The sequence below is a fragment of the Dysidea avara genome, chromosome 9, assembly GCF_963678975.1.
Source record: "Dysidea avara chromosome 9, odDysAvar1.4, whole genome shotgun sequence".
NCBI lineage: Eukaryota > Metazoa > Porifera > Demospongiae > Dictyoceratida > Dysideidae > Dysidea > Dysidea avara.
The window spans coordinates 20,454,439-20,565,037 of NC_089280.1; the positions used below are offsets into that span (position 1 = coordinate 20,454,439).

General features: G+C 37.5%; 2 protein-coding genes and 1 long non-coding RNA gene across 3 annotated transcripts; 1 reads left to right on the forward strand and 2 right to left on the reverse strand.

The window, feature by feature from the left end:
* Window positions 1-1,163: 1,163 nt before the first annotated feature.
* Window positions 1,164-3,809, reverse strand: LOC136266407 (uncharacterized). Its single transcript, XM_066061423.1, has 8 exons — window positions 2,928-3,809; window positions 2,714-2,876; window positions 2,487-2,591; window positions 2,169-2,233; window positions 2,080-2,108; window positions 1,897-2,029; window positions 1,361-1,425; window positions 1,164-1,301 (listed from the first exon to the last, which is right to left on the reverse strand). Exons 4-8 carry the CDS (start codon window positions 2,175-2,177, stop codon window positions 1,226-1,228), a joined length of 312 nt encoding a protein of 103 aa, XP_065917495.1. The 5' UTR covers window positions 2,178-2,233; window positions 2,487-2,591; window positions 2,714-2,876; window positions 2,928-3,809; the 3' UTR covers window positions 1,164-1,225.
* LOC136267575 (protein NLRC5-like) lies at window positions 3,330-91,279 on the forward strand. Its single transcript, XM_066062735.1, has 4 exons — window positions 3,330-3,491; window positions 7,361-7,606; window positions 73,758-74,003; window positions 85,920-91,279. Exons 1-4 carry the CDS (start codon window positions 3,476-3,478, stop codon window positions 91,277-91,279), a joined length of 5,868 nt encoding a protein of 1,955 aa, XP_065918807.1. The 5' UTR covers window positions 3,330-3,475.
* Window positions 91,280-99,456: 8,177 nt separating this feature from the next.
* On the reverse strand, window positions 99,457-101,409 carry LOC136266005 (uncharacterized). Its single transcript, XR_010705859.1, has 5 exons — window positions 100,980-101,409; window positions 100,879-100,931; window positions 99,774-99,865; window positions 99,655-99,723; window positions 99,457-99,597 (listed from the first exon to the last, which is right to left on the reverse strand). It is a non-coding gene; the product is annotated as an uncharacterized lncRNA (long non-coding RNA).
* Window positions 101,410-110,599: the final 9,190 nt, after the last annotated feature.

Below are 110,599 nucleotides of genomic sequence, written 5' to 3' on the forward strand. Positions count from 1 at the left end.
CTGTATGCAAGATGACTAATATCAACCTAATAGAAGCGAACGCCTAGCTAGCTATTGGCCTTCTAACATATTACATACATCTAGCTACATGTGTCTTAATACCAGACTACAAAGATTCTTGAATTAAAGCACGAGGCGCTCTATCACGTGATGACTATGCTCTGCCACTACAGTGTATAGCCTAGAAAAGTGGAAACAAAAAGAAAAGAATTACTGACTGAACAAGTACTCCATACCGTTTGAACTGAGCAGTGTACACACGGATAGATGGGTGCTAATTTCACAAATACCTCTAGACTGCTTTGCCTCCCGAGTTTTGACCACACCAATAGCTACCGTGATCACTTCATCCAAATGTAAACCGTCCAGCCCACTATAGTGAAACCAATTCTTTGTCCTTCACTCCTTGCCACAATGCTGCGTGGTTTTTTGTAATCACATGATCTTGCTTCTATTTATTGCCTCCTCTATTTGTGCACAATCAAGTTACTCGTAGGGAAAATCCCTTGGATAACCCCATCTCTGTTTAGCCAAAAAGAAGGAAACCATCGGCGAAAATGGCACAGTGAGTGTTGTATATTTAAGTTGTGCTATACTTATTCTTGTACAGTGGCTAGTTAAGTAACTTTAGCAAAATCTCGAGCTATCCAGCCCACGTCTTTATAATTACCCTAGGAGCTGATGGTTGGGCAAAGAAGTCTGATGCCCGGGCAATGCCCTGGCTTGCCCGGGTTTGGCTACGCCACTGTGTACCATGTTGCTTGTGTTGTGGCTTTCATTAAGTATTATGCACACACAAATGGTGCAACAAAATTTTGTAATGGATTGCTCGAATGTGGTTCGTGGTAGCGAAGGTGCTTTAGCATACTCTTCAATTCTCTATTTACATGTAATTTTTAATAGATTAACCACAAAGGCCGGTAAGGTGAATACAAAAGGTAACAAGCCTTTAGGGGTTACCACCTCTATGTAGTGTGTACCATGTTGCTTGTGTTGTGGCTTTCATTAAGTATTATGCACACACAAATGGTGCAACAAAATTTTGTAATGGATTGCTCGAATGTGGTTCGTGGTGTTGTGGATCGAATGTGTTTCGTGGTTTGCCAGTGACCATGTATGAGTTGGGGTTGTTCCACACAACTTACACAATATTCAAATTTCATGGCCATGATAATTTCTTGCCATATGGTAAACATACAACAATGTGTAACAACATTAATTAATATCACATCAAGACTTGACTAAAAATAGTTCCAACAATAGTGATGATTTCTTGTATGTCAGCATGACGATACTGAGACCTGTAAAAGAATAAGCAGGCACTGAAGTTAACCTTAAATTAAACACTCATGCAACTGACCTGGAACATCGGTCGCAACACCAAAAACACTTGTTTCGATATCTGATGACACAATCCAGCAGGCACTGAATTAAAAGAGAATGTACAAAAAATCAATATGCCGGGCTGTGTCAATAATAGCATGGATAATCAAAATAAACAAAAATTATATCCCAGGCTAAGTGAATGAATAACATACCTGTTGGGTAAGCATGTTAAACCAGAACATTAGGACATTAGTCAAACCAGAACATTAGGACATTAGTCAAACCAGAACATTAGGACATTAGTCAAACAAAAGTACGCTATCACAACTTGGTCATAATACAATGTTTGTACCACTGGACTTCACACTGGTTGCCCAAAAATTGTGCCATTCCGGGACAACAGCATAATATTATGAAACAAATAGTTACTACAACACAGAAGGCTTACTGTTGCACTGTCTACACTGATATACCATAATTTTAAAAACATAACAAGTGGGCATTAAATACAATACACTTAACATCTGGGTACTAGGAAAAAATCACTAACATCACAACATGTAAACTGACCTGGAAATTAACACCCTTGATGCCACTACAGTCTACACTGGATACTTGTTCGAACCCATCAACACTATGCCTGATACATCTGAGTAGACTGACTTGCAAATTCACATCACTAGTATACAGTGATAATTGATAACTACAAAAACAACAATTGCAATAATACAATTCTTCTGTACGTCAACTGACCTGAAATTCATGACACTCAATACCGAGACCTGTAAAAGAATGAGCAGGCACTGAAGTCAACCTTAAATTAAACACACATGCAAACTGACCTGGAACATCGGTCGCAACACCAAAGACACCTGTTTCGATATCTGACGAAACAATCCAGCAGGCACTGAATTAAAAAGAGAATGTGCAAAAAATCAATATGCCAGGCTGTACCAATAAAGGATGAATAATCAAAATGAACTAAAAAATATATATCACATATGCAGGTTAAGTGAGTAACATAACTGTTGGGTAAGCATGTAAACCAGAACATTTGGTCATTAGTCAAACAAAGTACGCTATCACAAACTGGTCACTGATAATTGATAACTACAACAAGAACAATTGCAATAATACAATTCCTCTGAACGTTAACTGACCTGAAATTCATGACACCTGTATCTTTGTTCCTGCATGGTCTCAACTTACATACGTACCATGATCACATTCAACTGCTAGTGGATAAACCGGTATGACCAGATGGCCTGCAAAAACCAACAAGCAGGCGTTAAATACAATACACCTAAAGCCTGGAATATGAAAAATATTATATAAGCACTATTCCACACTGATATAATAATAAATTATAGGATGTTGTGGAACTTGCCTAAACATGTAAACTTGAACATGAGGACAACTGCATAATCTGGACACTTGGAATTGTCCAATACCTGATGAACCGCAAGTAGGTACTAATGACATTCACTTCAACATTTTATCCCAGCTGGGTGAATCTCTTGTAACTGAGTAAAAAGGTGTTTATTTTCCACCTGCAACCAAAGTTCTACATTTCCGTGGTTGGGTGTACATAAACGGCTGACCTGGAAAATCAGTATGCCATAGGGATATGGAAATGGTTCCTTTCCTTCTGTTGTGACATTACTTACAGCTGACTGGTAAATGATCATCGATGTCCCCATGGACCCCAACAATGAGTATACCAATAACTTCACAGGTTGGAATGAATTTCCTTTCAACATGTGGTGGAATGAATTTCCTTTCAACATCTGGTGGACAGGTCCAAAAACCCTATCGCACAAACACGGTGAATCAGTGTGTGGCGATGTGACACGTTGCACAAACTTCACTCCTCGTTTCGTTAGCATCAAGACCGGCATATGTCATAGAGTCCCTCAGTATCCTTGACTCTTACTTTTTCAAGCGTTGCTCAAGCGATGTAGTTTCTCACGAGGGGCTCGAGTTTCTCAGTAAAGTCAAGCCGATTAAAGTACGCCTCACCATCCAGTTACATTCTTAAAGCATTCAATTTAAAACCACGTATCACGAGTGTCCGCTTAAGGTAATTAGGGACTTTCCACGAGATTTCCCCTAAATAGATCACGTGTTAGTTGTCAATCTGGTGGTATACATGGTTCAACAATGCGGTAAGCGTACTTTATTATAGTATAAGCTGTCAATGAATAATCGTTTGTGCACTGCTAAACTAAGTTATTTTTGGTGTGATAAGCATGCTTGAGGAAGGGTCTGGGGGACGAGACTAATGTTTTGACAGCAGTTGATGATGGCCAGGCAAAGAACTGCGAGAAGAACTACTATGATAGTATGATAGTAGGGAAAAATTCCCACCCCTATAGCTCTGCCTAGGGGCATTAACTAGCATTATCTACAGCTACTGTATGTTGCTGATATGTACATTCAGGCCAAGAATAAAGGTGAAAGTGGTAGTAAGGTTCAATCCTATTATTCTGCCTAACAGGCAAGGGAGTCTGGGACTCTGGGGGCATGCTCCCTCAGGAAAGTATAAGTACTACAACTATTTTGTTTTAATTGCTTCATCAAGTATAAAAATTTCAGTCAAAAGGTGATGATTGAGCTCTGGTCTTATGCACTGGTTGGAGTGGTTGTATCGATACTGCACTGTGACATCCTTGAGGGGTTAGTGCTGGCATTGTCCATGGCAATGCTATTTCATCTCCCCGAGTCTTGATGATTGAGTCCTCCATTCCTTTCTCTGCTGCTCCAATCCTGAAGTTGTGACCACGGTGACGATCGAGGCTCTGGTCTTGCATCTATACTGTACTGCAACACCCTTGAGGGGTTAGTACTGGCATTGTCCATCGCAATACTGTTCCATCTCCCATATACAAGTCTTGATGGTTGAGTCCTCTATTCCTTTCTCTGCTGCTCTAATCCTGAAGTTGTGACCAAAATATTAAAAAATGGTTATAACATGATAAATGATTATGATGATAACAATTACAAATGTATTTATAGCTGTGTAGCAACTGTGAACTAATTAGGCACTTGCAAGTTTAATTAGGTGTCTGAAGCATTTAACATGCACAGATATGAGATATATTCATCACGTGCAGGCAGTAAAGATAAATTTACTCTAATAGAACAGTCATACTACACCGTAAATTCATACTTCCAAATTTATGGTGTTATGAAACAATCATTATTATGTATGGATTTTACTGACTCTCCAAGATAATATTCTGCATTAATGTTAATTGCTCATTTCCAAAAAAATTACCTTTCACTGACAAAAATGAGTGATATCCAGGCACCCCAAAAACACCTTCGCTGTAAAAAAGGCGCGCCCAAGAAACTACAAGTACCTGGAACCCAATGTAAAAAACAAAAAGAAAAAACAGCTTAGCTGAAGTGAAAAGTAACTGGTAACTTAAAGAGCTGATATCTGAAGCGGCCAAGAATACAATTACTAAAGTTTAATCCATGCAAGAACACCTTGGCTATAAAACAGGTGTATACATGAAAGTAACTGGCAACTGAAATGGCTGATATCTGAAGCGGCAAAGAATGAATGGTCATATACAACTAATTCAAAAATTTAACACTGAACCTTTATAATTCAGCTGTGTTCTATATTCACTCTTGCTGCATCGTAAAGTAATTTCTTTTAACTCTAATTGGCTGGTAATTTGGCCGCCTTTTTTTGCTCTATTATACTGACTATTAAAAAAGGTAAAAGCAGCTTTTACATAAGAAGTAAAAGTGAAATGAAGTCTGTAGTAAACTTCTGCACAGGTGAACTTTGCTCTGAGGTGGTTTCTTTTCGCGAGACTAGAAAACCTCAAGGGGAAGGTAGTCCTGTCTGAGAAAAGTCACCACACCCATATTTCAGTCCGCCGAAAAGAAACCACCTCAGAGCAAAGTTCACCTGTGCAGAAGTTTACTACAGACTTCATTTCACTTTTACTTCTTATGTAAAAGCTGCTTTTACCGTTATTAAACGATTTTGCTCACGTGGGTGCGTACGGACAAACATAGATAGGTACACACACACACACACACACACACACACACACACACACACACACACACACACACACACACACACACACACACACACACACACACACACACACACACACACACACACACACACACACACACACACACACACACACACACACACACACAATTTACGAAAACAATTTCAGTAAACCAGGCGCGCGCCCACAGCCGTCCGAAAAAGTAAATAAATAAGCTTGTCATAACTGTTGGTGAATCATTCTGAGCAATCCTTTAAACATCATTTTCTTGGTTTCTGTAAAATACACAGTTGTCTGTCATGTGCCCCTACTCAGGGTGGTCGACCCCCATTCAGGTTGAACCCAGAACAGGACATCTAAGACAGAAAGTGTGCAGAGGAAACCAACAGATCGCGAAAAATTGATACACTCTAATAGAGCAGTCCTAAACTATTCTAATTAATTATAATATAGCATCACATGATGATAGCTCACTTGATATGGACTGTTTAAAGTTGAGCAAATGATGGAAGACACATGCTTACTGTGAGTGGAAGAGCTGGCAACTGCAAGGAAGCCGTTTGTAATCACTGATATTGTTGTAGTGTTTTACTGCTGGTACTTTTCTTTGTGGTAATGATCCTGACTCTGCCTAACATTTGGTCTATATTGGCACATGATATCACTCAGTTCCTCACCCAGAAGACACAGAATGAACTAAACTTCAGTCCCCCCACTCGGCTGTATGTATGACGCGTGTTAGCTACTTCAGTAGTTGTTCAACTTGGTCAGGAAGAAGTATGATGAACAGGTGCTCGATCATTCATCATAGCTACTGTGTGCCAGGAAGTTGTGTATGTAGTAATGCACCTATCAATGTCAAGCCCCACCTACCCCAGGTCGGGCAGAGGTGGGGATCTGCAAATACTAGATGACAAATTCCCCATCCCTGGGGACAACTTTGAGTTACAAACCCCCTACTAATTTGTATTATTTATCCTGGGAATTACTAACAATATGGCCAAGTATAGCTATTCGTGTTGCAAATGCCCCTACTCTGAGGACAAGTTGGGTGACGAATCCCCTACAAAATCCTACCCGCTGCTCGACCTGGGGTAGGTGGAGCATGACATTGATAGGTGCATAAGCTATAAGTCTACAACAGCATAGTATAGCAATAAGCTGAACCAACAGCAGTGTAGGTTTCCAGCTAGTTATGGCTAGATACACACATCATGCTTGTTAAACTTTGCCTAAGGGCACATTTTATGTACGAATGCTACAGCTGAAGGCCGGGATGTACTGAGTTGCATATGTGAACTTTAGGGGGAGTTACCCTCCACCCAGTTCATCGGCCCCTCTTGAAAATCCTGGATCCGCCCCTGCCAATGTCTATACTTGGCTGCACGACAATTTGACACTCCTAGTATGGCAACATGATTAATGAATTATGAAATTAAATTACAATAACAAAACAAAAGGTGATCAGCTAAAATAAAATAATAGCACAGTGTCGTATTGTTTAACTGTGTAGTCTAGATTTAATACATGGTTTATTAATTCCCAATTAACAAAGGATATACTGTGGATGCCTAGATTTTAGAAGTAGCACATCATCGACTTGTTTTGTATGCTCGTAACCTCAGAAATTACCCAGGGCTATAAAGCCTCTTTCTGGAAGTTTTTGGTATCTTTCATTTCTATACTTCATGCCACAAGGTAATAGATCATGTGACCTGAGTATCCAGTGCTCCAAATTATTCACATTTTATCATTTCCGTTGTTTGCAGTGTAAAGCATGTGTACTGGATGTACATGATGTTAGGGTCTGACAATATTAAATTTGTTGTTGATCTAATAGAAGCATTTGTCCAATGATGTGGTGCCCTTCTACACCTGATGTGTACCTCATGGTATATATACAAGTGTTGTATAGAATTTAATTGCAATCAAGTGGTATATACATGTCACCAGTTCCTTGTGGCCATATTACATATTCATGTACACTATTACAGGAGTACAGAAGCCATCAATGAAAGATATTGACAATTACGTGGTGGTGAGATGGGCTTCAAAGTGGAAAGAAATTGCCACACAACTGAACATTGAGGAGTACTTGATCAGGAACATCGAACATGACTATTCTAGCAACTGTGTAGAATGTTGTCATAAAATGTTGGGTGATTGGCTGGAGCAGAACAAACATCCCACATGGGAGAAACTGATTAATGCACTTAATCAAGTTTCTGAAAATTTAGCAGGTTTGCTTAAAGTATAAGATTTAAGTATGCACAATTTGCATCAACGTTCTTAAATTACACATACATATGTGACCGGGCCTGCAAAAATAGGGCATGTAGGCACAAACTACACACCGTTACACTACAGATCATATTCCAGTACTGGAATATTTGCATTCTGTAACTTGCATCATAAAGCCACTTAAATGCTAACTAAAAGCTGAAAATTGCATTGCCATAGCATATTGGTGCAATAAGTTATTAGCAATGAAAGTTAGAAATAGTAGGCAAAAATCATGTGATCACATTCCCTCTTTTCGCAGGCCTGGTCACATATGTACATCTATAAGAATTTGATGATAAACCGAATATTACAAATTGGCGAATCATCACCAAACCACCAAATTTAAAATCATGAATATTATTTTGTGACCAAGCTTTGATAGCAGCCATTGAGGTTGGTTTTGAGAAGCCAAGTGTGGCTTTGTGTATACTTATGACATTTAGTGTGGCTCCACCACGCATGCAAGTGGGTGTGGTTCATGACAGATGCTACCTGCTGTATGACTAAACTAGAACTCATACTTGATTAGTGGGTTCCACATATGCTTGCATACAACAACAGACATGGATTTGTGCACACCCATTGATAAATATGCAAGGCTCCATGTGTGTTCCTACAGACAGAAACACATGATCCCGATAAGTGGGTGTAGCTCATGAAAGAAACTGGGCATGACTGCATTTGTACACACATGATCCAATCTGATAAAGCAGGTCAGACCCAGATGACTAGCTGAAAAAGTGACCAGGCAGGTAGCCAGCCTACTGATGCATGCCGGGTGAATGTAGTGATTATGACTAAATTCACAAGGTAGACATTTCAGCACAAGAAGGATTGTACAGGATGCATGTTTCATCCTTCTGTAAGCCTACAACATGTACAACCTAACTTGAAATTGCAACAGTGTAGTGCCAATATTTCTTATCAGTGGTAGCATTTTGCCAAATAAAAATATTGCCAACTGTAATTTTAGCCAATATTAGTTTAGCCAATATTAATTTTGTTGTTATACGGTAGTATGTAGGGAGAGTGTCTAATGCTCAATAGGCTTGTATAAAATAAGTGCATAGGATGATCTGGGATGTGTTAATTGCATGAATGGATATGTAGATAGGCACACCGCAAAAACACGATATTGATACCGCTGTTGTGTGCCCTAATTTCATGACAACAATTTGCCAAATTTGCCAAAGTTTCCCTCTATATGATAATGGGAACACTGAAGAGAATAATAAGTGAAAATATTTGGAAATTCCTGAAAGCATTTTGAGCATATTTGACTCAGGTCTACTCCACTAGTATGTCCGCCACTAGATGATACATCAGACATTGCTGAGACGTTGGCTTTATTTAGAAGCTTGTCATTTAATTTTTGAGTGCAGCTTCTTTCCCATGTTTGTCCAGCTTAAAGTCAGCTTCTATTTTAACTTGAGATATCTATTGAGTCCAAAGATATCTTTTTCTTTCTAGGTCAATGCTTAGATATTCTTGGCTTTTTTATGGATGGTAATTGGCTGTCCAAATTCTGCACTTCTGTGGTATTGCTTATTTGTCCTTTTGCTATTAAATTTTTTTGCTACTGTCACAGCCATTTCTTGGCCGCCACCTTGGATTTCACATCTTTTTCACCCTGGATTTTTGGAGGCCACACCCTTTTTACAGTTTGATTAGATAAAAAGTAACCTATATCTCCCAGTAGGTACAATAAAATTTTTTTAAATGCACTAGTTTTAGGTTTGAGTTCCAAAATCTTCCAATTATTCTTTCTTATTCCTTTTATCTGGCAATTCTTTTTATTCACCTACTGTTCTCAAAATTATTCCCTATCTCACCTCTTATTCCCACAATTATTCCTGAACTTCATACCAGATCTAAATATATTAATTATGGTTTTGTAAGTGACTGCTATATTAGAATTATGGGCTCAAAGTAATACAGTAAGTGACCGCTCTATAGAGTATCTTGATATTTTCAACTGTTTTTATGCTTGCACTGTTCAGTGGTGTATTCAAAAGCTTTTTGCATCAGACTACAAGGGAAACTTATAATTTTGCATCAATTATTCCTAGAACTCATCCAGAATATTCCCTAATTCTTTCAGCTACCTATTATTCCTGAAATTATATGCCGGCATAATAGACGCATGCCTATATAGTTTATACAAATATTTTGACACTTATTGTTATCTCACTTGGCAGATATACTGACAATATATGTAATAATTTTGTAGGTGTATCTGTGAATAGCACTTCCAGCATTTTACGGGGTCAATATACATACAGCAGATTTTCTGTTGAAGGAGATGACTGGCCTCCATATCAACCAAAGCATTATACCACTTTAACTCTCATCCATTATAAGGAAAAATATACTAGCAAAAAAGTAATTTCTTTTTCAAAGGAGTTAGCAAGTAAAGGAAGGCTAATTAAACAGCGTGAGGTTCACTCTAACTTAACTCAGCACAATGATGAATGTGAGACTAGACAACATAGTAATACAATGAAAAATATTTCTGAATTGTTTGCATCATCAGATACTGAACATTCAGCAAACATTCTTTTGATAGAAGGTGCACCAGGAATAGGAAAAACAATTTTGTCTAAAGAAATTGCTTACCAGTGGGCTAACAATAATTTGTTGCAGTACAGAAAGCTTTTATTCTTAGTATATTTGCGTAATGTTGATTCTTCAAAATTAAACTCTGTTGACACGTTTGTACAGCATGTGTTAAAGAGCAAAGAAGCAGCTGCTGGCTTTGGAAAGTATCTCACTGAGAATAATGGCAAAGATCTTACTGTTGTGCTAGATGGCTATGATGAGTTGTCAGAAACAGACAGAAAGAATTCTTTTATTGCTGATTTAATAAAACGTCGAGTGTTATGGAAATGTTTGTTAGTAATTACTTCTCGTCCTTCTGCATCATTACCTCTTCATGATATTGCAGACTGTAGAGTAGAGGTAGTAGGCTTTACTGAAGAAGATCGGCTGAACTACATCAACAGTGCATTACCTGATTCACCAGAGAAAGTTGCAGCTCTTCAAGATTACTTGCAGTCTAATTCCACCATCAATGCACTGTGTTATATTCCTTTAAACATGACTATATTGCTTTGTCTTAGTGAAAATGGAATTGGCCACTTACCAAAAACCCAAACAGAGATCTATAGAAAGTTTATCGAAATGACTGTTATCCGATTCCTTGAAAAAACTAGTGAAAATATTTTTGATGCTGCTGTATTTAATTTGAACAGTTTGCCTCATCCACATGATGTAGTGTTTAAAGAATTATCACGGTTTGCATATGAAGCATTAAAATGTGATAAGTTAGCATTCAAATTAACTGAAATACAAGAAATATGTCCAAGTTTAACTGCAGTTTCCACTAATTGGAATGGTTTAGGTTTATTAAACTCTTTTACATGTATTGAAGATGGTAGTAAAATTGTTACATATCATTTTCTTCATTTCTCAATTCAAGAGTACATGGCAGCCTACCATATTTCAACACTACCAGAAAGAAAGCAACTTAAACTACTAAAAAACTCATTTTGGTCGGCTTATCACTATAATACCTGGATCATGTATGTCGGCATAACTGGTGGTGACATTTTTCCATTAAAACATTTTCTGTCTGGCAATCTTTTACAGATATTCACCCAACTCTTTAAGACTGGTATATCCAAAAAGATTTTACGTAACAAGATTAAATGCCTACATATATTTCAATGTCTTGCAGAAGCACAAAACAGTGACTTATTACCATCATTTGGTAAGCTTTTTCAGAATCAGGAAATTGACCTCAGTAAGCAGACTTTATTGCCCAGGGATCTCAACACACTTGGATTTTTCCTTGTCAGGTCGATTAATAAGCACTGGAAAAGGCTTGACTTGTCAGGATGCAATATGGGTAGTGCTGGGTTAAAAATACTTTTTGAAAGGTTTGTAGACAAGGATACACATTCTGTGGTAACTATAGATAGAGCTGACCTTTCTTACAACCAGTTAACCTTCTCATCTTTTGTTAAACTATTGAACTTGGTTAAAACATGGAAAATGTCAGAATTTATCAGTGTTGATGATTTTGCATTTGACAATGATACTGCTTGTACTATATTTAATGCAGTTGAGCATGTTGTTCTTCAGTCAAGTGATGAAGTCATTTTAAAAACATTGCTCATAGGATCATTTTTGTTTGCATACAAATTAAATGAAAATGAAATGCTTGAGTTGCTTGCTAAAGCTAAACGCATTAAAACCATGTATTTGATAAGTTGTAGATGGAAATTAAATGTTTCTGAAATCACCAGTTTGCTTAGAGAACAAAAATTTACAAACGTTCACATTATTGGTAGTTGTTTGAATTCTGAATTCTTGAGAGCAGTTAGCAGTACAATATCACAGTGTAACAATAATTTCAGTTTAATAATTGATGACCCCACCCTTTCTGATCAAGTTGCTGATGAAATAATTGGCATATTACCAAACAATATTTCTAATGGTATTATATTAGTAGTCAGTAACAGTAAGATACAAGGAGTAATAAACACATGCTCACTGAGCAGTGAACTATCAAACTTGGAAATGCTTAACTTCATACGAAGAATAAGAACATTATGTTCTAGTTGTGTACCAGTTGTAACTTCATGGAATGAGACTCTACAATGGCATGGCTACATAAGTGAAGGAACAATTGAAACTTTCGTTAATGTTTTGCTCTCATACAAGAATGCCAATAAGTTTCAATTGAAAATTGGACTAGTTGAAAAACATACTTTAATTGGTCATACATTGAAATATGAAGAGATTAATGAAATTTTGTCAAATCAGTTCTTAACATCTATATATCTTAACAGTTGTGATATAAGTAGCATTAAATGGAACGATATCATTGTTAACTACAGTAGCATTCCTTCACTGTGCCTTAATATCCTTAACTGTCAAATAGAATTATTCTCCATACTATCACTGAAAAGATTTATGCTAAGAGAATTATTTGTACACAGCACAGGCAACATTACCAGTGATGATGTAGAATTCATTCTGTGTGTTTGTCATCACTCTTCAGTTGTAGTGATTACAAAGGATACCCTTGGAGCTCGTAATCCTACTAGCAAGCAATTAGCAATGGCACACAAATTAGAACCATCAGTAAATATTTGGAAGTTTTTTGGTAATTTAAATGCTGTCACCTGTAAACAAATTGCAATTCTATTAACTTCTTCTAAAGTACTGAATGAATTGGAATTTGTTGGTTGCCATATTGGCAACATTGAAATTGAAATTTTAAGTGATCATTTAATTGCTGAAAGGCATGCACTGACCATTCAAAAACTGCACATTTCCTCAAGTAGAATAACTTCTTCAATTACATCTGCATTTGCAGATATAATTAGTATTTCTAATGTTATTGTTGATGACAGTAAATATCCTTTCTGTGACAGTGTAATAAAAATACTGCAGAATGTTTCGACTCTATCTGAATTGCACATCTGGTTGAACAATGTTACTGGGAAAATGGTATATGATATAGCAGCTGTTATACTAAATAACAAAAGCTTAAGAATATTTGACCTTGGTCAAAGTAACATTCAAGCAACTGGTATAGCAATAATAACAAAAGCATTACAAAATGTTTTTTTCCTATCTGAGTTGAGCATTAATAACACCAATATTACTGAAGAAGCAGCAGATGATATAGCAGCTGTTATACTGAATAATAGGAAATTACAAATACTCAACATTAGTGGAAATAAATTTCAAACAGCTGGTATGATAAAAATAGCTAAAGCATTACAAAATATTTCTTCTCTATCTGAATTAAACATCGGATGGAACAATATCACTGAAGAAGCAGCAGATGATATAGCAGCTGTAATACTGAATAACACTAAATTACACTTACTTAACCTGCGTTGTAATGATTTTAAATCAGCTGGCATGATAAAAATAGCCAAAACCTTACAGAATGTTACTTCACTCACTAGATTGGACATCAATAACAACCTTATTACTGAAGAAGCAGCTGATGATATAGCAGCTGTTATACTGAATAATAGTAAATTGCAAGTACTTGACCTTGGTGTAAATAGTTTTAAAACAGTTGGCATGACAAAGCTAGCCAAAGCCTTACAGAATGTTTCTTCCCTCACTGGATTGTACATCAATGAGAACAATATTACCGAAAAAGCAGCAGATGATATAGCAGCTGTTATATTGAATAACAGTAGATTACAAATACTTGACATTAGTGGAAATAAATTTCGAACAGCCATTGGCATGGAAAAAATAGCAAAAGCATTACAGAATATTTCTTCTCTATCTGAATTGAACATTAGATGGAGCAGTATTACAGAAAAAGTAGCAAATGATATAGCAGCTGTTATACTGAATAATAGTAAATTACAAATACTCAACATTGGTGGAAATAAATTTCAAACAGTTGGTATAATAAAAATAGCAAAGGCGTTAACGAATATTTCTTCTCTATCTGAGTTGAACATTAGACAGAACAATATTACTGAAGAAGCAGCAGATAATATAGCAGCTGTTATACTGAATAATAGTAAATTGCAAGTGGTTAACCTATGCTGTAATGATTTTAAAGCAGCTGGCATGATAAAAATAGCAAAAGCCTTACAGAATGTTGCTTCACTCACTCAGTTGTATATCAGTAACAACAATATTACTGAAGAAGCAGCAGATGATATAGCAGCTGTTATACTGAATAATAATAACTTGCAAGTACTTGACCTTGGTGTAAATGATTTGAAAGCAGCTGGCATGATAAAAGTAGCAAAAGCCTTACAGAATGTTACTTCGCTCACTCAATTGTACATCAACAAGAATAATATTACTCACGAAGCAGCAGATGATATAGCAGCTATTGTACGAAATAATAGTAATTTATTCACTCTTGATCTTTGTAATAATAAGTTGCAAGTGACTGGTGCAATCAAAATAGCACAAGAAGTACAAAATATGCCTTCATGTATGAGAATATGTATTCAAAACAATGAAATTTATAAAGAAGCAAGTGATGAAATAGCAGCCATTCTATCAAGTAATGTGAACTTGTACATGTAGAATTTAGTTTACCGTTTGTCTGTCTTAACAACTCCTACCTGAAAACATCGTTACTGACTAAATTGTTCACTCACTGTATCAGAATTACTAGAGAAACAGTACCCACATGGGTAACTATCTATTTGTCACACAACAATTTAGATCTAAATGCAAGTTTCATGTATGTCGTTGTTTAAACCGTTAATCAACATTTTTAATAGCATAGTAGTTAAATGTTGTACAGTACGGCTTTCTGAGTTATATTCATAGTGTCCTTCATGAGTACCCAAACTGTTTTAGTTCTCAGTCACCAGGACTGATTTTAGCTATTTAAACTGTAGCACAAATAATCAAGGTAGCTGTTTATCTGTGAATGTGACCTGATTTTGGTAAATCAGTTTTAATGTCACAGTGAAACAATGCATGCAAAGTACCATATAATATATCCACCTATAAAGTGTATTCATGAGCTTATAATAGATTACTATGCATGTTGTGAGACTTCATAATTATATACTGCTTTTAGGTGGGGTTACAGAAAGGACACATGATGTGTATCAAACAGTAAGGTAGTACCATTAAGTAGGGATTGCCCTAGAAATGATGTGCATCGCCTAAAATGCTGCCTTTAAAGATCATCCTAGAAACATCTTCCATGACAAAAATCACCTTTACAGAATAATATCAATCTATATGATAATAATGAATACAGCCAAGAAAACACTTACAGATGGCCAGATTTTTAAAAATCACTGAACTAGAATTTTTGTCCGACTGCCTGCCTACCTCAGCTTTATCTTCAAGATAAAGCTAACAAGTACTAATATGGTATTGGATTGTTTGCAGCATTCAACATCAGCATAATTTTAACATAATACATATCCACAATAAGGTTATGTGACCTAAAATCTAGGATTTCCACTGCAAAATAGGATGATGCCTGAACTTTTTTCTTAGTTTCTGATAATTTTCATATATGCTGACCCTAAGATAAAACAAGCAAGTGCTAATATATTATTAAATTGTCTAATGCTTTCAAGACCAAATATACAAAAAGTGGTCATGTGATCTACAATCCCATTACAGCTATACAGGGTGTGCTTTAGCACAAGATGTAGAAGTCTTCATTTAGGTAAGAAATACACTAATTGTGACTTAGATCACCCTAAAATACAATGAAGAAGTTGTCCAATATAACTGTTATGGTAATTTTGGTCACGTGACTACTTTTTGTATGTTTTGTGTTAAACTTATGCTGATACTCAATGCTACAAGCAATCCAATAATAAATTAGCACTGGTTTGCTTTATCTTAAAGGTTAGTCTGCAAGGTCAGTCTGTGTTAAAATCTCCAGAAACAGCAAAAGGAAGTACCTTCCTATTTTGAGTTGGAAACCCTATGATTATTAACGATCAAACACCACCTGAGACCACACCTCTACTCATTTGATGTATTCACACAATCATGCAGATGTACCCATGTAATATAATTTTGTATTCATGGTGCAAGTCAAGGTACAGTATGTTGAATTAGTGGTTATGGGTACCCAACAACGTAACAGGTTTGTGAAGTATGCATTTCATACTGCATGCAGAGAAATATGATCAGTGGATTCTTTTACTTATGCAGGTTTGCAAAAGGAGATAAGCTGGAAAATAAATGTGTACATAGTTAGCTGATGCATGTTTACAATGATCATAGTACCAGAATATTAATCCTCCAGTAATGTGCACCTTTACTAAGGCATCATATAGACTCTGTCTGACAGTGTTACGGAGTACTTATACACTCCTAATACTTCTTCTGGACTACGTATATTAAATATTTCACCTAGACTACGTACTTTAAATTACAAAGTTATTGCGCCCTCTATTCTAGATGCTCATTTTTATTAGAAACTTTGATTTCCGTTTATGCTGCTGCAGGCTGGGATACATACTTTAACTCCACAATAGAAACCATTTAGGCCAGCCACTCACAAGCACAGTATTGGTACAGTTAGGCATCACTGACAACTGTCCCAGTAAATGATTTAACATGTTTGATGCTAGTGCTCCTATCACTATTATTCGCTTGGTGCTTGTAATACTGCCTCATACTACTGTTGCTCTAGCTAACCTTACTGCACTAAGATTACCTATACATGTACTATTACTAAACAGCCAACCAGCAACTCAACAGCTAATGAGCTAGGCAACAACCAACCAGTTAGTCAACAGCTTACCAGCTAGTCAGCAACCCAACCAGCTACCCAACAGCCAGCAAGCTAGTCAGCAACCCAACTAGTTTGTCAGCAACCCGACCTGCTTGCTAGTCAAGAGCCAACAACATAGTCAAGAGCCAACCAGCTAATCAACAGCCAACTATAGCTAAATAGCAGCCAACTAGCTAGTCAGCTGTCAATCAGCTAGTCAATAGCTTACAGTGGTCAACTATGTAAACAGCGCCAACAGTGGGAGATAACTGGCAGACCAGCCACCAGGATTAGTGACAGCAACATAACAGCAAACTATGCAGTGTGAAGCCTACAGTAGCAAAAGGAGCAGTAAAGTAATAAAGGTAACATAAGCAACAGTTAAACCTTAAAGACGGTAGCTGTACACAGTAGAAAATTAAAAGCTTTTCATTGTGGGATTAAGGTTCCAGATTAAATATCAAAGTTTAATATGGTGTCCTTCCATGGTAATGTAGCTGTGCTAGATTGTCTGTAATTAATTTGAGTGTTAGTCTTCTCTATCAAGTAGACATGCATACATTTTCGACGTGCAATACTGATTCTGCAAATTTAAATCATATCCTTTTCATCAGTCCCAGTGGCGGATCTAGGATTTTTAAAAGGGGGTTTCTGAAAATTGGTATAGCTAAATAAGGTATCTGATAACAATTCTCCGGAAATTTTTGAGATTTTAGAAGCTCTGAAATCGGATTTTAGGCTATTTTGTTGTTAGCAATTACAATAAATTCAATACTTTAAACTGTAAATAATTACTAAATACTATAGCTAACTATAGGTCAAATATGGTGACTATAAGCTGTGGCTTTGATTGCTCTATTAGAGTAGTTACTTGACTGCTCTGTTAGAGTATCTCGATCGTTTTTAATGCAGTGGGAGATGAAAAATGAAGTGTTGCTGAGGGTTTAATAGCTGTGAATGGTGTTAGTTGAGTGCAACTGCATGCATGCTACTGGTATATAGTTGTTTGCTATGACAAATTGTCAATACAATAATGTTTATGCAATGAGAATGCCACTAAGCTAAATTTAAAAGGGGGTTTCTGTCGAAACCACAGAAACCTATCTGGATCCGCCACTGAGTCCCTAACCTTACTTTTCAGCATGACTATACCAATCCATTGAAATAATAATGACTTCAAACTACCATGTGTGCAGTAATAAGCCTGACCAAACTGTTCTTCTGTATCATAAATGATTATCACAATACAAGTGGACATATGTATGCAACTAATGCTATCAATTTCTGGAGGTATATACCCCCCAGGAAAACATGGTTCTTAAACCATTTTGTCCTAGTACGTTTACACGTCCTGTATCACTATAATTATACAGCTTTGTCTGTTGCACGGTCATTACAGAGATGCAGTGACATATTGTACAAACTTTATAGAAGCATGCAAAAACTAAATTTTCAAACAGGCAAATATACCCAGTGCTTGGTAACTCTTATGGCATATTGCAAATAAACTAAAAGCACTATATATAACTTTTGCAGTATTGCATGTATTATAGTTTAGGACAGTGTCCTAAGCTATAATACATGCAATACTGCATCACATGTTCAGCTTTGTATGGATTGATAAAGTAAAACTAAGCCCAAACAAGCTTTCAGATCAACCCGAAGTGCTTTCAACAAGTTGCTATGAAATTTTAAAACATTAAACAGAATTTTCTATTGACTGACTGAATGAGTAACTGATGCCTTTAGACAAGCATAACTCAACATAGCACTGTTTGGTGGCACTTCAGCCAAACAAGTGCCTTTTGGTATACCGCAGTACGTGCATTGCACTCTTCATGGACTTACCAGTGTCCTCCTTTGTGTCCCATTCATCTTTCTTTTCTGTAAATATACTTTTTCCATAAAACAAATGAATTAAATGTACAAAAACATCTGATTAGATTGACCAGTGCTGTTTCTAAACAGTGACCAAATGATCTTAGGAGTGAAAAAGACAAGCAGCATCGTACCCATCCAATTACAGCTGTGTAATTTGAGTCCCACTTATCAGATAGCTTGGAGGCAAGGCACTTATAAAACTGCTGTTTCATTAGCTATACCCCCTGTGGCTGAGAAAATTAAAGGAGTAAAGAAATTCTGTTCAACTTCACATATGTGAGCTTCATACGATAGCTTCATACACAATTCATGGTTTCTGTAAATGGCCCTGGTATTGGTGGTATGATTACTTGGCACATGTGGGTTAAAAACTTTACATTAATGTAGGCGAGCACCTTCTTCAGTGTTTGAAGAAGCTAGGATGAACTGCTCACCTGTGACTGGTTGTAAATGGGGTTCAACTGCGACCTTATGACAGACCTCAGTCAGTAAACTAGCTGTCAAACCGCAAATCTCATTGTGACGAATTGACGGAAAGCCACCCTTGGGACATGTAAAAGAATGTTCAACAGTGAACTTAGTTCCACAGGCACAATGCATGTTGAAGGTGCCTGGTATCATATCTGAGAGCAACAGCATTATGGAAAGCAGTTTTGTGAATTTCTCTCCTCTCTTAGTTCAAACACTTATTGGAGATATCATAGAACATATGGTTGCACCAAATAATATGCCAGAGCCCAGCTCATCTCACTAATTACCTCCTCAAGAAGATTCACTTAGCTTTTTTCAAACTTACCTGCATTAGTTGGCCGAGGAAACTATGCTATTGATCGCCTCAACATTAAATCTATGTCGGATGAATGTCACAAATATCTAGATTCTCATCCAATTCTTGCAACTGGAATCTTTACCATATATTGTCAGCATGGAATTTGCTATGGTTTTCAAGTAATGGATTCACCTGAATCACCACGCTATCCATTTAAAATCTTTCGCTCTAGATTTACAAGTGCCCCAAAGTTAATCATCTATATTAATGCCTGCAAATTACATCAATACTGTCTTAATCGTGAACCAGCCTTTTTCAGTCGCACACAATTTTCTGTGGATTGACTTCACTGGAAAGGTCATGTAGGCTGTTTGTCAGGCTACAATCTTAACCTTTACAAATCAGCACTGACAAACACCATCAACAGTCAAGTCAATGAACAAGTCAATGCTGGTTTGCAGCATATAAAAAGCCAGTTAGCCTATATGTCACATGAAAATTTCATGCACACTGTATCACTCTTCTTAGCAGGGGCGGAGAACAGTACTCAAAAGTGGGGGGCAAGGTTGGCTGTAAGTTACAAAGTGTTTTAAAATCATTGACTGTACCTTAGTGTACTTTGCACTCTAGCATGCAAAGCATGCCATTACTAAGGGGGTTTGGAGGCATTCCCCCACAGGAAAATTTTGAGATTTGGATGTTTTGAGGTTGAATCTGAGAGCATTTTCAGTGGAACATGTGTACCTGAATAGGATACTGCTATGCAATGACTATCATTGAGACACTGTACAATTAGATACATCAGTAAATAAAGGCATTTCAGATAGACTCATGATGTTGATTATATACGTATTCGCCTCGCACTATTGCACCCTTTCCTAAATATGTATATATTTTGGTATATATTTCGAATACCATGATATAATGTAGTATAATATGTTAATACAACATCTTGTCTCCCACTTGGAAGCAGTAACAGCAATTCTAACGTTTTTACATCATTATTAGTACTGGTAAGTAATTCCTTGTGATTAGCATGCTCAAGGAGTATGCATGTGTGTTGCAGCCTGCAATCTTCTTGATAATTGGTCCAACAATCCATAGCAACTGCTACTAGGCAACAAAATGTAAACCTGACCTAGTTACATGCTTTTTGGTGGTTGCTTAGCAACCATTGCTGTGGTGTCAAAATCATTTCTAAAATCAGTAGTGGTCACCTAGCAACGGTTGTTAGGCAACAATGTTGTTGCTAGGTAACATGTATTGGTTACTATGGTAGCAGTAGTTGTCAAGTCAGACATGCCTATCTGGTAAAACAACTAAACACTATCAAAAAATTTTAGCCAATCAGATGCGTATATCAAATGTACAAGTGATATACTAATTCTATTAGCTAGTTTGCTGTAGTATATCAAAAATATACCACAAGCTGCTATTGGAGCTTTTGTACAGGATACGAAATTGATGTTGTATTAATATAGATATAAGTGTTGTAGTGAAGACATATTGCATATAGCAGGGAAAACTTATAATGATTCCGCTGAATGTTCTATTAGAGTAGTTAGGTGACTGCTCTATTAGAGTATATCGATCTCGTGCATTCCCAGTACTGATTCATGCAGTGTTCCATGCTTGCATAACCTTTAGCACAAATCCCAGTAAATAAAGGCAAAGTAAGTTGGCTAATGACTAAAGTAATTGCTTTACTTTGGCAACTGGACATTGGAAAAAGTGAGGGGCACTGCCCCTCCACCTGTAAAAGTGGGAGGGGGGGCACTTGCCCCCCCTGCCCCCCTATTTCTCCGCTCCGGCTTCTTAGCCATAAAAAACCAAGATGTTACTTAGAAATTAGGCATTCCAAAAGATGATCATCTATCAACATGATTCCATATACATTTTTAAAAGTTGGTGACTATGTAGAAGAGTTAATGTAATGTGTAATTGTTATGTTTATAATCTGCAGTTTTGTATTTTATGTAGGTTCTTAAATCAATCATGAAGCCAAATATGACAGTGTTTGCCTTGCAAATTAACATTACCTAATTTGCTAATTTTGGAATGTACAAATTGGATATTACAAAATTTGCTGATATTAGGAATTAAAATAGCTTTGACTTACCACATTTGGAAATTAAAACTTGCCAATCAACCGATTATAGAACTTGCCAATTTTGGAAATTCAAACTTGCCAATTTTGGAAATTCAAACTTGCCAATTTTGGAAATTCAAACTTGCCAATTTTTGAAAATCAAACATGCCAATTTTGGAAATTTAAACTTGCCAATTTTGGAAATTCAAACTTGCCAAACTTACCAACACTGGATATTACAAAACTTGCCAATTTTGGTAATTACAGAACTTGCCCATTTTGGAAATTTTATAAACTTACCAAGTTTGGACTTGTAAACTTGCCAATTTTGGTAACTATAAAAGCTTCCAGTTTTGAAACCCCAAACTGAAATTCAATCCCACAATTAAAAGATACTTTTGCAACTATAAAAGGACATGGAATTTATGCCACTTTTGGAAACATCATAGAGCTGCTAGTAATACATTTTTAAAGCAGCTGTAAAAGTTGCCCGTTTTGGCAGTTTATGAAGTTGCCAGTTTTGGCAGCTTTTGAAGTTGCCAATTTTGGTAGCTTCTAAAGTTGCCAAAAGTGGTAAAAAGTAGGTTTATCAAAACCTGCCAAAAATGGTTCAGGAACATACCTCCTGTATTTCATGTTAGATGGACTAATATTGTTCTGCAAAGGTGATTTTTGTTGCATAATATTTCTCTAGGATGATTTTTATAAGCAGCAATATTGGCAGCGCGTGTCACTTGTAGGTGGGTGATAATTATATTGCCTTGAATTATGGCCTGGGAACTTATTTCTTTCAAGCAGCCTTTCCACCAAACTTCAGGCCACCTAACAAGACTGGTGACTATGTGAGGCTAGAATTTATAATGTATAAGACCACTACTTCATATCTCAGTCTCCTTGGTATTTCCCTCGACAATTTTACAGATTAAAGATAAGGCCATCATTATTTTATTCATTGTTTCCAGTCACCGCCCGCATCAATTTTTAGTTAGCCGCATTAAATTTTAATTATTTGAATACTGATCACGTGAATGCACTACTAGTGTGAAGGGAGGCACAAAATTACTCAGCTGTTAAGGTAGATGCATATAAACATAGCAGTATGAGGGATTGAAGTGCCTCCACTCTTGTTGAACAGGCTGCATAATCTTGCACCTTTCACGATCAAGATACTCTAATAGAGCAGTCATGTGCTCAGACAACTGTATAACTAATAATCCATAATCACCTCCCACCCACATCAGGTTTTGCTGCACTAGGTACGTGATGGGAAACAAGCAATATAATAATGATGGCCTAATAGGAGGCCATGTAAAAGTTTTTGCTTCATTGTTTATCTTGTTGTTTAGTATAGAATTGCTAAAAACTATGACTGTACTAGTAGTTCAATTAAGACCCTGTCACCCAACATTTATTTCTGCTGTAAATTTCTATATGCATGTTAAGGCATTTCTACAGGACAAGCCTTAATTTGAGGCCACTCAGTACGCTGTTTTAAGGTGAGTTTGCACAAAACTTCAGAATTATGAATTTTTTGGCTATCTGAACACCAGGTGTCCAGGGGTTCAGATAACTGCTACAGTACTTAATATTTAAATTTTAAATTCCATCAGTTAGTCATTGGTGTACAACTAACTAATATTTTAATGCAGATCTTTCATATGATAGTCATACAGGTTCCCACTAGTTATCTAAGATGTCAAGATAAGAGAATCTAATCAAAAACAGCCAAGCTGTAAAAAAAGGTGCGGCCCCCAAAAAGGCCATGGTGAAAAAAGATGTGAAATCCAAGGTGGCGGCCAAGAAATGGCTGTGATGGTAGGTTAATGGTTACATTTCAATAACGACAATTCAGGTGAATTTGGTGCCAAGACCAAACGGCACAAAATTCACCTGAATTGTCGTTATTAAAATGTAACCATTAACCTACCATCACAGCCATTTCTTGGCCGCCACCTTGGATTTCACATCTTTTTTCACCATGGCCTTTTTGGGGGCCGCACCTTTTTTTACAGCTTGGCTGTTTTTGATTAGATATCACTTCTTTTTGTATTTGTATACTGCAAGGCCGGCCTATGGCTGGCTTTGGGGCTTTTTTAACCCATATGTTTTTTTCTTTACCACAGGAAGAAGAAAAGAACTGAAGAAGATTTTTAATGCTTCAATTGTTTTTGATTTTATTAGTAATTATACAAATTATATACATATGTTTATTACATGCCCATTATTCCCCACAGGATATTTTTTTGCAGTTTATCTCTCTACTGGGTGACTTGAAATGTAGCTGAACTATATACAGGATGGTTTCTTTGTAGCTGAACTCTCTACAAGGTGACCTCTTCTAGCTGGTCTCTCTACAGGGTGATTTGTTTCTAGCTGAACTCTCTACAGGTGATTTGTTTGCAGCTAAACTCTCTACATGGTGGTTTGTTTGTAGCAGAACTCTCTACATGATGGTTTCTTTGTAGCTGAACTCTCCATAAGGTGACTTCGTCTAGCTGAACTCTCTACAGGGTGATTTTTTTGTAGCTGAACTCTCTACAGGGTGATTTGTTTGCAGCTGAACTCTCTACATGATGGTTCCTTTGTAGCTGAACTCTCTACAAGGTGACTTTGTCCAGCTGATCTCTCTACAGGGTGATTTGTTTCTAGCTGAACTCTCTGCAGGTGATTTGTTTGCAGCTGAACTCTCTACATGATGGTTCCTTTGTAGCTGAACTCTCTACAAGGTGACTTTGTCCAGCTGATCTCTCTATGGGGTGATTTGTTTCTAGCTGAACTCTCTGCAGGTGATTTGTTTGCAGCTAAACTCTCTACATGGTGGTTTCTTTGTAGCTGAACTCCCTACATGATGGTTTCTTTGTAGCTGAACTCTCTACAAGGTAACTTCTTCTCTACAGGGTGATTTGTTGTAGTTGAATTCTCTACAAGGTGGTTTGTTTGAGGCTGAACTCTCTACATGGCGGTTTCTTTGTAGCTGAACTCTCTACAGAGTGATTTGTTTGCAGCTGAACTCTCTACATAATGGTTTCTTTGTAACTGAACACTCTACAAGGTGACTTCTTCTAGCTGATCTTTCTACAGGGTGAATTGTTGTAGCTGAACTATCTACAAGGTAACTTCTTCTAGCTGATCTCTCTACAGGGTGATTTGTTTGTAACTGAACTCTCTGCATGATGGTTCTTTGTAGCTGAACTCTCTACAAGGTGACTTCTTCTAGCTGATCCCTCTACAGGGGGATTTACTTGTAGCTGAACTCTCTACAAGTGATTTATTTGCAGCTGAACTCTTTATGTGGTGGTTTCTTTGTAGCTGAACTCTCTACAAGGTGACCTCTTCTAGCTGATCTCTCTACAGGGTGATTTGTTTCTAGCTGAACTCTCTACAGGTGATTTTTTGCAGCTAAACACTCTACATGGTGGTTTCTTTGTAGCTGAACTCTGTACATGATGGTTTCTTTGTAGCTGAACTCTTTACAAGGTGACTTCTTCTAGCTGAACTCTCTATGGGGTAATTTCTTTGTAGCTGAACTCTCTATATGATGGTTTCTTTGTAACTGAACTCTCTACAAGGTAACTTCTTCTAGCTGATCTTTCTACTGGGTGATTTGTTTGCAGCTGAAATCTCTACATGGTGGTTTCTTTGTTGCTGAACTCTCTACAAGGTGAATTCTTCTACCTGATCTCTCTACAGGGTAATTTGTTTGTAACTGAACTCTGTACAAGTGCGATTTTGTGGGTGATCTCACTGCAGGTTGATTTGTTTGCAGCTGAACTCACTAAAGGGTGATTTTGCTTGTAGCTGAACTCCTTGCATTGTGTCTAGTTTCTAGCTGATCTCTCTACAGGGTGATTTGTGTGTAGCTGATCTCTCTGCAGGTTGATTAATTTGTAGCCGATCTCTCTACAAGGTAATTTGTTTGTAACTGAACTGTCTATAAGGTGATTTATTTGTAGCTGATCTCTCTGCAGGTTGATTTGTTTTAGCTGAACTCTCTACAGGGTGATTTACTTGTAGCTGAACCCCTTACATTGTGTCTAGTTTCTAGCTGATCTCTCTACAGGGTGATTTGTGTGTGGCTGATCTTTCTACAGGTTGATTTGTTTGTAGCCAATCTCTCTACAAGGTAATTTGTTTGTAGCTGAACTCTGTACAAGGTGCTTTTTTGTAGGTGATCTCACTGCAGGTTGATTGTTTTGTAGCTGAACTCACTAAAGGGTGATTTGCTTGTAGCTGAACTCCTTACATTGTGTCTAGTTTCTAGCTGATCTCTCTACAGGGTGATTTGTTTGTAGCTAATCTCTCTACAAGTTGATTTGAGTGTAGCTGATCTCTCTGCAGGTTGATTAATTTGTAGCAGATCTCTCTACAAGGTAATTTGTTTGTAGCTGAACTCTCTATAAGGTGATTCGTTTGCAGCTGAACTCTCTACATGGTGGTTTCTTTGTTGCTGAACTCTCTACAGGGTGTTTTGCTTGTAGCTGAACTCTCTACAGGGTGATTTGTTTCTAGCTGATCTCTCTACAGGGTGATTTTTGTAGCTGACCTCTCTTCAGGGTGATTTTTTTCTAGCTGATTGCTCTACAGGTTGATTTGTTTGTAGATGAACTCTCTACAGGGTAATTTGCTTGTAGCTGAACTCCTTACTTTGTGTCTAGTTTGTAGCTGATCTCTCTACAGGGTGATATGTTTGTAGCTGATCTCTATACAAGTTGATTTGTGTGTAGCTGATTTCTCTGCAGGGTGATCGATCTCTCTACAAGGTAATTTGTTTGTAGCTGAGCTATCTATATGGTGATTTGTATGTAGCTGATCTCTCTGCAGATTGATTTGTTTTAGCTGAACTCTCTACAGGGTGATTTGTTTCTAGCTTATCTCTCTACAGGTTGATTTGTGTGTAACTGATCTCTCTACAAGCTGATTTGTTTGTAGCTGATCACTCTGCAGGTTGATCTGTTTCTAGATGATCTCTCTACAGGTTGATTTGTTTGTAGCTGAGCTCTCTGCAAAGTGTTTTGTTTGTAGTTGATCTCTCTACAAGGTGATTTTTTGTAACTGACCTCTCTTCAGGGTGATTTGTTTCTAGCTGATATCTCTACAGGGTGATTTTTTGTAGCTGACCTCTCTTCAGGGTGATTTGTTTCTAGCTGATCGCTCTACAGGTTGGTTTGTTTGTAGCTGAACTCTCTACAGGGTGATTTGCTTGTAGCTGAACTCCTTACATTGTGTCTAGTTTGTAGCTGATCTCTCTACAGGGTGATTTGTTTGTAGCTGATCTCTATACAAGTTGAATTGTGTGTAGCTGATCTCTCTGCAGGTTGATTTGTTTGTAGCCGATCTCTCTACAAGGTAATTTGTTTGTAGCTGAACTATCTAAAAGGTGATTTGTTTGTAGCTGATCTCTCTGCAGGTTGATTTGTTTTAGCTGAACTCTCTACAGGGTGATTTATTTGTAGCTGAACTCCTTACATTGTGTGTAGTTTGTAGCTGATGTCTCTACAGGGTGATTTTTTGTAGCTGAACTCTCTACAGGGTGATTGCTTGTAGCTGAACTCCTTACATTGTGTCTAGTTTCTAGCTGATGTCTCTACAGGGTGATTTTTTGTAGCTGAACTCTCTACAGGGTGATTTGTTTCTAGCTTATCTCTCTACAGGTAGATTTGTTCATTGCTGATCGCTCTAAAGGTTGATTTGTTGCAGCTGAACACCCTGCAAAGTGTTTTGTTTGTAGCTGATCACTCTAAAGGGTAATTTGTTTGTAGCTGAACTCTCTCCACAGTGACTTGTGTGTAGCTGAATTCTGTGTAACTGAATTCTCTAGAGAGTGACTTAATTGTAGCTGAATTCTCTACACAGTGCATGACTTGTTTATAGCTGAACTTTCTTCAGTGTGACTTGTAATGTTCTGAATCTCTATAGTGATATATTTGCATAACTCTCCACATGGTGACTGTCTTCTTGCTGAACTGTCTATAAGATTAACTGTTTGCAGCTGAACTCCCTACAGAATAACTTGTGATGTAATAAAATTCTATAATGGAGTAAATAAATTAGCCGAATGCTCTATTAGGGTGACTGTTCTATTAGAGTATCTCGATCTCGCATTTGCTACACGGAGTTGGCTTTCGAATCATAACTCAGTGGTTTGTAATCCGATTCTTCTGTACTACTGCAAGGACTTTCTATGAAGATTATTCCAGCTATACACCGATTTTCAGCTCATTGCTCTAAGCGGTTTGCCTAGTAGGCGTGAAAACTAATACTTTTTTATTCATAAAAATCGATCGCGTAATTGTGACACAGGTTGGGTTTTGTGTCATATCTCCGTGGTCTTTATCTCGATTCCTTTCAAACCACCAAAAGGCACTCCTACGATGGTTACTCCATCTACATAGCAATTTTCAACTCATTCCATGAAGCGGTTTACCCTGTAGGCGTGACAACAAATCGATCTTGTTTTACGCGAATAATCGGTCATAACTCCTGAACCATTCATCGGATTTGTACCAAATTTGATGCTAGGATGCGCCTTTGGACTCCCTTTCTGTGTGCCAAATTTCAAGGCGATAGGAGTACGCGTTTGCTTGTTATAGCAATTTTTGCAAGTGTGCGAAAAGACGAAGAAGAAGAAGAAGAAGAAGAAGAAAAAAAAAACGAAGAAAAAAAAACGAAACTTTGGCAGCTCGTATCTCGGAAATGGCTGGAGCGATTTCCTTCAAATTTGGCATGTATACTCCCTTGGCTGGCGGGCAACTGTGTAGCAAATTTGGTTCCAATCAGATAAGTGATCACCGAGATACAAATGTGTGAAACTGACGTTTTCGTTCTTCCTGTCAATATACTCACGGGTGTGGCGCGCCAGCTTCTTGGGCCGCACGACACACTACCGTGTGTCTTGATTCAGCTTTGGGTTTCTTTAGCAGAAACTTTGGACAGTGCACATGAGGTGTGAAAGCCAAATGCCATCATATTATATATGTTCTATTCTTGAGTATGCAGCAGTAATTTGGTCCCCTCATATACAAGCTAGCACACAGCAATTAGAGATGTTACAAAGGAATGCTACTAGATTTGTACTTGGAGACTATTCGAGACATTTAAGTGTTACAACTATGCTCCACAAACTTCACTGGTAAACAATGGAAAAGAGAAGAGATGAAACTAACTCCAGTAATGTTGTACAAAATTATCAATCATCAAGTAGACATCCCTTATGTCAAATCACTCCTAACTCCACCCGTAGTCAGTAGTAGTAAGAAATATTTTTACACTTACTCTCTATAATTGTGACCAGATTTAGCAAAATCAACCATATGGGCGCAAAAGGCTAAAGTGAGATAACACCAGCATGAAGTTGCTGCCCTATCAGGCTAACGATTTCCATATCTAACTCGCCTTCAACTTGTCGGGTCTGCTTTTGGTGGACCATTCTCTGGCGGCCTGTATAACCACCCCAGACATCTGTACTGATCCGTGAACAACAGGGAAGTGCTTTGGGGGGTTCATGCACTCTGGACAGACGAGCAGGGAGCTGAATGTGTGATGTATGTCTGTTTTGTGAAATTTCGGTCTATTTCCTGCCTCTGACAGGCTGTTTTGTGGTCTGGTGCTTTCATTTACCACTGATTCTCGTCCATTTTGTAGTCTACCTCTTGCCCGCCCTGCCACCCCTTTTTGAGGACTCGTGATACAGCAACACTAGTGAAAACACCTATCTAAAATGGCGGGAAACTCTACAGGGATTACCTTGGCCACTAGCTTCTCTTAAACTTAAAGGTTGTGAATTGCTCCATCTTTGCTGAAAAATCCAAACGTGTAGCTGCCAAGGCTGGTGAGTAACAAAGCTTTAAATTATTAAAATACAATTTTCTCAGAATCAACAATGCGCCCATAAGGGTGATTTTCCAAAATCCAGTCACAATTGATTCTTTTCTGAACTCCTTTTATCCCAGAGCTATTAGATCGTGGAATTCTCTCCCTGATCATGCTGTAGAAGCTGACAATATTAAATCTTACCTAAGTTTAGCTGGTAGCTAATCATGTACTTTATACTCGTTATTGAGATCTTGTACATTACACAATATAATAATAATAACTGTCTGGCAGTGGAAAATCTAGACATTTTCAGAGTGGGTTTCAGGTTTAGGCAACAAGGACAGACCTAGGATACTCTTACATGAGCATTAGTGGAAGTCACTCAACAGATGTGCAAAACACAATTGGGGGTCTGAGAGCATGCCCCCCACAGGAAAAGTTTGAAATTCTGAGATTGAACTTGGTACGTATTACTCTTTTGATTGAATTAGACACCACTAGATATGAATTACTGCATGGTGTTATTTACTGATCATCTGTAGCAGTGGAAATTCTAAAAGCTGATGTGCAGAGAGCAAATCAAGCCAACTGAATATGTTTCACAGGAAAAGTTTAACATTTTAGCCTTATTTAGCGCTATTTTGGCTGAAAGTTGTTGAATAAACATTGTAAGTGATTACATGTTTGAAAGAAAGTTCATTATTCAATACCAGTCTCTAGAAATGGCAACCATGAAGCTGCATGATATGCAATGCATGGGGCACGACAAAATTACTGTAGTAGTATGATTTTTTGTATCCAGTCAATAAACTCCTGATTTACTTCCCAGCCACTCTGGAATAACTGAGTTTATAGAAATAGGTTCTTCTAGGCCTACTGATTAAAATAAGTTTTGGAGAAGTTTTCAGAATACTGAATCAAGTACCAGAGGCGGATCTGGGCTTTAAAAGATGGTGGTTCCACTCTGAAACATGGAAATTGTATACCTTGAGTCTAGCTATTAGCTACACCTACTGATATAGTATAGTAATATTTCATATCAAAATAATCACTCTCCAGCAACGTTACACTGTGTAAACTTACTATTAAGCCTTTAGAATGCAAGTAAAGCCTTTAGAAGTGATTAATCAGTAGTAATATCTAAAACATTTAAATGATAATTATGTTTAGAGGTGCTTATTGCATATGAAGAGGCCACCTGACAGGGACGGTGCCAGAATTGCATTAAAGATTACCTAAGTTGTCATCTACCAGTATAAATATAGCAAAACGTAATTTACACACTTGACTGCTAGTCTACAAACTAGGTAGTTTCACCTGCCTGCAGCTGCTGATTTCAGGTATGTGCCTTTATGTCAGAGGGGGTTTCAGCTGAAACCATTGCAACCCCCTATATCTACCACTGTTTTGAGCCACAATAGCAGAACCTGTGTCAAGCTTGATTACAAAACAACACACACCAGTTTTACTGGTCATACTTCAATTACTGCTGACTGGTGACCAGCACAAATCATATTAAAGTACTTTCCACCATCCAGCAAACTACAATAATGACAGTGTAACTTCCTTATTCTGACCACTCTGGGATCACAATCATTACAGGTTTAAAACAGCATGTAGATAATCAACAACATTGACAAGGATAGCTTAATGATCCAGAAAAAAATAGTGGCTAAATTTTTAGTGCTTATAATAAGTACCACAGATTTTCGGATTGAAAGAAGAGGTAAAGAGCATGGTAGCAATGCCTTTTTCACCATGCTATCATAAGCACAACTATCCCAACAATGGGTCATGGTCACTGTGATCAATTGCTATATGTTCCGATAGATCATTAAGGGGTGTGGTCACCATGTTCAAGCGGTTAGGATATTAAGAGGTGTGGTATCATGCTTGACTGTTGTTAGTCCAGATCAGGGGCGGATCTAGGATTTATAAAAGGGGGAGGCTAACTCAAGGTACTAATCTCTTGGATGGAGGTGTGTGAAGCACACTTTCGCATGCTGGAACTAGGGGGGTCTGGGGGCATGCCCCCCAGGAAATTTTTGAAAAATAGATGCTAAAATACTGCAATTTGGAGACATTTCCACATAAAATGTATATTTCTGCCTGTAGATATTTTATATACTGCCTTTAGATATATGGCTCTCTGTAGCATTTGCTGATGGAAAGGTTTGGGTAAGTTCAAACAACCAAGCACATGATTCACCCTCTCACAATTGCATGCATGGTAGAATAATAATGTTGAAACTGGAAAATTTTGAAATTTGAATGATACGAGATTGAATCTGAGAGCATTTTCAATGGAAATTGTGTGCCTGAATTAAGTATACCAGTACCGGTAATAACTACACAAGTAGATGAACAAGCCTTTTAATCAGACCAATGCACTTCATTGTATGTATAGGCGCAGGCAGATTTGCATAATAGAACCAACTTTTATATGCTTACACTGAATGTTCTATTAGGGTAGTTAGGTAACTGTTCTATTAGAGTATCTCGATCTTGTACACCTCCAATGCTAATCCGGGCTCTTGTTGCATAACCTTTAGCATAAAACACCTTGGAAAGATGTTTATAAGGTGGGTTTATGAGTATTTGTATTATTAGTGATCATATAATTATGCTAAGACAAAATTTCATGATAATCCTCAGCATATTGATCAAGTAAAGCCTAAAAGTGAAGGGGGGGCTTCAGCCCCCAAAGCCCACCCCCTAGATCCGCCCCTGCAGATAGATGAGACTAGACCTATTGTGCAGCTATAGCTTGATGGCTACTTTAGCTGAACATTGCTAATGGAGGGATTTTCTCACCGAATTATGCTGTTACAGAAATACCATCATTCATGTATCTTGTTTTGCTGCTTTTTATTGCTTGGATCTCTAGTACTACCACAAGCATTTCATTTGCAACCAGTCCCACCAGAATACCAGTGATGCAAAGGCATAAAGTACCAAGTGTAATTAGTTTAATTCATTACAAAACCAACAAAGAGATGGAAGCCAGCACAAAAACACATGAATATAATTATTTATAGTGAAAAACATATGAATGCATTTAACCATAACAACACTCTATGCTACACCAATCACATTAGTGTTTTCATGTGGTACCAGATGGTATGATAGTCATGTGTTGTCCAGTCAGCAATACTGTTAGTATAAATAACAAACTACTGCTAGTTCATATTGACTGTCGTGATCAACTATACAGTATGGTAGATATGAAGAGCCAACTATTCATACTGCTCATATTAGTCAGCTCACTACTGGCTACTAATGCTGATCGACAATGTGATTACCTCCTCCAACAGTGTAACCAGTTAAAGACCAAGTGTATACCAGAAACAACAACCATTAAAAGCTGTTGTGATCTGACAAACTTTCCACTCAACAAAGCTCCTTCTGCAGTCTATCAAATGAAGTGTAAGTGTGGAGGTCGTTTTACTACTGCTGATGTCTACTGTGACATGGACACCAGTGATGGAGGATGGATTATTATACAAAGGAACATTAAAGATGGAGTGAATACCTTCAACAAGACATGGGAAGAATATGAAGAAGGATTTGGAGACCTTGATGGTGACAAACTGTGGTATGGACTAAAAGCACTACATTGTTTTACACAAACTGGCCACTGGGAGTTGAGGATTGACTTTCAATTTGACAACCACACGTGGTCCCATCTCCACTACAACACTTTCAGTGTAGGAACTCCAAGTCAAGAGTATCCTCTTACTATTACAGGATATACCAGTACCACTACTACTGATCCTTTTGTGACCAACCCAATAAACGGAATAAAATTTTCTACCTATGATAATAAAAATGATAAACACAAAGATATCAACTGTGCATCTCATTACGGTGGATGGTGGCACAGTGCCTGCTCTCACCTCCACCCAAACCGCCAACCACCAAGACTATATCTCAACTCTGCAGAAAACTACCTTCGCTTGATGGAAATTAAGATACGTCCTCGTGATTGCATCACTCATTGATCAATTAACTATTCATCATTTGCATTGGGCACTTGTACACATACTGTAATTGTTAATTGTAGTATTGATTAACACATGACCAGAAAATTATGTCACAGTACAGTGTGTAATATTGAAATTTTCATACTGTGTAGCGGGTAATTTGTGAAGGAGTTTTATTTTTGGATATTTTGAAGAGGCTCTTCTCTTCAAAAATAAATACCCAAGATCTGCTGTTCTTCAAAAGTAAATTCCCTTAAATAAATGGAACATGTGTGCATTGAAGATTTTAGTGTGTACATGTAACTTCTCATGATTTTAGCTCAGTATTATACACAGATACTTGTAGCTATCTGTGACTGCTTGCACTAGAGTTTTGATACCAAATGTGTCTGTTTGTCAGAACAACAAGAGTCTACCAACAGAGCCACCAAGTCACTAAAAGGAAGTGCACGATTTACTCGTGCCAATATTGATATATCATTGGTATCAATCAGTACAGTCAGTACAGCATTCCAGTGGCCTTGCAATGTGATAACTTTGTCACCATATTGTGGCAAACAACAAGGGTTTTATTTTCAACCAGTCCTCCAACCAGGACATCTGTTGTTACAGTAGCAATTAACTGAATGTACAGTACAAAGTGTAATTAGTACAAAACCAAAACAGAGATAGCAGTAGCACAAAAACACATGAATATGTTTAACTATAGTGATAAAACATAATTTACTTCGACCATAATATCACTGTCTGCTGTACTAATCACGTTAGTCTTTCATGTAATACCAGATGATGTCATAGTCATGTGTTGTACAGTCAGCAATACTGCTAGTATAAATAATATCAACCACTGCTAGTTCAAATTCACTGATAAACTATACAGTAGATTTAAAGTTATACTGCTTATACTATCTAATCAAAAACAGCCAAGCTGTAAAAAAAGGTGCGGCCCCCAAAAAGGCCATGGTGAAAAAAGATGTGAAATCCAAGGTGGTGGCCAAGAAATGGCTGTGATGGTAGGTTAATGGTTACATTTTAATAACAACAATTCAGGTGAATTTGGTGCCAAGACCAAGCGGCACAAAATTCACCCGAATTGTCGTTATTAAAATGTAACCATTAACCTACCATCACAGCCATTTCTTGGCCGCCACCTTGGATTTCACATCTTTTTTCACCATGGCCTTTTTGGGGGCCGCACCTTTTTTTACAGCTTGGCTGTTTTTGATTAGATATCACTTCTTTTTGTATTTGTATACTGCAAAGCCGGCTTATGGCTGGCTTTGGGGCTTTTTTAACCCATGTGTTTTTTCTATACTACAGGAAGAAGAAAACAACTCCAAGAAGAATTTTAGTACTTCAATTATTTTTGATTTTATTAGTAATTATACAAATTATATACATATATTTATTACATGCCCATTATTCCCCACAGGATATTTTTTGCAGCTGATCTCTCTACTAGGTGACTTGAAATGTAGCTGAACTATATACAGGATGGTTTCTTTGTAGCTGAACTCTCTACAAGGTAACCTCTTCTAGCTGGTCTCTCTACAGGGTATTATGTTTCTAGCTGAACTCTCTACAGGTGATTTGTTTGCAGCTAAACTCTCTACATGGTGGTGTCTTTGTAGCCGAACTCTCTACATGATGGTTTCTTTGTAGCTGAACTCTCTATAAGGTGACTTCATCTAGCTGAACTCTCTACAGGATGATTTTTGTGTAGCTGAACTCTCTGCAGGGTGATTTGTTTGCAGCTGAACTCTCTACATGATGGTTTCTTTGTAGCTGAACTCTCTACAAGGTGACTTCGTCCAGCTTATCTCTCTACGGGGTGATTTGTTTCTAGCTGAACTCTCTACAGGTGATTTGTTTGCAGCTAAACTCTCTACATGGTGGTTTCTTTGTAGCTGAACTCCCTACATGATGGTTTCTTTGTAGCTGAACTCTCTACAAGGTAACTTCTTCTCTACAGGGTGATTTGTTGTAGTTGAATTCTCTACAAGGTGGTTTGTATGAGGCTGAACTCTCTACATGGCGGTTTCTTTGTAGCTGAACTCTCTACAGAGTGATTTGTTTGCAGCTGAACTCTCTACATGATGGTTTCTTTGTAACTGAACACTCTACAAGGTGACTTCTTCTAGCTGATCTTTCTACAGGGTGAATTGTTGTAGCTGAACTATCTACAAGGTAACTTCTTCTAGCTGATCTCTATACAGGGTAATTTGTTTGTAGTTGAATTCTGTACAGGTGGTTTCTTTGTAGCTGAACTCTGTACATGATGGTTTCTTTGTAGCTGAACTCTTTACAAGGTGACTTCTTCTAGCTGAACTCTCTACGGGGTCATTTCTTTGTAGCTGAACTCTCTATATGATGGTTTCTTTCTAACTGAACTCTCTACAAGGTAACTTCTTCTAGCTGATCTTTCTACTGGGTGATTTGTTTGCAGCTGAACTCTCTACATGGTGGTTTCTTTGTTGCTGAACTCTCTACAGGGTGTTTTGCTTGTAGCTACTCTCTACAGGGTGATTTGTTTCTAGCTTATCTCTCTACAGGTTGATTTGTGTGTAACTGATCTCTCTACAAGCTGATTTGTTTGTAGCTGAATTCTCTGCAAAGTATTTTGTTTGTAGCTGACCTCTCTTCAGGGTGATTTGTTTCTAGTTGATCTCTCTACAGGATGATTTTTTTGTAGCTGACCTCTCTTCAGGGTGATTTGTTTCTAGCTGATATCTCTACAGGGTGATTTTTTGTAGCTGACCTCTCTTCAGGGTGATTTGTTTCTAGCTGATTTGTTTGTAGCTGAACTCTCTACACGGTGCTTTGCTTGTAGCTGAACTCCTTACATTGTGTCTAGTTTCTAGCTGATCTCTCTACAGGGTGATTTGTTTGTAGCTGATCTCTCTACAAGTTGAATTGTGTGTAGCTGATCTCTCTGCAGGTTGATTTGTTTGTAGCCGATCTCTCTACAAGGTAATTTATTTGTAGCTGAACTGTCTAAAAGGTGATTTGTTTGTAGCTGATCTCTCTGCAGGTTGATTTGTTTTAGCTGAACTCTCTACAGGGTGATTTATTTGTAGCTGAACTCCTTACATTGTGTGTAGTTTCTAGCTGATCTCTCTACAGGGTGATTTGTTTGTAGTTGATCTCTCTACAAGTTGATTTGTGTGTAGCTGATCTCTCTGCAGGTTGATTTGTTTGTAGCCGATCTCTCTATAGGGTAATTTGTTTGTAGCTGAACTCTCTATAAGGTGATTTGTTTGTAGTTGATCTCTCTGCAGGTTGATTTGTTTCAGCTGAACTCTCTACAGGCTGATTTGTTTGTAGCCGATCTCTCTACAGGGTAATTTGTTTGTAGCTGAACTCTCTACATGGTGGTTTCTTTGTTGCTGAACTCTCTACAGGGTGTTTTGCTTGTAGCTGATCTCTCTACAGGGCAATTTGTTTGTAGCTGATCTTTCTACAGGGTGATTTGTTTGTAGCTGACCTCTCTTCAGGGTGATTTGTTTCTAGCTGATCTCTCTACAGGGTGATTTTTTGTAGCTGACCTCTCTTCAGGGTGATTTGTTTCTAGCTGATTGCTCTACAGGTTGATTTGTTTGTAGATGAACTCTCTACAGGGTAATTTACTTGTAGCTGAACTCCTTACTTTGTGTCTAGTTTGTAGCTGATCTCTCTACAGGGTGATTTGTTTGTAGCTGAACTCCTTACATTGTGTGTAGTTTCTAGCTGATCTCTCTACAGGGTGATTTGTTTGTAGCTGATCTCTCTACAAGTATTTGTGTGTAGCTGATCTCTCTGCAGGTTGATTTGTTTGTAGCCGATCTCTCTACAGGTAATCTGTTTGTAGCTGAACTCTCTATAAGGTGATTTGTTGTTGCTGATCTCTCTGCAGGTTGATTTGTTTTAGCTGAACTCTCTACAGGGTGATTGCTTGTAGCTGAACTCCTTACATTGTGTCTAGTTTCTAGCTGATATCTCTACAGGGTGATTTTTTGTAGCTGAACTCTCTTCAGGGTGATTTGTTTCTAGCTGATCTCTCTACAGGTAGATTTGTGTTGATTTGTTCATTGCTGATCGCTCTAAAGATTGATTTGTTGCAGCTGAACACCCTGCAAAGTGTTTTGTTTGTAGCTGATCACTCTAATGGGTAATTTGTTTGTAGCTGAACTCTCTCCACAGTGACTTGTGTGTAGCTGAATTCTGTGTAACTGAATTCTCTAAAGAGTGACTTAATTGTAGCTGAATTTTCTACACAGTGCATGACTTGTTTATAGCTGAACTTTCTTCAGTGTGACTTGTAATGTTCTGAATCTCTATAGTGATATATTTGCTTAACTCTCCAAATGGTGACTGTTTTCTTGCTGAACTGTCTATAAGATTAACTGTTTGCAGCTGAACTCCCTACAGAATAACTTGTGATGTAATAAAATTCTATAATGGAGTAAATAAATTAGCCGAATGCTCTATTAGGGTGACTGTTCTATTAGAGTATCTCGATCTCGCATTTGCTACACGGAGTTGGCTTTCGAATCATAACTCAGTGGTTTGTAATCCGATTCTTCTGTACTACTGCAAGGACTTTCTATGAAGATTATTCCAGCTATACACCGATTTTCAGCTCATTGCTCTAAGCGGTTTGCCTAGTAGGCGTGAAAACTAATACTTTTTTTATTCATAAAAATCGATCGCGTAATTGTGACACAGGTTGGGTTTTGTGTCATATCTCCGTGGTCTTTATCTCGATTCCTTTCAAACCACCAAAAGGCACTCCTACGATGGTTACTCCATCTACATAGCAATTTTCAACTCATTCCATGAAGCGGTTTACCCTGTAGGCGTGACAACAAATCGATCTTGTTTTACGCGAATAATCGGTAATAACTCCTGAACCATTCATCGGATTTGTACCAAATTTGATGCTAGGATTCGCCTTTGGACTCCCTTTCTGTGTGCCAAATTTCAAGGCGATCGGAGCACGAGTTTTCGTTTTATAGCAATTTTTGCAAGTGTGCGAAAAGACGAAGAAGAAGAAAAAAACGAAGAAAAAAAAACGAAACTTTGGCAGCTCGTATCTCGGAAATGGCTGGAGCGATTTCCTTTAAATTTGGAATGTAGACTCCCTTGGCTGGCGGGCAACTGTGTAGCAAATTTGGTTCCAATCAGATAAGTGATCACCGAGATACAGAGGTGTGAAAATGACGTTTTCGTTCTTCCTGTCAATATACTCACGGTGTGGCGCGCCGGCTTCTTGGGCCGCACGACACACTATCGTGTGTCTTGATATAGTCACCTCACTACTGGCTACTGATGTTGATCAACAATGTGATTACCTCATCCAGCAGTGTAACCAGTTAAAGACCAAATGGCTAGGGCTAGTAGATTAATAACCTACTGTAACTCAGGTGCAGTACTGCTGGAGGGCTCAATAGTGTCAAAGGCTGCGATGTGCATTTTGGTGGTAATTTGTTGATATTTTGTGGTGACTACAAGCCATACAATGACAGGTTCCAGATACAAGGTGCAGTGCTAATTAGTGGTGTTTTAATTCCTTGCTCACAGCACTGTACCTTCTATTCTTTGCCTCCTCATACAAACTGTCCTCCCCAAATCGGTCTTGTCCTTAAGAAACTGTTAACTTTTGTACCGCTATATGATTAGAAGCTTTGACTGATGGTATGTGTAGAACCCAACAGCTTTATTTTAGTGCATCATGCGCAAGTATAACTTGTACAGCCCTACAGTCGAGTATTAACATGTTGGTTGCTGGGCCCACCCCTAGGAATAGTGGCAACTGCCACCATTTATTGAGGATTAAATTACATGTATGTGCACACACACACATATATACATTTATTTACCTAGCTATCTACCCTTCGACCGCACCAAGCTCTACATTGCCTACTCTTTTTCCTAATGATAATCACATAACATTTTTCCACAAAGCCAGTAGCGTATATGACAATACACAAGTTCAACAATCATGCAACAAGAACACAATGACATCATAATAGCAAATGAGATTATATGTATATGAGATCATGCATGACATGATCATATAATATATGATATAGAGAGGATGAGTTTGGATGAATAATGGGCAACTGAGGAAATCATAGGGTGGGCAGTAAATTCTTTCATAAATAGGGTAGATGAATGAACATAGCATTTGCAAGTGATGATAGCAAACTGCTAAGACACGTCAAATCACAGCAATTGATCACTAGTAACCAAAATGACAGACAAAGCTATGTCATGAACATTAATATTCACAGCAATTGATAAAGCATTACAGATACATAACTAGAATCTAATTCACCCAAATTCCTCCACATTTCCCCAGTTGCAATTGCCCGAGATTGCCGTACTCCACATATAAATTTATGACAGTACACAAACAGTAATATTATTTTAGCTAGTTATAACCAGACATAGCACAGGTATTCATGAAGCATATGACACATCCTGATGGTATATAGCAAATTACGACAATACTACATGAGCATACAACTAAGTGAGCCTGTTATATGTACCAATAATGGTAATCATCTTACTAAGAGTTGTTGCAAGACCAGCAAGGAGTAATTCCTGAGAACCTATGAGTACCAAGGAGTGTGCAAATATAGCATAAGTATAACGGAATGCGTAAACATAGAATGAATGCATGTACACAGTAGGTCTGCCAATTGATCGTTTGCAAGTGTCAGCTACCCGTATACAGCAACAAATGTACACACGCATTAGTGAGCATTGAGTGAGTCTGTACATATCGCTATGTACTGTATGCAGCAAAAAAAAAATCCTTTTGTGCAAGTATGTAAGCAGAACATAAACATAAAAGCCCATGCATAAGCAGCAGTAACAGTTGTTACTTGTATTCAAAGTTTGGGTACAACCAAGTACTATACATACAGACATTGGTAAGCATGAGTAAACTTCCAATTAGAGCTAAAGAGGTTACATATGTAGTATATAAACCTGCAATGATTTTAGACATTGGTTATCACTGATTGCATGAACTTGCATAGATATGTACTGTAGCAGTTTATATTGCATGCAGATGCTTTCAAGTTTAAAGTACAAGAGTACTCTTGTGTGCCCAAACACTATGCACTGACGAAGGCAAGTGCAACTGAGGACTGGAGGTATGTACCCCAAAAACAAGCTGGTAAATATATGAAGATAGGTTGCAGAGGGCATGGAAGGCTTGAAAAGAGCCCTAGATAATGACGCCTATCCTATCATTAAACCAGGGAAACACTATAGCAAGGTATTATTATATGTAAATGGAGAGGAGATGTGCAACCTTGGTATGGATATACGCACCCAGCCTCCTACCTGCATGCAGCCACCAATGAACATGCATATGCCTGAGTATGGAGCATACCTGCGGAAAGCAGCAGCCATTGAGTTATATAGGTATGCAACAGTTGGTGTATACTGGAGATATTACAAGTTACATTAGCAACCAAATGAAACATTTAATTGTATAAGAATGTAGATAGGTCGCAGAGGCATGGAAAGTTTGTAAAGGGCCCTAGACAATGACACCTATCCTACCGTTAAACCAGGGAAGCACTATAGTAAGGTATTATTATATACATGAAGAAGGGATGTGCAACCTTGATATAGATACGTGCACCTCCTAACTGCATGTAGCCACCGATGGACATACATATGTACGAGCATGAAGCAAGCCTGCAGAGAGTAACAGCCATCGAGCTATAGGTATGCAACAGTTAGTGTGTACTGGAGATATTACAAGTTACATAAGTAACCAGAGGAAAGTAAGTTAATACTGAGCAGAAATAAAAAAAAGGATTAACCATAACCAGATAGTTCCAGGTATATGTGTACAAATAAGCATGAAACTTTAGTGGTTAATATTGTACCTGTGCAGTAATTAATTAGCATATGCTAGGATGGGCAAGCAACTGCAAGAGAGCAAGCAACTGAAAGAGAAATGAGGCATACAAGATGGTGAGGAAAAATTGCCTCACTTTGCACAGCTGATGTGCAGCGGCCACATATGCACGTTCAACATCAGAAAGTTACTGCACTGTAACTAGCTGGTGGCAAAGTTCATGTAAGCAAAGGTAGAAACAGAATAACTCAAGCATGTCTAAGAGCTGCCATGCTTAAGGAGATAATAGTATTAAGTATTACTAAAAGAAAAGACAATTGAATGTATGCAAATACCCACTAGGTACATAATTAATGGCATAGAGTAGGGGGGTGAGTGGTGAAGAAGGGATTGGAGAGTGGTTACACATTTGTAGTAGGTCAACCATAGAAATATAATGATGTCATTGACAGCAATGATAATACATGAGCTAGTAAGAATAGAATGGCATTAGACAACTGACTGAATAGTGTAGCAGTCGCATAAGCATGGTATTACATGCAAGCATGCAACAGTTAGGACATGCCTGTCTGCAGAAGCAGTGATAACTCGCAGGTCAGTATAGCTGAAGAGCATACATGCAGTGGCAGCAATTAATACTACAGATGAAACAGTGGAAGTAGCATACTTGCAGCAGAGTTGTAGTTCAACAGTAGTGGCAGACCTGCAGGAGCCATAAAATTCATGCAGCAGCACTTTGGTACATCATGTGGTTGTATATCATACAGCAGCAATTGCAAGAGCATTGAACAGTACTCCGCTAGCCTCCACACTCTCAGTAGATCATGCAATAGTGATACCCACAAGATCACAGCAATGATTACATTTATGTGATCACAATAATGTTTCACAAAGTGGCAATAAAATTTTGTGCTGGAGCTATAATATACGTGCAGCAATAGTAACATTTATGCAGCAGCCAGAAACGGAATTGGGCAACTGAGAGGATCAGGTTGGGATCACTAGATGCCATAGTAGCCATTCTTGGGCAGTATCGCATATTGACCAATAAATGTCTAGGATATATATGCTTTAACGGAAGCAGTAATAACGGTGGTAGCAGGCATGTGGTAGATTTAATCTTCATGCAACATCACTCTCAGAGCAATAGCAGTAGCGAAAATAATATTCATGCAGCAGCAGTAATAGCATTCTTGCAGCAGCGATAACATTCATGCAGCAACACTGTCAGCACAATAGCAGCAGCAATAGCAATATTCATGTAGCAGCAATAGCAATATTCATGTAGCAGCAATAACAATATTCATGTAGCAGCAATAGCAATATTCATGTAGCAGCAATAGCAATATTCATGTAGCAGCAATAACAATATTCATGTAGCAGCAATAACAATATTCACGCAGCAGCACCCTCAGTGCAATAGCAGCAACAGTAATACCTCATCTACTTGATTAAATGCCGCACCTGTAATAGTCGCTGCACTTGTTTAACATGCTGAATAACTAATTTAGAATTAAAGCACTGTATAAATGGATTACTTATGAAAACTTCTAGCTAATAGTCAACATCAACCCTTTAGTATTCCATTTTTCATTGATGAAAGTTATGACTATTAACTTATGGTAGCTAGCTAACTGTCTACCAGTATGATTGATCTCATTTATAAGACCACCCCAATACTTATAATGACCTATCAAGTTGGTACAAAATATAGCTGAGGTGTACTTCATAACCTCATTAATAAGACCACCTCACAATAGTGACCATGTCAAGTAGGTCCAAGAAAACTTCATGACCTTATTAGTAAGACCACCTCACTGTAGTTACAATATATGTCAAGCAAATCTTAAAACATAGCTACGTATGTAAGATTTACACTTCATGACCTCATTAATAAGACCATGTCATATTATTGAGTCATATAGATTTTGGTTTCACAGTCGGCAATTAATGAAGCTTCACATATGGTTTCATCAGGATGTTAAGGAACTGGCACTTTTATGTACTGAAAAACAATAGTTCTTCTCAAGAGCCTTCTATTTTACGATACAAGTATGTATGATCATAATACACATCAACTGGGATTATTTGTCCTCACCAAATGGTCTCCTAAACAACCTGGAACTCTGTCATTGTCACCATGTCCTCCTTAACATCACTGTAACTAATACCTTTGGTATAAGCTGTCCTGTAGGAACATATAAAAGAATTTTATGGGATAGAGTTTGCAGTTCTGTAACAGGTATATACTACAAAGACATGCACATACCACAAACACAACCACTACACACGCATACATTCCAGCGCATGTGTGCGTGTGTGTATATAGTAGTAGTGTGTGTGTGTGTGTGTGTGTGTGTGTGTGTGTGTGTGTGAGTGTGTGTGTGTGTGTGTGTGTGTGCGTGTGCGTGTGTGTATATAGTAGTAATGTATGTGTGTGTGTGTGTGTGTGTGTGTGTGTGTGTGTGTGTGTGTGTGTGTGTGTGTGTGTGCGTGTGTGTATATAGTAGTAATGTATGTGTGTGTGTGTGTGTGTGTGTGTGTGTAAGTAAAATATATAGTGTGGTGAGGGGTAGTGTGTATGCACTACACTACACATCACTAAGGTGTAATATCTACTAGCTGCTGATGGTTGATCACTCACTACCACACTATCATAATTATTTTGACTACCCGGGTCACATAATCATGTAACTTTGCTGTCATGGCAACCTGAGGAGTGCCACAAAACACATATGCAATCTCTGGAAATGTAAACATTACTAAGTTGAAATTCAATAAAAGTTAAGCGGCTTTATTTCACTAGACAATTGGACCCATAAAACTTTGCAGACAATTTCGTAGACACTTTTGTTAAACTGCCATTCATCTCGATCAGTAAACTATAGTTACATAGGAGATGATGACTAGCTATAAGTTAAGACGTATACTGTAAGCACCTGGATCTCTACTTCCTTTTAAAACTTACATGTTCAGTACCACACGTGAGTGTCGTATTAAGGTGACTGCTTTATTAGAGTATCTTGGATTGTGCTGTTTGAAGCAATTAGTGAGCCTCTGCTGGAGCTATCACAGCGTGGTCATGGCCTTTGCTTGTCTGTAAGGTTTCCCTGCATAAAGAAGATGGTGAGAAGAAGAATTAGGTAAAGGAAAGGTGCAGAGTAGAAAGCTCTTGTGACTCCAAGTTGTCCCACACTGCAAATAGTGTCAGTACTGGCAGGTACTTTACTACACTGTAGTGTGTGTGTGTGTGCAAGCATACCAAGCTTGTACTCCTGCAGAGGATTTGCACATCTCTCAGAGTAGTCTCTTACATCATAGTGTACATAGCATAGAGCAAGAAGGAAATGGTCATGCCCCCAGACAGCCAGAACACTTATAGGTTGGCATGCTCCCTATATACCTAGCTTGCTAGGCTAAAAGTCTGACTATGTCTAAAGTATTGGATTCATTGTGATTATTAACTTCACTGTATACAATAAAAGTAGCCTAAAATCCAATCCCAGTGCTTCTATTATTTTGAAATTTTTTGGAGAAATTTTTTTTTTTGTCTATAGTGCATTCTGCATTAATTTTCAGAAACCCTTTTTTAAAATCCTAAATCCAACACTGTTTTGGAGAATGATTATGATGAACCATTACTGGATAGGTGTATTATTTTAAGTAGTGACTGCTTTGTTAGGGTATGTCAATTGACCTTGGTACTAAGTACATGTCACCCAGGAACATTAGCTAGATTCTCTGAAATTTAATACTTAATTAGCATATTAGAATCTTTACCAAAACAGCCAAGCTGTGAAAAAAGGTGTGGCCCCCAAAAAGGATTGGAGAAAAAATATGTGAATCAAAGATGGCAGCCAAGAAATGACTGTGATGGTAGGTTAATGGAAAAAAATTTAATAACAATTCGGTGAATTTGTGTTGCCTTCTCTAGGATTTCATCTGAATTGTGAGAATTGTTGACATGTTGTTATTAATTTATTTGCCATTAACCTACCATCACAGCCATTTCTTGGCCGCCACCTTTTATTTCATATCTCTTTTTACCAAGACGTTTTGGGAGCTGCACCCTTTCACATGGCTGTTTTGGTACAGATATCTTTTTATAATATATAAAGATGTCTACAGGTAGCTAGACAAGAAATCTCTACAAGGTAACTTGTTTTTATGTAGACTACAGAGTTACTTCCAATGTAGCTGGACTCTTTTCAGAATGCCTAGTTGCAGCTGAACTATCTGCAAGGTGACTTGTTTGCATGTAGCTGAATTCTCCATGGTGTGATTTGTTTGTAGCTGAACTCTCTACAGGATGACATTATTGTAGCTGAACTCTCTATGGGTGATTTGTTTGTAGCTGAACTCTCTTAAGGGTGACTTGTTTAATACTGAATTCTCCACGGATTGCAGTTGAACTTTCTACAGGGTGACTTATTCATAGCTCAACTCTCTAAAGTGTGATTTTTTGTAGCTGAAATCTCTTTAAGGTGACTTTTTTAATACTGAATACTCCACAGGGTGATTATTTTGTGGTTGAACTTTCACAGAGTGACTTGTTGGTAGCTGAATGCTCTACTGGGTGGTTGTTGTAGCTGAGCTCTCCAGGGTGATTTGTTGTTTGTTGTGGTGATTTATTAGTAGAGATGACTTGTTTGTGGCTGAACCTTCCAAATGGGAATTTGTTTGCAGCTGAACATCTCTACAGGGTGGTTTGTTTGTAGCTAAACTCTTTACCAGGTGACTTGCTTGTAGCTGTACTCTTTTTCTCTGTAGCTGAACTCTCTACAGGGTGATTTGTTTCTTGGCTGAATTTTCCACAGGGTGATTTGTTTGCAGCTGAATTCTGAATTGTTTGTAGCTGAATACCCTAGGGATTGACTTGCTTATTAAATTCCCTACTTGAATTCTCCACAGGTGATTTTTTTTACAGCTGAACTCTCCACAGTGTGTGATTTTTGTAGCTGAACTCTCTTCAGGGTGACCTGTTTGTGTGAATTTTTTGTAGCTGAACTCTCTAGCTGGTGAATAGCTTGTGGCTGATCATGAGATTCCACAGAGTATTGTTTCACAGTAAAAAATGTTTTCTCATAATGAGAGATAGCATGCTTATTGATAGTGAATATATTTTTGAGTGTAAACATAACTTCTTATTTTAAGTGGTATCAGCCTGTAGGTTAAAAGGATTTCTAACACATTTAGTATGCTATGTTTACCATTGGTTTAATCACTTAATTTAAACTTTAAAATATGATTAACGTAAGATGATAAGTATAAAAATAAGCTTTCATAACCTCAGTGTTAAAAGTTAGACTTGTTTGTGGAAAAGCTACTAGTTATCTTATGTCATTCTAAAAATTAGAACAATTCATCTAAATGGTAGTAAAATGACTTATGCCACAAAAGTTTGTGAGACAATCCCATATGCATTCCATGTGCACTCTTTGAAAGAGACCTTATACTATGTAGCACTGTGTATATTTTCTGGGTCATCTCTCCCAATAAACTTTAATATCTATTGTGAGATGCACTTAGACAAACATACATGGCTATTTTGTCATTTTTTGGATGGCACTGCCCACACAGTAATGGGTCCACCTATGGGATATAAACCACCCACACAGGGTGCCAATTTTAAAGGATGTCAATCTTATGACATGTTCAGTATACTTTAATGCAATGCGATTGTCAGTGTTGCAAGACTGTAATATAAAACAAAAAATAAAAATAATAAAGTAAAATTTTTTTTGCTGTAACTCAGTGACTGTTAGTGCAAACCACAAAAGGTTTGCACTATGTCACTCCATACCACAAAAGGTTTGCACTATGTCACTCCATGACAGACTGATTTTCAAGTCATTCCTTAAAGTGTTTTTTACTCTGTGGCCGTGACAAAAAATTGCTATTGCATTTTTAGAAAATCACATATGACTCTCTTGTTCTTTATCCGATGTGTACAAAAGTTGGACTGTAAACATGCTGCATTACATTCTTACTGCCCTCAGAAGATCAACTAAAGCATGCGCAAGTTATAGTGATTTTTCAAAGAAAATATGAAGAAACCAAGATAAACTTTGAAGATGCATATCTCAGTGAGGAGTCCGCAACTCGGAAAAATCCTGTACAGACCTTTTTGCTTCCGTTGGAACACCTGCATATTGAGTGAACCACGTGATCGTAATAATTAAAGTGTAGCTACTGTTTCACTCAATATGCAGGTGTTCAAATGGAAGCTGAAAGGTCTGTACTAGATTTCAAATTTGGCAAGATTTCAGAGTATTTAAAATCTTAGATATCCCGAATAGTAGCATTACGTGATAATAGTATACGGATATACGCGGAATTCTTTCTCGAGTTCTTTGCAAACTGGCGGGACTATACTGGATGTGACGATGCAAATACGGAAGTACACAAGAAATATACGGAACTTTACAATTTTCAGATTTCAAAATCGGAGATTTCAACAAGATTTCAAAGAGGGCTGTACGAGATATTTCAAGGGAGTTGTGGACCCCTCGTATCTCAGTGATGGCTTGGCGGATTCAGCTCAAAAATTTTTTTAAATTGAACAGTGATGGCTTGGCGGATTCAGCTCAAATTTTTTTTTTAATTGAAGAAGTGCTATATGAAAAAGCACAAAATATAGCTACAATACAAACTACTCTACAACTATGGATTCAGCTCAAATTTGAAACAGGAGGTACCCCACCCCGAGGGAGTTACCACAGCAAAAATAGTAAATTTCCGGTCAGGCACTATCAAGCTACAGATGCGTGAAAACGGCATTTTCTTGGTTCCTGTAAATACACACTTGTCTGTCGTGCACCTGCCGACTGGCCGGCCGCACTACAAGCTATTCGAGTGTCTTAATCTTAGTTAATTAGCAGGATCCTTCTGGGCTATGATGCTGATTAGCGGAAAGAGAGAGAGAGAAAGAGAGCCACAACAGTTACTAAACACAACTCACTACAGATAAGTAGTTAGTATTAATTGTACGTATTTTATGGCTGTTGGTTGCTACCAACAGACCTTTGATGTTTTTTTCACACCATAAAGCCTAAATAAATAAATACTAAAACCATAGATAATATGTAGGTATATTATCTATGCTAAAACATAACTCACTTCAAATCCCACCACACCAGTGAGGGTAATCAAATGACTGGCTAAAAGTTTCAGCGCAGGCGCTTACTGGTACTACAGTACAATTCAATACAAGCTACAGACGTTGAGAGTACGGGAGATTGGGGCTGCCAAAAAGTAGCTCGGCACGCACAGCCCCTCAGTGGTGAAGTAATCACTCCCAAGTCTGCGAACCGACAGGATGATGCCAGGGCAGATATTCATGCACGTGGTTTCTGGGGACGGCGACAAAGTGTCTTTCTTGACGTAAGGGTGTTTCACCCTAATGCACCAAGTTACCGTAGCATAACTCCAGCATACCATCTGTATATCGCCGTCATGAATTACAGAAGAAGCGAGAGTATGGCGAACGTGACCGCCGGGGAGGTGGAACAGGCTTTCTTTACCCCTCAAATATTTTCCACAACCGGTGGAATGGGAGGAGAAGCACTAACATTCTATCGTCGTCTGGCCGACATGCTTTCTCGCCACAGCTCAACATTTTATAGTGGCACTCTGGCGTGGATTCGCTGCACACTGTCATTTTCATTGTTTCGTTCTGCTACAATGTGCATCCAGGGAACACGATCCATCAAAAGATCAACTCACGTGACCAGGAGAGTTGCAACAGAAATCGTCGTCTTTCACTGGCCGCGGTACTCGTAATTCTACCCTTAAACGTTGTTGTACCGTGGCACTTTTAACGGTACCACTAAAGGCGAGCGAAATTACCATTGTTACAGTCGTTTGTAGCTTTTTTCGTAATATAGGTGGGCACTAACTGGAAATGCCGTTCAAGAGACCAAGATCACCCAATACTACGCCAGAGAAATCATCAGATAAGTCGGCTAAAGTAGATGTATGTGTTAAATGTAATGAAACGGTGGTTGAAGATTGTATTTCCTGTGATTGGTGCTCTAAATGGGAGCATAGATCCTGTGCCTCGATTCAAGAAAGGGACTTTGAGCTATGTAATTATGAAAATGTTGCATTTTTTGCTATCGTTGCTTGCCAGATGTCTCAAAAGCCCTCTCACTTTACAACACCTATTCCAAACTTGATGCTGAGTTCGAAAAGAGATTTCAGTCTATGGAAGATAAGTTTCACAAAGGAATCGGTCACCATCTTACTAAATGCTTTGAAGCAGCTAATTTAGCAGCCTTGGAGGACACTTGTAAAAAGCTACAAACATCAGTTAAAGACTTATCAACAAAAATTAATGACCTGTCCACCTCTAGCAGTAACCTTCAGATGGAAATTGAAAGTACCTCAGTATCTTTAAACCCAACCCAATCTAGTTCTGCAGCTGCACCCCCAGCCGGCTCTGCTTTAAGTATAATTGATGAACTTGCTGACCGTGACAGAAGAAAAAAGAACATGATTGTTTATAACCTACCTGAACCTGCTCCAAACAAAAGTGATAGTGATTCATTTACTGCTATGTGTTCTTCTGTTTTCAATAGTCCATATGCTATCACAAAATCAGTACGATTGGGGAAAAAGCTGCCTAACAAACACAGGCCTCTGTTATTGTGCTTAGAACACGAAGAAGACAAACTTACGTTGCTTTCTCGCTCTTACCTTCTATGCCATAATGATTCCTACAAGAATGTGTTCATAGCCCCGGACAGAACCAGGTTTGAGAGAGAAAAACATAAGAAACTGCTTTCTGAACTTGAACACAGATGCTCACAAGGTGAGGTTGACCTAATAATCCGTATTGGAGCTATAATCACCAAACCTGCTAGAGGTAACACAACTACTCACAACTCTGTACCTACTACAAACCAACATTTCTGACAACTTTCAAAATGGCCTGAGTAACTGTTCCATGTCTCATACATCTGATTTAAACTATAGCAGCCAATTTGATTCTTCTCCTGGCCCCTGCACTTTTGATAACTCGGATCCCCCTGAAATTAGTTTTAAACTACCACGGCTTGCCATTGCTAATTTTTGTAGTGTTAGAAACAAACAAGCTGAATTGGAATTGTTTCTAGATAATCAAGATATTCACTTATTAATAGGAACTGAATCGCACTTAAACGATACAATTTTCGATTCAGAAGTTTTCCCCAGAAACTATTCTGTATTCAGGAAGGATAGAAATATTCATGGAGGAGGAGTATTTATCCTAGTTGAAAAATCCATACCATCATCAATTCTAGAGATAGACTCAACTTGTGAAGTTATCTGGGTCCTTTTACATCTCCAACATTCTCATGACATCATCCTGGGAGCTTTCTATGCTCCTCCAAATTCTCCATCATCTGTATGGGATGAGCTTTCTGAAAGCTTAACACAAGTAAGGCAAAAATTTCCAACCACAATGATCGTATTGGGAGGTGACTTTAATTGTCCTGGGGTGGATTGGTTGTCTGGTTCACTTATGGACTCTTACGTAACATCAACTTTCCGAGAATCCTTGATAAAACTAGCTCATGATTTTATGTTGGAGCAAACTGTTAATTTGCCAACCAGAGGTAATAACATTTTAGATTTGTGCTTTACCACCCACCCTGACTATATCTATCAGTGTATAACAGTATCAGGCTTCAGTGACCATGAGACAGTTATTGTAGAACTGGCCAATCTTCAGGTTGGCCACAAGAATGTTCAGAAGAAAATATACCTTTATAATAGAGCAAACTGGGATATAATTAGGGAAAAGGTCTCTACAGTTTCAGACATGTATTTAACTTTGAATGAAAATAGCTCTAGAACTGTGGAACAAAATTGGAACTTTATTCATGAAAGCATTCTACAAATCGTTAAAGACCATATTCCAGCTAAGCAAATATCTACATTAAGTCGCTTACCATGGATGACCTCTCAACTCAAAAGGCTGATTAAAAGAAAACAACGTTTGTATAAGCGAGCTAAAAGATTTAAATGCCCCTCTGATTGGAAAGCATATAAAGACATGCAATCCCAAGTACGATCTGCTTTAAAGCAACAGCGCCTTAAATATCTTACTAGTAGTCTAAATTCAGATTGTGACAATAACAGAAGAAAAACATTTTGGAGGTTTATAAAGTCTCAAAAGCAGGATACAACTGGCATTAGCACATTACAGACACCTACTGATCAAGTAACTACACCCAAAGAAATTGCAGAAACTTTAAATAACCAGTTTAAATCGGTCTTTACAGTAGAGGACTTTGAAAGCATCCCTGAAATGCCAGCATCCTCATATCCATCTATAAACAACATTGATATATCACCAAATGGGGTATTCAAAATACTATCTGAGTTGGATCCCTATAAATCCCCTGGCCCTGATGCTATCTCTGGACATTTAGTAAAACAAACTGCTGCTGAAATTACTCCGATGCTGACCCATCTCTTTCAACAATCTTTGTCCGCTGGTGTGGTCCCTAGACAATGGAAACTAGCACATGTCACTCCCATTTTCAAATCTGGCAAAAGAACTGTCCCACAAAACTACCGACCAGTATCTCTGACATCAATCATTTGCAAAGCAATGGAACATATACTCACAAGTCAAGTTATGAAACACTTGGAAGCTCATGATATCTTAGTCCCCTGTCAATTCGGCTTTAGATCAAGGCATTCCTGTGAATCGCAGTTGCTTACTGTTACTGATGACTTTGCAAAAGCATTGAATAATAAACTCCAAGTAGATGTTGGTATACTAGACCTGTCCAAAGCATTTGATAAAGTTCCACATAAAAGACTGCTAAGCAAAATTGAATTGTATGGCATTAGAGGCAAGATTTTACAATGGCTAGAGTCTTTCTTGAGCAATCGCTACCAACAAGTTGTCGTAGATGGTTCCTTTTCTAATTATTGTAAAGTCACATCGGGAGTACCACAAGGCTCAGTTTTGGGTCCTACCTTGTTCTTACTGTACATAAATGATATAACTGAGGGTATATTAGCAGCCAAATGAAACTCTTTGCAGATGATTGCTTAATATACAAAATTATTCACAGTTCAACAGACCATCAAACAGTCCAACAAGACTTGACAATACTGTCAAAGTGGGCAGATAAATGGCAAATGGCTTTTAACATCAGCAAATGTAGGATAATGCAAATTTCTAATCACCATAACAAAAGTTTATTTTCGTATGTAATGAATGGCACCTCACTGGCAGTTACAGAACAACATTTGTATCTTGGAGTAAAGTTACATCACAGACTTTCATGGAAGCCACATATAGATTACATCTGCAATAAGGCAAACAGAGCTGTTGGTTTTTTTGCGACGAAATCTTCAGCATTGTCCTAGCCATCTACGTGAGCTAGCATATAAACAATTTGTCTTGCCTATTTTAGAGTATTGTTCCCCAATATGGGATCCATATCACCAAACCAACATAAATCAAGTAGAGATGGTCCAACATAGAGCTGCTGGTTTTGTCACAGGTCAACCATGGAGACGAAATTATTATTATTATTATTATTATAATTGCAAGACCTCGCACAGCGAGTATAAATGCAATATACAAATCAAAATATATAGCTACAGCTAACTAATTACAATTTTACAGTTCATTTATAAGAAGGTTGTTAAACACGGTGATAGATGAAGCTTCAACAGTCTCTGGTTGCAAGTTGTTCCATAGTATAGCAGTGGAAGGAAAGAAGCTGAATTTATGTGTCAATTCTAGTGAATGGCAGGGTAAGTTTGTACTCATGACCCCGGGTAATTCCTCTATTAAAAGTGATACATTCTGGTAGAGTAAGGTCCACAATATGATGAGTAATTTTGTACATCATTTGGAGTCTTAACATATTTCGACGATAATTTAAACTGTTCCATTTCAAGGTAGTTAGCATTTGTGTTACACTGCTGGTGGAGCGAAAATCTCCAATAACAAATCTGGCTGCGCGCCTTTGAACAGCTTCTAGCTTGTCAATATTACATTGGGTGTGAGGGGCCCAGACACAAGTAGCATACTCCAGTATAGGACGCACATACATCAGGTAAGCTTCAGCTTTCACTTCACGCTGGCATGAAGACAAATAATAGAGACAGCATCACTAACATCCTTGAAAACTTGCAATGGCCCACACTACAAGAACGTCGCAAATCAGCTAGACTAGTTTTACTATATAAAGTACTACATGATTTATTAATTATACCGAACTGTTATCTCCCATTTAAATCTACTGTATTACGGACCCGACACTCACACAACTTTAAACTAGTACCTTACCAACCAAGAATTGATGTATATAAATATTCCTTCCTCCCAAGAACTGTACCAGAATGGAATAGATTAGATGCTGAGATTATTGAGACTGACTGTGTTGAAGAATTTAAGCAAAAATTAGCCCCTTTTATGTATATAGTTAAGTAACTTATCGTAATTGTATATATTTTTATAGTTTATTATTGTAATTGTACATATGTATATAATTAAGTAACTTGTCGTAATTGTACATACTTATATAGTTAAGTAACTAATTGAAATTGTACACATGTAATTGCACATCAGCATAATACCACTGGAGGGTCCTGCTGATTAACAATAAATAATAATAATAATCCTTCATCGTTCCAACAATGCTTCCCCAGAAATGGGCTATATTGCTGGCCCTAGGGACTTTTAGTTGTCCCCCTTTCAGTTGTCCAGCACACTTGCTCTTTGGTGCTGGGGGTGGTAGGCAAGGGCAATACATCCAGCCCGGGAGAAAAAAAAAGACGCACGTGGCTGGTCACGTAATACTATAGTATGGTTCACTCAGTGGCGGATCTAGGAATTTATAAAGGGGGTTTCCAGTTTAGAAAGTGGACATATAAACTGACATGACGCCCGCAAAAGTCTGTACTACATTGTCTGGTTTGGTAAGGTGAGACCAAAAAATAAAAAAAAGTCACAGCCTAATGATAAAGTACATAAATCGTTAAATAACTCGCTACACACTGCTCTAATAGCTGCTGTGACTGCTCTATTAGAGTATCTCGATCGAGGCGCACGCCGCAATAATTAAAACATTTAATTGTTGCGTAATCATTTTTTTCAAAGAGAGTTTCCGTAGAAACCTTGAAACCCCCTAAATCCGCCGCTGGACTTCACGGACCACAGGTATTTTCGGTGCACGAACGGATTTGTGAAGAAATGGCAGAACGAGGCTCTACACAATGTTCTATCGAAACGAAACCCTTGGAAGAGTTTAGAACTGCTTCCGAACGTAAGTGATAGTCATGATGTATGATGTCATGTAGCTACATTATAGCTAGCTACACAGCAAATACGAAAATACTAGATTTTTCTCGTGAACTTAGATTATTCCGCGAATTACTATCATTTGAGTGTACGGTAGTACTGTGTGGACCATGAAAGTTTGGACTTTCCTACCCAAAACCATCCTTACTATTTCTTCGCTTTATATCACGGCGACCCCAAACCCTCCTACAATCAACGATTCCGTTTTTTCTGTCTACTGAACTGATTCTTTCAGCCAAGCGTAACTCCATTGCGGACTCTGGCTTAATCACTTTTATTATTATTATTATTATTATTATTAATACTTTACAATACAGTAAACGTATTGAGGGTCAACCAACAACCCGTGTTGGCAGCCCGAAAAAGTTAAAACTTAATTTACTTAATTACAAAACTAAAGTACCGAGAAATTGCTAGATAAACCTACGTTATAACAATTACTACATCTGCAACAAAAATGATACGTACAAGGATTGTCAGCTGAAAAATGAAGTGTTGATGTAGATACTTCTAGATGTTGACTTTAATGACTGATAGTGGCTGGCTTAGATCGATGGATGGTAATTTATTCCACAGTCTTGATATTCTGTTGAAATAGAAGTTCCTGGTGTAATTGTTAGAAGTGTAGACATTATTATTAGAGGATGATCTGGTGTTTGCAGTGCTAAAAGAAACATGATCATATATATTAAAATGGTTGGAAGGCTGCTTTAGAGCTTTGATGAAAAGCATGATGTCATAGAAATCCAGTGTATACATTAAAGGCAATAGATCTAGTTTGAGGAGACGGGTATGATAGCTAGATTCATAGTCTTTAAGGATGAATTTAGTTGCTTGTCGCTGAATCTTTTCTAGGGTAATAGTGTCCTTGATCAAGTATGGATTCCACAGCTGAGAGCAATAAGTTAACTGAGATCGAACAAGAGTTATGTATAGAGTTTTTTGGCTTTAACAGAGTGACAGTTACTAAAAGCACGCCTTAGGAGGCCGAGATATCTATAAGCCTTGGAAGTTATATGTTTGTAATGATTCTCCCAGGAGAGGTTGTCAGAAATTTGTATACCCAAATCACGATGACTGTGCAGCCGAGGAAGTGTGTTACCATAAAGTGAATAGGAAGTAGGTGTCTTGTTGTTAAAACTCAAGTAGATACATTTACTGATGCCAAAAAATAAGTCAGAGTTGATGCTCCAGATATATAGCTGGTCTAGATCCTGTTGTAAATCAGTATGATCAGGGGGATGAAGAATTATTTTATAAAGCTTGGTGTCATCAGCAAACAAAAATAGATTAGAAAACTGTGTAGCTAGTGTTAGATCATTTATATACATTAGAAACAGCAGGGGGCCAAGGATGCTGCCCTGGGGAACACCATGCAGATAATACTGGAAATGGATCAGAAATAACATTGCAGACTTTAACATGTTGAAAGCGATTACGTAGGTAGTTATTAAACCAGTTACAGAGGTTTCCAGTTATTCCATAATTTGATAGTTTAACTAAGAGCTTGCTGTGGGATACACTATCAAAAGCCTTACGAAAATCTAGATAAATAGAGTCAATTTGGTGACCTTGGGAAGTAGCTTTGAAAATATTGTTCAAATATAGCAAAAGTTGTTGGGTGGTGGACCTACCAGGCAAGAATCCAAACTGACAGGTAGTAACATTATTAAGTACATGATCAATGATTTTGTTGTAGATAAGAGTTTCTAAAACTTTTGATGTGTTACATAGAAGGAAACTTCTGCCCTAAACGTACATTTTCGCCTATTTCACCAGTTATAGTGCATGGACTTACCTTTTCCTGCTTTTGTGTACCATTTTTCTTCCTCCACTAGCTACTGCATAAGTGTTGATTCATAACACATGATGGCTTCATTGCTGGTCAATTGTCCATAACGTGGATTGATTTCAGAGGTGCTTCTTATGCTGTTCTTTAATGTTCTATACTATAGCAGGTGGAACATAGCTGAAAATGAAATGGAGTGGTCACATCACTTGTTTTCAGCATCTGATAGTCAGGCAGGATATTTTATATTAAGATTGGTTTTTCCCTGGCTAGATGGTCTGCCCTTGACACCACCCCCAGCACCAGTTGGCATGTGCTGGACAACTGTTAGAGGATAAAACAGGTTGGACTCAGTAGTCCCTGTGCCCATCAAGGTGGCCCATCTCTGGAGAGACATCAGCTGATCGAAGTGAGATGGACCTGCTACCATGAATGCACACTGCCGCAGAGCGCAACAGTGAAAAAGACAGTGTGCACCTCATCCAGGCCAGAGTACGCCTATATGTAGTTGAACTTCGGTAGGACAGTAGGTCAGCCAGATGTCTATAGAAAACTACTGCCTCTTTTCCCATACCCCCAGTAGTAGTAAGGTTGGAGCCATTTTTTCTTGGATGCTTGATTTACTATAGTCATAATGTGCCAGGAGAACCATTACATGTTTCAACTATGCAATTTCTGCCTGTAGTTTATCACATTCATGTGAGGGTAATTAGCTTGTGGAATGGTCTATTTTTAGCATTGTAGAGAGAACTATATTTAGTAAGAACTTGTTAAGGTGGCGGTTAGCTACCTCACGATTTCCGGTTTGAAGGATATTTTTAAAATTCAGTTGTGAGCACATTTGTAGAGCTAAGCGAAAGCAAACACCGTTACATCGTAGACCAGCTCTTCCTCTACGTACATGATGATTTGTACGACCATTAGATGCTGAACTATAATGCTATAGAGCTGATTGTAAGAGCATGCAAAGATATTTTTGGCGTTAGTTTAATTACGCAAAGCTTGTTACACATTACGGCGAAGCAAAACGTGTAATCTATTCTTTAGCAGCATAGGCGGGGCGCAATCAACACAACTTCAGCCTATGCCAGGCTGAAACACAGCCATGGGATTTTGAAACCCCCTTTTGGCCACCGCGAAGGTACCTAAAACCTGCTGTAACGTCGACAGTCAGTACAAAAATCTTTTTTCTCGACATGCGGCCCTGCTACAACAACCAATCGCTTATTTTACGCTAATACAGAGGTCTCCCTCACTAGTACACAAGAAAAAACTGACGCAGAAAGTTGTACTAACACTTTAGCATACCATAAAAAACCACAAAAGACGTCATTATTATTATTATTGTTGTTAATTAGCAAAGCCCACTAGGGGCAACACGCTAATGAGCATACGTATGCCGCCTAAGTTTCGCGCGAACCACCCGAATCCCCGTGAACAAAGCTTCTAAACTACTCTACTTACTTTAGTGAATGTCTTCTTTAATAATACTCGCACAATTATAGTAACAAATTTCTTCTTGTTACAAGGCAATGGGCTTGTTACAAGGCAGTGGGGCCTTCGCGCAGCTGCCATTTTAATTATTACATAAACACTAATCACATGACGCAATAAATGAATGTTTGTGGCAGGACGTATGGCTTCGTTTGCAATGGCTTCAAAACCACGACTTCCAGGTAACTGCCACCTTAAGGCTGATAAGTGCAGCCTTACAAAGTGAATTGGATGGTATGTTTGTGGTCACATGTAAACACATGCATATCAATTCATGGACTTGGATTTTCACTGTAATCTTCTGGGTTGAAATCAACCAAAACAGCACTAAAAAGCTTACATAAGCCGGAGACTTGTACAATAGCATGTATAATGTAAGAAAATACGAAATATCCATATGTAATTGTTCACAATGCTATATTACTTTGTGATTACAGCAATACATTGATATAATTAGTGGTGCAAATAAAAATTGAAGTCTAGTAACTATATTCACACAAAGGGAATGTTTCTGCAGGAGCAATTCGTACAGTTTGTGTTTCAGAATTTCTGTTTTGCATATAATGTACATACACAAAAGTGTTACTTAATGGTCCATCAATTGGTTTTTTTGATCGCATCAATCCACAATCCACCCTGTAGGAAACAAAGTATATGCTTACACATTATATAATACCTTAAGGGATGACACAGTACATTGATTCACTCTACACGGCAACCTTTCTAAAGACTCTGCAGTGTCAGTGAAGGAAGACATATGTATAGGCGACAGCAGCAGAGACACCATCCTTCAGTATAATGACACACCTCTCAGTGGGATGGACACTGACAAACCCTTGGGTTTAGGCTGAAAGTGCTTTTACTGCTAAGCCTAAGCTTTCTATGACCTCTCCTGTCATTTGTAGAGTGGGAATAATAATCATTGTAAAATGTGTAGTTGTAGCTAAATTGAAATACTTGCATGTGCTTCAAAGAATCGAATATTTCACTACAACAGTACAGGAAAATAGCTTTCAAAGGCATTCTCATTGAGTTGTTTATGTATGAATTACTGGAAATACGTCAGAAAGTTAACTGAAAACGTCTATAAAAAGGCCTGTGAACTCCAAACTGTAGTACTGCTACAGGGGCGTAGTTAAGGGGGGGCAAGGGGGAGCATTTGCCCCCCCATCACTAAATGATTTTTTTAAAACCTTCGTCACAAGTTTACCACTATTAAACTGACACGCAATTGCAAATGACTGTAAATTATGTACACTACTACGCGGTATCACCAGGGGTTGCTAGTGAATGCGCACACACAACATTCAACTCGTTAGCGAATCCATCGAACAAAAATATTAGAGACATAGACTACTATATTTAGCCTAGATTACTCGCGTGATAGAACATTATTGAATCTAAAAAGAGTGACCCGCTTCTCCGCGGCAGGAGTCACAAGTGACAAAGGAGACCAGATGACGCTACGAACCTACTGCCTACGAGGGGATAAAGTGTTAGCTAAATAAATGTACGAAGTTTATTTTATCGAGTCGATCACACTGGACCTTTGTACGTACGGCAGTGCAGTCTGTTTTTACTTTGTCAGTCAGTCAGTCAGTTGGATCAGTCAAGCTTACAAGTTCTGCTAGCAAGACAGGTGGGATTTCGTGCAATACATGGCATTTCAATTTCGCCGAGTGAAGTGAGTGAATACGTCATCCTGTCAGCAGTGTGCTAGGACCGCAGCACAGGCTGTGGCTAACGTAAAGTAACCTGTATTTGCACTAAAGTATTAGCTCTACCGGACTGTGGATGAATTTGTTGGAGTACAGTTGTGGCACGTGCGATGATGCTCGACGAATATAGCTACCTCGATTGGAAGCAGTCAGTACTGAAATAGTTACGTAGCTAGTTCTTTAAGCTGTAATAATACAACACCGTATGTTGGCTAGCCCACCATTGGGTCATTATCCTTTTTTGCAATCATGAATGATTTTGAGTGTTTCGTAGGGTATGCCTGCCCCTCCATCACCTTCTGGCTAGCTACGCCCCTGGTACTGCAAAAATTCTTACTTCGCAGTTCATGCTGTCATTTCACCACAGAACGGCGGAACTAAAGATTTTGGCTTACATGAATGGATATGCTAACGTCTTAGCTTTCAATCAGTACCATTTACATGGAAAAAGAACGTTTCTATCGTGCTCTCAGAACCCCGAATCACGAGGGTGCGATCTAATAATCATTTTTGCACAAAACGAGTTCTACGAGATTCGCTCTCGAAATTTATACGATAATACACCAGTAAAACAACAATATAATAATAATAATAATAATAATAACTCTTACCATAATAAGAATTTCTTTTCATCTCCGCTTCTAGAAGGCTTATCTGCCCTTTCTCTTCGTTCTTCTTGTGCCAGATTAACCCATACCAATCAAAGGTAAGGTGTTGATTATTGCAATGCTGACGGATCGCGCATTTTGTATTGAATTTACTCAGGTTTCCAATCCCGGGTAAGGTATATATTATCTATGGTAGTAGTATGGTGTAGTTTTCAGTATGTACGTGTGTTATCTGACTAGCGAAGCTTTGACCGTGCTGGGAAAACAGCTTGACCGTTGTTTGACCTTTAGCTTTGACCGCGGTCGCAGATCGTCGTACAGTTCCTATTGGAGTGACACCCCCTTGCTATCCGCTGGGGCTTATCGATTAGAGATTATATTCCAGAGGGCGCTTATAATCTCTAATCGATAAGCCCCAGCGGATATGGTCTGCGATGTACCAGACTAGCACGAGTACGCATCCGTGAATTTTACGGTATTAAGTAATTATAGATCACGTGATCGTACGATTGTCTAAAATCCGTTCACGGACGGACACGCCTTGCGAAAGAAATGGCAGAACAAAGCTCAGCCCCTTCACAAAGTTCTATCGAAACGAAGTCGTTTGAAAAGTTTAGAACCGCTTCTGAACGTAAGTGATAGTCATGATGTACACCATGTAGCTAGCTAGCTATTTGAAAAAATCAAGTAAATTATTCACTGTTCAATCCATTTCTTTCTCGACTCCAGGCTTTACTGACTGACTGTATGTAGCTATTTCTATTTCATGTTATTGCTACTATTATGAAATTTTAAAAAATGATAAGAAAGAAAGGTGTTGATTTGCGGTAATGCAGAATGGCTTTTTTGTTGGTGGTAATCATCAGTAATTTCCATAATCAGTGGATTGATTGCAAAGGCACTTCTTGTGTTGTTCTTTATTTGTAATGTTGTATAATGGGTGGAACATATAGCTGGAACGAAGCTTTTCAGTATATGATAGTCAAGCTGTGTTCAAAAGAGTCTGGCTGGTTCCATTCTTTCCTTTGATGCAGGAAAACCATGATACATTAAGTCACTATTGTCTGCAGTTTAATATTATATTCATGTGGGAGTATTAATTTCAGTTGTGGACTGGTCTATTTTTAGTATGGTGGAGAGAAAACTATTTTTAGTAGAACTCGTTTGTGTTCATTTGAGCTCTGCCAAAAACAATATCAAAGAGGTGAAAAAGTGTTTACTCCCAATGCTTTTGTACTAGAACCATTCATGTTGTACACATGTTTTCATGTTGTAAGCATGTTTGTGTGCCTGAATTGATGGTATAAACATGTTTGCATGTCTGAATTGTCTATACTAATGATGTATCAATTCACTGGACTACTGGATTAATGAACTGGACTAATAAACATACATCCATACTAAATGTATGGGATGTTTTAAAGCCTCTGCTATCCCACTAAGCAAAGTTAAAAAATAGATTGATATGATAGTTAAACCCTGGTAATGAAAGTTAAACCCCAGTAGATTAAAATCCTTAAACATGCAGATTTACACATTCAGTTGGATCAAAGGTAACATGAAGCCATATCATATCGTTACAAGCACAGCAAAATTGAAACCATACACAACTTTACTTGCCTCATTGTAGTTCTTTATGAAGTAAAATGCTTCAAAGTGTGGGATAGAAGGCATGTCAACACCTCAATTTAGCAATTGTCACATTGTTCATGAAGTCAAGTGCTACAAAGGGTGTGATAGAAGCCAATTAAACCCCACACCTGTACTTGTAGGATTTCTATTATCAACACCTCGGCCTCAGCTTTGTCTCTGCTAACAACGATATCCTTAGATATGCTTCTCATGGTAGGGTTTGATTATAACATATCTAATTGTAGGTATCAAAGCATTTTTAATAAACATTTCTGGCATTTAACTGTACATGTGGTAATAAAAGTTTGCCCATGTAACTGACAAGAGACAAGGGTTCAGATGAACATGAACTGACTACAATTGTAGACTAGGGTTGGGAAATATTTCAATAAATCGTCAATATTGCCTAAGCAAGTGCTCGCGATACCATTATTGCATGTATTTTTCCTTCGCAATATTATCGCATAGGCAATATTCATTGCATTTTGTAATAATTATTGCATTTATCATCTAATTTGTGTCTCGTCTAGACCTCATATTTGATACAGTTCATGCATACTATAGCTAACTATGTCAATTGGTTGACTTGTTAGCAAAGATTATGTTAACTAGTACTCAGTGAAAACAGGACTTTTCAAACTATGTGGTTGTGTTTCAATTTTCACAAGCAATATTGCAATAATCGCATTAAGTGCCTCATGCAATAATCACATGTCACAAATTCAATATCACCCAACCCTATTGAAGACAATGAATATGTTTATATATTTTTCAGAGGTTGCATGCTCTCATGATCACTGCTATAGTTTACGTACACTCCTGTGTGTTGAATGTGAATAGTTACAATAAAACTGTGTGTACTGTTCAGAGTAGTGTTTCATCACATCGATTATGTAATAAACAAGTTGATGTTGTGCTACTTCTAAAAACCAGGCGCCATGCAGCTAGCTAACTCATCTAGAATTAACTATAGACAGTATATTATTCATTTTATTTATTTACCTATACTGTACAACTTCAGAAATGAAGAAAAATGTACAGACAAATCACAAAAAAAATTAATAATAATAATTCAATACAATAAGTAAATTATAATTTAATTATAGATTTAAATACTTCAAGTGAATCAGAGTCTTTAGCTAGGTTAGGTAAATCATTCCAAAGTGAAATTGTTGCTGGAAAAAATGAGGACTGATATGAGGTCTTTGATGCTTGCAATGATAGGAGGTTAAAAGGATGATAATTTCTTGTACTGGAATATGTTGCAAAGTTAGTATACAAATCAAATGGGATATCAATTTCATTTTGGATAATTTTGTACATCATGGATAATCTTAATTTTAATCGTCTGCTTTCAAGTGATTCCCAGTCCAGCTGGTCCATAAGGTTAGTTACGCTAACAGTAGGGTCACGTGTGTACGCTAACAGTAGGGTCACGTGTATATGCTACTATGAAATAACCAACTATGTATTACTACTTTACAATAGGGTAGTTTTGGGTTGTGCAATAATATTATTAGCTAATTCTCGTATTTCGCAAAATATTCGTAATTCGTTCAATTACGTTGCTATGCACTGCTAAGGAAGCGTTTGTTACACAAACCGCTTTTACTAGTCTCGTCCTCGCATACCCATTCTCCGGGGTGGCGCTTATCGATTAGAGATTATAACCGCCCCCTCCGGAGGGGCGCCTATAATCTCTAATCTAATCGGTGGGGCACTTATAATCTCTAATCGATAAGCGCCACCCCGGAGAATGGGTCTGCGAGGACGAGACTACGCTTTTACCAACATATTACGAAGTGTATATTCAGTCGGTACCGGTTTGCAAACACTAACGGCTATTGTGCCGGCACTAGTAGGTTGCCCCAAGCATTCAACTTTAGGGCACGCGTCTAGTAGGTTGCCCCGAGTATTCAACTTTAGGGGATGCGAAAAGTAGTTCCTTAGCGTTAGGGGTAGGCTAGGGTTCAGCTTTGGTTTCTTCTTCACATAGAAGTCACTTCAGTCGGATGTTTATAACGTAGAAACTAAATAATATGACTAGCTGCAGCACCGGTGGTATAATCGTTACAAACATTGTTTATGAGTACGGATGCCCGGGTTCGAACCCCGCTTAGACAACTTTTTTTTCGCTTTCTTAGGTTTTTTGTACAAGTTTTTTTTTAATGCACGTAACATTCTAAGTATTATACCCTCCACTGCCGGCAAAATAGCCGGCAAAACAGTGTAACCGGTACCGGCTCTATTTATTATTTATTTATTTATTTATTGATTAGCAAACACCCAACAGGGTTTTTACGCTAATGTACAAGGTACGTACACATAAGTGCCTAGTTTAAGTTACAATAACATAAGTGCCTAGTTTAAGTTACAATAACATAAGTGCCTATAATTTAGGTTACAATAATGATTAGTACTAAGTTACAATAAGTGCTAAGTTACAATAGGTGCTAGGTTACAACTAGTGCTAAATTACAGTAAGTGGTAAGTTACAATAAGTGCTAGAATTACAATGAGTACTACATTACAGTGAGTGCTAAGTTACAATAAATACAATAAGTGCTAAGTTACAGTTATAAAGTAGGAGTAGTTGATTGTTTAAATGTTTCAAGATCAATGGTAGATAGATTTGGGATACATAGATCGTTCCAATGGGGAATAGTTCTGGGTAGGAATGAATAGAGATACGGGTTTACTGAAGATTGTATATGATTAAATTTCTGATCATGATGGGCTCTGGTAGCAGTTTGATTTAATGATGGCAGACAGCGATTTGGGACCAATAATAAATGATTAACTATCTTGTACAATAGGATGAGGTGTGCTTGCTTTCTGCGTTCTTGTAAAGATGACCAATTTAGTTCATTTAACATGTCTGTGATACTGTCACGGTGGTGTCTGTTCCAAGGCTTATTTAAGACGAAACGAGCAGCTCGATGTTGAATCATTTCAAGTTTAGAAATGTCATTTTGGTGGTGTGGGTCCCAGATGGCACAACAATATTCGATAGATGGTAGCAGAAATTGTTTGTAGGCATATTCTTTGAAGTGTTTATGACAGGAATGTAAATTTCGCTTTAGGAAACCAAGTAATCGATTTGCTTTGTTGCATATGTAGTCAATGTGATCGTGCCATGAAAGTTTATTGTTCAAGTAAACTATATAACCTGCCAACATATTACGCACAGAACTATCTTCTAAACTGTTTTATAGTGTGACTAACGTGTTTTTTCCCACAAATTCTCTCGACAAAGCCTCAAAGCTGCTCTTCATTTTCATTCGCGTACGTAAGGGATACGCCCCCTTTCAACTCGAAGCGATAGGCTATTCCTGGTAGTGTACGAGGCCTGCACCGTTGTTTTTCAGTTGCTAAATGCCTGAAAACCTCTAGTCTCGCGTGGCCAGACCACTTTTTCTCCCAAGGCGCTTATCGATTAGAAATTATAATCGAGCAGGCGCTTATAATTTCTAATCGATAAGCGCCGTGTGAGAAAAAGCGGTCTGGCCACGCGAGACTAGAAAACCTCAAGGGGAAGGTAGTCTGTCTGAGGAAAGTCACCACACCCGTATTTCAGTCCGCCGAAAAGAAACCACCTCAGAGCAAAGTTCACCTGTGCAGAAGTTTACTACAGACTTCATTTCACTTTTACTTCTTACGTAAAAGCTGCTTTTACCGTTATTAAACGATTTTGCTCACGTGGGTGTGTACGGACAAACATAGATAGGTAGATATGTAGATAGGTACACACAAACTTTTACGAAAACAATTCAGTAAACCAGGCGCGCGCCCACATCCGGCCTTCGGAAGGCTGTGGGCGTGCGCCTGGTTTAAAAAGTAAATGAACAAGCTTGTCATAACTGTTGGTGAATCATTCTGAGCAATCCTTTAAACATCATTTTCTTGGTTTCTGTAAACTACACAGTTGTCTGTCATGTGCCCCTACTCAGGGTGGTCTTTGGGGGTCATGAGACCCCCATTCAGGTTGAATCCAGAACAAGATATCTAAGACAGAAAGTGTGCAGAGGAAACCAACAGATCGCGAAAGATTGATATACTCTAATAGAGCAGTCCCGAACTATTAGTAATTTAATTATAATATAGCATCACGTGATGATAGCTCACTTGATATGGACTGTTTAAAGTTGAGCAAATGACGGAAGACACATGCTTACTGTGAGTGGAAGAGCTGGCAACTGCAAGGAAGCCGTTTGTAATCACTGATATTGTTGTAGTGTTTTACTGCTGGTACTTTTCTTTGTGGTAATGAACCTGAGTCTGCCTAACATTTGGTCTATATTGGCACATGATATCACTCAGTTCCTCACCCAGAAGACACAGAATGAACTAAACTCCAGTCCCCCCACTCAGCTGTATGAATGACTCGTGTTAGCTACTTCAGTAGTTGTTCAACTTGGTCAGGAAGAAGTATGATGAACAAGTGCTCGATCATTCATCATAGCTACTGTGTGCCAGGAAGTTGTGTATGTAGTAATGCACCTATCAATGTCAAGCCCCACCTACCCCAGGTCGAGCAGAGGTGGGGATCTGCAAATACTAGATGACAAATTCCCCACCCCTGGGGACAACTTTGAGTTACAAACCCCCTACTAATTTGTATTATTTATCCTGGGAATTACTAACAATATGGCCAAGTATAGGAATAATATTATGCTCTATCAGACTGTCAAACTACTCAGGGTCTAAACTGAGACCTTAGCACTGTACAAAATTGCTAGCGGATAATGAGTGCCCTGGCTATTAAAAACTTTAAATGTATACGAAGCCACTGTTGTGTAATAACTAGTATCTGTACTGCTTGTGCACTTAAAAGGCATGTCCATCGTATTTTGTTGTTTACACCTGTGACACTGATGGATGCATACATACCTATAGTAGCCGCATCATACTTACTGTTTATGTAGGGCTTGCTCAGGCTCACCCCAATAACATACATATTTAGATTAGCAATACAGGCATGCCTTGTACTAGTGCAGTCATGTTCGTGCTGATAATCCTTGTTGAGGCATTTCACTTATGGAGAATATACATTGTAGCGTAAACTGCCAATTATCGGCACTAACTTTTCCACATCAGTGTAACTTTCAAAACAAATATGCTAAGAACTCAACATTTTCACCACTAAATGTCAAATTCACTGAAGCAATGGAAAACCAAAGCTCAGATCACTTCACTACAATCGATAGGCCAAGACCATGTAACTTGCCATTTATTGTCACTGTGTACATATTATCGTCATCACGTATATTTTCCGTAGACTAATTATCGGCACCCTCGCCCCACTTGCTTCCCTATAGCCCTCACAAAATTTTTGGCTGATGCAACAAGTTTACAGACACACTGCCTAAGCACCCAAGCAACTATGCCAAATGTTAATTTACCCTAAAGTGGCATGTGCCTTTCATTAAATGTCATTAACCAAATATAATAAACAAAGCATTATAGCTACATAAAATGTTGTCAAGTTATAAAACACAATTTGAACACATTCTGTGGCTGCCATCACTGTTTACAACAGTTTCACTAATACAGTCAACATGCATCCACCTACTACAGCCACAATGGGTCCACTCTGCCTGATTTCCCAATGCAATATCCTCTTCAAAAGTCATGTAGCATTCACAACACACATTGTCATTTCCACTTGCTCCAGTAGCTGCCACTATTGTATCTGAAGAATGAGTCTCGTTCACTACTGCATCATTTGAGTTGCCAACAGATTATGATGTACTCACAGTTGTGATTAAGGAATGCGATGGTGTATCCTCTGTTGCTCTTAAACTACATGTAGTTTCTCTTAGTGGACCTTTTTGGTTTCTTTTGTGGCCTTACAGCTTTCTTGACCTTTCTTCAGTTTTCTTTGACTTCTCTCCAGCTTTCTTTGACCTTTCTTTGGCTTTCTTCTTAGCTACTTCATCTTTTTCTTTCTTCTTTTCAAGTCTTTCTTTTTTCTTCCTTTCCTTTCTTCTTTTTTTTTCTTCTTTTTATGTAAAATTTCATATCTTTCAGAACTTGTCAGTACCCTTGCCCCAGTTACCCTTGCACTTGTTGCAGCTCTCTTTTCAGGTAATGGTGCAACATACTGCACCAAATATTTTGATAGAGGAAATGTAAGGATTGTGCTAGAGGGTGTAGCACTTGGTGTTGATGCATTACTTACTATTGGTGTATCATTCTCAGAGCTTTAAGAAGAATCTACTGGTCGTACAACAGATGACATTGGATGGCCACCAACAGTAGGAGTCACAGGAGTGACCTCAGTTACAGTTGACTGCTCAGTTGATATTGGGTAATCAACAGAATGATTAACAACACGAGTTGGGGTCAAACCTGGAGTGACGTCAGTTACGGTTGCTTGGAGGTTAGTATTCTCACATTCAGAGGAAGTTGATTCCATGGCACTCATATCTATCGGCTCTAGAGGTAAAACATCTGAAAAGCATTGACTCAATTCTTGACATGGTTCTGTCGGATGGTTTACTTCAAGCCATGTAGAATATCTAAGATCAGTTAGATCATATCCTTCCCTATACCTTCTTGCAAGGTGAGACTCTTCCTCATCCTATACCTTCTTGCAAAGCGAGACTCTTCCTCATCAGTAAATTCTCTATGACTACTGCTGCTGGTATTGGATGAATCGCCATTCGATGAACTTATCCCACTGGATTGTGAATTGCTGTTATTTGCCTCACATGTATCATGATCTAGTACAGCTTTGGGATTGAAGGGATATACCCCACATGGTTTGAAGCCACTCACTATGTCTGTAGGAACAAGGCTCTTTAACCAAGCTTCAGAAAATATTGCATTGAAAGTGTACTTGGTAATGATCCTTCCAGGATTTGTTTGGATGTAGCAATGACAAGCCTCTTGCCACCTGGTTTTATAAAAGGTCCAAAAACAGCAGTATCCAATGGCTGCATTTCGTGTGTAGTGTGGGGCACCAGTGTAAAAATAATGACATCATTGTCTCGTGCCATGGTGATGACACCTATATTATGGTGTGAGCTATGACCATCTAAAAGCAATAACAAGCTTCAACTATACCCATTATTTCTTTTTGGGTCTTACCATACCCCATGGAAGATGTGACCTCAAGAAATTCTGCTAACTCACTTTCTTCAGCCTTATTCAAGTAAGACTTAGGTCCTGGCTTTATTCCGTGAACAACTCTTCCACCTTTGCGGTCTTGAAGTGTGGTTCTTGGCACGTCATATTCTCTGGCAGCTTCTTTTATCTTGCATCGTCCGTCTTTCACTGCTTGGATAGCCGCCTCCATTGACTCATTGCTCCATTTCAAACGTTTTTTTGGCAACTGCATATCTGGAGGCGCAGACGATAATCGCTTCTTTCTTGAAGATACCTTCTTCTTGGGTCTCCCACGTGGCATTGCACTAAAATGAACACCATACGTCAATACGATTATAATAGTGGTGTAGTTGTGTAAATAAATGACTTACAAGGACGGGGTAGTACGGTGAATGAAGTTTAATGACTCTGTTTACACATAGTGTTGTGATAAAACTGAACACACACTTCTTGCTCAATAGCGAAACAGGATTTCTCCATTAACTCACGTAAAACTTCAGTGCCGATAATAAGGCATGAAACTGCCGGTAATAGGTCGCTTACGCTAACAACCCTAGACTAGACCCTCACAAAATGTTTTGTTGAACATGCCACTATGAACTTTCTATTGATTATATAATAAGATGTAATTTGTGCAATCAAGTACCCATTACACCACTCATAGGCGGATCTAGGAGACACTGTCAGGAGGGGCTGTGGGGGGGCAAAGATAAAACAGTGTTTTTTTCCACTAAGAAGAGAAGAATGAAACTCTCATACACAAGCTATATTCATTTACATAACTTTGTTAGGTATAGCTGGATGAGTGAAAGACATACACTTTTTATGAGCTAATTTTCTGAGAAAATGTTCAAAATTGCACTCCCTAGGTTTGAATTTGGGAGCATTTTTGATAGCATTTAGCTATCAAAGTGTATGTTTGCAAAGCATATAAAAATGAGTTAGTCTATCTGAGCTAAAACCTGTTTGATGGTAAAGTGCAAAATAAGGTAGCTAGTATTGTTATAATTTTGAAAAATGATGACATTAGAATTGCGAATGTTCTATTGGAGTAGTGACTGCTCTATTAGAGTATCTCAATCTTGGCATTAAAATTCAAACTTATTTGCCTCACTTTCTTCATAGTGCACAGTTTATAACTGTATAATAGCTGTTGTTTTCTATTTGTCCATTGGATTTCTATACTGCATGCTGAATACAGTGTGAATGCATGATTCCAGTGTCTGATATTGATATAGTCCTGAAGATCCAAAGGAGCCAAGAAAAGGGTCAGGGGGTGCAAAGCCCGCTTGCCCCTCCCTAAGATACACCTATGCTACCACTACATATTTGCAGTGTAATTAAAAGCACGTTTATGCACCTGTTGTTGGGGTCTGAAAAAAAGTTTAATGTTGTGGTTTTTTGAACCAGTAGTAGCAATTTTCCAATGATGTGGTACTGTTTTGAATTTCTTAAGTGATTCTGTTTCATGTCACCAGATCCTTGTGGTTATATCAAGACACATGGTAGTGTGTTGTGCCGCCAAGAAAGCGAGCGCATTGCACCATGAGTATATTTGCAGGAAGAAACGAAACGTAATTTTCATGCATACAAAGCTCCATGATCCCTTCTCACTTCTCAAATTGGACATTGGAATCACTTTTATAGTGCAAACTCCCTCCATCTTCAGCATCCCACATACCAAATTTAAGCAAGAATCATGAAATGTGACAGGGTCTGGCAAAACCAGTCTTATTGCCCATGACAGCAGATTTGATTTTCCATCAAGAACACAAAGCTACATAAATAAACTATCAAATTTCATAATCAAAATCAGCTAGACTTGAGTGGTCTGCTTTTTCTGGCTGCTTTTCCCAAGCACAGTAGTGATCTGTACGAGCAGTCTGGGGCCCCAATGGAGCTCTGGCCAGCCTGGGGATGGCTGTGTGTGGCTGTACAGCTCCATGTAGTTGAATAAAGACATATGATGTAAATGTCCTTTCATTTTAGCCAGTTTTGATACCTTAATGGCTCAAAACTTGGCCTAATTCATCCTGCACCTTCCTCTTTAATTTTTAAAAAATAACCCCTTGCCCACCTCCAGTCCCCACCTCCTACTCCTTTTGGAGCTAGCCTGGTAGAGTCAACCTCGGTATAAAACTATCTAAAATGGCGGGAAACTTAACTTTTGGCTACTTCTACTGTGATGCACATCAAGGTAAGAGATTGGTGTAAATCTTGTGAAAATTTGGTACACTTAGCTTCTACCATTGGTGAGCTACAACACACTGAATCCTTAAAGCTGGCATTTCTTGATACTTTTAAATAGGCAATAAGACCATTTTTGTCAGACTGAGTCACAAATATAAGCCTTCAAAATTCTTTTTTTTCTTCAATAAGGGGATTCAGGGGGCTTAGATTATTGTTTTCATACACTTTGCAAAAAAACTATTATAAAATGCAAATGCGTAGCTCGATTGTCTGGAGCTTTGGTACACTTTAAGAACAACACCTCCGGAGACACTGAGACTTCTTAAGATCCCCAAATGCAAGTTCTCTTGCAGTTAGCCATACAGCATGGTTTCTTTTGTTTTTTACCTAGCTTGTTATTTTCCAAAGGCAACTATGAAGGCTTTTTCTAGCTGACAAACACTATCAGCCATGGTCTCATTATCTGTCTACATTGAATGTCAAAAATTCTGACCTGCAAGCACCTTGCTGCAGAGGTCTAAATGTCCTCTCAGGTTGTGGACTGCTCTTTGAAAGTCTCTGGTCTCATTGTCACCTAACAGATTTAATTCATCTTCAGCACACCCTCTCAATTGACCAGCTAATTATATTAACTTTTCCTCATGTGTCCAGCCATTTCATTGTGCAGCAAAATTAAACACTGTTAGCCAATCATCTAATCTTACTGATGGACCTTCTTCAGTAAATTAATCTATAGGTGGTACGTGACCATGCCTACTCCCACTGTCTTTTGTCTCTCTACAACTGAAACAGTATCCGCATCAGAACTGGGAGTTCTTTGCCACTTCTTTTCAGCTAGCTGGGCCTTTGGTGCCACTATTTTATTGTCCTTGGCCACTAGCATTGTATCATGTATACTTTTCAACTTGCCCACAACTCATCCTTCACAGCTCTTTAATTCTTATTTCTTCTGCTCAAGTAGTTCTGTAACTGTAGTTGCATTTGCAGCATGTCCTGCTCAGTAGTAATATCTGCCACAGTCTGGTGCATGCAGAGTCCTATATCCTCAGGCTCATTATCTGACTCCTCACTGGAGTGTTCACTCTCATGTTCAAAACTTCTATCATACGTAGCTTATTTCTGTCATACGTAGCTTCGGTCATGAATATTTCCACTGGGACAGTCAATTCTCTTTCTTCGTTGCACAACACATAATTATGCAGCTTCACTTGAGTACTCCACAAATACCATCTGCACATTACAAGTGTCATGACTTTTGTAATGCTTGACCATCAATTTCTGGTTGTTAATGGAGTTCAATACTGATACTAGGCCTAATCAATGCAGCTGGCTGGCTGTAGTGCATGTTGAATTGAGCAGGTGCTGCATATATGTGACTTCGACCTGACGTAGACGTCTTGTCAACCACGTTTCCACCACTTTCTGCCTTGCTTGTTTCCATTCACCAATGGATTAAACGCAGTTGTTGAAAATGGAAAAAACTCACACGCTCTTGCTACTGAGAGCTGATGATAAAGCCTTGACACCTGGCCAATTGTCCTCTTGAATGCCACTCATTTCAAAAGATGGTCACAATTATTGACCAACTGGTTCCTTATCTTCCACTGTTACCCAAGACCCAGTGTTACACTTGAGTACCTGTTCTTTAGCAGAAATCACATGGTTCACTATTACTTTATTTATCTCACCAGCCCAACTCTAGTGATGCTTAATACGCATGCGTACAAATGCACAATTACAATATAACATATCTTAAGCATTTACAAAATTAATGATGTACAATTGTTACTACCATTTAAAAATCGGTGAAGCAAATACAATGAAACATTGTGAATGTTTTCCCAATGGACTCTTGGCATTTAAAAAAACCAAATACAACATAACTGGCCTCCTAGTCTACACTACTAAGGAAGTGTAACTTCAATAAACCGCAATTAAATTATGCACAGAATTGTCTTCTCAACTGTTTTATAGTTCCATCGTATTTTCTTGCAAAGTTCCATACAAGCCTCAAAGCTGCTCTACATTTTCATACACAAGGAAATGGAACACTTCCCTTTTCTACCCAAAGGAAATTACCATTCCCGACATAGTGACATGATTAATGAGTTAATAAATTATGGGATACAAAATATTGTATTTTCAAAACAAGAACTAATCAGCTAAAGTGAAAAATAGCATAGTATGTATTGTTTAGCTGTATAGAGTGATGTTTTATGTAGTTAATTAATTCACTGTTATACTAGTTTTAGAAGCAGTACATAGACTTTGTAATTTTAGAAATCACCCAGAGCTGACAAGCCTCTTGTCTGGCAGTTTTTGGTTTCTTTCATTTCTCTGCTTCACACCACAAGGCAGTAGATCATGTGACTCTAGTATCCTTTGTTCCAAATTATTCACACTTTATCACTTTCGTTGTTTGCGGTGTAAAGCATTGGTAAGGCCTGACAATATTAATAGTAGCAAAGATGTGGTGCATTTTTGCACCTCACTTGTACTCCATGGTTATGCAAGTATTATGTGGAATTTAATTATTATAGTCAAGTGATATTATTTACAGATCCTTGTGTTTACATTATTTATTCATGTACACTATTACAGGAGTACAGAAGCCATCAATGAAAGATATTGACAATTACGTGGTAGAAAGATGGGCTTCAAAGTGGAAACAAATTGCCGCACAACTCAACATTGAGGAGTATTTAATCAGGAACATTGATTATAACTATCCTAGCAACTGTGAAGAATGCTGTCGGAAAATGTTGGGTAATTGGCTGGAGCAGAACACACATCCCACATGGGAGAAATTGATTAATGCAGTTGATCAAGTTTCTGAAAATTTAACAGGTTTGCAGATTTATGTATATATGTGAAATTGCATCAATGTTACTAAGTTACATATATATGTATATGTATGTATATATATATGTACCACTTTCACAGTACTGCTACCAGTGCGTATATCTCGTTAACTTGAGACATTGCATACCTAATAGGTGTGCACACTATATCCAAAAATCATCAGATTTCTTTGATGTTTTACTGTTATCCTCTTCTCTTATATAGGGAATCAAGCAAGCTGTGATTGTGGGATTGAATTCTCCCAAACAACCTGTGATTGTGGGATTCAATTTTAATACATTAACAGTAGTTTGTTTTTTTACTTTTGTAAATGTAGCAATTAAGGTAACATAATTAACACTAATCTCTTAAAATTGCTATATTAGCAATAATAAAATCAAACTACTGTTTGATGTATTAAAATTGAATCCCACAATCACAGTTTGTTTGGCAAAATTCAATCCCACAATCACAGCCTACTCGGTTCCCTATATAAGAGAAGGGTATAGCAACTAAATATTTTGCCAATTAGGTGAGTCTACATGCTAAAGTAGAACATATTAGTTATACCATGGGCACTCATGCTTTGCCTGTATATACGCACTCTTGCCCATGGTATAACTATTACATATACCACTTTCACACCACATTTCAAAGGGAAGAGAAGGTGTATAATAGCACTGCGAGCAATGCTCAGGAATGCAGTAACGAGAATAGGGGGTAGTATACATAGGCGGCAGAAAGGGGGGCTAGGGGGCCAAAGCCCCCTCTAGGTCTGCTGAGGGGGGCCCAGCCCCCCCTCAGAATGATATCACACCGAAATTATCTTTCTTGGAGTGGGGCTGAAAACCGTGATAAAGATCGAGATACTCTAATAGAGCAGTCACTCTAATAAAGTAGTCAGTGTGTAGCGAGCTATGTAAGGATTTTTATGTAGTTTATCAGCTAGAAATGGTAGCTGGTGAGGTGGAAAGCTTTTGTGAGTTGGTTGTGACGTTTTTTTTTTTTTTTTGGTCTCACCTTACCAAACTATAGAAATAAGTCTATTTATTTCTTTTATTAATTAGCAAAGCCCACCAGGGGCAACACGCTAATGTGCATTACAAATCACAAATTGTTTAGCTTATCTATAATGCTCTTAAAAGTGTCAAGGTTAAGTCTGGGTCAGCTCAGCGGAGCCCCCCTCATATCAACTACTTCCTCCGCTGCTGGTAGTATATACAAGTTATATCCCTCCTAGGAGTGATATAACTTGTATATACTACCTCCTATTCTCATTAATGCATTCCAAGCATTCTCAGAAATCATTTGATTTCTTTGATGAAACTGCTCTCCTTTAATATAGCGACATTTCACAGGATCGATAGTGGGTTTTAGTTTTTGTGAAGTGAGCCAAGGTATAGATCATGGACTTGGGGAAGATTGTTTTACTGAATGAAGAAGATTACAGGTTAGTTTATATTAAACATGTTGAATTCAATAGTCACGTGGGGATGTCCCACAGACACTGGGTGTAGCGCTTAATTGATTTGGCCATTAGTGTTAATAGTATTCACTACTTTAGTTTATTCATGGCTAGTAAAGTAAGTACTTTAGTGTAGTTGAATCGTCTTTACATTGCCGTTTTGACACCTGGCGCGATGTCACACACGCGTAGTGACTATTATTATTATTATTTGTTTTTACTGTGCAGAAATCACAAATGATTATAATGCACAGATATAATTACTTAAGTTGTTACAAAAATTATCCAGGGAAGGGGAATTAATTATGTAGGGGGAAGGGAGTTCCAAAGTTTAATTGCAGAGGAGAAAAAGGAAAATTTATACACTGGGCGTGGCGCTTAATTGGCTAGGCCATTATAGCGCTGTAAACATATTCACTGCTTTAGTTTATTTATGGCTAGTATAGTAAGTACTTTATAGTGCACTTAAGCTTCATTATGAGCTGAACAGCTCGTATTTGGGCTTCCTGTGTTAAATTGCGTACCCACAATAGAAGCGATCTGCATGCTCGTGACGATACACTTACGTTCGGCCTCTCAGCAGTGCCTTGTCGTTGCTCTTACGACGTTACCCACAATCGAAAGTCACATGTTCCCATATAAATACACTCGCAAAGCATTCCAGCAGTTTCCATGTACACTTGCAGGTGATTCACCCAAGTGGAATATATTAGTTGTAACATGGGAACTTGGGCACTTGTGATTTGCCTGAAATATACACACGAGCACGAGGGCTGCGAGCACGAGGGCTGCGCCCTCGTGCTCGTGTGTATATTTCAGGCAAATCACTCGTGCCCATGTTACAACTACTACATATATATCAAACGGTACCGTTTAAGTAGGAATCCATGTGAAATTTTCGCGCGCCGACTAAAATCGCGCCTTTAAAAATCATCCTAGAGATATCTTATGAGACGAAAATCACCTTTGCGGAATAGTACTAGTCCATATAATACACAAAACAGCATTAAATACAACAAAACTGTTACAGGTGGCCGGATACAGAATTTTAAAAATCGCCAAAACTTTGAATTTTAGCCTGACTGCCTGATCACAGTCGCAAGCCTAGAGGCCAAACGAAGGAGTGCACGGCCACCATTTTATGCAACAATAGCAAACTCACCAGTGGGATGTGCCTTTTGGGGTTCCGACGAGCGTGTGCCCTCTGCGCCTTGTCTTTTCTTTTATCTTCAATCAGGCTGCTTGTCTTCTTCTTCATCCAACGAAACCATATCGAGGCGTAAATTTTCCGTATCAACACTTTCTTTAAGCAGCATAGCTAATAGACGCCACAAGATTATTTAAGGCGCATAGACTACGCTACTGTACAGAGGAATAGATTATATTCCTTACTGATATAATCTATGACGGAGGGTACTGTACGGAGGTACTGGTACTAGCTAGATAGCTTCACGATAGGTCACAAGGTCACACCCATTCTTCATTGTACACATTATCGATCTATCAATTGATACCACGATGACACACCCTTTTGGCACTAGCTGTATTTCAGTGACCACACACCTTCAATTTGGAAGGCTGATTCAACATACTCTATAATCGATCGAAACCACGCCCCTTTATGGGCAAGCGCACATCTTGCAGGCTGCGTCAAGATACTCTAACACAGCAGTCACCCTAATAGAACAGTCACATGTTTATAGCTAGCTGTATGCCTTAACAAAAAAACTAGTATATTAAAAATTATATAAAGTAGGAATCCAAGCGATAAAAAGTAGTGAAACAAGAGAAGAACGATGGTAGCTATCACAGCATAGCTCGGTGGGAAATTCCTACTTTGGCATTGAACACAAAATAATTAATGGCTATACCATGCCAAAGTAGGGATTTCCCACCGAGCTATGCTGTAATAGCTACCATCGTTCTTCTCTTGTTTCACTATTTTTTATCGCTTGGATTCCTACTTTATTTTTAAATTTATAATTTTTAATATACTAGTATATATATATCCAAAGTTTAATTAATAATAATAGTTCAATGCTCAACAAGATAAGCAATCTGGCTTTGTGGCCAATTGTGTTCATGGTCAATTGTGATCATACAAAGAGTTATTGTTGGATTTTAGCATCATTTAGGCCACAAACTATGTAAATGGCCTTTTGCAATGTCATCTGACATCCAGTTTAAGTCAGAATACTCACTAATTCTAGGCTAATTCACTGGCTATGATGGTCAATGCATTGAACAGCTTCTTATACCTACTTAAGTTTCCCCCAGCTGGGTTTGTGACTGTATGATCTGTGACCACAGTGCCCATAGCCACCGTATATGACCTAGACAGGCTTGGATGAGTCATGTGGGTGTCATTTCCCACTGTACCCAGTGCTCATTGCAATTCAGACCCAACTCAAGCAAACAGCAGGATCTCTTGGTTTACTCCAAGTAGACTAATCTCTTACTAAGCCTATTCACTACAATTATACAGAAAATTTGGAATTTTCAACTAGAGTAGGGACCATAGCATATTGATAAAAAGTACTGAAACAAGCTAGAGTAGTGGACAATATTAAATCACAGTAAAACAATAAGAAGTGTTATATATCCCTACTGTGCACAAGATACCACAACGGAAATGCACAGTAGGGATATGACACTTCTCATTGTTTTACTGTGATTTAATATCATCCACTACTACAACTTATTTCAGTATTTTTTATCGACATGTTATGGTCCCTACTCTAGTTGAAAATTCCAAATTTTTCTGCGTACTTGTTTGTTAACTTTTTTTTGTAAATAAATTATTATGACTGGTAAACCCATGCACACCGCATCTGAAATGTCATCGTATGCCCCAATTATCGCCTGAAAAGTGAAGCATCCATTACGCTTTGTTGTCAGCTATGTTCAACCCGTTATACAGTATTTCTAATCAAGAATTGTTCAAAAAGTGCCTCTGAAATCCATGCATACCGAAAGAAGAAATAGCGCCGCGCGCCCCAGTTATATCAATTATTGTTTGAAAAGAGAAATATCCATTATGCTTCGTTGTCAGCTTGTTACACAGCAGTACGAATCAAGAGCTGTTTGAAAAGCACCTCTGCTATCAAAATAGCCACTATGAGAAATACGGAGCATTCCTGTTAAGAAGGGAAGCCATCACGTGCTATCGCCAAATCGACACTTTTTCATGATCACTGTCAGCAAAGATGAATGGGACACAAAGGAGGACACTGATAAGTCCATGAAGAATGCATTGTACGTACTGTGGTATGCCAAAAGGCACGTCTCAGGCTGAAGCGATGTCAAACAGTGAAAAAGTCAAGCCCGTAGCCTTAGCCATTATCAAGTTATGCTTGTCTTGAGGCATCAGTCAGTCAGTTAGGCAGTCAGTCAGTAGAAAATTCCGTTAAATGAATAATTTTTAAAATTCTGTAGCAACTTGTTGAAAGTGTTTCGGGTCGATCTGAAAGTTTGTTCAGGCTTAGTTTTACCTAACCAATACTGCCTCATCATTGTCGGGAAAAATAGAGACTGGTTATTGGGTGTTATTATTTAGTGGGCCATGCCTACTCCTTTGTGGTCCCTACTATACAGTTACTATCATACTGTATGATTGTCATGCTTTTTCATGTGTTGTGATTACTACAAGTACACAGAAAACTTTGGAATGTTCAACTAGAGTAGGGACCATAGCACATCGATAAAAAAGGTACTGAAATGAGCTGGAGTAGTGCATGATATTAAATCACAGTAAAACAATAAGAAGTGTTATATCCCTACTGTGCATTTCCATTATGGTATCTTGAGCACAGTAGGGATATAACACTTCTTATTGTTTTACTGTGATTTAATATCATGCACTACTCTAGTTTGTTTCAGTACTTTTTATCGATGTGCTATGGTCCCTACTCTAGTTTAAAATTCCTTTTCTTGTGTACTTGATTGTTAACTTTTTTGTAAACAATTATTATGACTGGTGAACCCATGCATACCGCATCTGAAATAACGCTGCGTGCCCCAATTATCGTCTGAAAAGTGAAGTATCCATTGCGCTTTGTTGTCAGCTATGTTCAACCTGTTATGCAGCATTTTGAATCAAGAACTGCTTGAAAAGCACCTCTGCAATCCACGCATACTGAAAGAAATGGTGTCGCGTGCCCCAGTTGTCTGAAAAGTGAAGTATCCATTATGGTTTGTTGTTGGCTATGTTCAACCCGTTACAAAGCAATACGAATCAAGAACTGTTCGAAAAGCACCTCTGCTATCAAAATGGCCACTATGACAAAATTAATACGGATGATTTCCATTACCAAGTCTGTTACGAAGGGAAGCCATCATGTGCTATCACCAAATCGACACTTTTCACTGTCAGCAAAGATGAATGGGACCCAAAGGAGGGCACTGGTAAGTCCATGAAGAATGCATTGTATGTATTATGGTATGCTAAAAGGCACCTGTCAGGCCGAAGTGATGTCAAACAGCAAAAAAATCAAGCACGTAGCCTTAGCCGTTATCGAGTTACGCTTGTCTGAAGACATCAGGCAGTCAGTCAGTCAGTCAGTCACTCAGTCAGTCAGTCAGTCACTAGAAAATTCCATTAAATAAACATTTTTTTAAAATCCTGTAGCAACTTGTTGAAAGTGTTTCGAGTTGATCTGAAAACTTGTTTGGGCTTAGTTTTACCTAACCAATACTGCCTCATCATTGTCAGGGGACATTGAGGCTGTTTTTGGGTGATATTATATTGTGGGCCATGCCTACTCCTTTGTGGTCCCTACTATAAAGTACTATCATATTATCGTACCATTGTACTGCATGGTATGCCACTGCCTGATCCTCGTATGCATGCAATCAGACAACAACTCTATATACAATGTGCATACATCCATCCACACATACATCAAGTCTGCATACATAATAAATTAGTCAGTTAGTAATGTTTCTTTTGATTACTTACGTCACTGACCAAGACTGCCTGCCACTGAATACAACATCTCCTTTGGGGCCCTGAGATGCAGTGTGTACGCTGCAGCCTTTCATCTCCTCAATGTTTTTTTTTCTGATAAGCCACTGTTGTCACCACAACTATGTTCTGCATACTTCTGAGAATCCATTCCCACCTGATCCATTGTACCTCACATTGCTGCCACTAAGCATTCCTGGGCAAGGAAATAGCTCTTTGTAAACCAGAAGAATTGGCCCTTGTCAGGACTTCTCTACACCACCTATACCAGGGTAGTTGATAATGGGCATAAGTCATAGCCTAAATACACTGTCATATCTTTCCTAAATGGATCAGTTTTTGGTACCGTTAGCCTCACTTCCAAGTGCTATGGATCAACCAGTGTTGTCAACCCTTAGATCACCATAAATGAACTTCTGCATTGTATTCACTGTCAACATTGACTACTATCGATCAGCATCCACCCCTTTTGAAGCCAGTAAGATCCCTGGAGGTAATGGCAGTCTTGCATGGTTCTATACAATTGCTTTTTTCTTTAAGCCTTGAACCACAGCTGTTAGGGTCCCCAAAACTCAAGTGTATTTGTGTATATCTTGCTGTCAACAGGTAACTCTTGTGGATCCTGCCAATAGCCTCTTGGTGTAAGCTTAGTATGCCAAGTTTGATTCCACCATGCAATAGGACTTAAACAACAACTAAGTCATTGCATGAAAATGAACCAGCCAGCATATTATACCTCCCAGGCACATGTGCTGCTTTCACTTTCATGCTTTATAAAATGGGCTTGATCACCTAGAAGAGAGTTCACCTAGTAGAGAGATCACCTAGAAGTATCACCTTGTAGAGAGTTCAGCCACAAACAAATCACCTGTAGAGAGTTCAGCTACAAACAAATCACCCTGTAGAGAGATCAGCTAGAAGAAGTCACCTTGTAGAGAGTTCAGCTATAAAGAAACCACCATGTAGAGAATTCAGCTGCAAACAAACACCCTGTAGAGAACTCAGCTACAAACAAATCGCCCTGTATAGAAAGACCAGCTAGAAGAAGTTACCTTGTAGGGATTTCAGCTACAAACAAATCACCCTGTAGAGAGTTCAGCTATGAAAAGATCACCCTATAGAGAGTTCAGCTAGAAGAAGTCACCTTTTAGAGAGTTCAGCTACAAAGCAAACAACATTTAGAGAGTTCAGCTGCAAACACATCACCCTGTAGAGAATTCAGCTACAAACAAATCGCCCTGTAGAGAGACCAGCTAGAAACAAGTCACCCTGTAGACAGATCAGCTAGAAGAAGTTACCTTGTAGAGAGTTCAGCTGCAAACAAATCACCCTGTAGAGAATTCAACTACAAACAGATAACCCTGCAGAGAGTTCAGCTAGAGTCAAGTCACCCTGTAGAGAGAATCAGTGGCGGATCTAGGAATTTATAAAGGGGGTTTCCAGTTTAGAAGGTGGAGATATATATTGACATGAGATACGCAAACGTTTGCACTACATCGTCTGGTTTGGTAAGGTGAGACCAAAAAAAAAAAAAAAGGTCACAGCCTAGTAATAGTACATAAAATATATTAAAAACTTCCTACACACTACTTTAGTAGCTACTGTGACTGCTCTAATTACAGTATCTCGATCGAGACGCACGCCGCGATAATTAAAACATTTAATTGTTACGCAATCATTTTTCAAAGGGGGTTTCCGTGGAAACCAATGAAACCCCCCTGGATCCGCCACTGAGAATCCTGTAAAGAGTTCATCTACGTACAAGCAGATCACCCTGTAGAGAGTTCAGCTACATTTCAAGTCACCCAGTAGAGAGATCAGCTGCAAATTCTCCTGTGGGGATTAATTGACATGTAATAATTATATGCTCTCTTTTTATATTATGAACTCTTGATATATGCATTATATATATATATAATTTGTACATTTACTGGTAAAATCAGAATGAGTTAAAGTATTTATAAAATCTGCTTCATCTTTTTCTTTTTCCTGTGGTAAAGAAAAATATATAGGTTAAAAAGCCCCAAAGCTGGCCATAGGCCGGCTTTGGGGTATACAAATACAAAAAGAAATGAAATCTAATCAAAAACAGCCAAGCTGTAAAAAAAGGAGTGCGGCCCTTGAAAAGGCTATGGTGAAAAAAGATGTGAAATCCAAGATGGCGGCCAAGAAATGGCTGTGATGGTAGGTTAATGGTAAAAATTTTAATAACGACAATTCAGGTGAATTTTGTGCCAATTGGTCTTTTACAGCTTGGCTGTTTTTGATTAGATTCACTTAGCTGTTGCAAAATTATTTGGTATAAAGTTTTATTCCTATGACAGTAAATAAGGCGGCCACCACCTAGAAGCCTATAAATGTATTACTGAGAAGAAAAACATAACACCATGTTCTTTCTGAAAGGATTACCACAGTGATTTTGCGATAGAAAGTGTTTATACCAAATTAGAAGTACCTGGGGTAAGCCACAAATCCATACAATGTCTTGCGCTTACGGCGATTCACCACTGCATTGGCACATTTTCACCAATTAGTGGCTGCCTACTGTTATTGTAATTCTCTGATTTGTCACCACCATCTTTCCTTTCGTTAGCATGTTTTAATTGCTAATGATGTGCCACTGTATAAATGATCACATGTGAATAACCGCTGGTTGATTTTATTATTCGGACGCAGCGCAAACAAACATTAATCTGAGTATTTGGCTATTCATTTGAGCCCTAATTTGAGGTCAGCTGCAGGGAATTACTCCAATTAAGATCAAAGCAATTTAGCAACTGCAATTATTTTAACTTGCCATATTTCATTGAGTAAAGGCTTTACTGTTGCTGTTTTTCATTTTTGTAGGTTTTTGAGACATTTTTGTTTAAATGAGTCATCACAGACTGTCTATGCTGTGTTTATGACTGGAAAATAGAACAATAGTACACATACAGAACTTCTTTAATAAATCTTTTAAAGTTCTATGGAATGACTCATATGTAGTTAAAGCTTTGCTGTGCATTGCTAGTAAGACCTAGGCAGACGGAGTCCATGCCAAATTAAGGATGGAGTCCATGCCAAATCAAAGCACACATATTTACCTCCAACTTTGCTATTGTTTTGACAAGCGATAGTTTAGTGACATGTTTGAATTATCCTGGATTTACAGCTTGATTCTTTTAGCTTATTCATGAGCAATTTCAACAAGCAATAGTGAGCACTTATAGCATAACGAGATATAAATGAATCTGTTAGAATTGTCAAAATGACCATTGGAATTGTATTGCAGATTATTGTGTTCCTTTATTGTGAAAATGATAAGTGGAGTATTTCGTGTACATGTATTGAGCTTTATTTGGTACCATCTTGTTCTCCAATAGTTGATCTTTCTCATGGTACTTACAAATCTGAAATTAGTCTGTTGAGTGAAAAGATATGTGAGTGCAAAGTGTCAATACAGTAAAAACTATGAAGCGAACAAATCGGTGCAGCTGGAGAAAAAGTTTAACAAATCTCCCTAAACTTCTCCATATGCATGATAGCTATTTATAGTAATACTTCATAAAACCACAACAGCATGTGGCACAGTTGTATAATGGAACGGCCTCACCAGGAATCATTAACGGTAGCCATTGCCTTACTGAAAGGAATACCAACCAATAATCATGGAATTGGTATTAGGCTCTACCTTCTCATCCTTCACACTGGCTGCTGTCTGATGCATACCACTTCCACTAGACTTCATCACCTCTTCTGCAGATCAATCTAGAGTATAATAGTAGTGTCTTTCCACTGACACCAAGAACTAAGCAAATTTTCTGTCTGCAAACACACAATGTGTTTTGTGAAGGATCTTATGATTTAAACCTGCCAAACTAGTTTACAAATTATACAATGAATCATTATGATGTCATCACATTTCACTTCTTCTACAAGAATGGTTCATGTTCCAAGTATATATATATTGATTTCAATTCATGGTGCTATGTCAAAACACGAAAAGCTAGCTTATATTCTCTTATTTTATCCATAAAGCATGTTGGCTGTGGTATGGTACCTAGGTTTGTACTGAATTTGTTCTATGCCCACAACAAGGTATGTTAACTTCACTTTATTGTGTTGCAAAAAAGTTACATTATTTTAGTATACACGTTGCACAATGAATGTAGAATTGGCATCAGCTCTTTAAGGTACAGGTACATAAATTGGATAGTGTTATAACTATTAGCTGTTACGCTAGCTATAGTACCAATCATAACTAAAGAGTATCATGATACAGTATCACAGAGACAATTATAATTTTTTTCAAATCCCAGTGTAAATGTCAGGCAACCTAAATCATTACCTGACATTGATACGCTACTGTTTTACATAATTCGTTGGAAATCCTTACGATACAATGATAGAATAGAGTGACTCAGCCTATAATAATACAATCATTGTTGTCTAATTGATTGACAATGCTTCACTATAAAACTCTCTAACTTCCTTCTATTTTGATCTGACATTTTGTCACGCAGGTTCCATTATAGTCGGCTATGCATGATATTTGCCTGACAAATGGCCTATGTCAGACTGTAATAATTGACTATGCAGTATCGTATCAAACAGTTTATTGACGGTGATATGTGATACCCAAAATGCACTGTATCGCAGAACTCTAGTCAATATCTGTAGGATATCCAGAAACGTTTTGTTCATATCTGGATAGTAAAATCCGTTTCAGCTCAAAGTGATACTGTTGTGTTGTTGGTAATCTGGATGGATATTCCAAGCATGTAATTTTGGTTTGTTATTTTTATCAAGATATTATTAGGAGCTACTGTTCTTTATGATAATAAACTAGCAGGTATAAAGGCCATATATATATATATATATATTTTTTAAATGATATTTAATCAGGGAAAATAGTATTCATGATACATGCATATATAAATATATGTATAAAAGTTTTATTGTAACATTCATGATACATGTATATGTATAAAAGTTTTATTGTAACATTCATGATACATGTATATGCAGACATACACACATATGTGACCGAATTTTGAAAAATCATCCATATGGTCGCACCCGAAACAATTAGAATTTTTGAACTAGCATGGTGCTGTTAATGGCAGAAAACACTTCTCAAATATTTCTAAAATTTTTCTTGTAATTCAAGGTATCTATGGTTTATTCTATCCTTAAATGGATAGAATAATGCTGTGTTCAGAACTAAATATTTAATGTGTCAAATGCGCCCATAAGGGTGATTATCCAAAATTTGGTCACATATGTTAGTGAGCAGTGGTAGCATTAACTTTAAGTACATGTGCTGTTATAAGAGGTTATGTAATTTAATTTTATCAGAAACAGACCAATTTTAGGGGAATGTTGTACTGTTGCATTCCCACATTAAAAAAAATGATAAGATGATTATTTTAACACTCTACATTGATCACATGTAGAAATTTAGTTTTATTGTTCATTTGACTAGGCATGTATCATGTGTATAAAATTTATATAGGTGTATCTGTGGATAGCACTTCCAGCACTTTACGGGATCAATATATTACCAGCAGATTTACTGCTGTTGGAAATGATTGGCCTCCATATCAACCAAGGCATTATACCACTTTAGCCCTCATCCATTATAAGGAAAAACATACTGAAAAAAAAGTAATTTCTTTTTCAAAAGAGCTAGCAAATAAAGGAAGGCTAATTAAACAGCACAGGGTTAATTCTAACTTAACTCAACACAATGATGACTACCAGATTAGACAACATGATAATACTATGAAAAATATTTCTGAATTATTTGCAACTGCTAAACATTCAACAAAAGTTTTTCTGATAGAAGGTGCACCAGGAATAGGAAAAACAATTTTGTCTAAAGAAATTGCTTACCAGTGGGCTAACAATAATTTGTTGCAGTACAAAAAGCTTTTGTTCTTAGTATATTTGCGTAATGTTCATTCATCAAAATTAAACTCAGTTGAAACATTTGTGCAGCATGTGTTAAAGAGCAAAGAAGCAGCTGCTGGCTTTGGAAAGTATCTCACTGAAAATAATGGCAAAGATCTTGTTGTGGTGCTTGATGGCTATGATGAGTTGTCAGAAACAGACAAAAATACTTCTTTTATTGCTGATCTAATAAGACGTCAAGTGTTATCAAAATGTTTGTTAGTAATTACTTCTCGTCCTACTGCATCATTACCTCTTCGTGATATTGCAGACTGTAGGGTAGAGGTAGTAGGCTTTACTGAAGAAGATCGGCTGGACTACATTAACAGTGCATTACCTGATTCACCAGAGAAAGTTGTAGCTCTTCAAGATTACTTGCAGTCTAATCCTACTATCAATGCACTGTGTTATATTCCTTTAAACATGACTATATTGCTTTGTCTTAGTGAAAATGGAATTAGCTACTTGCCAAAAACCCAAACAGAGATGTATAGAAAATTTATTGAGATGACTATTATTCGATTTCTTGAAAAAACTGATGAAAATATTTCTGATGCTGCTGTGTTTAATTTAAACCGTTTGCATCATCCACATGATGTAGTGTTTAAAGAATTATCACGGTTTGCATATGAAGCATTAAAATGTGATAAGTTAGTATTCAAATTAACTGAAATACAAGAAATATGTCCAAGTTTAACTGCAGTTCCCACTAATTGGAATGGTTTAGGTTTGTTAAACTCTGTTACATATGTTGAAGATGGTAGTAAAATTGTTACGTATCATTTTCTTCATTTCTCAATTCAAGAGTACATGGCAGCCTACCACATTTCAGCTCTACCAGAAAGAAAGCAACTTAAACTACTAAAAAACACATTTTGGTCAGCTGACTACTATAATACCTGGATCATGTATGTTGGCATAACTGGTGGTGAAACTTTTCCATTAAAACATTTTCTATCTGGCAATCTCTTGCAGATATTCACCCAGCTATTTAAGACTGGTATATCCAGAAAAATTTTAAATAACAAGATTAAATGCTTGCATATATTTCAATGTCTTGCAGAAGCAAAAAGCATTGACTTATTATCATCGTTCGGTAAACTTTTTCACAATCAAGAAATTGATCTCAGTAATCAGACTTTGTTACCCAGGGATCTCAACACACTTGGATTTTTCCTTGTCAGGTCAATTAATAAGCACTGGAAAAAGCTTGACTTGTCAAGATGCAATATGGGTAGTGCTGGATTAAAAATACTTCTTGATAGGTTTGTAGACAAAGATACACATTCTGTGGTAACCATAGATCAAGTTAATCTTTCTTACAACCTGGTCCAGTTGAACTTCTCGTCTTTTGTTGGGCTATTGAACTTAGTTAAAACATGGAAAACATTAGAATTTATTAGTGTTAGCGATTGTATATTTGACAATGATACTGCTTGTAATTTATTTGAAGTAGTTGAGTATGTTATCCTTCAGTCAAGTGATGTAGTCATTTTGAAAACACTGCTCATAGGATCGTTTTTGTTTGCATACAAATTAAATGAAAATGAGATGCTTGAGTTGTTTGCTAAAGCTAAATGCATTAAGACCATGTATTTGATAGGTTGTGGATGGAAATTAAATGATTCTGAAACCACCAGTTTGCTTAGAAAACAAAAATTTGCAAATGTTCACATTATACGGAGTTGTCTGAATTCTGAATTTTTGACAGCAGTTAGCAGTATAATATCACAGTGTAACAATAATTTCAGTTTAGTAATTGATGACCCCATCCTTTCTGATCAAGTTGCTGATGAAATAATTGCCATATTACCAAACAATATTTCTAATGGTATTATATTAGTAGTCAGTAACAGTAAGATACAAGGAGTAATAAACACATGCTCACTGAGTAGTGAACTATCAAACTTGGAAACACTTTACTTCATACGAAGAATAAGAACATTATGTTCTAGTTGTGTACCACTTGTAACCTCATGCAATGAGACTCTACAATGGCATGGCTACAAAAGTGAAGGAATTATTGAAACTTTTGTTAATGTTTTGCTCTTATACAAGAATGCCAGTAAGTCTCAATTGAAAATTGGACTAGTTGAAAAACATACTTTAATTGGTCATGCATTGAAATATGAAGAAATTAATGAAATTCTGTCAAATCAGTTCTTAACATCTGTATATCTTAACAGTTGTGATATAACTAGCATTAAATGGAACGATATCATCGTTAATTACAATAACATTTCTTCACTGTGCTTTAATATCCTTAACTGTCAAATAGAATTATTCTTCATTCTATCACTGAAAAAATTCATGCTAAGAGAATTATTTGTACACAGTACTGGTTACATTACCAGTGATGATGTAGAATTCATTCTGTCTATGTGTCATCACACTTCAGTTGTAGTGGTTACAAAGGATACCCTGGGAGCTCATAATCCTACTAGTAAACAATTAGCAATGGCACACAAATTAGAACCATCAGTCGCTACTTGGAAATTTTTTGGCAATTTAAATGCTGACACCTGTAAACAAATTGTATTTCTATTAACTTCTTCCAAAGTATTGAATGAATTGGAATTTGTTGGTTGCCATATTGGAAACATTGAAATTAAAATTTTAAGTGATCATTTAATTGCTGAAAGGCGTGCACTGATCATTAAAAAACTGTACATTTCCTCAAGTAGAATAACTTCTTCAATTACATCTGAACTTGTAGAAATAATTAGTATTTCTAATGTCATTATTGATGACAGTAAATATCCGTTCTGTGACAGTGAGACAAAAATAGTGCAGAATGTTTCTACTCTATCTGAATTGCACATCAGGCTGAACAATATTTCTGAAGAAATGGTAGATGATATAGCAACCGTTATACTGATAAACAAAAAGTTAAGAACATTTCACCTTGGTAAAAGTGATATTCCAGAAACTGGTATGGCAAAAATAGCAAAAGCATTACAAACTGTTTCTTTCCTGTCTGAGTTGCTCATCAATAACAATGATGTTACTGATGAAGCAGCAGATGATGTAGCAGCTGTTATACAGAATAATAGCACATTACAAATACTTAACCTTAATGGAAATAAATTTCAAGCAGCTGGTATGATAAAAATAGCAAAAGCATTGCAGAATATTTCTTCTCTATCTGAATTGAATATTGGATGGAACAATATTACTGAAGTAGCAGCAGACAATATAGCAGCTGTTATACTGAATAACAGTAAATTACAAATACTTAACCTTGGTGGAAATAAATTTCAAGCAGCTGGTATAATGAAAATAGCAAAAGTATTACAGACTATTTCTTCTCTATCTGAGTTGCACATTGATAACAATGATATTACTGAAGAAGCAGCAGATGATATAGCAGCTGTTATACTGAATAACAGTAAATTACAAATACTTAACCTTGGTGGAAATAGATTTCAAGCAGCTGGTATAATGAAAATAGCAAAAGTATTACAGAGTATTTCTTCTCTATCTGAGTTGCACATCAATAACAACGATATTACTGAAGAAGCAGCAGATGATATAGCAGCTGTTATACTGAGTAACAGTAAATTACAAATACTTAACCTTGGTGGAAATAAATTTCAAGTAGCTGGTATAGTGAAAATGGCAAAAGCATTACAGAGCATTTCTTCTCTATCTGAGTTGCACATCAATAGCAACAATATTACTGAAGAAGCAGCAGATGATATAGCAGCTGTTATACTGAATAATAGCAAATTACAAATACTTAACCTTGGTGGAAATGAATTTCAAGCAGCTGGTATAATGAAAATAGCAAAAGTATTACAGAGTATTTCTTCTCTATCTGAGTTGCACATCAATAGCAACAATATTACTGAAGAAGCAGCAGATGATATAGCAGCTGTTATACTGAATAACAGTAAATTGCAAATACTTAACCTTGGTAATAATAGATTTCAAGCAGCTGGTATGATAAAAATAGCAAAAGCATTGCAGAATATTTCTTCTCTATCTGAGTTGGAAATTATGTGGAACGTTATTACTGATGAAGCAGCAGATGATATAGCAGCTGTTATACTGAATAATAGCAAATTACAAATACTTAACCTTGGTGGAAATGAATTTCAAGCAGCTGGTATAATAAAAATAGCAAAAGTATTACAGAGTATTTCTTCTCTATCTGAGTTGCACATCAATAACAACGATATTACTGAAGAAGCAGCAGATGATATAGCAGCTGCTATACTAAATAACACTAAATTACAGTTATTTAACCTAAAACATAATAATTTTAAAACAGCTGGCATGGTAATAATAGCAAAAGCCTTACAGAATATTTCTTCACTATCTGAATTGAACATTCAGTGGAACTATATTACTTATGAAGCAGCAGATGATATAGCAACTGCTATACTGAATAACACTAAATTACAAGTACTTGACTTAGGTTATAATAACTTTGGAGTAGTGGGCATAATGAAAATAGCAAAAGCCTTGCAGAATGTGACTTCTCTCACTCATTTGCTTATCAGTAGCAACAATATTACTGAAGAAGCAGCAGATGATATAGTAGCTGTTATACTGAGTAACAGGAAATTGCAAGTATTTGATTTTGGTAATAATAACTTAGAAATAGCTGGTATAATAAAAATAGCAAGAGAATTGCAGAATATTTCTTCTCTATCTGAATTGAACATTAGACGGAACAATATTACTGAAGAAGCAGCAGATGATATAGCAGCTGTTGTACAGCATAATAGGAATTTATTCAGTCTTAATCTCAGTAATAATATGTTGCAAGCAGCTGGTGCAATCAAAATAGCAAAAGCAGTACAAAATGTGTCTTCATTTCTGATATTAAATATTAATAATAATGGAATTTATAAAGAAGCAAGAGATGAAATAGCAGCCATTCTATCAAGCAGTAACAGTGTGCACTGTAAAATGTAGTTAAGGTTTGTCTTCGGAAACTTTATCAGCCATCTAAAGACGTCTCTATATGCTTCACTTATTAAATTTTTCATCACTACATCAGGCAAAGTATAGAGAAACAGTGCTGACATGGGTACCAAAATATTTTTCACACAAAAATTTAGATCTATATAATATTATAATTATTGTATATATGCAAGTTTTATGTATGTCATCGATTAAGCTGTTAATTGACATTTTAGTTTTAGTAGTTAAGTACTATAGTGCATTTTGAATCATCTTTAGAGCATTCATCTAGAGTACTCAAAACTGCTTTAGTCCTCAATCATCAGAACATTAGTGAGTGTCCAACCATCTAGATCTGTTTCTATACTTTACGTGCATAGAACTATGGCAAATAGGATTAGTTTGGTTATATTTAATTAATCAATATGTACATGTTTGTAGTTGTTTATATCTATCATAACAATTTAGTGCATTCGTGAATTTAAAACCTGATCTATGAAATTGCTAAAACAGTTTTACTTATAACTAGATAGTTATATAGCTACCTAATTATTCTTCAAAAGGTATAAGCTACCTGTCACCAGTAGACTTGGTTCTCTTGTCAATCACTGTCTACTGATGGTAGTTAGATTTAGTAAGTTATAATGCTTGAATGTTTTAGATGCTACTCTACTTCACCTGGCAGCAAGAGTAGAGTGTGTTGGTACTGTGATCTATTGTACATGCAGCTGATGGTGGGTGGATGATGAAGTACATAAATGAGGAATTTCTGAAGTTAGTTGAAAAAATATATTCAAGTGATATAAGCAAGGTTATATATGAGCTATCAGCCATGCACCAATGTCTATGACACGAGGTGTCACCGTGACTCTGTAGCTACACAAAATAATATTAGCTAATTGTTATTGAAACAAACGTACACTCATGTAAATATAAGATATACTCCAATCCTATGCATGCAAAAGCAGCCAATTAATAATAATAATGGATTTTTGATATAACTAAAAGTACGTATCCTGGTGTAGTGGTCATACATCAGTATATAGGTATAGCGACAGCTAGCTATATGTTATGAAGCTTAATTAAATGAACTTTGAATTGCATATGGTATAAATAGTGAAGAACAACAATAGTGCTTGAGGTGACTGCATGTGATTATATAATAATCATTAATATTAGGAGTATACATTATTTGAAGGTTCTTTGTTTACTATGCTGCTTTACTGCATGTAGTTGTACCCATTAGTAAAAAATCAGTATATGGAGCATATTGTTTCACTACGTTTAAATTCTCAGTAAAATATCAGTGAATGTGGGTTTACTGAAAAGCTACTAAAAGAGCAAACTATAAACTGTTCCCTATACTGGGGATATACCATTCTAGTAAACTAAGAAATTAAACTTTAAGCAGTGATACCAGGAACAAACAGCTGAGCTTTGATGTTTATCAGTTCTGCTGTAGACACTATAATTTTATATTGGTGCAATTTTAGCTAAGAGTGTATTATTGTAGATACTTTGTTAAATGAAAATGAATACAGGCCATAATATGAAACGTGCAAAAGCAGTATAGAACAAAGTCCATATTAAATCAATCCCATAATGAGCTGCATGCAATCAGCTGTTCTTATTTAGCATTCCCAATAATAACATTTGCCTTGTTTCCTTTAGCTGTACTGACTGCTATAGGAGCTACACACCTTGTAATAACTGAGATAAGATGAACAGCAAGACTTCTTTTCTCTCTGTGCTATGCAGTAACATTAGCTCCTATCTTGGTATATATGTGCCATAAGGACAATGACAATTGTGAACACACTGACACTTGTAGGGATCAAACTTGCAATAAGGAGGGCACTTTAGATCACATGAACATTTGCCATAATCAAGGCTGTAATACTGGGGACACCTGCAGTCACACACACGTTGACATTTGTATGGATCTAGCCTGTAATAAGGAGGACACTTGTGGTTGCACATGTACAATCAAGGCTGTAGTATTGAGAGTATTTTCAGTCACAGACACACTAAGGATCAAGTCTTTTATTTATTTATTTATTTATTTATTTATTTATTTATTTATTTATTTATTAATATAAGGTTTTACAGCACAAGTGCTGAAGGTCTGTAAGATGCCTGGTCTTATGGGTGTTACATAAAATATGTTTGAAAAGATGCAGAAAGGAGCGGACCTGGGCAGCCTCAAACCTGCAGCCATCTGATTTTTATAGTATAACCCTGGGACTAATCAGTGTAGCATTGCATACCTTTGTGAATGTTCCTCATTTGTAATGGAAATAATATATACAACTGTATGCTACATAGCACAAAGAGCTATATACAAATGAATGATTACTCTCAAATTAATGTATACGTAGGTATTTTTACACTATATAACAGACTCTTTTGAAAGACTATGTGAGTAACAAGTGGCTGTAAAATTTCCTCCTTGGGTGCACTGGCACTACTAGTATCACCAGTGAGATGTATCATCAGGATATATAAAACAACTAAACAATAACACTGTGAAAAATGAGGGATATAAGATGGTATTTCCAGTGGCTTATTGAATACAAAAAAGCTTGATATAACCTGTAGTATAATAGCGATCACATGTAAGGCTTTAGTTAATGTGTTAAACATACTGAAACCATATATGTGATGGTATAGTGTGGGCATTATGTTTGATATAAGCTATTTTAGGTAATGTGGTAAATAAACTGAAACCATATATGAGTATAGTATGCATTATACTAAACTATAACATGAGTATAATATAGGGTTTATATTAAGGCTTATTTGTATTCAATAAGCCACTGGAAATACCATATTATATCCCACCTTTTTCACAGTGTATAAGATTAATACCATAATTAACATTTTTGCTGTAAAATAAATCCCATCCAAAAACAGCTTATAGCTGTAAAAAAAGTGCGCGTCCAAGTAAAGCAGAGTTAACTGCGACAAAAAGTAATGATATCATAATGCGGCCATGTGCGAGGTGTGCAAGTTGTAAAATTAATATTAGCTAATCAGATAATACAATGTTATTGTTAAAGTGTTAATGAGAACTATGTGATGCTGCTAGTTTTTAAGTGTGTGAGCATCTTCATAAATGCCACATAAATTTAATTCTCAATAAAGCAATGTGTATAGATTCTCTGATAGTAATAAATAGTTTGAGTTTGGCCACCTTTCCTTTTTTCGTAGCATTGTTGTATACAAGAAAGGCGGCCAAACTCAAACTATTTATTACTATCAGAGAATCTATACACATTGCTTTATTGAGAATTAAATTTATGTGGCATTTATGAAGATGCTCACACACTTAAAAACTAGCAGCATCACATAGTTCTCATTAACACTTTAGCAATAACATTGTATTATCTGATTAGCTAATATTAATTTTACAACTTGCACACCTCGCACATGGCCGCATTATGATATCATTACTTTTTGTCGCAGTTAACTCTGCTTTACTTGGACGCGCACTTTTTTTACAGCTATAAGCTGTTTTTGGATGGGATTTCAATGCTTTTTGTTAGAATATGCAATGCACTGTTGATAACAGTAGGTGAGTTTCCATGGTTTTGACAGAAACCCCAGATTACAGTGACAGAATATTAAAATATAACAGTAATTTTAGTGGCCAGGGCCGCCCACATTGGGGGTAACTGGGGTATTTTGCCCCCTACCACAGCCCGAAAGGGGCCACTTGAATACCTGTTTAAAGAAAGATCGATATACTCTAATAGAGCAGTCAGGATCTAGACCCTTCCTTGCCCCTGAGCCCCTCTTTAACTCTTTTCCCTGGGCCCTCTAATTTCTCTGGACGGCCCTGTTAGTGGCATGCAACTGCAGTCAACTAACACCCATTTTAACTAGTAAACCCTTAACAACACTTTGCCTTTCATCTTGTACTGCATTGAAACGATCAAGATACTCTATTAGAGCAGTCACAAAACAGCTGTAACACAGCAATCAATATTTAGCATAGTTATAACTTCTGCTTAGCATCGGATTGTATAGTTTAAATTACTAGCTACTTACAGACTTTACAATATAAAAATATGGCACTTGTAGAAATGTGACTGTTCTATTAGAGTATCTCGATCTACTTCAAGCATTGACTAATTCAAGTGAAGAAGCTACGCTCCCGCCAAGAGATCTTGTGAAATGAAATGAGAATAGTAAAGAAAAGGCAAGTATGTACAGAGACAATAGAGGGGCGCGTAATTATGTCCTGTTGTAAATAAACGCCTTTAAAATTTATATTACTACTAAATAAACGCACCAGAATAGGCTTGTGTGGTAGTGATGGGCGATATCAGGATTTTCAGAACGATACGATATCGATACGATATTGACTAAAATTGACCGATATTGATACTTTTCGATACGATATTGTAACATTATTTGTTCATGTAAATTGCCAGTTTTCTTACATAATTTGATAGTAGGTAGCTATAGCTATACACAATGGAGATTCCCCGCCCACATACACAAGAGTAATAGTGATTTGAAAATTGCTGAAGGTAATGGAAAGCTACAATTAACAATTAAATAAGCTAAAATGCATTTTAAAATTAAATTCAGATCACGTGATGAATCGTATCGAAATATCGGATTCTGTAAAATATATCGATACTTTTCGATATCAGCAAAAAATCTAACGATACGATATAATATCGATATATCGCCCAACACTATTGTGTGGCTGTTGTCTCCAAGGTTGTCTCATTACTTGTCTTTTCGTGTTGAAGGGATTTAGTCGCAATTGGTGAGTTTAACTATACATGTATTTGTGTTGTAAAACTTAATTGTAAAAAGGCGATTAGCACATATCATGATAAACATGTATTTGTCACAGTAGAGTCTCTCACGAAGTCACGATTATTACGAGACATTGGACCAGGGTAAAACATTTACTGCTATATTCGTTTATATATCTTAGTATCTTAATAAATAATCCTCCATGATCACTAATCACTAATAGTACAGTGAAAACTGGTCATTATTCAGGCTGTAGGGACAAAATTTTCTAACCTTGCCTTTTAAAGAGGTGGCTGCATTATGCGGCCTTAAAAAAAGGTAAGAAGCATGCTGTTCTAACTGGCTATAGAGATGGATTTAGTGTATGACAGCGTATGAGACAGTGAGTGCTGGCAGCAAGGGGGCAGCCAATCTGTTAGAGCACCAAAAGCACTACTTCAGACATCGGCAGTTGACTGTCAGCCCCAAGTGTAAAAAGTTTCACTATTGGTCCTTATAAGCTCCTGATGAAGAAAGTGATGAAGTCATTATCCATAGGATATATTTTTCAGAGTATCCATTTCAGTTCTACAATATAGTAGCCAAGCATAAGATGAAAATAACACAGCATTCCAGTAGTTTAGTGGTGACCACAACACTGCCTGAGTTAAACTGTGGTGAGATTTGAGACTACCAAAAGCCCTGGAATGTCTTCAACACATGAAATACCAAATATCTAATGCCTGGCTTTCATCCACAGTGGACCTGTCTTGGTGGCCACTTGTACAGAAGGGAAACAGCTGCCACACAGTCTTGCGAGCGAAACAGGTAGTTGCCACACCCCTTAATTATCAATTTGTAAAATCTTTAACAAAATTGTGTGTGCGAGCAAGTGCGATGTGGCAGTGCCGTGTATATGGTTGCTGCCTAGCAGTGACACATCACGAGTATTGAAGTCACAATGCGTTACTGTATCATCCATCTAAATACAATCTCTGAATGTGTCATTTTGTGTAGAGAGCAATCTTCCACAAGAAGTGACCTGCAAGTTTCAGTGTATATTGTTAACCATTAATATTGTTCACAATATTGTGAACTATATGTACAGTGAAACCTCACTTAGTGGCCACCTCTTTAATAAGACCACCTCATTATATTGGCCACTCTAGTAGACCCCAAATATAGCTAAGCATTACTTATGACCTCATTAATAAGGCCACCTTGTTATTCAGGCCAAATTTTTTGGTCCCACAGCCTGCCATATTAATGAGGTTTCATTGTACTTATGTGAATTTTTATTTTTCGTAACTTTTCTTCAGGTTTACTGATGGGCACTATGAAGCATGGTTGACTGGTACGTGTATAATCTGGTGACTTGAAATGCTAAAACAGTACGTAGCATGTCTTGTATGTACATGTAATGTGTTGTAATGTGTCCACACATCCACACATCTTAGAAATAAATATAATTGTATTCTCTTTAAATAGTCAGTTCCATTGTGCCACTGGGTCATAAGTTGGTTGAGTATGGATCATCCAGGGCACTTGAGTCACATTTTGTCCTGGCCAAGTGGATCTCATCCACTGACTGAATATACAGGATCAGATCACGTGTATAAATTACGGTGGAACTTGTTTATTGCCACCTTCACTCATTCAGCAGGTAACAGTGTATAAATTCTCAATTGGAATTGGCTTTTCAAGAGTGGTTGTCTTTCTATACTAGTGGCCATTAAGATAGGTTGTACTGATAGAGTGTACATACTAGAGATGCAACAATATCCTCCACTTAGTGTCGTTTGATAGTGATGGAATGGAGACTGTGTATTATTGCATTTAAATACTATACTATTATATTGCAACTCTAGCACGTATTTATAACAGGAATGTTTGTTAACTGTTTAGACATACTGGAGCCACACCCACTCATCTGGATTCTACAAATGGAGTCATACCAACTTGTTGTCATCATACTTACTCGTTACTCCCATTGTGTTTGGATGAATATACATGCCATCATGTGAGACTTGCTACCATGGCGGGCCACTGGAAAACATTTGCATAGCAGTTATATTACAGTCATTATTGTACAATTCTTACATTATTGTTGTGAAAAGTGTTTGGTATTCATGTGTCTCCTCTGTATGTTGTAATTACATATGTAATTTTGTGTGGGGGTGCTATAAAATGCAATAATGCATGGTGACAATTGTATTAGGCGATTTTGCACACTTCCTTTTAAGCTAGCTACGTGTGCTAATTACTCACAGCTTGTGTCAACAACTGGTAACCGCAGTTGTACTCTTGTGTCATTCTTTAAGCCGCGCCCTTAGAAGACAAATTATGTGGGGGCGACTAATTTCAAAACGAAGGATGGTATGCAGCACCATATATTATATCTATGGACTATAATCTATGGCAGCACACTTCTTGGTGGCTATATGTACTGATTAACCACATAGAGCGCCAGTTCATCAATACCTAGTGACCGCAGTTGTGCTCTGCGTCATTCTTTAAATTCCGAGTAAAATTCTTAGAGAGCAAATGACGTGGGGGCGACTAAATTCAAATTTCAAACTAGCCATTCTCGAAAACAAATGTTTCAATCTGAACGAAACTTTCAGAACAGTTTAACGACACATTGCCCTACACGCCAAGCGAGTATTGCGGAAAACAACAATCTGGGATTTGTATTTGGCCTCTAGGTCGACTGAAACTTCGTTTGGTGCTGAAATCACGACTGTAGGGTAATCATGTATGGTGAAATCGATGATGTGAATCTTGAGGTGATTGAGTGAATACTGAAGCGATAACAGGGCGATCAATGTTCGGAATGCACAAAGGAACGCAAGGCATACACCTGCGGTTGCGTCTAACCGCATGCGATAAAAAAAAAAAAAGAAACTTCCCCTTTGATGTCGGCAACCTCGATCACGAAACAATCGGCATGGATTTGCTTCACTGCTTGTGTGGTAGTTACTAGTGACACGATGAGTTCAACTCCAGAGTTTCAGAGGGATAGCGTAAGTGACGGATGGATTACAGGAAGGCCGAATTTGACAACGTTCGTTCTTGTAAAATCCTCACGTAGTGGTCACGTCATTTATTGTCTGCGGCGCGCGTTTCTGCTTTACAGGCCGCGCGACTCACTACCGTGAGTCTTGATTCTTATGCAAAAATCACTACAAAAAAAGAATTGATTTCCTTACCTTTAAGAGACTGTGGAAAGGTATGGAAATGTCAGATTTCCGCAATATTATCTTACCTTTCCTTTCATCAGGAATGATCACATTTCCACAACTTTAGTGAAAAGATTCAGCCGTCTTTTTGATCTTTCCTTACCATTTAAAGGCTAGGAAAGGTCGTTTTTCCAAACAGTAAATGTGAGGAAATGTCACATTTTTTTACCCTCGTCCCACCCCTATATTCTGTATTAATTGGTTTAAATACTTCCAATTTTAAATCAACAAAAGGTCATCCATCCATATACAAAAATGCAACATAGTCGTCAAAGCACAAAAAATGTTGTCTTGGTTGTTCATCAATGGTAGACTCCTTGCCCGAACGTTTTCTGTCTACTGCAAATGGAAAATAATAGATGTAATGCCAAAAAATTGTACAGTACGATTAAATACCTGTCAGTATTTTATCTTTTTCCAAACAATGTTCCACCTCTTAAAGTTGCATCCTTTTACTAGTCATATCTAACAAAAATATATTACTCTACTATAGAATTATCATTCAAGAAACTCACCAGGAAATAATCGATCTAGATGCCAAAACAGCTTGTCTTGGGCAGGGATCAATACCTGAACAATCATGCTGAATGATCCAATGCAGATAATGCTATTGAAAAGAAGATACGCATGTGAACTACTGCTGGTAATAGAAAAACACATCACAATACCAGTACAAAATATTTTACAGTTGTATGAAGTGGTGAATTAGGAGTCCTTTTGTATTTTGATAGTATGTTGTTATAGCAATACCTCGCTGCCATAATCAACCTAGTAAATGCGACCATCTTCATGAAAATCTACCTAGTTCGTAAAATTCTTGTGGTTTTCTTGGGATTGAAAATTTTAATAAAACATAAACTGAGTATGAATACATAAGCATAGAACTGCATACAGTAGTACTATACAAAGGTAGCCTAAATTATCTGCCTCTTTAACACTGGACCACAGTAGTGCTACTTTTTTGTGTAGGCTATAATGGCAACAGGGATACACTTATCTGATGTGTAGTAAACAATGATGTACATGCAAAGGCTCAGATTTTGAAGCCACCTTGCGAATATTTTGTTGATTTATAGTACAGATAGCTGCTATTTTCATGTCATTGTACCCACAAGCAATCAAGCCACATGTTACAGCACGGTGAATACTATGCAAAACTATACATCAGCATCAGAAATGTCAAACAATTATGCTGTCCTAAACTTCTAATAATGCTAAGGTCAAGCAGAACAAATACACTATATGTCTTTAAAAATACTCTGGTTGGTCGTAAGGACCTCATACAAGCTCTACCTTCTGTGATCACCCTCCAGTGCCTAACCAGTGAAGTTGATAATACACTTGAGCCATGGGTATGTGTCATTACATGTATTATTACATGGGTATGTGTTATTACAGATTTTTGATCAAGAATTGGATTACAGGATACAGATCCACAAAGTACCATATCATTTACACTTAGAGGAGACACACATTCCACACTAACATCCAATACGGGTTTTTGGATCAAGAATTGGATTAGAGGATACAGATACACAAAGTTACACTTAAGAGGAGACACACTTCTTTACATACAGTCCACGCTAACAACCAATAATCACATTAATCATAACCACTAACCTGAAACTTTAAAAGTTCTCATGTGGTTAGCTCATTCTTTATCTCATCAGTCCCTAAAAGAAATGCAAAGGAGTACGTGCAATCTCATACACACAACTTACCTCAAACATAACCCTCATTCATTCGCTAAAACTGCAGTTAACTAGTTCAAAAGTCTCGCAATCTGTGTTGCTCAAGGTGTTGCTACAGTAAAACCAACTACAACAAACAAACGCAAATTACTGCTTGCCTCTATTGTACTTGGGTGTCAAAAGGCGGAACAGCGGTACTGAAACTCAGGAAACAGAGGTAACAGTGGCGCCACAATAGTCTGAAGGCCACGGCAGGATTTCGGGTCCGAGCTCGGGTCCGAGCGTTTGGGTCGGCAAGCTGCAATCTTTCTCCTCCATTCGTGCGCGCCGCCATCACGCTACTTCAGCATTAAACATGAGCGTTTACTGCTCTAGCTGTAGACATAGACTACCACTGTCACCGTCATCCACTTCTTCTTTGCCAATTTTTACAACTTCCGTAAACTATAATAAACGAATATTTCCAAGATTTTTATTTTTTTTGTTTTTTTTAATTTAGTTACAATACAAATTACTCTACAACTAAACTACAAACACAATTAATTACAACAGGGGTTTGGGGAAAGGAAAATCAGAATCCTCACACTGCAAAGCCCAGTACCGTAAAATCATACGGGCATTGTTCGTCCATAAAGAAACTGAGAGTTGTTGTAACAAATGTTTACGAGCCTGTTTGGTTGATGCACCACTTCTGGCTGTGGTGCGTTCAGCGATGGTATGAAGGGTCTGAAGAGCAAATGGTGACCAAAAACCAAAAGTTTCTACAACAAGTGGCACACCCTGCCTCCTCTACAGCATCTTGATGTCTCTGGTCCTTGGCTAACTCACCTGCTGCAGCAGCTACCCCAGCACAAGAAGAAAAAGAAATGTGAGAAGGCTGGGTAGTGCTATGAACAGACACATCAAAATAAGCTGGACAACCATGCTGAAAGTCAGGGTGGTACACATCACCTGGGCGAGAATTATCTTCATAAGAAACACGTTGTTCCTTCAAAACTCCTGGGACAAAGCATGACAAACAATGTCAACTAGAGCATCATGGCGACGAATTCTCATAGGACCATGAGAACATTCTAGATGATGGTCACCAAATTGGTCAATGGAAGTAAGACACACACATAATGGGGAAAGTGGAAATAGAGGGATTCCGAGCCACAAACGAAGGCCAACAACAAACTCAGGACCAGGAATAGCCAGAGCAAGGGAGACTTGAGGGATAGCTTTGAGCCATCCACTGCTAGTACCAGATGAGTGAGAGAGAGCAGTAAGTCGAGCATGGTTTCGGATGTTGAAAGAAGCAAATAGTTGGTCATACTGATTTTGATCTAACAGAGCCTGTAAGTCCTGCTGGGTAGCAGAGGGAATAAAGATATCAGATGTAAACCTTTCAAAGGTAGCAACAGCATGTTCTTCATTTGGAAACACTAGATCATGAAAGTCCTGGGATAGAAGATGAGAAGCCAGGAGACGAACACTATATTACATGAACCCAAAAAGGCCGCAGCAGTGGAAGAAAAGGATGAGCGCAAGCCCAGATCCCTCAAGCGAAATGGTAAAGTGGCTTGGCACCAAGAATCATTAGGAAGACTACATTGTATTATGCGACTTAGGCAAGATTTAAGATTAGAATCAAACTGTTCTAAAAAGGAGTGCAATATACAGAATGGCACTGTGCGCAAAAGATGAATGATCTTGCAGCTTCCAAGGCAGCTGCGTAGTAAATGAAGCTCGACTTGAGGGTCTTCTAAAATTGCAATGCTGTTTTGAGCAGCTGTAACCTTGCTAAACGAGAGAACAAGAACTGATCGAAAAAGTTGTCAAGATGTATTAGCGCAATAATGCGCTATTGCGAATGCGGATATTAAAAAGTTACTCTGCCACATACAAGGGGGTGTCACTCAGGCTCTTGCAGTAGGTAGATCTGCGACCGCAGTCAAACTCTAAGTCAACGGTCAAGGCCACTAAATAGCTCTTACAGTGGGTCAAGGGTCAAGACGATGTGGAAGGTTCGAAACCCACAATCGAAAACTATACGTAGTTATTATCAAGTTTACGGGATTATACGTAACTCACAAGAAGTAAGGATCTCTAAGAAGATGTTTTAAAGCTCCAACAGGCATCTCGCCGTAATTATAATGACTTTTCTCTCCCAGCTGCTGGTAGCACGCACTAAGAAAGTATTATACTAGGTTACAAGCGCAGGTGGGTATAGGAAATAGAGAAATAAGTGTAGGTCAAAAGTTCGACAAGAAACGCTCAAGTCACAGGTCAAAGACGATAAACGCTGCAAGTCAAGGGTCAAGGTGAAATTTTCCCCGGTCAAGACTTTGACCGCGGTCGCAATCTGCCTACAGCGTGAGCCGACATGACACCCCCTTGCACATACTCTGTGATAGCAATAACGACTTCAACTAGACAACCTGGTGATAATAGCCAAATAGATAGACTAGATCTAAGTCACAGTGGCCATGCAGAGCGTCCTGTTCGGCTGTTCTAGTAATCGCTGGCATGCCGGGCAGCTTGACGTCTAGCAGTCTAGTTCGCGAGTTGTAGCCATAGTCAGCCTCACTCAGTGGTGCACACATTCACCAGTATTAATAAATTCTTAGCTAAATAACTTCCATTGGGCCATGCCTATTTGAAAAATTGTTGCTCGGATTTTTTAAGGAAAATTTAGGGTCGGTAGGTCGGAAAAAAACCATCATATTTTAAAAAACCCATTCCAAACGTGTCATTCCAATGTTGATAACGAATTGTACGAGCAACAGCTCCTTTCTTCGCTATAACAGATAACCACGCATTAGCCGCCATTTCGGCTACAAGTCCGCCAACATCACGTGATTGGTAATCACGTGAGTTTTTTGGGGGGTCTTTTATAAAAAGAGGGTCGGTCGGGTCCGAGCAACAACTTTTCAAATAGGTATGGCCTTGCATACATTTAAAAACTTAACAGCTTTAATTATGTTTACTGTGCAATGTAAATATATGGAAAGTTAGAGGGCTTTGAAAGATCGTCTTTCCATGACTTTCCTGAAACAAGGAAATATATGTAAATCCGATCCGTTTTTGTAGTGAATTATATGAAAATTTCCTCAATAATTTCTGATACAAAAATAATTATTATGGAATGCTCTAATAGAGCAGTCATTCTCAAAAATCGAAACAGTCTAAAATGTAATAACACACTTTCTAAAATCTAAAATATTCCTGGGGAGTATATGACCCCAGAATGGCATCCAAATCTGCTGTATTATTCAAACTTCCATTCACTGTGTCACTTCAAACTTCACTTCACTGTGTAATTTCATTTCCAAAGTTACCCTATCCCCCACTCTCTGAATTGCTGCATGTTAACAGTATATGGGTGAAGAAAACAACACTTTCTTTGGCTTTTCTTAGTTGTATATTCAGTGTACAGTAAGTCTTATTTTTGACCTGTTTGCCTTGCCAATCTTATGGTAGGACAGTATAGTGTAAATATTGTATATAACATTTGGTGTACTTCCAACTAACATAATTACATTGATGATCTAGAAACCTATTATGCTGGGGAGTCTAGTTTGTAAACATTGTTTGAGTTTTTAAAAAGTACATTCAGCTACTGCATGTCATGGATAGCGTAGTAATTGATTGCAATCTCCTGGACTTGGTCCACCATTATGTCCATATAGAATGCAATTTTACCACCATGCATTTTAGATAACATGATAGAGTGTCACATGAATAAACAGTCGACAACCCAAGGTTCAAAAAGATGCATGCAGGAACATACATATACAGTATATTGCAGCAAGCAAATCTACACATGGAGGTACATGAAATGCAAAGTAGTAAACAGACTGAATTGTCCGTGTGGTTACTTCTGAGCTTATGATCCTCCATGCAAACTAGTTTACTAGTGAACATCGTATCTAGACTCTAAAGTGCATGGTAGTGGCTCTGTGGTGCTTAATAATACAGCATGCAGATATTTGTACCCAGGAAAGGTTTGCAGACCAATGCAAAGCAAATGTTGAAACGCCATAGCCATCATAATAATTATTGTAATTATAGTGCGTCTAATTGGCTACGTATAGCCACTTGTGTGGCTCAAATATTATTTGTTTAGGTGCTGGTGCTGAACACATTTTCTAAAATATTAAGGCAATTTTGAAACAATATACAGACTCTTTTCCAATATTACTACCTAAAAAAGCAAGAATGTATGTTTGGAGGCAATTGTAATTACAGTAGCCATCCAAGAAAGCTGTCCAGATTCTAGACAATTTCATGCATCTTTCCCTGCACCTTTTAAAGTTTTCAGCAATGTAAAATTTTAGTATTGTCTTTATGATGAGCTAGTTTAAAGAAGAAGGGTAGGTAGTTCAGCAAATTAACTGCATTTGCTGAGCAACCTGACCTTGCATCTTTAAATTAGCTTGTCACAAAAACAATACTAAATCTTTCACATTAGTCAAACTTTTGAAGGTGCTGGGAAAGATGTATAAACCTAATTATGTGTCGGTTCAACTTGGTTGAAAACAAAATAACCATCAAGTAGCCCCAGCATAGTACATTTATGGTATACCATACACTTGAATGTGGAGTTAGTTTTCCTATTTCAATTGAATATTTGGCATTTGATATGTACAGACTTGTAAAATGAATCAATAAAATTAATTGTACTGCAAATTAACTTTTGCATGTATGCAGTTTGCAATGAGTATACAATGGCTGATCCAGGATGGGACATTTGGGGCAAATGCCCCCACCCCCCCTCCCTTCCCGGCTCTGTGGAAGAGGCACACTTCTTTGATAGAAATCTATATACCTTATCAGAGCAAAATTGATTTGTGCATTTTACCACCATTTATTGCAAACTCACCTGAATCCAAAATTAAGAGGTTACAAAGCAGTCACTGTCACTCGGCACCTTTGTACATACTAAGCACCTTTAAAAAAATTATTGTATTGCTGGTGTTTAATTAAGACTTTCATTAGTTTCATAGCTTTTTACAGACTTCACAGCCATCTGCAAAGGCCATAATGACAAACATCAACCTACTAAGGGGTCATTCCATGCCAAATCAACATGAAATTGACATGACCTCTTCCGATTTTTATATAATTTGGTACACACAAAGACTCAATTGAGGAACTACTCCACACCAAATTTCAGACCATTTGACTAATTACCTTTAGAGATATGACCGCTCAAAGTTTGAGGAAAATACTTGATCTGATTTACAGGTAACCATAAAAACCATCATAACTTGTGTTTGGCTTGATCTATGAACTTGTGGTTTGCTTCATGGGAAAGGATATTAAATTCTCTTTGGAATAATATATAAGCGTTGCTATTTACTTCAAAGGTAAGGTCTAACCAGAAAAAAGTAATTTTTTCTTTGATCTTAATTTCCAAGGAAAAGGTAGTTTTAAATAACTTCATATTTTGAATACAAACTCTTTACATGTATACCTTTCACTACTGTAAGTTTCAAGTTGGGACCACAATCAGAAAGTACAATACAGTACCAAATTCTTATGTGGAGCAATATAGCATGCAATATTGAAATTTTTGTAGATCACAATTTTCCAAGTAGTTATTTGTAGAAGTTTTGTACTCCATCCTGATATGTATATAACAACACAAACAGAGCAAACCAGGAAGGGACAAATCGACTAATAAAAGTTTTGCAAAAAACTGTAGGAAAATTACGTAAACAGTTATGCTGGTATGCATATTTTCATTACAATCTTTATGAGTACATTGGCAACTGATAACACAGAACTTGTCATTTAACAAAAGAATTCTGATGTAAACACATTACTGTTCTACATTACCAAAAAAAATCAATTTTCATAAAACTAATTAATTAAAACTATAATTTTTTTTTTGCTTTTTTGCAAATCATCCAACAGTTTACTTACCTCTTGCACAGACTACACATGCCTTACAAGTCCCTTTTGTGATTAAGAATGAAAGTGCTTCAGTGGAAGTATGAAGACTTTATTTATTTGCTGTCATAGCGATGTAAGCTGATGTAAGCAATAGATGATGTAAGTAATAGTCTGTCACATATAAAACAGATGGGAAAGTGTTCTATAGCTATCAGTTATCCTTTACTATTTTTTGAAGCATGGCACAAAAGCAGTGGGCTAATAGTTGTTGTAATCCTTTTAACAATCAAAGGCACAAGAAATCTAGCTTAAGACCAGTTTTACCTTGGATGGGTAAAAAAATTCCTACTCTCACTCTTGAAGAGAAAAGATATGTGATAACTGCAGAAAAAAACTGTCAGAAATGGAAATAGCTCAGTATGAATCAAGTGATGATGATTTTCAACATCAGGATCTGAAGAGCATTAACAAAGGCTTAGCTTTAATTGGAGGTTTGGTGATTGTCTCCAATGTTGACCTGTCTACAGACACCCACTGCTTGTACTGGATATTATCAATAAAGTTGTCATCAAATATTTCATTTAAGTAATCTTTGAGGTTTGAGATTCCTAGGCAATATTCACAAGTTTTTAAATAACAAGCAGGCTGTGGTGGATTACATATGACAAGTGCAACACAGTGAGCATAATGCTGTAAGTGAATTTCTGATTTAGCAGTGAGTGTTTATATTACCTGCAATCAACATCAATTTTGTGTTTTGATGGATGGTGCAGACACACACAGCATGTGTCCCACTACCTCCAGCTAGAACACAGTTCTTAAGACGCAATTCAGCAAATTTAGAAAATCCAACCTTTTCAGTGGAAAATTGATCTTTAAATTTACTGGTAAACCTCTTTTAGATTTCCTAAAAGTAATCGTTTTTAAATTGAAATTCCCTGGCCACCAACTTCACAATCTTTCTTGCCGGGCATCACTTGACTGATATCATCAGACTCGTAGAAAGTTTAAACTAAAATTTTTGTGTCATCATTTAAGCCATGGCATTGAATTGGGTTAGGCATGGATGAAATCCCTCCTGATTTAACTAAGCCTTTTGCTTTATGAACCATGTAATTGGAGGCCTTAAACTCGTTTTCTATTCTTTTGATGCTCTGGCTCATTGGAAGTAGAGTCAAAATTTGTACCTTTACACTTTTCTCTTCTGTTTCATGGAATTTTATCTTCAGCTGCTTAACCATTTCACTTTCATCATTGTCATCATTGTTAACCTTACCTCCAAGTATAGATTCATGAAAAGCACTTGATTTTATCTAGCTTTTTCTTAGGATACCGTGCACCTGGTAGTAACTTACTTTTTACAACTGGTGATTCTGCAGATGACTTTGTAGACTCATTTTGCGACCAGATTAAACTTTTAATACCTCATTCATTCATTGCCAAACAGCAGTCCCTATATCAGACAGATACCATGTCAAACCTGATGCCTGGTCATTTCCTAGTAATATGTGACTTTTCAGACAACTATTCCTTTGTATTGCAAGATGCAGCCCAAGGATTTCATTGGAATAATTCACAAGCAACATTGCACCCATTTGTGGCATACTACAAAGAATCAGGAGAGTTGCAACACATCAGCTTTGTTATAATATCTGATTGCTTGCATCATGACACTATTGCTGTACATTGCAATTCCTTCAAAAAACGTTTTTGAAAGTAGACAAGATATTTTTTTTTCAGATGGATCAGCTGCCCAGTACAAAAACAGAAAAAAATTATTGAATCTCTGTTATCACAAATCAGATTTTGGAGTACATGCTGAATGACATTTTTATGCTACATCACATGGGAAAGGACCAAGTGATGGAATTGGTGGCACCGTAAAATGACTAGCTGCTAAAACAAGACCATATAATTCGCAAATCATGACTCCACATCAACTCTTTGAATGGGCAGCTGAAAATTTAAAAAGCTTGCATTTTAAATACTGTACAACAAATGACTACAGTGAAGAAGAAACGTACTTAGGGGTAGGGATGCGGCGATTATGCCGGCATAATTTCGGGAATAATAGGTATGTGTGGGAATCAGGAATTATGCTAGCATTTTGAGGTGATTATAAAGCTTTAACAGTAGGAAAATCTGCAGATTGCATAGTTCCGTTAAAAAAGATCGAGATACTCTAATAGAGCAGTCAGAAACTCTAATAGAACAGTCACTGAATATTATTTACTTTAATAAAGCAGTCACATTGAAATTAAATACTCTAATACAGCAACCAGTTAAAGAATTCAAGACTATTGAAGCTTAACCATCAATGAAAATAGCCTGATACAGCAATGAACTGGCATTATTAGCCAATTATGGTGGCATAATTTTGGGAATAATGGGCAATTCTCAAAAGCATAATAGGTGATTTTTTGAGCACTGCTCAAAAGCATAATGCTCAATTTTTGGAGCATAATAGCCTCATGCCTACTTAGGGGAAAGGCTAAAAGTAAATAGAACTATATATTCCTGGTACACAAAAACACAACTGCTTTATCCCATTAAGCAATTCTATCGTTCTAACAAAGAAGTTTTCAAATTCAAGTGTTGGTAAAGAGGAAAAAGTTGTCCTTGTGAGTAAGGATGAAATTCCAGTTGATGAAATTACAGGATTTGTCACAGCTGTGTATAAAAAGAAATAGCGGTTGGGTTGTGTTTTCCAAGAACAACAGGATGACAGAAAAGTTAACATTAATATTTTAATACAAGTATCCAGCCAGAGAAACAGTTATTTTAGTTTCTATTGATGATATCCTCACAAAAGTTGACCCAAGAACCAGTTACGGACGAATTTATACTATCTCAAAAGAAGAAACTAAAGCAGCCACAGAGCAATTCAAGTACATGTTAAAAACTACAAGTTAAATTACCATGCTTCTTCAGATATTGAAATTATAATAGTAATTTATTAATTTTAATCATATTGCTACTACATAACACTTAAAATGTATTTTAAAAACCAATGTTGTCAATAATGTCCCAACTTGAAACTTACAGTAGTGAAAGGTATACATGTAAAGAGTTTGTATTCAAAATATGAAGTTAATTAAAACTACCTTTTCTTTGGAAATTAAGATCAAAGAAAAAATTACTTTTTTGTGGTTAGACCTTACCTTTGAAGTAAAAAGCAACACTTATATATCATTCCGAAGAGAATTTAATAGCCTTTCCCATGAAGCAAACCACAAGTTCATAGATCAAGCCAAACACAAGTTATGATGGTTTTTATGGTTACTTGTAAATCAGATCAAGTATTTTCCTCAAACTTTGAGCGGTCATATCTCTAAAGGTAATTAGTCAAATGGTCTGAAATTTGGTGTGGAGTAGTTCCTCAATTGAGTCTTTGTGTGTACCAAATTATATAAAAATTGGAAGAGGTCATGTCAATTTCATGTTGATTTGGCATGGAATGACCCTAAGGAGTGATCATTGCTGTTAATGCATTGACCACAGCACAATGGTATTAACTGCCACTAACTGGTCTAAGAATACTACTCAAATTGCACACCTGCAAACGTTAACTTACAGTGCCATTTGCTAATTCATTTGACAAGTCTGTACATATTGAATGTAAAATAAGTGCACTTCACTCCATATTCAAGTATATGATATACCATGAATGTACTATTCCAGGGGGGATCCAGAGTCTGGAAAGAGGGGGGGGGAACCTTGCTGAAAAAAGTTGAAGAGCAAAAAAAAAAAAAAAAAGGTCACAACAATAA

Bases quoted from the DNA above. Each gene is read 5' to 3' on its own strand.
- LOC136266407 (XM_066061423.1), bottom strand. The intron at 1,426-1,896 runs GTCAGTTTACAT...CTTTTAATTCAG, and splicing joins TCAAGGGTGTTAATTTCCAG to TGCCTGCTGGATTGTGTCAT. The intron at 1,302-1,360 runs GTCAGTTGCATG...ATTCTTTTACAG, and splicing joins TGTTGCGACCGATGTTCCAG to GTCTCAGTATCGTCATGCTG.
- LOC136267575 (XM_066062735.1), top strand. The intron at 7,607-73,757 runs GTTTGCTTAAAG...ACACTATTACAG, and splicing joins AGTTTCTGAAAATTTAGCAG to GAGTACAGAAGCCATCAATG. The intron at 74,004-85,919 runs GTTTGCAGATTT...AAATTTATATAG, and splicing joins AGTTTCTGAAAATTTAACAG to GTGTATCTGTGGATAGCACT.